Below are 144,179 nucleotides of genomic sequence, written 5' to 3'. Positions count from 1 at the left end.
AATCAGGAGTGAGTGGCAAGAAACTGGGTATACTAGGACTGGGGTTCAGTCAGCCTTTCAGAGAGAGATATTGGGAAGTTCAGGTAGTTGATCAAGAACTCAGCCTGGAAGAACAGGAATATAACCTCTTGAAGGATTCAGTCACTATCAGGAAGCTGAGGTTGAGCTGCAGCTGTGAAGAATGGATGAACCAACCTGCAGGTGGGGTTAAGGTAGGATTGTGGCTCAGTGAGCCTCTCCTCATTTATAGGACTATCATTTGGCTGCACCTGCGGACAGAGGGGAGGCTCTTAATGTTCTCCTTATAGAAGGCCTCACTGAAGGAAGGGTCCAAGTATTATCACATGAAATTTAGGTTCTAAGTCGATATAGGTCAAATTTTCAGGAAGCAGTACATATTTACATTTTGTTTTTTTCTAAATGTAAGACACATTTACTTATAAGATTTCGTTTCTCTTCTTCCCCTATTATTTAAACACCTTAATCTTCATGAAAATCCTTAGATTTCTATCCAGTTCTTCTTTTTCACTGAAATCTAATGATAAAGATATTATCCTATTGATGGAACAAATTGGATTAGATATGCTTTTCTGCATATTCCTTATTTGTCATATACCTTCCTATGCCTTTTAAAATAATACATGTTTTATGGGATCTTTCACCTGTGACTCATTTTTGGAGCTGATCCGAGAAGGAGTTATTCTCCAGACGTGGCACCATTGACCCTCATTTCAAACTACATTTTTAATTTATTTTAAAAGAGATATTTCATTCACAGAATCCCCACTGAGCTTTTTATTGTGAAAAATTAGGACCCGTAAATCATCCCCCTCAGAACACTATAAATTTCATACAATTGAAACATTCCATGGACTGAGCTTGGCACTTTGACGAAATCACTCCTTTGCTTCTCTTAATTTATGAGCTTTCTCCATTCTCCTCCCTCCTGCTCCATCATCACCTTGCTCTCCCAGCAAGAGAGGGGGTGGTATAGTGCCTTTAAATTGCTCACTGGGGTTTATTGAGTATAATTTGTGAGTGAATTTATATGAACCTACAATATTGCAATTTATCCAAAATTATGAACACTAAAACTTTTCATTTTCTTCTGGCAGGCAGAAGGGACATGGGTAGATCATGCAGGAGGTAGCTGAACATGGTGCGCTGGGGAAGAATCGAGTACCTGGAAACCAGATGACGTAGGGTGGAGGGGTGGCTCTCCCAGTTGTTCCGAGACTCAGTTTCCTCAGAGCATGCATTATGTTTAAGGTTGTGTTTTAGCTCTCACACATTCTGATTCTATGGATTGAGATGGTTTAAGCCTTGTTGCTTCTTTTCAAAGGGTAATTATAAAAACCAATATGATGTATCTTAAAAGTTTGATTTTCGATATGGCCCGTTAGCTCCCATTTTTTAGGGGAAAGAAGGGATGAGAGTAAGGAGAAAGCACAACTGTGTAAGAGAGCAAAGCGCTCCCGATTCTTGTCTGTGAGGATTGCACTGGATTATAAGATCCTTGAAACCAGGGGCTGTGTTGTATTTAACTTTGAGGCCCTGGCTCCCAGTAAAGAGAAACTGATACCTGAGTTTCTGATAAAAGTGTTGAATTAATATGGAAAATCCAAAGGTGGATTACTCCCACAAATCCAAGTGCCTGGAATAGTGCCAGACACATGGAAGGTACTCAATACATAATTGTTGGAGAGCCAACAAATGGGCTGCTGGCCATCATTGGGATCTTGGCATTTCCCTGTTTCCACTCCTGGTCCATGTGGCATCCTTATTTTTTACATTAATGTTTTTCTTCACTAGGATTCCAGATGTATTTGTTTTTTGACGGAGTCTGACTCTGTCACCCTGGAGCACAGTGGCATGATCTCAGCTCACTACAACCTTTGCCTCCTGGGTTCAGACAATTTTCCTGCCTCAGCCTCCTGGGTAGCTGGGATTACAGGCACCCGCCACCATGCCTGGCTAATTTATTTTTTGTATTGTTAGTAAAGACAAGGTTTCACTTTATTGGCCAGGCTGGTTTTGAACTCCTGACCTCAGGTGATCTGCCTGCCTCAGCCTCCCAAAGTGCTAGGATTACAGGCGCGAGCCACCATGCCCGGCCTCCGGACAGATCTTTTACGATATTGCGTTTTTTGGCATCATTACTTCTCACACTGTTGGAAAGGGTTTTGCTGCTGAAGAAATAGGCTAGAATTTGAAGATAGAGGTTGTATGGCAAAGTGACTGAGCTTCAGCTTTGGAAGGAGACTTGGGTTTGAATGTGGCCTCTATAACATGATCTCTGTGATCTTGGGTGGAATATTTTCTCCCTGCTAAGCTCTACTGTCTTTCTTGTAGAATAGGGGATAATAACTCTACTTATCTCTTAGGGTAGAAGTGAGGACTCAAAGCAGCCATCCATTTCAAGAGCTTAGCCCAGTGCTGGCGATATAGTAAGTATTCAATAAATGTTACCAAAGACTTGAGTTTAATTATTACCAGGAGTATTGGTGTATACATCAGTAATTACCACAATTTTCACTTTTGTATTAAAATTCAGATTCTGGCCACTGCACTACAGCCTGCATAACAGAGTGTGACCTTCTCTCTCTCTCTCTCAAAAAAAAAATTCAGATTCTGTGATTTAGGGACACTGTGAGTATTGTCCTATATACAGTTTATTTAGTGTAAACTTTTTCTTTAGCTTTTCAGTATATATTTTGAGATCCTTGTATTAAAAGAGTATCACTGACATTTATTAACAGAACCTTACCAGTTTAGATAGAGACCATTGCTTGGATTTCTAATTACTTCTAAGTGTAGTTTTCCAATTTCAGGCCTTTAGAGAAAAATGAGAATATAGTGCTGTTTTGTAAGCATCTACTTTTATTTATTTTTTTTCACAAGATGCAAAATTTCCTTCCCAACCGTTGTTAGTTATGACTTTGACTTTGTGCAATTATGCTACGGCACACTACTGTTTTAAGAAGAATGTAATTAGCGTCAGAATGCAAAACAGTCTGAAATACTTGAAAATCAAGGTGAAGCTAGTTCCTTTTCTTTGAACTGCTTGCAGGATACCCTGACAAGGTGTGAACTGGAGTTTGTGTCTTGGGACTATTTACCCCTTAAATATGAAAAATGTAAATAAGCAGTGGAGTTTGGGGTGACAGAGGATCTAAAGTGATGGCCACCCAGTCCTTGCGAGTAAAATACAGCTCACTTAATGACATTTCAGTCCTAAATCACACACTGCAGGCGAGTTTGTGGGCTGAGCGGGTTGCACAAAAACATTCCTTCGGGACCATTTAAAAAGGCTGAATAAGCAAGAAATCCTTTGTGACAATGCTCAGAATACCAAGGGAGCGGTTCAGGTACACATATTATTGCCCAAGGCTCCAAGCCCAATAACCTTTTGCTCATTGAGATAGATTCCCTGGACAGAAAACAAATCCTTTCCAAGTTAGAGAACTTTATCAGATTTATCTCTCATTGTCAGATCAGCATGCAGGAAACAAATGAAATCTGCAGTGTGATTCATATTAGAAAGAGAGCAATTTACAGTGCTCACTGGCTTCTCGTAAACCTTATTAATGTTTGGCATAGGGTGCCAAGGAGTCATAAAGAATCTTCGTGCTGAACATTTATATCTCCTTAGTTTCTGATTATATGTCCTTGACACAGCTTAAATAATGGCAGACGGAGCATCTCGTGAGCAGGAAATGAGAAAGTAACACATGTTTTTGTCTCATAATCAAATATTCTTCCCTATCTTTTTAAAGTCTTCCCTTGGGAGGCCAAGAACTGTTTTTAGGTTTCATTTCTCCTTAAGCTGTTGCTGCTCTTGCCTGTAATTTCCACTATGTTTAGATTTGTCACAGCCCTAAAATGGAATTAAGTTGCTTATTTACGCTCATGTCTTCTGTTATTTTGAATCTGGGGCATTTCTTCATTCAGTCATGGCTGTATACTTGCTCCACTCCACATTCCCTTTTGAATACTAGCCCATTGTGCCTTTGTAATGTGAACTCATTAAGGATGGTGCTAGCTTATTTATGAGGTTCTCAACATAGTTGAACTAGTAATTCTAATAGACGATATTTGTTGAATGCCACCTATGTGGCACACAAAATATAAATATATGTGCCAGGAAACTTACCTTAAATTTGTATTTTATTTAATCATCATAACAACCTCATGAGGTAAGTATTATTGTGACACTCATTTTAGAGATCAGTTACCCTGGGACACAGTGCTACTAAACAGAAGAGCTGGAAATTGCACCCTAGTAATCCACTCTCCATTGAACTGCACTCCTTCTCTAGAACGTTAATTTATAGTTCATTGAATGTGATGCTCTAGAAAACATGAGCAAAACAGAGAGAAGAGAGGATGAGAAAGGGAAAAATAAGGTTAAATGTAGAAAGATGGACAGCATGACATTCTACCAGCAATTGAGCTGAGGAACCGTTAGTTGCGCAATTGGCTCTTGTTGAATTGAATTAGCTTCTCAGGTACCTTGCTGATGGCTAGTGACGTGGGTGGGCCATTTGATCCTTCTGATAATTGAAAAGGACACTCTTCTACTGTATGAATTAACTGTTTTATATTTTTTTGTTTTGAAATAATTTTAGACTCTCAAAAGAGTTATAAGTACAAAGAACTCCCATATCCCTCTACCTATAATCTCCTAATTGTTAATGTTTTACCACATTTGTTTTTATCATTTTCTCTCTATGTAGACACTTACTATTTCATGAACCATTTGACAATAAGTTGCATGCTCAAATCCTTTGGTGTGTATTTTCTAGGAATAAGTACATTCTCATATAGCCACATTATAATTATTGCAATCAGAATATTAACACTGATTGAATTGTAACATCTAAAGTACAAACATGTATTTTACCAGTTGTCCCAGTGAAAATGTTTTGGGAAGCCATGTTCAGGGACCAATCTAGATTACATGTTGCCTTTGGTTGTCTCTTTAGTCTCTTTTAGTCTGGAACAGTTTCTCTGTATCTTTTTTCATTTTGACATTGTTAGAAAGGGTATAGGTCAGCTGTCTTTCAGACTGTCTGTCAATTTGAGTTTGCCTGATGTTTTCTCATGATTGCATTGAAGTTACACCCTTTGGGCAGGAATGGCACTGAAGAGATGTTATGTTTTCAGTGCATCATACCAGCAGGCACCTCGTGCTAATTTGTCCAACTATTGGTAATGTTAACAGATTGCTCTAATGTAAGGCTACATTTTTTCAATGTACTAAAGTTAAAATTTGCTTTAGATTCTAATTTCCTCAGAATTGGGTTCAAATCAAGTCTATCACTTCAGAAGCTTTGGGTATTCTGAAAAAGCTAGCTTCCTAATCTGTAAATATCAGGATCGGTCAAGGAAAGTAGTGATTCAACTGAGGTATTACTTTAGGGAAAATTAAGGTAAATCTCATTTCTATCATCATAACCTCCAAGTTGTGATACTGTTTGTACCTAAGAAAATATCTGATAGTTAGTGAATATTTAATGAGATGAATGAACATCAAAATATTGCTTATCAAAACAAGATACAATTTTTATTATAGTCTCAGATTATGAGTGAGCAGAGCTATTTCAAGAACAATTGTTCTTGGGGTAGAAATGGAGGTTATAGTCAAATTCGGTCTGTGCTGTTGTTGGACAAGGAGATGGATAGCCTCATAGCTAGTGAGGGCGCTGAATTACTGCAGCAGAATTGGGCAAAATGGAAAGTGCCAGCATCTAAAACCGCACTCTTATGCTAGAGTAGAAGCAGCTCAGTTTTGCAGAACATTATCTTCTATGTATAAGGCAATAAATGGTCGTGCTATTTCAAAACAGTTGGTGATCACATTAAATGAGGGAGGAAGTGAGTGTCCTGGCAACAGGCAGTTTGGTCTACCAGCAGCCCACCATTGTGCCCGAGCGCCTAGATGTGTCATGGGGAGCCGGTGAGAGTGAATAGGTGTTGGTGGTACAGATAAAAAAGAAAATTAGAAGAGGAAAGACAGGTGAGGACCCAGTCATAAAGGTCTTGGGACATTAAGCAGACATAGGAACTTAGTACTTCAACTCCAGGGGGAAAAAATCCCCAGAAAATGACAGAATTAGAGTACAAGACCGGGTCTGCACTGGCACCAAGCATGACCTGAAGGAGGTGCCATGGATGGGGCTAGAAAACTAGTTAAACATTTAGCCTCGAGTCTTGTTGGGTCTGAGAGACTGAAGAAGAGAATCAGAAGATTTCATCTGGGGGAGAAGCAGAACACAGTCTGTGGACTGGGCTTGGTGGCATGACCACATTATGATGCTCAAGATATGAGACTCATAATCAGCAGCTGTGTGATCAGCAATAGCGGTTGTACCCACCTTATCTGAGCCACCTTATGAGGCATTATTATTGGCTTTTTGAGGGGGCATTTAATGAAATTTTCTCTTTTGAGGTTATTCTTCAACCATACATCGCTTGTGCACTGCTGAGAAACACACAGCATGATTTGGCATGGGCTCTATAGCCTTCCCAGAAATATCTTAAGACTGAGAAATATGGTCTCCTTTCCGTACCTCCGAGTTTGGTTAACATGGACGAAGAGAATCAGAATGCTCAGTGAAATATGTATTCATAAAGAAATGTACCAGAGTAAAATTATATTAGAAAATAATTGCTTCTAAACATCATCACCCATTCTTACCCTCTGTTATTGTGTTCTCTTTCAACTCTATTTTAATTCCTTTCTTCTTCCCTGCCGTTTTCTATTCATTTAATTTAAGCAATGTTTCTAGAGACCATAGCAATAGCAATGGGGTATTGTATAAACATACATTGGAGCAGAATGGAAATGCTTCCTATGGTAACAGAAACCATAGAAACGTGTGTGTGTGTTTGTGTGTGTGTGTGCATGTGCACACATGTGCATACAAAGCTGTTTTGGGGTCAAAGCTTTGTAGAGTTCATGCAATTGGGAAAATGAAGTGTTTCACTGTGATCACATTGCTATTTGGGTCTATTGTTGTCATCATGATTTAACATTTATTGCATGCCTATAGTCCCCTGGACAGACCCTGGAACTAGATGTCAACTCTACTTAGTGGATTTATGTTGGAAATTAGATAGCAAAGCCACAAAATGGAAAAACATGAGAATAACTTCCAAAACAGAAATATTGAATAATGCATTCCCAGAAAAATTAGGTAAGGAGAAAATAAGTTTGACCCAGGCAGTTAGGAATGAATGATATGTGAGGAGACTTAAATGTCTAGATTAGGGATGGTTTGCAGCCATTTCCAAGAACTCTGGGAGGTACAGCTTGTGCTGCATGATCTAACACTTTAAGCCTCTTCTGCCACAGCTCAGACCCCATGGGGTAGAAAGTTGATGAGAAGACTCCCTGTCTTGGATAATAATAACAAGCTGTCTTCTCTGTAGGCAAGTTTTCAGGTGGAAGTCTCACTCTACCACTCTCATACCCAATGCAACAAATAATCAAGTCCTCAAGCTGCAAGGAAAACTTTTGAGGGGATTTGTTTAAGGATGTAAAGGTTATTCAGAAATGAAGAGATAGTTTCTTAGAGTAAGTATTTTCCCTCCTTTACCATCTGAAATCATCTTTTCTTTTCTACCTTAGACACCCCCTACACTTTTTAATATTACAAGTCTCTTAATAACAAAAGTAAACGGCACGTTATTTATGGAAACTGCACATTAGCTTTGCTAATTACATAGTTACTCACTTTCCCAGGACCAGATCACCTCTTATTTGTTTCCGACTGCTGTGGCCACCATGTGTTTTAAGGGTAAGACAGAAATAATAAACTGCAGGTTTCCAGGGTAATCACGTGTTATTTCTGCAGTTCACACAGGGAATGTACCATCTGGGTTTGAAGGGCACATCATTCCAAGACAGAATGGAGTGAGTATGGCTTTCCCTATAGAGCCACCGATTCTATGGGGAAATTTCAAATGGAGTTTTGGGGTCAGAGAGACATGAGTTCAGATACCTGGCAAACCAACTTCCCACTTATATGAAATCTTTTTTGCCTTCTCTGCAAGTAACTTCTCTGTCTCTTTGTTCTCTGTATATAAATTTGGGATAATGATGCCTAATTTCTAGTATGGCTCTGAATCTTAAATGAGACGATACAATATGGCCCTTGCCATAGGGTAAGTTATTACTGAATGATGGATCTTAGTTTCTTTCTACTCTATTTCTGTCTCATCTAAACTCCTAAGAACTAAGCATAAAAGATGGCATACAAACCATTCAGCTCAAAATCCAGAATAAGAAGCCCAAACCGGAGTATATTCCGCAGGAGATTTTCTGTCTTAAGGGAGCTACTATTTGCTCAGCTTTAACACTCCTTCCCATCTCTTTCTGGTTAGTGAACTGGTGCCACTACCTGCCCATTAGAGAACCTGAGCTATTTGTTCAGTGATGCTTGTCTCTGGATTCTAGCACTGAGCCTGAATAAACTCCCAACTCAGTCAGCAACCCTGTGCTAACATCTATTAGGAATGGTTCAGTCCCTCTAGATTTGGGAAATAATTCCTGTGATTACATCAACTGCTCGGATCTTTGGATCCATAAATTCTTTTCTGACTCTTCTTTTTCTAAGGGTTTTCTATTTGAATGCTGTTTCATCTCAAGCAGCCAGTTGGTTCCATTCTGACATGGTGGAGATATGAAGCTTCCTTCAACTGACACAACTTGGCTAGATGCCAGCCAGGAGTACCTCCAGGATATTTTGACTGTATGATAAGTTACAGATAGCCTGGCCTTGCCATCTGCAATGATCAATAGTAGTATTAACAGTCTCTGGGTGCACAATTGGTTGCCTGAAAATGTGAAACTTATTAATTATCCTGCATATCTGCTTGGCTGCCAGCTACTCTGTCTAGACTCTGTTTCTTGGCATTCATCTGTTATTTCTACCCCAAATTCCCTACAGATCCTTTAGTTGCCTACTTTCCTCTATTTCATTGTCTTTCTTTTGGTTGTTGGCTTTTACTGTGATTTTTTTTTTTCATGAAACCAGATTTTTAGTATTCTTTTTTCATTTTTGGGAAAAGAAACCAAATCTCCTTGAATCAGTTTATCCCAATGTCTTCTAGTTTCTTATGTTGGCTATAGCCAAGATAACCTTTTACTAAAGTAGGTTGTGTGTTTCTAGACTATCAAATCCATTCAACAGGACTTTAATGCGTCTGAGTGGTCAGGTCCTAGAGGACATTGGAGACACAGAGGTGAACTGCCTCCTTGGTCTTCAGGTGCTCACATTGCATCTGGGAACCTAGGCATTAAGCAAACAATCATGATACAACGTGCTAAGTGCTATCCACTAAAGTATAATCGAAGTGGTTTGGGGGGCGTTATGTTCCTTCATATTGACCTGCAGCTGTGGTATGTTGACTGCTTCTGGAGCAACTGTATGTCTCTGCATATCCAGGCAGTCTGATTTATTAACAGGGCCCTCTTTTAACCTTGCAGTCTCCATGTGGATGATAAATTGTTTGGTCTTCCTGTTTATAAATCAAAAACCAACATGGGAGGCTAGTTTAATTTGGGGACAAATATGTTTCTATTTATTAAGAATTCTTGAGTTGCCTGCCTCTACATTAGTGGTTGAGGCCGTGGGGTGAATTCCTGATCTGACTCACCTTTCTCACCAACAGTGATACTTGTACTTTTCCAAATTACACCAAATGTAAAGTAACAAATGCAAAGTGTTTTTTAGTGAATAGTTCCAACAATAGTATGAGTCTTTAAAAGGATTTTCCCTTCCCTGTTTGAGTATTAAAATAACTCTGAAGAGTTTACAAATACTAATATCTGGAAAAAGGATCCAAACTTAGATTTTATTATTCTAAATCCTTTGTACTATTCTGTCTTAGAGTGGTGGATGGAAGGAGAATTGCTGCAATTATTCCTAATACTTTAGCTTCAAGATAAAAGTGAAAGCAAAAGTTGATGATGAAGAAATGTAGGTCTAGTATGATTGTAAAGGATATGAGTTCAAGTTAGCATATACGTGAGAGACTGAGTTGATCCTGTAGCCTAACTGGAGTTTATTGACTCCTTCATCCATCTACTGAATGAATAAATTCTACATTTACTGAGCATTGATTGTGTGTCAGCCAATCTACTAGGCACGTGGGATACAGTGATGATCAATATAGACATTATCTCTGCCCCCATGGAATTTACAGAGTGGAGCCTCAAAAAGTGGTTTCAATTTTTTCCATCTGCTTTGTGTCTGCTCTTTAAATCCTTGCTACCCAAAGTAGGCTTTCAATATCAACAGCACCGATGTCCCTTGGGAGCTTGTTAGAAGTGAAGAACTTAGGTCCACCTCACACCTATTGAATCTGAATATGCGTTTTCAAAAGATCCTCAATGCTCTGAGCAGATTCTGATTCGTATGTCTAGGGTCTTTACTTCTTACAAATTCCCAGGCAATATCAATGCTGTTGGTCTGTGGATCACACTTTGAGGGACTGGCCCAATGTTCTACAAACTGTAGGTTGCAACCCAATAGTAGGTCTTAATATAGTGAGTTGTAACTAGCACATTGAAAAATAGTTTTAAATAGGATAGAGTAGACAATTCAGAGTGCATTTCATGTCATGATTAAAGTATTATTGCATGAAAGTTGAATCAGGTTTTTATACTCCCCCCCCCAACAGAAGCACACACACGGATGTATATGGACTGAGTCCTGATGAAAATGTATTTCTTAATATGGGTTGCAGCTGATAACAGTTTGAAAGTTATTATTCTAGACAAGCTTATCTAGGTCAGAAAGAAGTCCTCAGAATTGACTCCAGTCTAGAATAGAGAGCTCAGATCAAAGGGATTCCGTTAATATTAGGACTATCCAGAATCCCAGTGAGGAAGTCCAGAAAAAAGTAGAACAATGGGGCTAGAAAGATCCTCTGCGAGGGGTGACAGCTGTGTACTGATTGGTGATGAGGTACCTATAATTAGTCGCTTGTACCTGTTGGCATTAGGTTTTTGCATGACCCAACACTTTGGACTGTGAGTTCCTTGAAGGTGGGCCCTGTAAGTTACTCCTAGAGGCCAAAACAGTGCCTTTTCCATAGCGGCTATTTCCACAGTGTACTGTGACTTTTTATGTCTTTCATACTACTCAATATACCATATGTTGCAAATGAAGTCTTTTCTGTCTTTCCACTGGGAACCATGCCTTATTCATCATTGCTTTTTTTCTAGGGTCTAATCTAATTGTTAGAAGATGGAAGATATTATTTAGTAAGTTTATTTTCACTCAACAAATATTTTATTTGTTATTCAGCAAAGAAGATTTTCTGTCAGCTATGTTACATCAGTTTTAGAAGGCCCACATGTGAGCAGGCTTGATAAGGAGCAACTCTGTGAAAAACAAGCTTTTGTGGTCTAGATGGTATAACATTTACAGAGCTATAAGAGACACAAGCCACCCTGGGTGCTGAGTTTTATGCTGTATTGCTTAACTTTCCATTTCCTTTGCTTAAATTTTAGTTTCTCTCTTAAAATTATGTTTCTACCGTTAGCATTCTCACCACCAATCATTTATTGCTGCACGTGTCTTTCCTCCATATACTGTGTTCCTTAATTTACTGAGGGGCTGTATTAACATAGCCGAAATAACCACCTTCTAGCCACCCTTCAGGAGGGCATTAGCTTTATTTGAACACAATGAGGGTGCCTTCAAGGCAGAGGGATTCCTCCCCTACCATCCCACTTCCAAACCTTCCTTTCCACAATTGCTAGTGCTAGGCAGCTGTGCTCTTATCCGCCTTCCCTATAGTTCTCGACTTTGTACATTATGACCACCTGGTATTTTAATATTTCCCATGTCCAGGTTGCAGTCCAAACCCATGATGTCAGAATCTATGGAGATGGGACAAAGGCATTTGTAGTTTTTAGGCTTCTCAGATGATTCCAATGTGCAGTGAAGATTGAACGCTGTTGCTTAGGAGAAAATGCAGCGACTTGATATTTGAAGTTTAGGTAATTTCTTTAGCTCTTGAATATGTTCATTTCTTTTCTAGTCCTTATTATCCCTGCCCAAGTGTGAAAATATTTACATTGCTATTTAATCAGAAGTAAAGCAATTAAAATGTACATGTTATGCTAGAAGAAGAAGCAGCACTAGACCATTGCTTGACTTATCACCTGTGTGGTCATTAAGCTATTGTTCCCACTTCAAAAGCACCTTTCTGTATTCTACTTTGTGACTCTGGGTTTTTTTTCACCATCTGGCTCTTAGGTGGCACTAGAAGAGGGCCATAAGCCTGTCAGAGGGAGGAGAGTATTGCTCTTTCCTGTCCCATTAGTGTCACCTCAACAGTGACTTTTCACCCTGGAGTGACAAGGAAGTTTCTAGATTATTTGGGTATTCCCAAAATCAGTCTTGTTGCACCCTCTGAAAGATACCAGCAACAATGAAGTGTGAGTCCCAGCTCGGGCCCCCACTCCAAGATTCTGGGTTGTCATAATTCCTTGTGCTTATTACTGGTTTTACCTTAGTGTCTTTTTTTTTTTTTTTTTTAATTTTCCAACACTTGTCCAACCCGTTTCCTATACTAAATTGCTATATGGAAACATCTATTCTTCTCTTTTATGAATGAACCTAACTCAAAATGCCTTCTCATTTAACAACCAGGGCTCTGCAACCAGGTGGACTTTCTAGGAAAGCAAATAACAAGAAGCTTCATGCTGACTTGTCTCCATGTAGGGCAATGGGAGTGTGCTGGAAGTCTTCCAAGTGAACAAGAGTGAGACGAGGCTAGAATGAAGAGGTGGACAGACACAGGGGATGAAAGTGCACTGGGTACAAACTTTATTACCTTCATTATTTTGCTAGATCTGTCTTAGCTGAGAGACTCCGAGAGTATTAATTGGAGATAAATGGGAAGCAAGAAAGAGTCCACAGTAATCCATAGTGACATTTATTAATATTACAAACCTTCTGGTCTCCATCTCTTCTCCTTCCCATAAGCCTACAGTTTATATTTTTTCTGCATGTGTGGTTTTGTCCTTAATAATAGGGTAATGCAAATTGTTAATTCCCTACTCCTACTGCCAAGAGTGGCACATTGAAGACCATCCTATCTGTTCTTATGTAACTTGTCATAAATCCATGTGGATATATATCTCATTAAGACAGCTAGTTAGGCTTTGCTTTTTCAGAATTGTCTATTTTGGTCGGCAGTATTTTAACTGTAAAGTAAGGATGGTTTCACTTGGTCCAAGTGTCCCTACTGTACCTAATATATGTAATTTTACAAACAGTTTTATACAAGCAATAAGTTGACCAATAAACTGTAATGAGTAGACTGTGAATGTTCATGAGGGAGATTTAAATTCACACATCATTTTCCTAGACTCCTTCACTGTCTTGACACTTGACTATTATTAGCTCTCTTTTTGGAGTTATTTTGTGTAAAAAATTTAAAAAGTTCTTAGTCACCTCCTAAGAATGTTTGTATATACAACAATGTAAAGAAAAACTAGGCCTTGCTAAGTTTTTCTGGTTTGATGTGGTACCTAGGATCAACTTGTAGTCTAAGAGTTTGACTGCAGTCCACAATTCAAATTGGTGGATCAAACAATAACAAAGGTAGATTTTGGGGGTTACTTTTATACATTTACTTTTATACACTTGCTAAAGAAGTGACGTAACTATTAGCCAGTGTGTATAGGAGAAATTCAGCACTGCCTGGAGGCTCTGCGGTGTATTCTACATCTCTTGGTCTCCAATGAGATCTTCATTTCTTGTTTGTAATACTTATTAACTCTAGAAAATATTTAGTTCTAGAATCTGGATACTGAGCAGTACTGCAGTTCTCTTTCTTAGCTCAAATATCTGCTTTTCCTTTTGAATCTATTTCTTCGTAGGATCTATTTGTCTGTGGGATCAACATTCTCTCTGTGTGTGTTGGAAAGGATATCTTATACCATCCTTGACAGGGAGAATCACTTTCTGTTTGTATGTGAACAATCAGAGTGATCATCCTTCTCTCACGTTGAACGGGTAGGTCAAACGGTATTGGTAATATTGCCTAGTTTACTCTTATGTTGATTATATTAGTTCATTTGCATTTTTTTTTTTTTTGAGACGGAGTTTCACTCATGTTACCCAGGCTGGAGTGCAATGGCGCAATCTCAGCTCACCGCAACCTCCGCCTCCTGGGTTCAGGCAATTCTCCTGCCCCAGCCTCCTGAGTCGCTGGGATTACAGGCATGCACCACCATGCCCAGCTAATTTTTTGTATTTTTAGTAGAGACGGGGTTTCACCATGTTGACCAGGATGGTCTCGATCTCTTGACCTTGTGATCCACCCGCCTCGGCCTCCCAAAGTGCTGGGATTACAGGCTTGAGCCACCGCGCCCGGCCACTATTTGCATTTTTTTGTGTGATCTAGATCTTCAGTTGAGTCTTTCATTCTGACCATAGTTATTCAGTAAGACCACAGATCCGTCCGCGAACTGAAGACAGGGAATGGCTAACTGTAACCCTGCCATCTGATTAGGAAAACAAAGAAACAAACAAAGGCAATAAAGCCCTTCAAACAAGTACGTAACTAGAAATCACATATCACTGAGGGGCGGAGGTTGTGAATGGAGTCAGGTGATGTGGATTCTAGTCAAAGCTTATGGACTGTGTGACCATAGCACGTTGCTTAACCTCTCTGAACTATGGTTTCCTATTCCATAAGGCAAAACCTAAGTTAAAATATGCATTTCACTCGCCTTTCAGACAAGGATCTTTTGCAGAGTCTGGAAGTTCCTCCAACTCTTCTGTTCAAGTTGATTTTCTGGAAAAGTGCTTTATTCTCGGAGGATTTGATTGAGTTATCTTTCTATTCTGCTGCTGTCAGTAGATTTGCCATAAATGTTTCCTGAGAGTCTCTCTCTTGAAGAAATTTAGGTCCCAGTTAAGTTCATTCCAATTAAAAATAGAACCCTGAGATGCTGCAGCTGTAGCACCTCTTAAACCTCTTCAAATAACATTGAACGATTAAGTGCCTGCTACTGTGGAGATGTTGCCCACAAAACCAGCAGCAGGCCCTCTCGGAAAATGATAACACTCTAAGTGGCTGTCAGTCCTTAGTCATTTCTAGTCATTCAGGGGATGTTGCCTTATCTTCCTCAAGTTCTAAAAGTTCCTGGGGAGAGAAAAATCACATAAATTCTTTATTTAAAAAAATCCCTCCTTCCCACAACAAAATTCTCCAAAGCAATACTAAACAAACAGGCAAGCTCAAGTCTAACGAAGGCCATCATTTGAGTGGAAGAGAGTGCTATATCGTCCCAATGTTTCTGTCTGGCAGTTTTAAGTTGAAAAGCTGATGAAGTGATATTGTCTGGAAAATGAGCATTGATTTCTAGGGAGATGGAAAAATTTACTTCTTTTCTTCCTATTTCTTGAATACATGACTAGCTTTCAAATATGGAACTTGAGAATTAAATTCAGCTTGAATGGATTGTTTTCTGACTTTCTTATTTTCTTCTGATTTATCAAGGAGAATTTAAAAATAAACTTTCCTTATTCCATTTATAATAGAAATGAGAACTTACCAAGTGAAAAATTATAGAAGTCCCTAAAGCTCAGAGGAAGATCTCTTTATTACATTTCAACAGCTATTTGGAGACATTTATTTTCCCCCTTTGTAAAGCTAAATTGCATATATCACTATTTATTAATAAGCAGAATGACAACTATTTAGGCTGCCAAATCTCTTTTATAAACATTTCTTTAGCTAGGTAGGATTTTTATATACTTTCCCAAAGGGCCAAGTTGACAGACATGGACTTTTGCTTTATTTCCATAGAGCTCTAGATCCAAATCCCTGGGTTCAAGTATATGCCATTCACTTCCCATATTTAGTCCTGTGAACTCCTTGGAGACTGGCCCAAGAGAGGCTTTTCTGATGAGACTTTTAGCACAGCAATGAGTCACTAGATAAACATGTGAATGGGTCCATTTGGAAAGTGAAAACTCCCGAAACAGAGGCTTGTCCTTTACAAAAAGAGCAGGTTGAATTTTCCTTAAAAGTTCATGGTTGCCTATGTGGTGTGATTTGAGAAATTCTGAACCTTCTGTCCCCAATACTTTTCCTGTTGAGCTCTACAATTCATAGTGTATCACTCCCGTGGATGAAACCTGGCCTCTCCAGGCCATTTTCTTTAAGCAATGGTCATAGTTCTGGGAAAGGTCCTGATGCCTTAGTGTGCTTGACACCATAAGATCCTTTCTTGTTTGGAAAAAAAAAAAAAAAAGACTAGGACAAGAAAACTGGGTGGCTGTTGAACAAAGAGTGTTGAAATAATGAAAGAAGAAAACTGATGCATGAAAAGGAAGATGAAGAACCAATGGGCCAGTGGGAGTCAGGATTTAAAATTAGGAGTAAGGACTCAAATATGCCTGTTTACTGGGTTAGCTTTTGGAATAATCCTATGAACATATGGCTGAGTGTAAATTGAAATTATCTTTCTGGAAAAACAAGTTAGAAATATTTATCAAAGGGATAAAGAACTTACATATATTTAGAACCAATAATTTCAATTGTAGGACTCTATCCTAAGAAAAATAATTAGCAATGAACACATTTCAACCCAAAGATGTTCGCTGGGACGTTACTTAAAATAGTAAAAATATTAGAACAAGTTACATGAATAGTATGGAAATAAATTTATGCTATAAAAGTGACCAAATAAGGCTGGGCTTGGTGGCTCATGTCTATAATTCCAGCACTTTGGGAGGCCGAGGCGGGTAGATCACCTGAGGTAAGGAGTTCGAGACCAGCCTGATCAACATTGTGAAATCTCATCTCTACTAAAAATACAAAAATTAGCCAGGTGTGGTGCATGCCTGTAATCCCAGCTACTCTGGAGGGTGAGGCAGGAGAATCACTTGAACCTGGGGGGTGCAGGTTGTAGTGAGCCGAGATAGTGCCACTGCACTTGCTCTGGGTGACAGAATGAGATTCTGTCTCAAAAAGAAAAAAGTTACCAAAATATAGTATATTAAATATGCTAATAATATAATCTCAAATATATAAAATAGATAAAAGAAAGGAATTTGAATAGTGGTTATCCATGGATGGTTTCTATTTTTATTTATTCCTTTTGTATTTTCTAAATTTTTCAGAATGGTCATTTATTACTTTTAGGTACAAAAAAGTTATTTAAAAATTCATCCAAGAGCAAATGTTTGTGTCAATTTTATAAAACTAAAATATGGATGTCCTCTAAGGAGGTTGACTTTAGCTGTATAGCTGTTTCCCAGAGGATAATTAAAGATCTGTCAGACTTTCTCTCGTGTATGGGTCCTGTATGTTTAAGGGCTATAATTCTACATAAAATGTCTCCATAGGATACAATCTGGCACCTGATGTTTGATTCTGGATAGTATTGTAGTTTGCTATGGCCAAATTTGAGACTGAAACAAGTTAGATGGAGGTTAGCATCAAGAGAAGTTTTCTAAGCTTTTTCCTTGGAACTGGACAATGGCAGGTACGTGCAGAATGCAAAGGAAGCCTGTGAAATAAGTCTCTCTCAGCCCAAAGTTATATATTAAATAGTTTCATCTATTCACTTGACATGGATTTGAATCATCAAACTTCTCCCTTAAGTTTCGTTTGCTTCCCATGTTTCAGATATATCTGAAGAGCAGGTCTGGCCTCTCTGCCTCGGTACCATTTTTGTGATCTTTTCTTCACCTGGAATACATCTTACACCTCTCCTATCTCAGGTTTTTTTAGGCCTACATGAGGTAATAACTCTTTGAAACCTCTATCATTGCCCCCAATGGGTGTGATCTCCCCGTCCTTTGAACTTCCATGGCACACTTATAGTGTTTTTGTATTAACTCTATTAAATTGTCAATTTCTTACGCACAGGGCTGCTGTGCCTTACTCAACTTTGTATCCTCCATGTCTTGCCCAGCTTAACAGAACTGAATTTGTTTATTTAATGAACCAGGTGCTAGTTTGGCTGGTCTAAAATCTGACTTCCTCACTTCGTGCCATTTAGATATGATGCCCATTTATCAGGTCTCGAAAATCACTACAAGTAAGAATAACAATGAATTTCAAAACTTATCTATGAAATATCTTTCTAGAAAAAAACTATTTAGAAAGTGAAAACATAGAGTACAGAGTTACAAACTTGAGTTACCAGAGTTCTCTACCATGGTTTATTGAACTTTAATAGTATGGAAGAACAACCTTGGCTTTTGTGTTAGAAAAAAACTGGGTTTGAACCTAACCTTGACAATTATTGGCAGTGAAATTTTGGGTAAATGTTCTATCTTCCTCATGCTTTAGGTTCCTCACTTTCAATATGTGGAATTAGTTAATTAATGGCTGTCTCCTAGTGCTGTTGTGAGGGTTATATAAAATGATGTATGAAAGCACTTAGCAAAGTATCTGGCCCACAGATTTAGTTTTTTGTGCTCGTGAGGACAGAAAATCCATCATGTTCAGGACAATTTATATTATCGTGGAAAGTCAGGGCTATGTCCTCTAGACTTTGCAGGGAAGTTAATTTCTGGGTCTATTACTCTGAAATCACCAATCTACTATCATAACCCCCCCCACACACACACTCACACACACACACACACACACACACACACACACACACACATGCTCATTTGAAAATTTTGCAGGAATACTGATGTTAGGCTCTGGTATGATTTAGCTGTGTCCCCACCCAAATCTCATCTTGAATTGTAGCTCCCATAATTTCCATGTGTCATGAGAGGGACCTGATGGGAGATAATTAAATCATAGGGGTGGGTTTCCCATCCTATTCTTGTAATAGTGAATAAGTCTCACGAGATCTGATGGTTTTATAAAGGGATATTCCCCTGCCCACTCTCTCTTGTCTGCCATGTAAGATGTGACTTTGCTCCCCATTCATGTTCCATCATGATTGTGAGGCCTCCCCAGCCATGTGGAAGTGGGAGTCCATTAAACCTCTTTCCTTTGTAAATTACCCAGTCTTGAGCATGTCTGTTTTAGCAGCATGAGAACATTCCAATACAGGCTCAGGAAATAATTGCTCCAAGTGAGAGCCTACACAGCAGCCTTAGAAGAAAAAGTTTTTCTCTGAGCTTCTCTTGCCCTACTGTCTCTCAGTCCCATTTTTCCCCAAGGGTAGGCATAGAAACGAGAATCCTTCCCCAATGAAGGTCATAGAAAGCAGCACCCCCTTTCCCAAAAGCCAGACATAAATTCTGAAAATATGCTATGTAAGAACTGGCCATAAAGAAATTATCTGACCTACATTGCTTGATTCTAGGTCATAAGACTGCCACTCTAGAGAGAGCTCTGCCCCACAGCAGAAGGAAGGAATGAATGCTCAGAGAAGCCAAGAAGAATCTAGACTTGCAGGCCCTGCTGGGCTTCCCCACTCATTCCGTTAGCTTTAGATCATACCCTTTTTGTCCAATCATATTTCTACATGATGGTTCATACTTTGTTGAATCTAAGCATAAAAATGGGCAATTTCCCCTGTATCTTTCAGTTTTAATTCTGAAGGCTGTCATGTACACAGAGTAGATAAATTTGTATGCCATTTCTTTTGTTAATCAGTCTGCCTCAAATCAGTGATTTTCAGCAAACCTCTAGGGGCCAGAGCCCTGGTCTTCACATTGAGGTGAAATTATATTTGGCTATACATATATAAGCTGTGAACCTGTTACATAATTAAAACATAACTTACTAGTAAAGCAGAAAAGTTTAGTGGGCTCCAGAACTGAAGCCCATTGGATTAAAAATCCTGCTGCTATACTTAACCTCTCTCTGAGTTTTCTTATCTTTAATGTGCTATGATAATATCTGCCTTGTAGCCTTGCCTAAAGGATAAAATGAGCTAATGTCTACCAAGCACTGAAAACAGTGCCTAGTACATAGTAAGCCATTAACAAAAGCTAGCAATCCCCAATAAGTCGATTTAAAAACTGGAGCTCTTAAAGGACTATGTTGAGCCAAAGTATGCCAATAACTAAATGGAGCTCCTGTGGTAGAGTTGGAGCCATCTTTTGGGGCAGGAAGGGAGTGTATGGAGACTTGTGCCTTATAGTGGTTTTGATTTGTTAACAGCACTGGTCAAGGAACACAGTGCGCTGAAGAAGTTGCCAGACGCCACATGAGATAAGGAGCGTCCTATGAGTAACGACAGATTTGAACACTTCCAGCACATAGACGGAGGAAGTGATGGCTCTGCCTAAGAAATCTTGTCCTTCAACCTTAACTTGACTGGACTTTTTTTTTTCCCAGACGCTGCTAATCATGTAAATAAACACAAGAACTTCCTGATAGTGGAATATCTCTTTGTTTTCGGATATAATTCCTACCTCTATTTGCAACATTGGTATTTAATAAAACAGGAATAATGAGGCATGCTTGAATGGATGATCAAATAACAAGCCTTTCTGATATTAAAAAAATAAAAGAAGTATATAATTTGCTCTGGTTACCTGATCTATATTTCATGGCTAAGCCATTTTAACATTTCAGGGACTTTCTTCTTGTGTAATACCTAGCCCTTTACTTTCATATATTGAAATTCCTCTACTGATTGATTAGGTTTGTTGTTGTTGTTATTCTTCCTCTCTTATTTTTCATTTATTGTCTGCTGTCCTTTGTGAGTTTTTTAAAAGCTTAATGTTTTGATTGAATGTCTGGGTTTTTTAAATAATAGTTTTTAATTTATAATTTAAGAGACGATTTGCTTAGTTTTAAAATTTTTTTCTGCTTCCTGCACTGTTTTCTCTGAGTCTCTTTCTAGGTTGTTGTTGTTGTTTTTTTTTTAATTTTGGTTCCTGCATTTTATGTTACGAGATTTCCTCAAATGTCTGGTAAACCTAGACTGTCCATTCATAATTATAAGTGATGCACTAAAAGGGTGTTGGTAATAGGCTTAACAGCATATTAATAAAGAGTATGCCAATTTCTTATGGGAAGAGATCCCAAAATGTCTGTCTTAGTTCTTTTCTCTTGAGTCCATTGGTTTCTCTGGAGAGGAATTTTATTCTGTCTGGCAGGTCTTAGCTTGGATGCCAGTATTCTCAGAGCTGAATGTGGGCATGGAATGGGTGGTCTCACTGTTCAGCTTCAGACTTTCACTTAATTGCCCTCTTTTTTAGTACAGGTGTCATAGACGGCAATAACAGCACCAATTCTGCATAATTCCTTGTATTCATACTCTTTGCTGTGTGACTGCAGTTTCTCTCCCTAAATAGGGGGGGTCTTTTTATGGGGTCCTGAGTCTATTCTACTTTAGGCAATAAAATATGACAGGATTGACACTGTACTGCTTCCAAGGTTAGGCTTCAAAAAGTGTGCATTTTTGCCTGTTCTCTCAGGCCTGTCACTGGCATGAGAACATTTTGAACTTGCCTGCCAGATGATGAGAGGCTTGTAAATCAGACTGTAGTCCCCATAGTCACCCTAGCCAAAGCCAGCCTAGATCAACCAACCAATGTCCCAGCATATGAGCACGTGTAGACAAGATCCACCTCCTAGCCAATCTTCAGCTAACACCATATTCCTAAGTAATATTGTTTTATGGTTGAATACTACTGTAGTTATGTGGTTGTTTGCTATAAATCATTATTGGCATAACAGATAATTATAGGGTTTCGCCACCATCCTCAGGGCTGCAAATATCTTTAGAAATTAACTTCCTGTCGGCCAGGTACAGTGGCTCATGCCTGTAATCTGGGCATTTTGGGTGGCCAAGGTAGGCAGATCATGAGGTCAGGAGTTTGAGACCAGTCTGACCAACATGGTGAAATCCGTCACTATTAAAAACACAAAAACTAGCTGGGCATGGTGGTGCGCACCTGTGAATCACTTGAACCTGGAAGGCAGAGGTTGCAGTGAGCCGAGATCGTGCCACTGCACTCTAGTCTGTGCAACAAAGTGAGACTCTGTCTCAAAGAAAAAAAAAAAGAGAAATTAACTTCCTGTCTTTTGCCCAGAATGGGGAGAAGTCACCAAGCTACAGAGCTGGGGAGGGATCAGGACATCAAACTGCACCTTATATTAATCTTTAACTAATCTGGGTCCCATACTCAGAGATCCCTGATGTGATAATTCCTGAGATTTTCCAGGGCCCCATGGCTCAAGTGGGCCCATTTTGTTTTGAATCTCTCTCTGCAGGCACCAGTTTTGACCTGGTCTATGCCCAGACACTTTCCATTTTTAGAGGTTTTATTGCTCATTCTTCTTTACATTGTTACTCTTCTTGGTTCACTTTGCCTGTGGGGTGTGGGCTCCTTTCTTCCCTCAAATATAACGACATTTAAGGAGGGAGTGGGGGTAAATGTGTGCTTTAAAAGTCCATGTTTAGCCAGAAATATCTCCAGTTTTTAATTTTTCTCCTTGACTTTAAAACTTTTCTTTTTTCTCACTTGTGAATGTTCATCTGGTAGGTGTGATTTACTTCAGGGTGTTAAATGGCATGATTATAAAATCTCTCTGAATAATTTAATATAATAATAATTGGCTCCTATCCAATGCTTTTTCTCTTTTTCACTGAATCTCATATATTAATTTATTTCATAGATATTTATCAAGAGTCAACTATGAGCCACGTATAGTACCAGCACTAGTGAAGCACTGGGGAAAACAACAGACATGGTCCCTTTCTTTAAGGAATCTGTTATATAGTGGTCTATCAACAGTCATCTTGAAGTACCTCTTTCTACCTTGTCTTAATAAATACCCTAAGGTCACCCATCACCTACCTGCATTGTTCACTGGAGTTTATAGTGTGGTAAGCCAGTGTAAGAGTGGAATCACAGAGTTGTCAGTTTAAATATTGGACGGTAATTTACCCCTCTTTAAGCCTTGAGATCTTCAATGTAGGGTGAAGTATTAAAAAAATTAGACTACCTAGTCAACATTTAAAAATCAAGATCTCACTCTTGTTTCTCCCTAACACACATGCATGTTCATTCTGATTTCTAGCCTCTTTCAAAAAAATCAAGATACTGCAACATTGGGGCATTTTCCTACATGATATTAAGCAGAACTCAGTATGAGCTGGCCTCCTTAGATGGGCGTAGTCTGTGTCATTTGTCCAGGACTCCACTACTTCCCATTGTAGTAGGAAAGTTTTATACATTTGCATTATTTGTCTGGCCTCTGTGGGCACTTAAGTTTTCCACCTGCTGTAGATATTAGGAAATTGCAGGGCTATTTAAAAAAAATTCTAAAGAAATATTAATCTGTTACCCTGTAATTTTCAAAGACATGAGACATTATATATTATCAATCAGATGTTTTAAAATATGAATGTATTTACTTATATATATATAGTTAGTCATAGATTTTAAATGTATTTCAATATTTAGTTGTTTTACCAGTACTTGTTAATGACTGGGTTGCAGATTCTGAACTAGCTTTGGCCTTCTTAGGTGTTTCATTTTGTGAAAGCCATTATTGATTTGATTTCTGTCCCTTTGTGTTGACTCACTGGGTTTATTTGCTCTTCTGGTCTACAGCCTCCTCTGAATTGCTTCTGCTCTGTTTTCACTTTGATCCAGTTTCCACACAGTTTTGAACCCATGCCTCCATTTACTAAACCTCATGCTCTGCCTTCAGAAGCAGTCTTCATATTTTCTCTCCCTGGCATTTGGGCTACGGACATTCCTTAAAGTTCCCAGCCTGACTCATTCTTCTAGTCCCATGTGACTCCGATTAACTTGAGTGGTTCAACAGAACTGCATCTCTGCAGTTTCCTGCCTGGTGCAGCCTTGCTTAACCCACCCCTCCTAAGAGCAAAAAAGAGAGTTCAAATATCTTGTTAACCCTAGGGTCCTGTAATGGTTATCAAGTTGAGCAGAATACTGTTGAGATATTAAGATTGATTTGAACACTCGAAGTGGACTTTCTGTCTATGACAACCCAAGAATAAGGATTTTCCTCTCCTCCTTATGGGGGAAAAAATAAATCTTTGTTCCTCTGATAATCCTATTGCCCTTATATTTTTCCTAATTTCTTCAAGAGATATGCATTCAACAAAAAATCAAATATAATTCAAGGTTGTTATAGTAGGAGAACAATGTTAGAAGAAGGAGGTTGATGACTGGTCTCCTTCTCTGCAGTGTTCAGTGCACTTCTGAGCATGTACCACGAAAGGAGAGAGGGAGATGCAGATGAACTAAAGGTTGTCCTCAGGAGGGCCTTTAGGATGGATTGTGGGAACCCAAAGGGAACCCATGTGAGGAGTGGTTGAGAAGTCTTGGAGGAGTATGCTTGGAGAAGGGAAGATTTTGGGGTCAGGGGTGGTAGTTTGAGAGACGGCAAGGAACATAGCTGTCATCAGAACTATCAAATTGTCACGTAGAAGAAAGAGTAGATGACTCCAAAGGATTAAAGTTGGCTCACTGGGTAGAAACTTTAGAAAGATATATTTGGGTTCTGGTTTTCTTTTTCTTTCTCTTTTTTATTTAAAGAAGAGCCATCCAAATCTTAAGCTTTCTGTTCAGGAAGAATATTCTGGACCTCTGTGCAACTAAGCATAAAGTGGATGACCACTTGGTGGGGACATTGTAGAAGGGATTGACTCCTTGACAGAGGGATTGGACCAGATGATCTTTAATATTTCCCTCTATCTAGAGATTCTACAGTGTTTAAAAATTGTCATGACAGGAGATTCTTCAACATTTAAAAAATTAAAATCACAGTATTGTACATGTTTTAGAAAGCCTACGGGAATGGATTTAATTCTGCCTATTATAGTGATAATAATGAAATATTCATATGTGGATATGATCTGCTTATGGATTACTCATATAGACAAATTAGACATCTTTATTCATCAACAAGTGCCACTACACATCATTCAAATACATGTGGCTGCTTTTTACATAAATTAATCATTAGGGTCAATTATGATAAGAACATAACAAATGTCAGCTTATAACAGATGTCATCTAAATCATGGCCCCAGTTTATAGGTGAAAATAATATGTATTTATTTTCTTTCTTTCTTCTCTCTTTCCAAATTAGTAGATAAAAGATATAAATATTCTTTTTATATTATCACTTAGAGTTAAGAATATGCTAAATCCGGGAAATTCTATTAGGAGGACCTGTAATAGAATAATTTAGCCTCATTTCTTTCACATAAGATAAAGTTCACCTTGATTAATATTTCTCTCCAGAGTCTTCTCAGTCTGAGTTCTTCCCTTTTACTCCCATGTCCCTGGACCACTTAGTGTGTTTTGACTAGAGCATGGTTATTTGTAATATGTCTATTTTTCCCAGTGGATGGCAAAAAGGATTCTTCCTTCTGCATATTTGTAATCCCCACAATACCTACTGCCCTTTCCTGCGTGGGGTAATTCTCAATAGATGTTTTTGGTTTGAAATAATTTCAAATCACAAATAAACTTCTTCACTTATGCACTACATGGTTAGTCCAGCAGTTAATATGATAGTACTCATTAAATATCCCATACGATATTGTGATGAACTTGCTTTGGAAGTTATTGATCACTACCGTTATGTGAGAAGAAGACAAACCTGATTACTCTGAACACATAGGAGCATGGCAGAAAAGAAAATGCACCTGAAAGGATTTTTGTTTTCTGCTTTTTTTTTTTTTTTTTTTTGCATAGCTTTCAAGTGGAGACAACTTTTTCTTGTTGTCTAGAGCCTTTGCTTCTAGAGCTTACGAGTAATTATAAAAGGGAAGAGGATACCTGGGTCTAGTCCTAACTCTACTGCCAACTAGCAATGTGGCCAAGCACCAAACATTTCTGGCCTTAGCGTTCTCATCTATAAAATGAAGAAGCCGGCCGGGTGCAGTGGCTCACACCTGTAATCCCAGCACTTTGGAAGGCTGAGGCAGGTGGATTATGAGGTCAGGAGATCAAGACCATCCTGACCAACATGGTAAAACCCTGTCTCTAGCTAAAAATACAAAAATTAACCAGGCGTGGTGGTGTGCACCTGTAGTCCCAGCTACTCAGGAGGCTGAGGCAGGAGAATCGCTTGAACCCGGCAGGTGGAGGTTGCAGTGAGGCAAGATCAGGCCACTGCACTCCAGTCTGGGTGACAGAGTGAGACTCCATCTCAAAAAGAAAAAGAAGAAGAAGCCGCCGCTGCCAAAGTTAACAGGTTTTCCAGTCCCTACCAGCTCTAACATCTCAAACAGTAAGTTGAGAGATTTTTCTATCTCTGACATCATCCTCTTTCTTTCCACCTCTCACAATGTGGGCAACTTGAGATAAGTTACTTCACCCCTGTGTGGATCGGCTTTTTCATGTTTTCAATGAGAGATACTTGTCTTTTAGTGTTGTGATTAGGATGAAATGAGTTAAAGCATGTGAAGTGTTAGAACAGTGTCTGATATGGAATACTTACTTATGTTAACTTTTTTGTTTTGCTACTTTGCTGAGAGTATGTTAGTTTATTTCCAGTTCTTAAAATTAGAAACCAACTCCTGATATGGTGCCTGACTCGGTAACTTCACCCAGTAGGGGTTTTCGATATATTTTTTATCATTCCTCTTTATTTTTTAATTTTTAGTTTTTGATACGGTGCCTCCCACTGTTGCCCAGGCTAGAGTGTAGTGGTGCAATCATAGCTCACCGCAGCCTTGATGTCCCAGCCTCAGGCAATCATGTTGCTTCAGCCTCCTAAGTAGCTGGGATGGTAGGCATGTGCCACTGTACTGGATTTCTTTTTTAAAAATTTTTAGTAGAGACAAGGTATTACTATGTTGCCCAGGCTACATTCCTCTTTAAAGTAGCATTATATAAAGTGGTATCTCCATTTGTTCTCAGAATATCTCTGATCATTCACACATTCTGGTCTATAATTTTCTATCTGTATCCCCTACCCTGTGTTGTTCAGTAGGTTTGTTTTTACACAACTAATCTTTGACTTCTGGTTCACTGTCCTGTGTTAGGGGACCATGTAGAGACTTTGGCGTTTGCCGTTTCCATGATTATAGAACTCATCAGTACAATAAATGGAGACATCTGGGGCATAGAGATGGTGCATAGAGATGGTGCCTTTGGGATATCTCAGACTAGTTACCTAATGGAGGACTCAGCATGAGAATGTCTCATTTTCCATAGCCCTCATTTTGAGTTGGAGCATGATGAGTGTTACACTGGCATAGTTGGGAGGTTCATCAGTTCAGTTCAGTAAGTTATAAGTAAAATTAAATATATTGAGCATTTGATCTGTGATAAGCTCTGTTCTAGTTTCGTGTATATGAGGAAATATATCCAACTGGAGGTTGGAATATTGGAATAGAGAAAGATATGAGGAGAACAACAGTGGCGTCTTTGGTCTCAAGGAATCTGCACTCTTGTTTGATGTGGTGCTGTAGATATCAGGGAGAAGCATGCCTTGGAAGATAGTAATTGATACCTACATAGAAATTCACTGAAAACAAAATCCTTTTATATATGTAATATCCTTTAATGCTTCATCACTGTTATTTGATTTAATCCAAAGTTCAACTATGTTTTGCAGAGGTTAAATAACATGCCAGCAGGCTGCCTGGCCCGAATGTGAAGTCAGAGGGATCTTTTGACTGTAGGGTGTGTGCTCCAATGTGCTTAGAGAGGAAGAATGTGATAATGGATAAAACGCAGAGGTTCCTTGTATGTTTCACTGGTTTTATTGTTAGTCTGTAGTACACTTCTGATTCTCCAAAGTAGTACACAGTTTTCCAACTTTGAATTTTTGGCAGAGTTGTGATTTAAAGCTGCAAGCATATGATTATGGGATGGTGGTTCTCAATATTTACCACAACCTCCCAGCAAACCACACAGCAGCCAACTCTCAAGATTTCTTCCAGTAGGACAGAGGGATTTTTTCTCTTCACATGCCTTCCAACTCCATCGGAAAACATTAGCAGTGACAAATGACTCTGGATGAACACTTGAATCTGAGGTAAACATGAGCCTTTGCTCCTCCACACAAGAAAGGCACCATCAGGGTATTCTCTATGAATACATTCAGAAGATATTATCTGAACAATTTTGGTTATTATCAGTTAGCCATCAGGAGAATTTCTATAATTATGAAGAAAGCAGGAGGAGGAAGTGTTATTGCTTGGAGCCAAGCCTATTTATGTTGATATTTATAGACATTTACATTTATTTTCTTTGGCAGGCATGGACAAACATGTTTCTGAAAAATACTTTGCGGAAAAACAAAGCAGAATATACTTAAAAAAAAATCTACCACAGAAAGGATAATAATAGCTTTCATGTCTGAATACAACAGACAGGCATAAAATATAAGAATTATTTTATCTTGGACAAGAGAATTGCTGTTACAGCAAATTTTGACCCTGTCACAGTCTGGATAACTCTTAGGTTTAAAACTTCCACCCCCACAGACCTCAGTCCACAGAGGAGATAACTGATCTGGGGCTTAGCAGTATTGGCAGGGTGGTGCATTATGGGATTTAGCTATAGAGTGTTTGTTCCCCAAAGAGAGAATTGCAGGAATTTTAAGAACTTGCATCAATTCCCCTGTGTAGAACAGTATGTCTAAGTATATTTCAAGTAAATCCTCAACTCAACACACAATGCTGGAGTTATACCACGCCTTTAAAAAGAAATCAGAGCAGAGAAACGAGGCCAGACTGCCCTTCCTGGAGACAAATACCCCGTTCATCTCTTCAACTGCTGTCAGTCCTTAAGTATGTTCACCCCCTGTCCCACCCACCCCACTACCACGTCAGTTTCAGGGTCTTGATTTTTTCTTTCAGGCCTCAAAAAGCATGTAACAAATTAGATTATTTCTTTAGATCTTGTTTTTCTAGCAAATTAATTCAGATCACAATGCTTTTTGTGATCAATTTTAAAACATTATCATTTCCTTTTTTTATGAAAGTCCTTAAAATGGTCTTTGAAGGGTTGATTTGCTCTGATGAGTATAATATAAAATTTCAGGGCTTTGAATAAATACAATATACCTTGCTGGCATAATGACTAAGTTACTTAGATGTGGGTGCATACTAATTAGAGCAACTTAATGGCATAATGACTAGGGTCATTTATTCATCGTTGATTGTTCTTCAAATATGATTTGGGAGAGAGTGCCAATATCCATTCTACCTGCTTCAGAAGAGAGAGTGAGATTCCACAGGTTTATGGGGAAAAATAGGACAACACAGGTTATTTTGCAAATTTGCAGTTAGCAGTTTTTATTTGATACCCACAATTTTTAATGGTTTTAACCCCAAACACATGTTAGAATTAAATCTCACTGCCTGTAAATATAGCATTGTCATCTATGCGTGTATGAGGTGGCAACAACTTTGAAGACAAACATAAGGCATGGGGACACTGGTTGAAGAACCTGTCACTCTGTGGACTTACTTCTGAATTGTTCAGTTGCTTTTGCTGTTAGTCACCTGTATCTAGTAGGTGTATTTTGAACTATCCCAAGAAGGCGAAAATGACCCAACTTTATTCAAGCTGTGCTTTGGTGTTTCTCCTGCTGACCTTTGTCTGTTACTTGACTTTGGTTAAGTAAAGAGCCATGACGTGGATATCCTCTCATTTCATATTCTGGCCTAGTCCTATAGCTATCTCAATGTATAACTTTCATACAATCTTACTGTCTAGTGAGTACTAGTGAGAATTATACATCGTAGGTTTGAAATAAGATCTACTTTTATTTTTGAAGAGTGACGACCAATATGCCATTCCGTCTATTTGACTGAAGCTGATTGCAATAGTTGATTATGTTCTCTCCAAAACAGTAATGACACCAGGACTGTTTTTAATGACTTCCAATATAGGAAGAAAAACTTAGAACTCAGAACTGAGGGTGGGTGTGGTAGAAGAATTATAGAATAAAATCCATATGTTTTAGAGTTGGTTGTGCTGTAGTAGGTTAGAAGAGCTCAGGTATGTTTTGGGTTAGTATAGTCCCTCAAACAATTTCTTTCAAATGTTTCCTTTCAACCAAATCTGAAACACATTTTGCCAAAACCTTTTTTCCCTTTATTTTTAAAGGCATGTGTATTTAAAGGGACATTTAATCCATATGCTTTGGCTCATTTACACTTAACTCATCAAGATATTGTTTTTAAGAGTTATTTGAGCTCCACAAAACCCATTTTATAAGTCTTTTCTTCCGCAGTACTAGGAAGTTGTGTTTTGCTGGAAACAGAAATTGAACCCACAAAATAATTAAGTTCGGATGAAAATTGAGAATTTATAAGGTTTTTGAGAGCCACTAAACTTAACTTAGAAAAGCATGTTATTCTCTCGCAGTTTTTTAGTTACTTCTAGATAAAAATATGCTTTAGTCAAGATGCTAAATTAGAACATCTTTTAAATCTTTATTTCACAGTTAAATGTCTAGATGCTTATTTCCCAAAATACCATCTTTAGTGTAATGGATTAAGAGCAAGGTTGAAAAATAAGGAGCGTGTACAAAAAAATGAGAGCTAAATTTCTTTTGAGGTTTATGCAGAACTATGAACTTGAACCTTCAGTGTGCCTTTTCTTTCCCCACTGGTCTTTTCATGGAATGCTGCCTGCTCTGCCCATAAAAGTTCCTTCTGTTGTGTTTCATGGAGGTAGGTCACTATTGCTGCACAGGATTTCACTGTGTTTACATCCTCAGCACTTTCAGAGCCCTCAGATATTTCCTACTGGGAAAAAGGATGGCTCTAGGGTACTTATTAGACATATAGCGGGATTGCCCTCTGTCTTGTATTTCTCAGGAAGATTGGGATCGGAGGATATTCCTGGAGAACTCAAGAATATGTTTTAGATAGGGCATATATAGATAATGTCCCTGAAGAGTTGGGAGAGAGATAAAGCCCATCAGATCAGCATTGACCTAAAGTTATATTCTCATCATTTCAGAGAGAAGTTGAACACCTCTGAAATAACTTTTGTCTATTGAACCTCAATATTCAGTGAAAAGAATTACCCTTTCTCAATAAAATAATTTCTACAACATTTTCCACAGGCCCCAGAATTCCTTGAGCAAAGCTTCTGTAGTGAGTTGCGTTGTTGATACTCCCATTTTCTTCTTATATTTGGGTAGATATCTGAGTAAAAATCAATTTCAATTAGAGAAGGTAAGACTAAAAATTAATAAGATTTTTATGGTTCATAGGAAAATATAAAAATGTGTATTAGACAAAAATTAGTAAACAAGTAACAAAATGGCAGTAGTAAGGCCTTACGTAAAAATAACATTAAATGTAAATGAACTAAATTATTCACTTAAAAGACAGAATGAGTGAACAGATTAAAAAATAAGACCCAATTATATGTTGCCTACAAGAAACTCACTTTACCTGAAAAGACAAACATAGACTGAAAGTGAAGGGATGGGAAAATATATTTCATGCGATGGAAAGAAACAAACAAAAACAGGAGTGGCTATACTTATATCAGATAAAATAGGTTTAAATCAAAAACTGAAAAGAGAGACAAAGATGATTATATAATGATAAAGGGGTCAATTTAGCAAGAGAACATATAATAGTAAATATATATGCGCCCAACACTGAAGCACCAATATATACAAGCAAATATTAATAGATCTAAAGAGAAAGATAGATTGCAGTACAATGAAAGTAGGGTACTTCAACACCCCACGTTCCAGAACAAACATTACTGTTTAACTATACTGTAGATCGAATGGACCTAACATACATTTAGAGAACATTTCTCTAATTGCTACAGAATACACATCTTTCTGATTGCCACATGAAACATTCTTCAGGACAGACCGTATGTTAGGCCACAAAACAAGTCTCAACAAATTTAAAAAAGGTCTAAATCATATCAAGTATCTTTTCTGACCACAGTGAAATAAAACAAGAAATCGATTGCTAGAGGAACTTCAGAAACTGTACAAATAAGCAACAATCTTTTGAACAACCAATCCATCAATGAAGAAATTAGGAAGAAAAATAAAAAATTTCGAGAATCAAATAAAGACAGAAACACCACATACCTGAGCCTATAAGGTACAGAAAAAGCAGTACTGAAAGAATTTTATACCAGTAAATGCCACATCAAAATAATACAAAAACTTTAAAAAACTAACCTAATAATTTACTTCCAGGTTACTAGAAAAGCAAGAACAAATCAAACCCAAAATAGTAGCAGGAAAGAAATAACAAAGATTTGGGCAGAAATTAATGAAATTGAGACTAAAAGAAAAATATGAAATATTAACAAAATTAAAAGCTGGTTTTGAAAAAATAAACAAATCGACAAACCTTTAGCTAGATCAATTAAGGAAAAAAAAGACCCAAATAAATAAATAAATAAGACCCAAATAAATAAAATCAGAAATGAGAAAGGAACATTACAATGGTTAGCATAGAAATACAAAAGATCATTAGAGACCCTTACAAACAACTATATGCCAAAAAATTAGAAAATTTAGAAGAAATGGATAACTTCTGAATATATACAACTTACCAAGATTGAACCATGAAAAAATAGAAAACCTAAACAAGCAAATCATGAATAATGAGACTAAGCTGTAATCTAAAGTTGGTCATCAAAGAAAAACCCAGGACCTGAAGGATTCACTGCTGAATTCTACCAAACATTTAAAGAAGTACTGATACCAATCATACCAAAATTATTTTAAAATTAGAGAGGAAGGAATACTTCCAAACTCACTGTATACAGCCAGCATTAGGCTGATACCAAAACCAGACAAAGACACACACAGACACAAAGTAAAACTACAAGCCAGTATCTCTGATAAACACAGAAGCAAAAATCCCCAACAAAATACTAGCAAACAGAATTCAACAACATGTTAAAAAGATGATTCTCAATAATCAAGTGGGATTCACCCCATAGATGCAAAGATAGTTTAACATACACAAATCAATAAATACAATACATTATGTCAACAGAATCGAGGACAAAAACCATGTGATAATTTTTATAAACGCTGAAAAAGCATTTAATAAAATTCAACATCCCTTTATGAAAAAACCTTCAACAATTTGGGTATAGAAGGACCATACCTCAACACAATCAAGGCCATATATTACAAGCTCATAGATAATATCATACTGAAAGAGGAAAAATTGAAAGCCTTTCTACAAAGATCTGGAATAAGACAAGGATGCCCACTTTCACCATGTGTATTCAACAGAGTAGTGGGAATCCTAACCAAAGCAATTAGGCAAGAGAAAGAAATAAAGGGCATCCAAATTGGAAAGGAGGAAGTCAAATTATTATTATTATTATTTTGCAGAAGACTTGATCTTATATTTAGAAAAACCTGAAGACTCTGCCCCCCCACAAAAAACCTCTTATAACTGAAAAACAATTTTAGTAAAATTATAAGATCCAAGTAACATACAAAAATCAGTACTGTTTCCGTATGCTAACAGAGATATACTGAAAAAGTAGTCAAGAAAGCAATTCTATTTACAATAACTACAAAAATATCAAAATATAAATTCAGTCAAAGAGGTGAAAAATCTCTGCCAGGAAACTATAAAACATTGATGAAAGAAGTTGAAGAGGACATAAAAATGGAAAATATCCATGCCATGGATGGTAAAAACTCATATTGTTAAAATGTCTACAATACCCTAAGTAATCTACTATTCAAAATATCAGTGACATTCTTCACAGAAATAGAAAAACCACCCTAGAATTTATATGGAATTACAAAGGACCTGGCATAGCTAAGGCAATTCTGAGCAAAAAGAACAAAGCTGGAAACATAATACAAGCTGATTTCAAATTATGTGACCAAACTATAATAACCAAAACGGCATAGTACTGGCATAAAAACAAATACATATTCCAATGAAAGAGAATAGAGAACCCAGAAATAAGTGCATGCATTTACAGTCAACTCGTATTTGACAAAGGCACCAAGATCATACTCTCAGGGAAAAAAGTCTCTTTAATGAATGATGCTGAGAAAACAGGATATCCATATGTAGCAAAATGATACTAGACCCCTACCTTTCACCGTGTACAAAAGCTAACTCAAATTGGATTAAAGACTTAAATGTAAAATCTGAAACTATAAAACTAGTAAAAAACCTTGAGGACATACAGGACATTGGACTGAGCAAAGATTTATTTTTTTTGGATAAGGCCTCAAAAGCACAGGCAACAAATACAAAAACAGACACATGGTATTACATAAAGCTAAAAAGCTCTGAACCACAAAGGAAATAATTAACAAAGTGAAGAAGACAACCTACAGAATCAGAGAAAATATTTTCAAACTATCCATCTGAAAAGGAGTTAATAACCAGATTACCTAAGAAACTCAAACAACTTATTAACAAAAGGGCAAGTAAGCAAGCAAGCAAGGAAAAAATCTGATTTAAAAATCAGCAAAAGACATTAATAGACATTTCTCAAAAGTAGACATACAAATGGACACAGGTATATAAAACAATGCTCAACATCATTAATCGTCAGGGAAATGCAAATCAAAACCACAATCAGATATTATCTCACCACAGTTAGAATGGCTTTATCAAAAAAGACAAAAAATAACCAATGCTGTCAAGAATGCAGGGAAAAGAGCACCCTGTTTCACTGTTGGTGAGAATGTCAAGTAGTACAGTCATTATGGAAAACAGTGTGAAGGTTTCTAAAAAAACCAGAAATGGTATTACCATATGATTCATTAATTCCATTGCTGGGTATATGTCCAAAAGAGAGGAAATAAGTATGTCAAAGAGATATCTGCACTCTCATGTTTATTGCAGCACTATTCACAATAGCCAAGATATGGAATCAACCTAAGTGTCTATCAACAGATGACTGGTCAAAGAAAATATAGTATATATACACAGTGAAATATTATTCAGCCATAAAAAGTTAATGAAACCCTGTCATTTGCAGCAACTTGGATGTAACTGGAGGTCATTATAAGTGAAATAAGCCAGGCACAGAAAAACAAATATTGGATGTTTTGAATCATAGGTAGGGGTGAAAAAGCTAGATCTCATGGAGATACAGAGTAGAATAGTAGTTACCAGATGCTGCCAAGGGAAGGTGGAAGAGGATGAAGATAAGTTGGTTAATGAGTACAAAAATATAGTTAAATAGAAGAAATATGTTCTATTATTTGAAAGTATAGTAGAAAAATTATGATTAACAGTAATTTTTTATATATTTCAAAATAGTTGGAAGAAAAGAATTGTTATATTCCCATCACAAAGAAAAGATAAATGTTTGAGTTGATGAATATTTCAATTACTCTGACTTGATCACTATACGTTGTATATGTATATCAAAATATCACATTCCCAAAAATATGTACAAGTCTGATATATCAATAAAAATATAATAAAAGTATGTTATAAATAGCTCCATATCTGGTAACATAAATAAAAATCTTTAAGGTCTTAACAGTCTGAACACCAGAGAGTAAATTTTATTTCTTAAAAGACTGTTTCACTACAGTCAGTCAAATTCATCATGCAATATTAATAGAGCATAATGAGTTTGATAAGGCAGTTTTATGTACACATTGTCTTCCCTTTGAGAATGAATATGCATTCTTTTCTGTGAACATTGCATCTAGAGAATATTAATCACTTGAAGCACACACTGGCTATACCTGAGGTAAGGTATTCTGGGTGTTGATAAATGAGTCATTGTCAGAGATTTACATGAAATTCTTAAAAAGTTTGCTATTATTTTTAAGGCAAATATTTAATTTGGGAACAGATGTCCATCTTTCTGAACATTTTGAGGATTCTAAAATGTACACAAAGGAATCTGTTTAATATTTCTGAGAAATAAAGAGAAATCCAATGATATAAGGGTCTTTTCTGAAAGACAGCATTAAAAAACTTAGTTATAATCTTGAATAATAACTGTTTCACAATGAAAGTATTTTATTGACCCAAATTAATGGCCTGTTTATTGTTTTTAAATTGTAATGCTAGTGAAGTTGTAGGGAAAATGACATACTTAGACATGTATTTTTATAAATATATAAACCTTCTCAATCTCTGGCTTTAGTAGTCTTACATTTTATTTATTGAAATTTAAAACCTTTAGTATATCAGTTCTCATAAATGTTAACCTAGGAAAACAATAAAGCATACCAGTGGCAAGATTAATTTATGGACCTACACATGATGTGTCCTTTTGTTTTCCTCGTGCAATCCCCAGATTAAGTAATAATTAAAATTTTAAGAAATAATACAAAGTTATCCAAATAAATATAGAAGTAGCTGAAATATTTCTTGTGTATTTTAAATTTTATTTATTAAATTTAAATACTAAAACGAATACACATATCCAGGCTATAAAATAGATACTAGAGGTATGGCTACAATCTCCTTTGATCATTACCATCAATCTTGATTCTTTTTAGCAACAGCATTTAATTTGATGTGTATCTTTTCAGAAGATTTTATTTTTATTTATGTGAGAATTTTTTTTTGAGACTGAGTCTCATTCTAATGCCCAGGCTGGAGTATAGTGGCATAATCTTAGCTCAATGCAATCTCTGCCTCCTGGATTCAAGCAACTCTCCTGCCTCACCCTCCCAAGTAACTGGGATTACAGGTGCCTGCCATCAGACCTGGCTAATTTTTGTATTTTTAGTAGAGACAATGTTTCACCATGTTGGCTAGGCTGGTCTCGAACTCCAGACCTCAAACGATCCACCCGCCTTGATCTCCCAAAGTGCTGGGATTATAGATATAAGCCACTGTGCCTGGCCTATCTAACAAATATTTATGGCCACATACTATCTGTATTAGATTTTTTGATGTATGTGTTTTAAAATGTAAATAATATTTTACTGTATGTGCTTATTTTGTAACTCCTATTTGGATACCTCGCTAAACTTTCTAATGAACTCTAACAATGCATAAATTGATTTTCTTAGTTTTTTGAGTAATCATAATACCATTTGCAGATAGTGATAATTTTATCTCTTTTTATTCTGATTCTTATGTCTCATTTTTTATTGTCTTGGATAGACAAGGATGGTGCATTAGTGCTGGATAGACAATGATAGTATTTTGTATTATTCTTTACTTTAATAAATTACTTCTAATATTTTATCCATTAAGTATGGTACTGATTACATATTTCCACTAGTAACATTTATTAAATTAAAAGGTTTTTCTTCTATTTCTACTTTTATAAGATTAAAAAAAGAGGTATTAAATTTTATTCAACACCTTTACATTACTTAGTTTTTGTCTTTTGTCTTTTAATATAGAGTATTGATAAGTTTTCTAGTGTTGAACCATCCTTGTATTCCTGGGATAAACCCAGTTTGGTCCTAATGTGTAATTTAAAAATTATATCCCCATATCTGATTTGCTAATATTTAATTCAAGGTATATATATCTTCATTTATAAAGGTATTTGTCCATAATTTATTTTCTTGTGCTTTCTCTTGTTTTGGTATTAGTGCTATATTTGCTTGGTAAAATGGATCAGATGATTTCTTATCTTTTTCTTTGCTTTGAAAAGTTCATATAACACAAGAATTATGTGTTTTTTAAGAACGTGATAAAATTCACAAGCAAAATCTTGAGTTGGGTGCCATTTCAAGTATAGTCTTTTCTGTTAGCATCATGTATTCAATGGTTATTGATATGCATGCTTTTAAAATTTTTCTTTGAACTGAACTGATTTTGATGATTTTTCTGGAAAATTGACCATTTTCGCTAAGTGCTCAGCTAGGTATGCTAAATTTCTCACCTTAACATGGAAGATTTGTTATTGCTTTCTCACTTGCCAGGGGTAGAGAAATTGTTCTACTTGCCAAGTTGATTTTAGCTTTCCACCAACAAAACAATCTACAGAGTATTTGCACTATATGCTGCTTTAGTTTTTGTGGTGTCTTCCAATGAAGTTAGTTATTTTACAATCAAATAACTATAGAAAATTTTGCTTTTTAAAAAATTAAGTGACAATGTATTTTCATAGTGCCACTTTCAATTCTAGAATTCAGGAATAATAGAATGAAAAAATGCTTCTAATTTTCTTAAATTCCATGTTTCCTCACCAGTAAAATAGAAAATAATAACTAGCTATCTGATGAGGGTAGTTATGTTAAAGTACATAATAGCTCTACTGACCTTCATACAACATTTGTGTGTGTTAAGTTATAGGGATAAGTTTTTGTTAATATATGCCCTTTGCTTTAGAGAAAATGTACTTAGTTCAAGCTGTGTATTTGAATAAGAGAGTTTTCCTCTATGTGTAAGTGATTATAATTGAATCTGGGGCTTTGGACTATTCCTAGTCATTCTAATTAATTAGCAGGATAAAGCGTAAATTGACTATTTTGTCTAATTTTAGTTATCAAATGAGTAGACCTGTCAGCTTAACTAGAAACTAAATGAACAAATAATTGATTGCACCTAGCTAGTTATAGCTTTAATCAATGTAATCAGTCAAGTAAGTTAAATAGTCAAAAGTATTTGTGTTTTTACATACATGTTAAATCAGTGAGAATGATTTTGTTGTCTTACTATAATTGTAGGACAGTAGCAAGTTTCAATATATCATTCAAGCATAAATATATAGGCTGTACTGCTGTTGGAAAAATTAAAACTGGCAGAAAGACAAATTTATCTACTCCAAGTCCACCAAGCCTGGCAGGCCAGTGAAGGTGATGTGAGAAGAATGGTCAGAAGGTGAGGTCAAGAATCTGAACTATATATTCTGTTAAGTTTGGGACGCAGTAACCAACTTAAATCAGTTATTTTGGAAAAGGAGATTATACATGGTATATATTCAGTATAACAACCTGTCTTTAGCAACACTTGCTCAGTGTTGGCCTTTATCTTTGACTTTCTTTGTAAGATATTAAAAAATGTCTTTTATTCTAAGCATAAATGAAATCAAGTCTAGTTAATTAAGTAATAATTTTCTTTCTCATAGTGTTGCATTAAGACTTCACTCTTTCAAGACTTTGTCTCAATTGTCCTTGTCATTTTCTTGTCAATTTTAAAGTATTTCCTTCTCTACCAGAGAAAGTGCTTCCAATTTCTCCTCACAAGAACATTTGTCTTACTGTCTTAAAATTGCAAATCGAAGACACAGATTAAGTGGCTAGAGGTTTGTGTCCTTCCTGGCATTATTCTCCTTAACAAAGTCAAACTGAGTCACACAGCAATAAATGTACATTTTTACTGATGGAGGGTCCAGACATTTTTGTGATTAGGAGATTTTCTATATTTTACCTAACTTTTCATCTCTAGAGAAGAAGATGGGTGATACATAGTAAGAAGAGATAATATACTGGAGAGAGGAGAGGAGGACTGATTAAGAAAGTTATATTGGCTCATGCCAGTAATCCCAGCACTTTGGGAGGCAGAGGCGGGTGGATCACGACCTAAGAGGTCGAGAGCAGCCTGACTAACATGGTGAAAACTTGTCTCTACTAAAAGTACAAAAATTAGCTGGGCATCGTGGCAGGCGCCTGTAATCCCAGCTACTTGGGAGGCTGAGGCAGGAGAATCGCTTAAATCCGGGAGGCAGAGGTTGCAGTGAGCCAGAGGTTGCAGTGAGCCTAGAACATGCCACTGCACTCCAACCCTGGCGACAGTGTGAGACTCTGTCTCAAANAAAAAAAAAAAAAAAAAGAAAAGAAAAAAGAAAGGAAATTATACTTGCATTGCTTTATAGAGCAAGGAGCAGAACTTTCAGCCCAGAAATTTCAGCCTAACTATTCCACATCCTTGAGAGATGCTCCTACCAGAGGTGGGCACAAATATCAGATATATTATGATTGCTTTCATGGCATTTAGGTTTGATTTGTATTTGTATTATAATTTCTGAACATCACTATCATCTATTTTATTTTTAATCAGATGAGTAGAGTTATCTAAATGACCAAATTTGAATTTTATGCAATAAGTGATAGTAATTTTTGATTTGTAGGTAGAAATTGCATTAAGAAATAACAGAAAGAACATGAATTTATAGTCAGAAAACCCAGGTTTGAATTCAAGCTGTGCTATATTTTAGCTGTATAAATTTGATGAAGGCATTCACAATTTCTGAATTTCAGTAGACACATCAACATGAATGATAATATTCATCTCATCAGATAAAATAAAATGTTTCTGCAAAGCACTAGGAAGGTGCCTGACACCTAAAAGACGTTTAATGTCTGTTAGTTCCTCTTTTGCTCAATAGCTATATTAACAGTGCTGAGAACAAGGAGACTCCTGTTATGTCCCAAGCTCCATTTCTCAGAAACGATCTGACCTTGGTAGTTCCTACAAATGTTCTGACTCTCAATTCTCTAAACTGTAGAATGAGAAGAAGTATTTGTTCAAATAAAAGGTCTTAGAGAAATTTTGTGACTAATAAATGAGAAAATAATATGCAATAAACTTTGAAGATTATAGAGTGCTAAATATATACAAGCCATTTCCTTTAAAAGAAAATGTTAGTTCAGGCACTAATGTTGTAGACATTGTATTTTATCTCAAAATCACAATAAATAGGCATTCAGGAAAGAAGAGTTCTTAATACTTTAACACATATTTCCTTGTCATGTTTCACCACATTTATCCTTGGTTTTTTTTCGAAGTCCATGTGCAAATAGGACTCCAAAAAATGATTTTTTTCTGACTATTAACATTTGTTTTTTTACAACTATAATTGTGGGTCACTGAAAGGCCCTTAGCTTCCTAAAAAACAACTAAGAGCAGTTTGACTCTTCTAGAAATGAAGGGTATGAAGAATATTGAGAGTTTTATTTTGAATGAAGATAAATGGGAAAATTTTAGGTTGAAAGAAAAATGAGATTATTTATTAAGATCAAATGAAAATTAATAAATATTATTAGAAGTTATTTTTTAAAAGCTAATACCTAAATGAAAGGTCCCTTGACAGAGGAAATTTGCTTGAGCTGCAGATTTTCTTTTTCTTTTATTTTTTTTATAATTGCATCAAATTTGGAAAAGAATTAAGAATTGTCTCTGTTATTGTCATTTAGACTTTTTCTGAACAATAGAACTAATTTACCAATACAGAAGAAACATGCTAAATCACTGACCATAGCCCTTGAAAGGAAGGGTTTGGTTTTTAAAACAATTAAATTATATCTATAAGCTTGAGAAATTTCAGGCTGTTTTTTATAATTCTTTATTTTTGTGAAAATGGAGAAACTCATGACATTGCTTTATGTAATCAAGTGTTGCTTGGCTGCATACATAAGCTTTGTGCTGATAAGTGGGGAGTCTGTTATAATGCTTAGAAATACTTGGAGTTAGTGTCTGGGCTCTAGGATGGGGCCACTTGACTCACTGTGATCTGAATTGGAACACACTGTTTTATTCCACAGCCATCTAGACAGAAAGTGAGGACAACAATTTACTAGTTAAAGCAACAAAGCAATTGAGGTAGACAGAAAGTAATTAGTTTTTAATGATCTTTTGGAAGTCACATGAATAGATTGATTTCTGTTTTGATCTTGTTTGAATTAATAGCTGCTTTTGAGTCTTCAATCCCACTTGAGCATGCATTGTTTCTCCATTTCACGGTCTGGTGCTCCTGAAGTTTAGGTTTTGCTTGGCCGATTGTTCCGTTTTGTAAAGCTCAGACCAGTGTTTTTGTGTTCTTCAGCTTTAAACATTGTTGTGGTGTTTTCCTTTTATTTCTGTAGCTGTTTCCTCTTGGGAATTTGATGGGGTTATTATCACTTCCACAGGGCTAACATCCAAATTGGAGGCTCTTATTTGGAAGCTAAAATTGGAAAAAAATGGAGTGAATTCATTTCTCACTAAGACCGTAACCCCGGGCTCCGTGTTGCTTGGGAAGAGCATTTTCTGCTCTTGTCCTGGTTGCTGCCCAGACTTTCTTCCCTTTTTTTTGGATTATGTGAGTTACTTAGACCCAGCTAATGAGGGTGCAGGAAGCAGTTTGTATGGCCGGTGCCACTGTTGTGACAAAAAAGCTTTTCTCCCAAATAAATAGTAATTTGCTTCTCCCCAGAGCTTTGCAGATGACGAATGACAATATCCTTCATTTTTGCCCAAATATTGCCCCTTTTTTCTTATCAGACAGATGTCTACATCCCTCCACTCTGTTTTTTTCTTGCCCATATGATTCTCAGGCACTTTTCCTTGTCAGGAAGGTAGTAAAGGCTAATTTCTTTTTAATTTTCTCTTACTTGTTTTTGATAAATCAAGCTATGCATGTATGTTTTTATAAAATTATTTTTTGAGAAGATGCGGAAGATGAAAAAGCAAAATTCCTACAAAGACTTTCAACATTTTTAAACAGACCTCCTAATTTTTCTATACAATTATGTTCTTTAATACATGACTTTCTAATACTGTTGTGCTTTAAGATAGCTTTTCACTTACAATGATCACATTTCCATGCCAATAAATATAGATCTCCATCCTAATTTTTAAAGACTTCCAGTAAAAGCTTTGTATCTCTATGGTCCTAGACGTTAGAGTGACTATAGGAAGAAAATATATGTGATCTGAAAATAGAGAAGATCAAATAAATACCATTTACTAAGTCCTTCTAGAAAGGAGAAATGAGAAGAAATGGTTTGAAAAGATAATAAGAAATTGCAACCTGGTGTGAATCAACAGATTTTAGAACACTAACCGAACATGCTTACATTAAGTGTGAATTGGCATTTCGGAACTTTAATAGATTGGTGCTGGGATGTGACATCTCTTCACCACCCCTCACTCCCTAGGACAGAGAAGGGAAGTAGAAAAAGAAAGAGTGCAGGGAAATGGTAGAAAATAAGACGCAAGAGCCAAATTGGAAAAGAAGGACAGAGAAAGCTGGACTAGCAGGTTGGGAGAAGCCTTAAGAGGGAGAAAAAGGGAGGGGGCTTCAGGATATTTACAGCCAACATTCCATTTAGCACCAGGCACCCAGTGGAGAAAAGACTATTTATCCTTGTCATAGTCCTGGCTGCACGGCTTCTCCTCCTGCCAGGCATGTTGTTCCCAGAGGGCCTACCCAGTAATGTAAGGGGAAGGTGGGAGATGGGGAGAGAAGGTCAGTAACAACTTTCATGGTCAGCACCCTCGTCATTTCAGCAGCCACTTCGGGGTTCTTTAACAGCCTTGTCGCTTTATCTTCTGTGTCTGTTTACGTCTCTCTGGATTTCCATTTTATGTTTTGCATAATTGGCTATCTCTAGCTCTCCATTTCTCCCATTTAGCTGAGCTAAAATTAAATTTTAGAAGTTTGTTTAAGCTCCTTTTCTTTGTTTTATAATATCATTTTCCCTCAACCTTTTACTTTCAACAGGTTAAAAATCTTAGGATATTTAAAAAATAAATCTCCAGAACACCCAAAGGTTCATATCAGCCCATCATCTTTGTGCTTTTAGTATTTCATTGGCAGGTATCTCACATGATCATTTTATCTCATACATTTTATTTCATGAAGAGATATGAATATGGTCCTTTTGCTGAATCCTGGAGAACTTAGCCTTCAGGAAAAAGACAAAATGATTGCCTTCTTCCATGCCAGTGACTCAGTTTGGATATACATGACGGAAAGTGTGCATCTGCCAGTGACCTTTGGGATAATTTGGACTTTTGGCATTTTCCAAAATAGGAAGCAGTAGAACAGTTGTGTCTTATTTTATGAATTCAATCTCATTCATAATCCAATATTTTGAAAAATTCCCACCTTTACCAGCAGAAGTTGCCTAGCTCTAATACAGACACTAAGCATCCTATTATGAGACATGTTTTGTGTAACACCCTGGCCTATTTGCTCCAGAGGGAAAAGAAGCAGCAGGATAAGGTGATGGATTCAAATTCCAACTCTCTTCTTTTTCTATTGAACTGAACTTCTAACTGTAGTTTGATTTCTTGATATATTTAATGAGGTTTTAATGGCATCTACCTCACAGGATTGTTGTGACGACCAAATGACTTTTTAATCTGAGATGTAGTTTCACACTTGTTGCCAGGCTGGAGTGCAATGGCGCAATCTCGGCTCACTGCAACCTCCGCCTCCTGGGTTCAAGCAATTCTCCTGCCTCAGCCTCCTGAGTATCTGGGAGTACAGATGCCTGCCACAATGCCAGGCTAATTTTTTGTATTTTTAGTAGAGATGGGGTTTCACCATGTTGGCCAGGCCGGTCTCAAACTCCTGACCTCAGGTGATCCACCTGCCTTGGCCTCCCAAAATGCTGGAATTACAGGTGTGAGCCACTGCGCTCAGCCTAAATGACATTTTATATGTGCTTATGTTCTCCATAAGTAGTAACTACTGATATTATTAAATTAAATTATTTAAATTGTTTCTACTAATAATTATTAGTCATAAAGTCAAGATGCTCATATTCTGCTTAGGGGTAAAATAATTAGACATTAATTTCCTAGAGGATATTTAAGTGCTAAACTCTGTGGTGATGGCCATATTTTCAACTCTATGGTGATGTAGGCTCTCAGATTAAGGAAAGATTTAAGGAGTTCAGCAAGTGGGGATAAAATGACCTTCCAAGAAGTGGGGATTGAATTGGGCCTAGAAGAGTGGGTAGAATTTAAAATACACAAAGGGGAATTTAAGGTTCAAGAGAGGAGGTCAGGGAGAAAAAGTATGAGTAAACATATAACAAAAGACAATTGAGTTTCAGAGCTATTTTTGTGGATTTTATTCATTCTCCTTTCTCCCTTTTATTGGCATCCTTTTATGAAATCTCATTTCATTGATTAGCTGTTACCTGTGCCAAAATAATAAACATCTCATAATGTCATATCACTTTAAATTTTAAGAATCTTGGCTTACTATTCAGCTTACTATTCAGCAGTTGCTTTGAAAGTGCACCATTCTGGAATTAATTCTTGGGAGCTATGTTTGCAGAAGTGCTTATATTTAGAAAAATTGAGAGTTTATATTCCTAGAGACAACATCAAATTGCTAAAGAAAAGCTGAATTCCACGAACCAGGAAACACAATCTAGTGTTTGTGATGGATGTTCGTCCACGTATTAAAACATTTGTACTGGGTGGTCAACTGCAGTAAGTGCTACTGAAACGCTTTGTCCCTGTGGTGCCTTACCTTGTGTCCTCACTGTCCCTCATAGTCACAGACTGTGAAGAAAGCTGGGGAGGTGGGGATTTAAAGAGAAGAGAAAATCACTGGAGAGTCAGGGGGCTGCTTAAAATTCTACCAGTGAAGCAGGTTAAAAACATAACCCAGCATTTCTCTCTTTGCAACTTAATGCAAGATGAGGAAGGCATTTTTTTTTTAGATCCTGAGATTGTATGATGCTCTATATAAAATTTAGAAAGAGGTAAAATGAAATCATATTTAGCCATTTGTTCATTTAAATCTTTTTACCACTCCTGATATTGCCCTATTTACCTCTTCTGGTCCATGGCTGGAGCCTGGCCATGAAGGCCACAGGTCTTTGCCCAGGATTCCATCTTACCTGGCAAAGGACAAATGGCTTCTTTCAATGCCGAGCATATCAACCAATGTAGATATGACCGTGAATATCACAAATGCATTTTAGGCTTTAAAACTTTAATTAAATGTAGGGGCAGTTTATGTGATTTATTTAATGACATGTGTTCTTTCTCAAAGCACCTTATTTTCTATGAAAACACCTGTAATGAAGGTTCCTCTGGTCACTATGTCTGGGCATCACTTGGAAGGATTTTAAGCAAGTCAATATAGTGCAGCGTGTTTGAAACTAAACAGATGTAGGTTGAAGCTCTGTCTCCAACACATATTAGCTGAACGATTTGGGATAAGTTATTTAACCTCTCTAAGCTTATTTTCCCCTCTTTAAAAGACTAATAATAGTGTTACTCCAAAATTTTTTGAGAAGTAAAAACTAAAAGAGAGTTGTTTAGTAGAGTGATTAATATATAGTGAATAACCACTAAATGAAATTGACAATAATAATGAATATTTTTTAAAAATGTAGTGGTTATCAATATCTTAACATTATTAATATGTGACATAGTAAATGTAACAATTAACATTAAAACACTTAATGTTAGCTATTACTATAATTATCATAATTCTTGATTCCTTTAACTTTTTTAAGAATGTTTCCTCATCTGCAACTTGAGGATAATATTAATATTACCTACAGACAGATGCTATGAACTACATCCAGGTGTGTCTGAGAATTAAATGAGCTGCTGGGTGTGGCTGTGATTTACAAACCACAGTGTAATTATTGTGTCAAAGTTGAAAGCAAGTAGATAGTATCTGGTTGGACTTTTGACCTCAATGTAATGACTAGAATCTGCAAGACAGCATTTTGGTGAGTGCTAATCTTTTGAGTTAGGGCCCGTGTTTCTGGAAAGCCAGAAGGATGGTTTTTAATGAAGCAGAATGTTTTGCCCAGAAAGACTGGCTGAGCAGTTGCAAATTCTGTTTCCTTTGCCTGTTAAAGCCGTTTTAGCTTTCATGTTGTTGTAGCTACTGTGGAGTTCCAACTAGTGTCTTACTGTACAGAATTAATCATCATTTTCTAAGAGAATCATTTTGATAGGAACATTCTTTCTTTTTATTTTGTAATTCTATTGGGGACATCTCATGGGACATCCACCTTGGGATACCCACTTTGTGAGAAACCATCAGTCATGTCATTTAATATTGTCCTTACAATCAACCTCTGAAGTATGTATTATCATCTCTATTTAGAGACAAGGAAAGTGGAACTCAGTAACTTGCCTAATATTAAATGAGAGAGCTGAGATTAACCTTCTTATCAAACTTAAGTTAGGTATATGCTCTTACCACTGCGTTGGTTCACTGGTTTTCATATTCCTTTAGTGAAAGCACAGAAAAAGGGTAGGCAAGAAGAGTTGTCAACCCAGAGCAGTGCTACCCTGCTAAGGAGTGTTTGAAAAGGGTGTTGATTGCCACAGTGACTGAGTTAAGAAGGACTGCTGCATTTGTTAGGCAGGAATCAGGAGTACCAAATATTCTGCAGTGCTCAGGACTATACAACTTGAAGAATTGTCCCACCTGAGATGGCAGCAGTGATTCCTGAATGTCTCTCTTGACCTCTTCTGAAATGATAAAAGGGACAGTGTCTGTGTTAGTGTGATTATATGTGTAGTTTTCACTTGGATGCTTCTTATGATATAGGAAAAACCCAACCCTTACTTCCCAAGTGCTATGGTTTGAATTCTTTTTCCCTCTAAATCTCATGTTGAAATTTAATCCCTAATGTTGCAATGTTGAGAGGTGAGGCCTTTAAGAGGTGACTGGGTCAGAGCCCTCTTGAATAGATTAATCCATTCATTGATTAGTGGACTAATAGATTAATGAATTATCATGGGTGAAGAACTGGTGGCTTTCTAGGAAGAGTAAGAGAGACCTGAGCTAGCACATTAGTACCCTTGGCCCCCTCACTATGTGATATACCCTGTGTAGCCTTGGAACCCTTTAGAGAGTCCTCACTAGCAAGAAATCTTTTACCAGATGTGTCCCCTCAACTTTGGATATTACAGCCTCCAGAACTGAAAGAAAGAAATGTCAGTTTCTTACATATTATCCAGTTTCAGAGATTCTGTTATAAACAATAGAAAATGAACCAAGGCAGAAAGTAAGATGAAATTGTTTCATCTTTAGGTGTTTGCATAAACCTTATCACAGTATCTCAAGCACTGTATCCATGAACATGGGCACCATTTTATTCATTACTGGCTTTCTGGTGCCCAGCATTGAGTCTAGCTAGTAGCAGGTGCTCAAGTAACACTTGCGGGCATAGTAGTTTCTCTATCATCTATGAAGCTTGGGAGACAGGCCTGAAGACATGTATTGTCTATGCTTACTGCTCTTCCTCCCTGCCATTCAAATAAGCAGAATCAGTTACCCAACATGGTTTAAAAACATTAGTGTTTCAGTGGTCATGAAAAGTACATTGCATGTTGCTCTCCCTGAATTCTTGCTCCTTTTCTGACTAACATGTGATCTGATGGGTTAGGGTCCCATTTGGTCACCAGCACCCTTCTAGGAAGGAATGTTCTGTTCCTTGAACCTGGGTGAGTGATGGGTGCCTTACAAAGATTATTTTTCACTTTAGCTTCCTTATGTTGTAGATCCATTTTTTCCTCTTGCATACTTTGAGTTATACAGCTATTACTAGAGCTGGGATGTGTTTTCTAAATGATTGGCCAGAGCAAAAGCATCATATCACATTTTTTAAAGCAGGGACTTTAATTTGTTAGAATAATTCGTTCTCATTTTCTACCTGTTAACCTTTGAAATAGAATTTACTTTTCCTTCTGGCATTGGTGTATACCTCAGAGTTATTTTTCTCTCTTTATATCAATCAGATATGCTTTCATGTATTGTAAATGTATGTAAAGCACTTCAGGGGGGCACTAGCCCTTTTCAATTACTAGTTAAAACACTATGATGCCCTTTGACAAAGAACTATGTAATTTTCCCAGTTTTATTTATGAGCCTTCAGTTACAATGTTACTTGCTTAAGATCCCTTAGCAATTAAGTAGAGGAATTAAGATAAGAACTAAACATGCTTGATTCCTAATTATTTGGCTTCAATGTTTTTAAAAAATTTCCCTCCTTCTTCTCTCTGTCCCTTATTTCTTCCTTCCTCTCTTTCTCCCAAGGGACTCCATTACTGACTTTCTTCTACATCTTGCTTGAAATTGTTAATTTCCTTACTATACTTATTACCTTACACTTAGAAATCAGGGTAGACCCAAGAAAAGATTGTTAACTTAGGTCAGACCTGAGCACTGTGGGACCTGCCCACCTTCTCTCTCACCTTGCCAAATGCCTTCCATTTTCTTTTTTTTTTTTTAATTTATTTATTATACTTTAAGTTCTGAGGTACATGTGCAAATCCTCCAGGTTTGTTACATAGGTAGGTATACACGTGCCATGGTGGTGGTTTGCTGCATCCATGGCCCCGTCATCTGCATTAGGTATTTCTCCTAATGCTATCCCTCCCCAATCCCCCCACCCCCTGCTATTCCTCCCCTAGTCCCCCACCCCACAGGCCCTGGTGTGTGATGTTCCCCTCCCTGTGTCCATGTGTTCTCATTGTTCAACACCCACTTATGAGTAAGAACATGATGTGTTTGGCCTTCCACTTTCATAGTACACCCATCATCAATTTCTTGACAAAAGTAGAGACTATTCCTACTGTCTACTACCCTTTTATTCACCCTTCTCCTGATCTTTTTCTTTCCTCCCTCCCTCCTTCCCTCCTTTCCTTCCCTTCCCCTCTTCCTTCCATACTTCCTTCTCTCTTTCCTTCCATTTCTCTCTTTCTTTCTCTTTTCTTTCTTTCTTTCTTTTTCTTTTTTTCATCTGTTACAGGCAGTATGTATTCTGATTTTGTTTTGTTTAGTTCTCCTTTTTTGGAGATGGGGTAAGTACGGTAGTGGGTATGTGTCCTCACACAGAAGAGTTTAAAGCTGCAATTTGAAGGAAACTTTGACACTTTCTGAAATGCAGATTAAATTGTGGTATGTTAGTTCATTTTGGATTCATGCGATGTCACCAAATGGCTAAAAAAACAAAACAAAACAAGTCAAACCTAATCAGCACAGTTATTACTTTTTAAAGCCTTTTAAGAAAAATGTGTGTGGTGAAGAACAGGATAGTGGACACAAAAATAACTTCAGTCTCTAAGTGGGCAGAGAATTGATTTAACTCAATAATGTGTTTGAAAAGACAAGAAAGTGGTTTGGGAAGTCACTGCCATCTGCCCTGAGTGGAATCCATGGACTATTAGCATTACAAGAAGAAATTGCAGATTATCATTACTAAATGAAGAGATTACTGGGAGACACTTGCCTCAGGTCAAAGAAGACAATGGGGATTAAGAGATTACAACTAATAGAGAGATGATATTAACTGTTTTCCCAAGTTTGAATAGAAGGAAATAAGAACATTTACTTCTTAAGCCAGAGTAGAGAGCACTGCTGGAGCTGAGGTTGCTTTTAAATATTCCTTCTAAATTTGGCTTCAAACTCTTTAGGTTAGTGGTATTAGGAAGAAAGATTGAAGCCATGTTGATTTGGATATTGTTTCAAAACTCAGTCTTGATTCACTGTGCTGGCTGTCCTTCCACAGTCATTGCTGTTGCAATTCAAGTCCTGGGTAGGAATCCAACCTGAGGCGGTTATGGAAGAGACTGTAAATTCCGACATTGGTTTTCAGAGACCCAGAGTCTAAACCCATTTCTGACCTGAAGAATGTGATGGAATTTCTTAGACCCTCAGATACTTCATCTGCAAAATTGAGAGAATAATGCTAGGTTATTTTCACAATTCCAGATAACTGCTAAAAATGTAAGTACCTCTCAAAGATCCACAACATTAGAAGCATTGAAAATCTATTCAGTTGTTCAATAATATCGTATCTTGAAAATATCATTCCAGGATGAAAGTTCATGAATGTTTTCCCTTCAAGAAGGCTATAAAATTTATGACATAATTTATACAGACATTATTTATACAGTTTTGAAACATTTTATTTCATTTTAAAAGGGCTAATAACTTTTTTATTTAAGAATAATAAAATGAATTTACATTTAAAACATAAAACGCTTAAACATTTCCCTAAAGTGTGTTTTGGTCTAAACATTGGTGAAAACCACAGGCAAAATCTGACATTGAAGTAAACTAAAAGCAAGTTGTCTGATTTAGTTTTAACCTGAGACATTTCATTTAGTTACAAGATTTTTATAAAAATAAAGCCAAGTTTCAGTGTGTACTTTCACTTGCTGTAAGACTAACATATCTTGTAAAGTAAATTATAGTGTAAAATATGAGTATATGACTAAGAAGACACTGTCACTTTAAGCCTTTCTTTAAAAAATTCTAAGAAACATTTTTAGTGGTTGTGCTTTCCTTATTTAGCTGGGTTAATCTCTTAGTTGCCAAGGGCAGATTGATTTGTTTATAAACTTGTTAAAGCAAATCTGCACATAACCACATCACAGATAATAAAGTGGGAAAAGACCACTCAGATTGTCATTCTGTATCCACTCACCACCTCAACCTTATTAATGTCTAATTTAACTTTTTCAGCAATGTATGCTGCATTGCATGTTTTGCACATTGTATTTTTAAGTGATGTGTTGATGATTGTTAACCATGTGTGTGGGTGTGTCTGAAAAGATCCAACGTGCAGTCAGAATTCCTTTTCCAATGACATACCCAGGCTGGGCTACTGTCAGTGAGTCATTCTCGCTGCATTGACACTAAAGCCCCCATGTGTGGTTTTATGTGTTTGAGACCAGATGCCAGGCATGTTTATTCCACACTGGAACCACTAGCATGGGGAAGACTGTATGCCACTCATTGGTTACTGGCAATTAAAAACTTTTTCTTGATGCCCGCCACTTTTTAAAAGCCTCCTAATTTTGTAATAAATACCTTCTTTCCACTGCTACTTATCAAATAAGCTTTCAGTCTTTATAGTGTATTGTTATCTAATAGAATCATAAATGTTGTGAGATTTAAATTTTCTTTAAATGTGATATTTAGTTTTCTCAGCAACTTTTATGATAGTATTGTCCTGATAGTGTTAGACGTCAATGATAAAGATGTGTGTGTGTGTGTGTGTGTGCGCGCGCGCGTGTGTATGTGTGTGCGTGTGTGTCTTTGCGGAAGCTTAAAGAAGATGAAGTGACTTTCTGACAGGTGATATAGCATGAACCCTTGTAAGGAAAAGTTTTATCAATTGTAGCATGTAGAAGTTTACACATCACAACTTAAGAAGGCAGAAATGTGGTTTTCTTTTCTAGAATCTGTCTCAGTTATACTCTTGAGGTCTTATTCTGCTTAGAGGCGATAACGTTATTTCTTCTAGACCAGTATCCTCAATTTAATCTGGTTGATTTTCCTTAGCCAAAATTGAATATTTTAGTTAGTGTTAATTTCAAAGCCCAGCCACTTCTCTGTAAACAGCACCTGGAAGAATTTCTTTCCATTTTCCTCAGTGGCATCTGGGAACACTGGGAAGGTCGTTTCCAGTCAGGCAGCAAGACAGGGGCATGACTTTGATCTTTTCATTGTCTTCCTGGTTTCTGCAGGACTTGGCCTAGCGGTGCCTGGGCTTGCCTGGTCCAAGCATGGACTGAACTTTTGAGTATCCTACTAATTTCCATAACTGATGCTTGTGTGCTCTTGATTTTGAGATTCCTGATCAATGTTAATGGACGGTTTTAGACCTAGGTGCTAAGCACGTTTGCATAGCCCATGAGAGTCCTTGGGGCCTTTCATTTTCCACAACTCACTGGAGTGTGTGAACCTTGTGGGCTTGGTCTCTAAACTTGTTGTATTAGGCTATTTGAGTTGCTATAAAGAAATACCTGGGGCCGGGTAATTTATAAAGAAAAGATATTTAATTGGCCTACAATTCTGCAGCTCCAGCATCTTCTGATAGGGCCTGAGGAAGCTTACAATCACAGGAGAAGTTGAAGGTGGAGTAGGCATCTTATATGGCAAGGACAGGAGTAAGACTAGTAGGGAGGTACCACACACTTTCAGACAACTCGATCTTATGAGAACTGACTCCCTATTACAAGGACAGCAGCAAGCCATTCATGAAGGATCAGCCCCCACGACCAAAACACTTCCCACCAGGCCCCACCTCCAACATTTGGCATTACATTTTAACATGAGATTTGGAGGGGACAAATGTCCAAACTATATCATTCTGCCACTGGCCCCTCAAATCTCATGTTGTTACATTGCAAAATACAATTATCCTCTGCCAATAGTTCCCCCCCCCAAATATTAACTCATTACAGCATTAAGTCCAAAGTTCTAAGTCTCATCTGAAACTCATCTTCCACCTATGAGACTGTAAAATCAAAACAAGTTATTTGCTCCCAAGATACAATGGTAGTAGTCATGGGGTAAACATTCTTATTTCAAAAGGGGCAAAGTAGCTAAAAGAAAGGGGCAATAGGCTTCCTGCAAGCCTGAAACCCAACAGGGAAGTTATTAAATCTTAAAGTGCCAAAATAATCCCATTTGACTCCATGTCCCTCATCTAGGTGACACTGGTACAAGCGGTGGGCTTGTTTCTGTTGCTGCTCTCACAGGTTAGAGATGAGTGTGTGTGGATTTTACACAGTGAGGTTGCAAGCTGCTGGTGACTCCACCATTCTCTGGTATGGGGGGTGGAGGCCCCCTTCCCATAGCTCCACTAGGCAGTGTCATCACAGAGACTCTGTGTGGGTACTCCACCCCACATTTCCCCTGTAACTGCCCTCGTAGAGTTTCTCTGTGGGGGCTCCATCCCTGTAGCAGGCTTCTGCCTAAGCACCCAGGCTTTCCCATCCATCTTCTGGAGGATAGGTGGGAGCTGTCAAGCCTCCTTCACTCCTGAAGTCTGTGCACCTGCAGGCTTAACACAAGAACAGACTAACTCCTCAGTACCGGTTTTATGTATTAGTACATTCTTGTGTTACTATAAAGAAATACCTGAGGCTGGGTCTTTTATAAAGGAAAGAGGTTTAAATGACTCATGATTCTGCAGGCTGTACAAGCATGGCTCCAGCCTCTGCTTCTGCCGAGGGCCTTCATGGTGGAAGGTGAAGGGGTAGCAAGTGTCTCACATGGCCAGAGTGGTAGCAGGAGAGAGAGGGAGGAGGTGTCACGCATTTTTAAATAACGGATTCTAGCAATCTCCTATCACTCATACACAGGCACCTTTCTCAGCTGATACAGTTGGGATGTTTGTCCCTCCAAATCTCAGGTTAAAATTTTGTCTCCGGTGTTGGAGGTGGAGCCTGGTAGGAGGAGACTGAATCCTGGGGGCAGATCTCTCATGAACGGCACGGTGCTAGCCTCGAGATAGGAAGTTCCTGCTAGATTTTTAAAATTCTAAATGTGTTTTACTTACTTTAGTATTTGGTATAAATCTGGTTGCAAAGGTCACATCAAGCTTGGGGCAATGTCGAGCCACAATTATACGAAAGAAAGCAATTTCTCTGGCTCTATCTCCCACCTGCTTTTGTGGAGCTTCTCCTCCCTACAATGGCCTCCCTCTCTCACCAGTTACTATGGGAAGTTCTAGATGGTGTCTTTCGTGTGCTCTTGAAACAGTATTCTCAGCTACCATGTGGCATCTTTCTGTCTCTTCTCTTGTTGCCCATCCGACTCTGACTCCCTTTGGTCATGTCTTCTTTAAAGCTTCTGGACTCCATGAAAGCTTATTTAGGTGGCCCCTTGCAGTTACTGCTGCTACTGTGCTGATGTGAGTGACATTTCCCACTGATGCCCAAGGGTGGGGTGTGCTAATTTTTCTTCTAAATGTCTGATTTCTCCTTCTCTTGGGACAGCTATGATACACTTCTCAATCTCTCTTGCAATGTGATGTGACCATGAAACTAATTTCTAGATAATGCTAGATATTTGCAAGTAATATGTCCCACTTTGTGGACAGCTGGTTTGCCCGCTCCAAACTTGCTTTCCCCTTAATGCAAGTGCTGGCTAGATGCAAATGGTGATGGCACTCTGGGCAGAGGTCTGCGAATATTCTAGGCTTCAGTGTCATATGGTCTCTGTCATGACTATAGTATTCAGTTCAGCTGTTACTGTACAAAAGTGGCCATAGACAATGAGTAAACAAATACCTATGGTTGTGTTCCCATAAAACTATTTACAAAAAGGAGCTGTTAGCTATATTTTGCTGGTACCTGCCCTAGGGGATAGCAGAGCCACAAGACAGAAAGAACTTGACCACTGATCACTACATAGAGGAAAGCTGCCTGTCAACCAGGAACACCCATCTTTCACTGTTATAATAGGGACAAGTAAACTTCTATCATATTTCATTCATGATTGTGTTTCCTATGGCTGCCAGAACAAAGTATTACAAAGTAGGTGGCTTAAAACAGTGGAATTTTATTTTCTTGCATCCTAGAGGCCAGAAATCCAAAATCAAGGGCTGTGCTCCCTCTGAAACCTGTAAGGGAGAATCCTTCCCGGCCTCTTCCTAGGTTTGGGTTGCATCCATCAGTCCTGGTGTTCCTGGCTGGCGGCTGCATCACTCCCATCTGCCTCTGTCCTCACTTAGCATTCTCCCTGTGTGTTTGACTCTGTGTCTCTTCCATTCTCTCTCTCTTTTGTTTTTCAAATAATAACATTGTACATACTTTTGTTTTAATGATGTCAACAGTAATGAGAAGGAAAATACAAAATGTAAGTGATAAAAAGCTATGAAATAATAGAGTTTTATAGCAGGAGTAGAAAGTTATCACAGGAAGTGAACTTAACTTGGAGCTCAGCTGCTCGATCTCTGGTGTGATGAGCGCTCAAAGGTGTGATGACTTGTAAGGTCATGCACTTGTCCAAGGCGCATCTCAGGATTTGTCCGCCAGGATCCAGAGCTTCATAAGCAGCAAGACTTCTCTTGTCCAGTCTCTCACCTTGGGTGTTTTAACATACTCTTCCTCATTTCTGGACATATTCATGGCTCTTCTCTTATAAAGACACCAGTCATGTTGGAACAAGGGATCACCTTATTCCAGTATGACCTCATTGTCATACGTATCATAATTACATCCACAAAGACCCTATTTCCCTATAAGGTTACACTCACATATACTAAAAATTAAGACTTTAACTCTGTCTTTTTGGAGGACATATTTCACCTCATAAAAAGTGATACTATGCTCAGAGGGAGAATTATTTATTACTGAAGCCCACTGGATTATGACCATGCTGTACTTCACTGATATTGGAAAAATTTATTTTTCACACTTTTTTCCTCACCCAATGTGTTTCAGAGCTTTTGTTTTTGTTGCCGTTGTTTTTGCAAACAACCTGTTTATGTGAAAGAGGAGTCATCATCTTTCCAGACCTCATGCCCAAGTCCATGGAGACTTGAAGGACAGCAGAGATGATTCTGGAGAGGAAGAATGACAGCGAGCTCGACAATAGGAAGACTTCACGCTGGAGCATTGTTCTACCTGCTGCTCTGCTGCTCCTGGTGCCTCTGTAGCTGTGTTTCTAACTCTCCTTCCTTCAGCATAAGCTCTTGCCAGGGACCTTTCTCGTCAAATGTACTCTTGACCAGCATCACTTCCTTTTCTCCTGACCCTTCTGCTACCACCCTTACAGACAAGACAAGACAATACATGCTTAATTCCAGACTGAAAACAACAGACACTCTGGCCTTATATGCTTTTACTGAGAGCTATGAAACGTGTTAAAGACTAACGATGATTAGAACTTCATCTCCATCTCTAAACAATAATCATTTAGGTTAAGCAAACAGAAATGATTGTTTGACAGGAGCCTGCCAAAAAAGTCTGATTTAGACAATTTTCTTCGAGCAAGAAGAAAAAAATAAAAGTATAGAAAGTTTAGAAATAGAAGTATAGAAAGTTTAAAAATCAAAGTATGAATTGGGGTTAGTCAAAAGTGAAAACTTAATCTGTGGTACCCATTGACAGCTGGTATGTCTGTTATTATGGTTCTTTTTAAAAAATTGTTATTACAAAAAATTTTTTTTTATTAAACTTAAGTTCTGAGATACATGTGCAGAACATTCAGGTTTGTTACCTAGGTATACATGTGCCATGGTGGTTTTTTGCCACCTTTCCCCATTGCTTGCTTTTGTCAGGTTTGCCAAAGATCAAATGGTTGTAGATATGTAGTGTTATTTCTGAGGCCTCTGTTCTGTTCCATTGGTCTATATATCTGTTTTGGTACCACTGCTCAATTTACTGAAATTGCTACCTCGATTACAGAACTTGTTATTGAACTATCCAGTACCATGCTGTTTTGGTTACTGTAGCCTTGTAATATAGTTTGAAGTCAGGTAGCATTATGCCTTCAGGTTTGTTCTTTTTGCTTAGGATTGTCTTGGCTATACAGGCTTTTTTTTTTGGTTCCATATGAAATTTAAAGAAGTTTTTCTAAATCTCTGAAGAAAGTCAATGGTAGCTTGATGGGAATAGCATTGAATCTATGAATTACTTTGGGCAGTATGGCCATTTTCACGATATTGATTCTTCCTATCCATGTGCATGGAATGTTTTTCCATTTGTGTCCTCTCTTATTCCCTTGAGCAGTGGTTTGTAGTTCTCCTTGAAGAGGTTCTTTACATCCCTTGTAAATTGTATTCCTAGGTATTTTATTATCTTTGTAGTGATTGTGAATGAAAGTTCACTCATGATTTGGCTCTTTGTTTGTCTATTATTGGTGTATAGGAATGCTTGTAATTTTAGCACATTAATTTTGTATCCTGAGACTTTGCTGAAGTTGGTTATCATTCTAAGGAGATTTTGGGCTGAGATGATGGGGTTTTCTAAATATACAATCATATTATCTGGAAATAGAGACAGTTTGACCTCCTCTCTTCCTATCTGAATACGCTTTATTTCTTTCTCTTGCCCGATTGCCCTAGCCAGAAGTTTCACCACTATGTTGAATAGGTGTGGTGAGAGAAGGCATTCTTGTCTTGTGCCCATTTTCAAAGAGAATGCTTCCAGCTTTTGCCTATTGAGTATGATATTGGCTGTGGATTTGTCATAAATAGCTCTTATGATTTTGAGATACGTTCCATCAATACCTAGTTTATTGGGTGTTTTTAGCATGAAGGGGCGTTGAAATTTATCAAAGGCCTTTTCTGCATCTATTGATGTGGTTTTGTTATTGGTTCTGTTTATGTGATGGATTTCATTTATTGATTTGTGTATGTTGAACCAGCCTTGCATCCCAGGGATGAAGCCAACTTGATCGTGGTGGATAAGCTTTTTAATGTGCTACTGGATTTGGTTTGCCGGTATTTTATTGAGGATTTTTGCATTGATGTTCATCAGGGATATTGGCCTGAAATTTTCTTTTTTGTGTGTGTCTCCACCAGGTTTTGGTATCAGGATGATGCTGGCCTCATAAAATGAGTTAGGAAGGAGTCTCTCTTTTTCTATCATTTGAAATAGTTTCAGAAGGAATGGTACCAGCTTCTCTTTGTACCTCTGGGAGAATTTGGCTGTGAATCCATCTTGTCTTTTTTTTTTTTTTTTTTTTTTTNTTTTTTTTTTTTTTATTGTTAGGCTATTAATTACTGGCTCAATTTCAGAACTTGTTATTGGTCTATTCAGGGATTTAACTTCTTCCTGTTTTAGTCTTGGGAGAGTGTATGGTGTCCAGGAATTTATCCATTTTCTTCTAGATTTTCTAGTTCATTTGAGTAGAAGTGTGTATAGTATTCTCTTTTGGTGATTTGTAATTCTGTGGGATCAGTGGTGATACCTGTTTATCATTTTTTAATTGTGCCTATTTTATTCTTCTCTTTTTTTCTTCATTAGTCTGGCTAGTGGTCTATCTCTAATGTTAATTTTTTCAAAATCCAGCTACTGGATTCATTGATTTTTTTGAAATATTTTTTGTGTCTCTATCTCTTTCAGTTCAGCTCTAATCACAGATATTTCTTGTCTTCTGCTAGCTTTTGAATTTGTTTGCTCTTGCTTCTCTAGTTTTTTTAATTGTGGTGTTAGGGTGTCGATTTTAGATATTTCTGCCTTCTTCTGTGGGCATTTAGTGCTATAAATTTCCCTCTAAACACTGCTTTAGCTGTGTTGCAGAGTTTCTGGTACATGTGTCTTTGTTCTCATTGGTTTCAAAAAGCTTATTTATTTTTGCCTTAATTTCATTATTTACCCAGTAGTCATTTAGGAGCAGGTTGTTCAGTTTGCATGTAGTTGTGTGATTTTGAGTGAGTTTCTTAATCCTGAGTTCTAATTTGATTGCACTGTGGTCTGAGAGACTGTTTGTTATGATTTCCATTGTTCTGCATTTGCTGAGGAGTGTTTTACTTCTAATTATGTTGTCAATTTTAGAGTAAGTTTGATGTGGTGCTGAGAAAAATGTATATTCTGTTGATTTGGGGTGGAGAGTTTTGTAGATGTTTATTAGGTCTGCTTGGTCCAGAGTTGAGTTCAAGTCTTGAATATCCTTGTTAATTTTCTGTCTCATTAATCTGTCTAATACTGATAGTGGGGCATTAAAGTCTTCCACTATTTTGTATGGAATATAAGTCTCTTTGTATGTCTCTAAGAACTTGCTTTATGAATCTGGGTGCTCCTCTATTGGGTGCATATATATTTAGGATTGTTAGCTCTTCTTGTTGCATTGATCCCTTTACCACTATGTAATGTGCCCTTCTTTGCCTCTTTTCATCTTTGTTGGTTTATAGTCTGCTGTATCAGAGACTAGGATTGCAACCCCTGCTTTTTTTGCTTTCCTTTTGCTAGATAAATCTTCCTTCATCCCTTTGTTTTGAACCTATGTATGTCTTTGCATGTGAGATAGGTCTCCTGAATACAGTACTCTGATGGGTCTTGACTCTTTATCCAATTTGCCAGTCTGTGTCTTTTAACTGGGGCATTTAGCCTGTTTACACTTAAGGTTAATATTATTATGTGTGAATTTGATCCTGTCATTATGATACTAGCTGGTTATTTTGCCCATTAGTTGATGCAGTATCTTCATAGTGTTGATCGTCTTTACATTTTGGTATTTTTTGCAGTGGCTGGTACCGGTTGTTCCTTTCCATGTTTTGTGCTTCTTTTGGGAGCTCTTGTAAGGCAGGCCTGGTGGTGACAAAATCTCCCATCATTTGCTTGTCTTTGAAAGATTTTATTTCTCCTTCACTTATGAAACTTAGTTTGGCTGGTTATGAAATTCTGGATTGAAAATTTTTTTCTTTAAGAAATGTGAATATTTGCCCCCACTCTTTTCTGGCTTGTAGGGTTTCTGCAGAGAGATATGCTACTAGTATGGTGGGCTTCCCTTTGTGGGTAACCTGATCTTTCTTTCTGGCTGCCTTTAATATTTTTTTCTTCATTCCAAACTTGGTGAATCTGATGATTATGTCTTGGGTTGCTTTTCTTGGGGGTATCATTGTGGTTTTCTTTGTATTTCCTGAATTTGAATGTTAGCCTGTCTTTCTAGGTTGGAGAAGTTCTCCTTGTTAACAACTTCAATTGTGTTTTCCAACTTGGTTCCATTTTCCCTGTCATTTTCAGATACATCAATCAAATGTAGGTTTGGTCTTTTCACATAGTCCCACATTTCTTGGACACTTTGTTCATTTTTTTTTTCTCTAATCTTTTCTTCACATTTTATTTCATTAAGTTGATCTTCAGTCTTTGATATCCTTTCTTCTGCTTGATTGACTTGACTATTGATACTTGTGTGTGCTTCACACAGTTCTCATGCTCTGTTTTTCAGCTCCATCAGGTCATTTGTGTTCTTCTCTAAACTGGTTATTCTAGTTAGCAGTTCCTATAACATTTTGTCAAGTTTCTTAGCCTCCTTGCATTGGGTTAGAACATGCTCCTTTAGCTCTGAGGAGTTTCTTATTACCCACCTCTGAAGCTTACTTCTGTCAGTTTGTCAAACTCATTTTCCACCCAGTTTTGTTCTCTTGCTGGTGAGGAGTTGTGATCCTTTGGAGAAGAGGCATTCTGGGTTTTGGAATTTGCAGCCTTTTTGCACTGGATTTTCCTCATCTTCGTGGATTTATCTACCTTTGGTCTTTGATGTTGGAGACCTACAGCTGGGGTTTTTGCATGGCCATCCTTTTTGTTGATGTTGATACTTTTCCTTTCTGTTTGTTAGTTTTCCTTCTAACAGGTCCCTCTTCGACAGCTCTCAGCTAGAGTTTGCTGGAGGTCCACTCCAGACCCTGTTTGCCTGGGTATCACCAGCAGAAGCTGTAGAACAGCAGAGGTGGCTGCCTGCTCCTTCCTCTAGAAGCCTTGTCTCAGAGGGGCAACTGCCAGATGCCAACTAGAGGTCTCCTATATGAGATGTCGCCCAGACATGTGGCATAGGGGTCAGGGACCCACTTGAGGAAGCAGTCTGTCCTTTAGCAGAGGTTGAGCTCTGTTCTTGGAGATCCACTGCTCTCTTCAGAGCCGGCAGGCAGGAACATTTAAGTCTGCGGAAACTGCGCTCCTAGCCACCCCTATCCCTGGTGCTCTGTCCCAGGGAGATAGGAGTTTTATCTATAAGTTCCTGACTGGGGCTGCTGCCTTTATTTCAGAGATGCCCTCCCCAGAGAGGAGGAATCTAGAGAAGCAGTGCGGCTACAGTGGCTTTGTGGTGCTGCAGTGGGTTCTGCACCCAGTTCAAACTTCTTGGAGGCTTTGTTTATACTGTGAGGGAAAGCTGCCTACCCAAGCCTCAGTAATGGTGGATACCCCTCCCCCCACTAAGCTTGAGCATCTCAGGTTGACTTCAGACTGCTATGTTGGCAGTGAGAATTTCAAGTTGGTGCATCGTAGCTTGTTGGGCTCCATGGGGGTGGGATCCGCTGAGCAAGATCTCTCTGCTCCTTGGTTTCATCCCCCTTTCCAGGGGAGTGAACTCACTGTGTCACTGATATGAAAAAAAAATTCTGCAGCTAGCTCTGTGTCTGCCCAAATGGCTGCCCAATTGTGTGCTTGAAACCCAGGGCCCTGGTGGTGTAGACACCTGAGGGAATCTCCTGATCTGTGGATTATGAAGACCATGGGAAAAGCATAGTATCTGGGCTGGATAGCACTGTCCCTTACGGCACAGTCCCTCAAAGCGTCCCTTGGCTAGTGGAGGGAGTTCCCGGACCCCTTGCACTTCTTGGGTGAGGTGATGACCCACCCTGCCTCTGCTCCCCCTCCATGGGCTGCACCCACTGTCTAACCAGTCCCAATGAGATGAACCAGGTACCTCAGCTGGAAATGCAGAAATCACCCGCCTTCTGCATTGGTCTTGCTGGGAGCTGCAGACAGGAGCTGTTTCTATTTAGCCATCTTGCCAGCCATCTATTATGGTTCTTAAAACATTAATTTGCTATCCTGTGCTCAGCTTACCTAAAAAATAAAGTACGGGCATCAGTGAATTTTGAGAAGGCAATGCTCTTTTGCGTGTGTATATGTGTGTGTCTGTATTTATGCCTATGGTTAATCATTAGTTTCTTGAATGTATGTAAGTGATACAGCACAGATGTGTGTTTCTTAGTCTTCATACACTCAACAGGCCAGCCTTCTTCTTCCACTTTGGATATATGCTTCTGGATACATTTCCTGATTTCTAATCAGTCAGCCTCTGATATTCACTGTGACTTTGGTTTCCAGCCCTATCTGGAAGAACTCCAGCCTGGGAGAATCTAAACATATTATTCAGAGGCCTGTGATGTTGGATAGAGGAGGTTTTGGATGATTTTACAATTTTTGTTTTTGTTTGGATCTGGGTCAGTGTCTCCCATTTATAGCTGGAATGTGAACTGCATGGCTTCAGATGTGTTTTGGAAGATTGAATGTGGGCTCATGAAACAGCTACAGTGGAACCTCAGGAGGCTAGGACCTGGTTATGATGTTAAGAAACACATCTCTTTATCAGTGAATATTGATGCTGAACAATGAGGCTGTTGAACTCCTTTTCTTATACTGGCAACCTCAGCCCTCCTAGACAAGCTGTGTAGTCAGAACCAGTGTCAGGGAGAGTTCTTCATGGTTTCTCCAACAGCCTTTGATACTGAGAAAAAAGGGACTACCCAGGGGATTTCAAGTCAAAATCCAGGAACCAAACTTATTTCTGTAAATGATATGAATGACATTTCGTTGGTGAATGGAAGGAAAATGCTCTCAATATATAGAGCTATAGGAACAAATGCTAGAAGTGAGGTTAAGTTTTTGCTAGCCATATCATACTGATCATACTGGCCATTATGTTAAAATTGCCACCTTCCCTCTCCTTGAATGAAAAGGGTCTTATTTATTTATTTTTTTCTCAGAGTCTTGCTCTGTTGCCTAAGCTGGAGGGCAGTAGTGTGATCTTGGCCCACTGCAACCTCTGCCTTCTGGGTTAAAGATATTCTCCTGCCTCAGCCTCCTGCGAATCTGGGATTACAGGCACATGCCACCTTGTCTGGTTAATTTTTGTATTTTTCATAGAGACAGAGTTTCACCCTGTTGGCCAGGCTGGTCTCAAATTCCTGACCTCATGATATGACAGCCTGGGCTTCCCAAAGTGCTGGGATTACAGGTGTGAGCTACTGTGCCCAGCCATGAATAGAGGTCTTATAAAAGTACAAATCCATCTGTGCTTTATTTTATGGATGAGTCTATTTGTGATTGGATCCACTTGTCTCATACCGTTATGCCTACTTCTTTAATTTTTGATCCCCTAAGGAAACTTTACATCTTTTTTAAAGAAAATGTAGGATCTAAAACAGAATTGCAAAGTTATTCCAAAATCAAACCAAACCAAAGAACAAACTAGTCATTAACATTTAAAAATCAGGAGATGTACCTAAGAATCTGCGTTTCTTTGGTCTCCTGGAAAGCAGATACATGTGGTGGCACTGAGTCCGCATTTCTGCATACTGGAACTGGGTAGATGAAGCTACCTTTTAATGGGACATGTGCTCCCGGTCTTATTAAGGCAGGCCAGCTTTATTTATTTGAGCTGCCCTGTCCTTGTAGGCATTTGATTTTTTAATGTTTGGTCAACAGGAAAGAAAACTTCTGCAATCTTTTTTTTTTCCTTCCTTGAGAATCTAAGTGACTTTTTGGAATTAGAAATAAGCTGTAGTAAATGAATGGAAATGGTCAGTGAACATTTGTAATGAAATGGGCTTCCCTAGAGCCATGACCTTAGTGCATTTGGGCAACAATAGCGATTAGTGTTACCATGTCTAAAAGACTAACTCATCAGTCTGAATTTAGTTTTCCTAGATACATGCCCAGGGGAAACATTTCCTCATGAAGATGACTCCTCTTGGTTTTGACTGCCTGTATCAGTTTGTTAAGCTAGAATTATGGCTTTTTCAAAGAAGCCTGTCTCTCATGCTGTGATAAAACATGTGGTCACCTGGCTGGTGAAGAGTTTTTGGGTCCCAAAATATTTTTTTTAATTGCATTTTAGGTTTTGGCATACATGTGAAGAACATGCAAGATTGTTGCATAGGTACCCACATGGCAGTGTGATTTGCTGCCTTCCTCCCCATCACCTACATCTGGTATTTCTCCCCGTGCTATCTCTCCCCAGCTCCCCACCCCAAAATATTTTACACAGGACACAAAAAATGGAATGCTTTTTGCCTTAAACCTTGTTCTCTTTTCAACATCTTCTGCCTAGAGGAGATGGTAGCTCCTAGAACTGTGCGAATCTTTCAGGTTCTAACTGGTAATGGAGAAATTACTTTTTGTTATTTTAAAAATATAAACAGGAAAAATAAAAACTAGGATATTTCAAGAAATACAACTTCTTTTCTGTTTTTTTTACTAAATAGAACATTTTTTTTGGTATGTGTTCAGGTTCCTCTTTAATACTTTACCTTCCAATAGTCTCTATGGTCTTTCAATTTACTTTAGATAGCCATTTTCCAGCCCTCCCATCTCGTTAGATTTTTCTTTTTGTTCCTTTCCATGCTGCTGTGTTTTCCTTTTATTTTAGAACCTGTGTCTAATTTTCCAGCTCTCTACTTTTATTCTTATTTTCCTTTTGTCAGTCTGGTGTCTTTTATTTCCCATTGTCTCATTTTCTCCCTCTCTGTGCCCTTCTTTATGTGCTATTATACAGGGTTTGCTTATTTCTCCCTTCTGTTCAGTTTTATTCTCTTACCATGCGTTCATGCCTCTTGCTTCAAAAACAAAAAACCCAAAACTGATTGATTCTTACTTGTTTTAATTGTAACTCACTCCCTAGTTTATTTATACTAACTTCACACTATGAGTTTTTTTATAATTGAAATTGCCAAAATTTCATTTTCACTTAGCTTTCTCCCAACTTTCCATAGAAAATTCGGTTTCTTTTTTTTCTTTTTTCTTTGTCCTTTCTTTTTTTTTTTTTTTTTTTTTTTGATATAAATTTGTATTTTTTTTTTTTGTTTGTTTTTTTTTTTTTTTTTTTTTTAAAGAAATGGACGTTTTTCTCCACGTGTCAGTTGCTGTGGTAACCCGAGATGGAAGTCACTGTGATCAGTTCTGATCACATTTTGTTCTTTCGCTGGCTGTATTACCTGACGGAAGCCATAGCCTCTCTCTCTCTCTGGGTCTCACTTTTTGTCTGGTAAAGTTAACAGAGAGAACAAGGTGTGGTTCTCAGATCAGCCCCACCTGTGAGCTTGCTAGACTTGTACCTCAGGCCTCACCCCACACTTCCTGACTTGGAACCTGCATTTTTACAAGACCTCCAGCTGATCTGTGCCCTCACGGAAGTTTGAGAAGCACAATCTCATTGCTCTTTGAGGATTTTTCCATGTTTAACTTTGCTGAAAATAAGGGAAAACCTATTTTACTAAGTGAAAATAAATGAAATATTTTAATAAGTGAAAATAAGGGAAAAAAATAGAACTGCTTTGGTTACAAGGCACAGTAGAATAACCTGGGAAGCATCAATAAAATGTGAATGCCTTAGAGGTTTCTCCTCAGATCAGCTGATTCAGAAACTCTGGAAATGGTATTTTTTGCTGTTCCAGGTGATTTTGATGGGCAGGTTGAGATCCACTTAAATATGCTATTTGAACTTTGACCTCCTTTACTGATGCCATCAGTGCTGGCCTCTTTTCGAAGTGGACTATTTGGTTTTATCGACTTAAACCCACCAGAATTTATTCTGGCGAGGCCAAGGAGGTAGATAGCTATCAAAGGAGGCTGTATGTATCTTTATAGCATTATGGGAGCAAAATGCAGGATTCACTTATTTTTTTTTCTCAAGACTGACTCAGACTTTTGCTGACAATGGGAGTGTTTGTGGTAACAGAAGGAAGTAACCCTGGACAAGTGAGTCTTGGGGGTGGTAGGTGCGGGGGATATGTCAGTGGGATGGTTTTATTTCATCATAACTTGGTACTAGTGTTGACTGGATACTCACAATTAGCCACATGCTATGATTAGGTTACTGAACATTAGGTTCTAATTTAGTTTTAATTATTTCAGGTTGTTGAACTGTAGCTGATTTAAGAAAACTTGAAACCAAGAGATTTTTTTTTTAACTGCTCTTACAGTATTTTTACTGTGAGAACTGTGGAGGGAATAGTCATAAAACAATTTGTCACAAGAGTGGAGGGTGTGACAATACTATCAGGTGGTGATTCTTTAATGTTCTAGTTTTAAAATCAGATTTTGAGAAACTGTGTCTTTAAAGATTTTTTTTTAATTGAGAGAGAGTTTCACTTTTGTTGCCCAGTCTGCAGTGCGATGATGTGATCTCGGCTCACTGCAACTTCTGCCTCCCAGGTTCAAGCAATTCTCCTCCTTCAGCCTCCAGAGTAGCTAGGATTACAAGCAGCCCGCCACCATGCCTGGCTGATTTGTGTATTTTTAGTAGAGAAAGGGTTTCACCATTTTGGCTAGGCTGGTCTCGAACTCCTGACTTCAGGTGATCCGCCCACCTCAGCCTCCCAAACTGCTGCGATTACAGGCATGAGCCACCATGCTCGGCCTTTAAAGATTAAATATACTTTTTAAAAAAGGTTAAATGTTTTTCACCAGTGTTCAATGAGAAACACAGATAATTACATGTTTTGGAGTGATTGAATTACTTGATCAAAATTTTGAAAAAAGATATTTTCCCTAAGTGGTTTTTGCTTAGTACAGCACCTTCTTTCCCCTTCAGCTTTCATGTCCTGAATTATTTCTGCATCATTAAGTTTAGGTGAAGAGCCAAAATTCTGTCATTGTGGGGGAATTGCTGCGGTGTCACATCAGCGAAGGGAGATATTAGAATAAGATGTCATTTTGGTCTGTTCTTGAGTGTTACTCCAAGAAGTTATGTGAGTGGAGAAACGCTAATCTTGTAAGCCATCTGTCTTTCCCATCAGGTGGCAGAACCCCCATGCAGAATCTCTAGTCAAGGTTGAACCATGGTTGCATTTCATTACATCTGAAAAGAGTCCCTGGTACTTATGTGATTTTTACTTCACAGATTGCTCAGAATCACAGAAAGACTCAATAAATATTTCCTCATAAATTTATTCTGTCTTATTGAAACACTTTCCCTACTGTTAGTGTGACTTTGTGTCCGGTCCATCCAATCTTTGCTGTACTCGCAACTGTAACCTCTGCAGGGAATCTTTGCAAACAAGAGTCTTTATTCTTTCGTGGTTCTAGGTAGTGTGCTTAGAAGGTATAGTGGAGCTGTAACGCTCACTTTTTCTAAACTTATGCTGTAAAAGTCTCTGATACATGCAAGATCAGGGAAAATGTAGAACAAAGGAGACATGTGGAAGAGGTGAGGATACTGAGAAGATAATAAATCTGTGCAGAAGGGAAGGGAGTTTATAAAATGTGGGAAGAGTCAGGGGAGGCTGGCAGGAGGTGAATTGGGGAGTAATAAGGATACAAATAATATGTAGGTAGAGAATATATGTCACGAGGCCTCGTAATGCCCTCACTACCATTATGGTTAGCTAGCTGCCCACAGGCGTTTTCGGTTCACCTGCTGTGTGTCAAACATTGTTCTGGGTGCTGAAGTATGACAATAAAATGAGCCTGGCAGAATTCTGTTTTCAAGGAGCTAACATTCTATCCTAGAAAAAAAGTTCTCTTGCCCTTGCTAAGTTTGAAATGCCTGTTTATGGCAAAAGAGTAGAAATGGTAGATGCTTTGTATAAAAATATATGATTTGTCTTGGCAAATCATCCTTGAAGAGACATTAGTGCAGTGAAAGAAAGTATTGAGTAACATTCTCCCCGTTTCCACCTTTCTTTCAGGTCATAGATATAAATTACAATTCTGGCCCTCATTCACCCTCACATAGCTTTCTGGCATCCTTTCCCATTCTCTGAACATGAGAGGAATGAGAAGGTTATTTGGAAGGTCACTGGTCTGAGGAGTTGTCCTGCTACAGTTACCAGAGAATCTTGAATTTCAACTGGAAAGACTGCAAGGCAGCTGGGGCAAGCACGCTATGAGAAGTCAATTGGTGAGCAGACCCCGGAGATGAGAAGCATATGGGAAGTCAACCCCATGATTTGCTTCCTTAAAAACTATGGGCTGTGGATAGATTTTAAGTCCTACTCTAAATACAAGACTGGTGTCAGTGGCTGTTTGCAGGAAAACCAAAGGAACTTAGCATCCCTCAGTGTGTTACAGAGACTGGCCTCAAGCAGTGAAGTGAGGAATTCTTTTTGTCTTTTTTCTCATACACCCATCCTGGAAACCAGCAGAATTTCTGATGGTGCATCTGGTTCCTGGTGTGCTGCAGAAATGATTAGTGTGTCCTGTCACTGTGGCCTCTTTCTCTGCCCCTGAAGAATGTCTGGGGAACACAAGTCCTGCCTGGGATTGTGTGGGTGGGGGAGCGATTCCTTCTCAACAGATAGTGTGAGAAGTGCTGATCCAAGGTCCTGTCTATGCAAGTATGCTCCTAGGAGCTTGCTGGACACACACAATCTCAGGTTCCACCTTAGAACCTGATGTTTTTATTTGGAGCACTGGCCTTGGCAACACGTGTTCCTTCCTCCCTTTTCTGAAGCCTCTCACTCCCCTCCGCCGCCCACTCCTCACAGGCTACCCCTCAGGAATGCCATTGGTGGAGTGCTGGTGAAGGTGTAGCCAAAAGCATTCCCATCTCTATTTTACTAACTCCGAACCCAGAAGACTCCAAACCCAGAAAAGTCAAAGTCACAGAAAACAATGGAACAGTCTTATTTCAGGCACATCCACAGTCTTTGCTGGTTAAATGTCAGGAAGCCCACAAAAAGCTGCCAGACATTTCAGGGTGTGAATTTTGAGTCTATACTTCTTGACATATGTTTGGATACCATGCCCTTCAATTTACCAAAATATGAAAATTTCTTTATGGCATTCTACCCAAATAATGAAGAAAATGTTGATGTTTCTCTCAGTCTCAGGACCTAAAAGCAACACTGTTCCTAACCACACTTGCTTATAAGACACTTAACACTTTACACAAAGAATAAACTGAGGTGTTTATTCCCTGGGAGCTAATATAAATGCCTTCTGTTTTGTAAAATAGGAACAGTATTTGGTTCCTTCGATCATCACAGATCTCTTGAGTAGAAGTCAAAATTCTTCAACTAAGGTTATATCTAGTTAAAGGGATTTTTCTCTTCGGTCTATATCCCCACCCTGAATGTCCTTGCCTGTTAGTTCTTTGCAGGTGAAAGTAAAAAACCTTTGCAACTTCATGCTGTAATTGTGCCTTTGAATTTTCAGAGGAAAAGACAGAGAGCAAGGGCATTTTGAGAAGTAGGAGAGCGAGACACAGAGAGAAAAATGATAGGAACGGAGCACCCTGGTGAGTCCCAGCCACATTCATTCTTGGTGATAACAACTAAAGCTCAGAAAATGATTTCTTTCAGAATATTGTATCAAAAGGAGCCTATTGTATGTGCAAAGTTGATGCAGCTTTCCCAAGTTGGCTTCAAACTATCCAACTATGATATTAACATATTACCTTCAGCCAGTAGGATACACATATTGGAATGTTTTATGTCATTGACTACTTTTCCTGTGTCTGTCCACCCTACTGTTTCAAACCTTTAGCATTGGGACAGTGACTGAATCCAGGTATTCTTGTCAAGAGTAATTGGAGGAGCTTAGCTGTAGATCAAGGTGTAGAAGAATTAAACCTTGCTATAGCTTAGATTAAAGTGTCCAGAATCCTCTCTAACCTGGCACACTTGGCCGTTTTTTGACATAGGTTTAGTAAGTTTTGTGTGCATGTGTAGATATTTTTTCATTCCTAGGGGTTTGGCTTCATCAAGATGTGAGTTGGGGAGCCAAAATACCAGAGAGGCTGACTGTTTTTGTAGTAAGAGTTAGTTTATTTTGTGGCTGGGGTTAAAAAAGAAAAAGCTAAAAACTGCCCTCAAATATCTGATTTAGCTGATTGCTAGATTATCTAAATCAACTTGAAAACCTTGGATAAGCGTTATTCAAATACTAAAGGCAACAAGTCTGCTCAATTGGGTTTGCTTTAATACCTAGCTTCCCGGCTGACTTATTTCCCAGTTCCTTTCATCCTTTTACAAACCTGAGGAATGAACATAACAGAAAAGGAATTTTACTTAGTTACCATTAGAAAGTGTGAATATCATCAACTCATATATTTTTATTCAAGTTTACTCTGCAGATATCCTTGTTGGTATATTTTATTCTGAGATTGTTAGAACTAAAGTTAGCCTTAATTACTTAAAGCAATGACTTTTATAAAAGTTTCTCTTGAAATGATGTTTTGGTACAAAATGCCCTGAAAATGATTTGACTATAGATAACACTGAGAATTTTACTCACTGTTGTTCATCAGAAAGACAGCCTGGGTCTCCTTTCCCTCTCTCCACCCCTTATCCCCCTTCTCAGAGATTAACTGAGGAAACATTTTTAAAAGTTTTCAGTTTTGGTTAGGAAATAACATCATTAAGCAAGTTTTGGTGAGTGATGTGTAATCACTGAAAGGCCAATTTGTTCAGGAAGCAGGAATTAACACCTTTGCTCTAGTGAAAAAGAACTTGGTACAAAATTTTAAGGAAGTCAAAATGATGAAGTTTGGATTAAGCTCTTAGCAGAAAAGGCGAAGGCTAGAGTGAAAGCGATCCTGTGTTGGCAGGCCCTGTAAATAACTGTTGGCCCCTGGTTAAGTTTCTTTTTCTTTCGACATAGAGAAGTGAAAATATAATGCAATTCAGTATAGTCAGCACACTTCACCCTAAAGGCCAATCAATTTATTAAAGAAAAAAAGTCCATTCAATCCAGCCATTATGTATGACTCTGTAGTTCTTGGGAATAAACTACAAGTCAGCTCTGGAAACAGAAAACTAATCCAACTGACCACTTGAGGGAGGTGGTAGATTATCTTGTTTAGAAAAAGGAACTCAGTTCTTTCTTAATAATGTGCAATTTTAAGAACTTTGAATACCTTTTGTGACCTATGGGTAAAATGAGATCAGAGGAACTCAGACAACGGCCTTTCCTCCACTTGGATCCATAATCTAATGTTCCTATAAAATGAAGGGAATAAAATAGATTTATAAAACCCTTGTGCTGGTCTGGTTGATGGATCACTTTAAAAAGAGAGAAAGAGGCAAAATATGGGTAGTTTATTTTCACAAATCAGTTTTAGTTTTTTCTATGAACTTAATGAACAAGAAGCCCATTAAAATGATTGTTACAATTCTTCTTTTTGTTTACTCTATTAAGTTGACAACACTTGACAGCTTGATATATGAATCGTGTTCACTTGCCCAACATAAACATCAATTATAACATGAGAATGTGATGGTCCTTCTACCCTTCATTCACCCATCCAGTTTAAATGCAGAATTTGGAAAGAATCCAAAATTAAAGTTAATTTTACCTAGACTTCAACAGATGTTTCTTCTTGTTTAAGGGTGGCTGAAGAAAAGTTAGCTGAGATGAAGGGTAAAATGGGTCACATAGGAACAAAGTCATTGTATTTCATCAGAGTCAAGAAAATTATTAATTATTGCAATGGGAAATCAAATCATTAAAGTACAAATACCATCAACTCTCTGATTTCCTCCTTCCCAGGTATCATAAAATGTGCTTGAACTTGGGTTAATTCCTCTTGGACTGAATTGTAGCACCATAAACCAAACTTTTCAAAAAGATTGGATGCAAAATTATTATGGAAAAAGCAATTTTTATCAACATAGAGCAGGATTTAATGCAGGTATATAGTATATAGAGTCATAAAGGATTATAAAATTGGTAATGCAAAACAGCAGTACTCTGCTCCACCATTTGTTTTTCCCAACTCTCGATGTGCAGATGGTACAAATTTCAATTTGTTTAGCTATTTCTTCTGGCATCTAATTCCAAATAGCTAAATAACATGTTTATACTAATTTCTTATATATGTGCAACTGAGCTTTAGATCTTTTCTACTGCTTCCTTATTGTAGAAAAGGATCAAGCCCTATCAACTCTCCCTACACCACTTAATATATAATTCCCATTTCCTCAGCCTCTGAATGCTGGTAAAGTATTATTTTTGGTTTAACCTATATTCTGTGTTTGCTTCAATATGACTGTATAAATACTGTGCATAGCTGAGCTAAGAAGGGTGCTGTGACCTTTTTTTTCCAACTCTTTGCTTTCCTAAATGAAAAATTGCATTATTTTTTCACTAGCTGATTTTTATGTTTCTACTACTGATTCATCCCTCAAATCCAAAGTATACAACTTCTCTCAATACAAATATAATAAGTGATCCATCAGTTTCATCTTTTCAGTGTATCCATCCCCTTTCCCTCAAGCCCTCTGGCTGCCTCCTCCCACACTGATTGTTCCCTGTCCCTACTGCAAGCTCTGGTCCTGGGTCTTCCCCTTACTATCAGACTGGGGATTCTCTTTAACCTTTTTCTCTCTTTGCCTCTGTTTCCTGAATCATATATTTTCCAGTTTATTCTCCCCCTTTTCTGGAGCTCATTCTCCAGGTACTTACTAAGAAAAGATGAGTAAGAGGAAAGTATCTTGTTTCTATCTTCACGTTTTATTAGAGTGAGGTTAAATATGGTATTTTGGATTAAGACTATTTTTTTCCTCAGGATTGTAAGGATGTTGTTTCATTATTTTCTATCTTCCACTTTGCTATAATAAAGTTCACTCCTTTTTAAAGTCCTAATCCTATACATGCGATCTACTTTTCTCTTTGGAAGCCTTTAGGATCTTTTCTTTATTTCTGAAAATTTGAAATTTCTCCCCAAATATGTTTTTTACTGAAGATTTAATGGAACTTTTCAGTTTGGAACACTGCACTCTTTATAATATTTGTATGTGTTATTTCTGTGTATTAGTTATTTGACAATTTCTTCATTTTCTCAATTCTCTCTTTATAGAAATTCCCATATGTTTACATAGTTGACCTTCTGAACTGTTTCTCTAATTTAAAAAATTCATTTTATTCAAATTATTTCCCAAATCGTTCTCTTTTAATTTAATCTTCTGATTTTCTTAACTTTATCTTCCACCTCTTCTGTGAATTTTGAAAAACTTTTCACTGTTATATTTTGAAATTTCAAGAGCTCTTTTATATTTTCAGAATATTCCATGTTAAAAAAATATATAACATTATTTTTTATTTCATCAGATGGAATAGTGCTTTCATTTAGCATTCTAAACTTATTTATTATAATTTCTTTAAAGTCTTTGTGGTAGACACTGGATGCAACACTCAGGTCAAAGGGCGACCTGTTGCCAAAGATCCCCTTCCCTTTTTGAGGTAGCCCACATCCAAAGACTGTTCCATGTGGGCTCTGAGTGCTTGGCCATCTTGGCCCAATGTGGGAGAGTTCTGAAGGGCTGTTCTAGCCCAGAGAGAGAGAGGCTGAGGCTGTCATTCAACTGGCCTTGCAGCTTGACTTCTTTGCCAGCCCACTCCTGCTTTTGTCCCCTCCAAAGTGACTCCCTAATAAACATCTTGCATGCTCAAGCCCATCTCAGAGTCTGCCTCTCAGGGAAACATAGCTGTGACTATATTCTTCTTCATATAATATAACAGTCTCTTCTAAGTTACCTTTATTCTATGTGTGCATTTTAGACTCTAACTTCTATGCTAGATGGTTTCTGTTTTGCCTTATGTGAAAGACAAGTTGATTGAAATCCTAAGTATGTATAAAGCATGCTTCCTTAGGGTCACCATGTAGAAAAACGGAGAAAACCAACTTATTTGGTGTCTATAGGCCTTTTTACTTGACCCCAGACCATTTCATCTTTTCTCCTGCTTGGGGGAGGAAACAAACCTGGCTAGCAGCCTTCTGGGATCTAGTCATGGAAGGAGTTGGGAGTTACATTATTAGTGTAAACATTTTAATTTAATAGTCTAGGTTTTTGGCCTGGAATTTCAGCCCCAATTTCAATTTTCTGTCAATATTGCTCACCTGCTGAGTTCTCTGCTTCCATTCTCTTTATCTATGTGGGTTCAAATCTCTAAAAATTTCTGTATTGTTATTTAAGTGGAGTTAGAAAGAGCATGGTTATATACACATGCTCTGCTTGAATTTATTTGAACCCATCAGAGTACTCTTACTGTACCAAATCAGCAGTATGTGACAATGTTGATCCTGTCCTCTTTTTAGAAACATGCTTCACTTGGTTTCCAGGATATCATATTGGACAAAGTTTTTTTCTACTTTTCTCACTGTTGATTCCCATTGTTTAATCTCTCATTTCTCCAAAGATAAACTTACCATGAAAAAATAGAAATATGGTAGTTCTACCAAATAATATTAACTAAAGTACAAGAGCAGACAGGATGAGGAAACTGAAAGACTACAAGTCAAATTTCACATGTAGCAAAGAATAACTATAAGACAACTGACAAATAAAAGTGAAGTATATACTTTTTGAAGATATTTATTTAGCACTCAAGCAAGTAAAATGATTTTTTTTCTGTTTCCTGAAACATTGTTATAAGATTTTAACACTTAAAAATATAAACACATTTTAACTTATTGATCTCTAATAAGAATGAAAAATTAAAAACACACAAATTAAATTTATGCTTTTATTGAATTTTTTTCAATTCTAGACTATATCCATAGAGTATATTGAATTCTGTCAAACCAGTTTCTCAACAAGAAAGGAGAAAAACATATTTGTAAACTGTAATAAATCAATATGCTGGAGTCAAACTTCCTTTGTTCAAATAGAATATGCTACATGATAAAGGGCTGAAAAGGTAGTTTGGAATGCAAGAAATTAGGAAAAAAATATAATAGACAAAACTTTAATCATTGTATCTTTTGATCATTGACTCATGAGGTTCTATTTTAAGAAATATTTTATTTGGTCATCTTAGATGATCTACAAAAATTACCTATTGTAAAAGTGTATTAAAAATTTTTAAAAATATATCTTAGTATATTTTTTGCCATTCAAATCAGAATTTGTACCAGAGAGCTAAATATTCTGTACAGGTGATAAATACCTTGTCCTTAAAACTCAAGCCATAGTAATTGTTGCCATTAGCCAGGTGAACCTAGTATCACCTTCATTCATTATATAGTCATTCATGTTCTCAGAAAGGACACAAGGAAAATTTAGCAAAGATGTATAGTTTATCATGTTTATAACCAGGAGGCCAGGAAAATTTATGCAGGGAAAATTTGGCAAGGAGAATTTAGTGTTAGAGTTATAAACACAGTATTTCCTAACATGTTCTTAAGTGGATTACCGTAAAGAATGTAGTGAGTTTAGGTCATAGCTATGGCATGTAGAAGAAAGAATGATTCATATGCTTTTAAAACAATATTCAAATCAATGAGTTACTTACTATCTGTTTTTCTTCAACAACTGCTTATGCATGTGGTGATATGAGCCTAAGACAGGTGCTGATGCCTCAGTCACTTGGCCACACAGTTCTGTGGTTTGTGAGTCATGGGAATTGCTTGTCTTACTCTGACTACTATAGTTCTGTCCTATTGTCTTTTCATGTAATAGAAACATGGCTCTGATGACAAAGCTCAACTAATTACACAACTTGCTTTAATAGTTTAAAGCGCAAAGGGCATTCCCTAAGCAGTAAAATCTTTTGTTTGGAAATTTTAAAACAAATTATATTTCACTTTATGTTTTATTATTTACGTAAAAAGTATTTACAAGAACACAATTTTCTCAAGATTTAAACTGCTCATTGTTCCATAAATAGGACACACATTTAGAAAGAGGATTTTTTAAAAAGCAATATTTTAGTGATTACTTCTGGCTAAATACATAAAACTCTTTTAGTGCTTGATGTTACCGGAATCTTGCTCTAGATTATTTTTTGAATCTTTTCTGTAAGGTTAATAATAGAAATGTTTTCACTTCCAATTGTTGCTTTGAATTAAGAATTTGTGTCTGGGTGAAATTTTCCTCTGTCTCAACACATGACCAGACTGATAGAAACGTATCACCTATATCATCTTATTTTTGTTAAAACATTAATAATCCCACACCCTAATAGTTAGAAATACATGTGATAAGTGTTAGTCCCACTTCTGTCCCTTTTTATAAATTCTCCTGACAACAGCCTTGCTTAAGATTATCACCTAACTTTTGTTTGATTTTTTCCAGTGATAGAGAAGTTTCTGTTCAATTTAGGCCTCTTGGGTCATGTTACCAACTGTTTTTACCCTAATACAGACTCCTACCTATCAAAGGGTTTTGTAGGTTGGACCAAGGAGCGAGAAGGCTTTACCTTAAAAGGTCAGGAATGTAAATTGCCCAAGGTGAACTCTGATTTAAAAGAAAAGGGCACCATTGTTACAGTGGGATTGTGATTATGATTGTTAATGGAAAACACTGTCAGCCATGTTGGCTCTGGGGGTGAAGAGGAGGGTGTTTTCCAAGATTGGGATTGATGTTAGTATTCTGTGAGTATAAAATCTTCTAATATCTGGGCTGTTTTCAAGAGAGCTGAGACAACTGAGGCAGCTTACTGAGCCAAAGTTCTTATTATCCTTATTTCCCTGCCTTGATTAATTCTATTATTTTAATGGATTTTTTAAATTAACACTTAGAGTTAAGGAATACAGTCTGCCAAATACATGGCAAGTCATTCTGTCAAAAACAGATATTTCAAGAGAGAATTCTTTGGTCTAAAGAGAGAAATTCAAAAGAAATTGTAGACAGTTCTATTAAAGAATTTACAAACTGATAAAGATTAAACAGGCTACAACAAACTCACAGATGGAGCATATAAAACATGAAAACTTTTATAACTTTATAGACTGTAAGTATAACATATTGATATAAGCTCTAGAATGCACAGATTTATCAAAGCAGAATGGGATTGAGAACATTTCTACAAAAGAGAGGAAAAGAGTATGTCTGTTCAGGATCGAAGGAAAAGTTTTGGGGAAGGAAGAGGCGTTCTTTGGAGATACAGATAGGGGGATCCTGTGATAAAATCAGCATATCCTCACAAAGCAGAAGGACTGAAGGGAGTTTGTCTATTAATAGAGCCTTGCTGACTTGGGTAGCATTTCTTTTTTTTCCCCACTTCTTGGTGGTCTTTTCTTCAAGAGGATTTGGATTTACCACTTAGGAAGACCTGGTACAGGATTGCTTTACAGTGCATCTGGGCTAGTGGGGTTTGATTGTTGAAGGCCTTAGTGGCCTCTTGTTGAGGATCCCTTTTTGTCATCTTCCCTTATGGGTTCTGTGCTTGAGATCAGTATGGTAGCCTGACCCCTGACTCCCCTAACCCCACCATGCAGTGTGACCCTTTTCCTGGTGTTTAAGCTTCTTCGCTGGGACACCTTGTACAATACCGCACTACATTTCCTCCTGACTTGAGCTTGCAGACTTCATTCTCGTGCAGGTAGGCAGATGGCTTTAAAAATTTTCTCTTAGAGGAATTATTTTGAGAACTTTTAGGACTCTGGTGATTTTCTGAGCTGAGAATGACTTTGCCCAGGAAATAATGAATTGAATCATTGTCTGTCTTTTGAACCTTAGATCACCTTTTTAATTTTGCAATCTCTGCAGTCACTATGTATCAGCCTGGCTGCACCCACTGAGAATGGCTTTGTATATTTTGTAATTCAAAGGCCAATTTCAGGCCCATTTCAACTGGGGCTGTTGGAACTTCACCTGCCCCCTACAGGGAGGTGAGGTTTGTGACACTGGAAAACTGGAATAACAAGTGAATTAACACACCCCTCCCTCCAACACTACCCACCCACCGCAGGCTTCGTGAACTTATTGATGACATTTCCTAATATAGCAGGGGTAAGATGACTTATTTTGAAAATAGAATTAAAACTTTCCCTTTTTAGGAGCAAGCATCGCTTTGGCAACACCATCAACCCCAAGCACATTAGTTCTTGTGGTCAAAACATTAACAGGGTGCTTTGTTAACAAAATGTTCAGGTCATGATAAGGCCAACAAAGGAACTGTAAGACTTTTTATGAGCTGAGTCTTTCCAAATAGCACTCCAACTTAAAAGTACTGCAAGTAAAAGTTTCTTCTGCAAATAAGGCCCAGATGATCTGAGGTGAGAGTTTTCGGGAGCAGGCAGAGGGGTCAGGGTATTGCATTGACCAAAATAAGCCACCTCATGAACAGGGGGAAACAATTGGTAGGTCCCCAAAGTGTGCAGCTCTCTGAACAGTCAGAGTACAGGATTTCAGATAGCCTCACTAATTAGCCTTCTTGGGCAGTTTAGAAGAGTGAAGGGCCTTTTAAAGAGGTCCCAGGGAGTGCTAAGTACTAGGGTAGTTTATTGCTGTGCTCATAAATAATGGTATTGGACAGGGAATTGAAATGAGATCCTGTGATCTGCAGAGCACCTGCTCTGGGAACTCATCTTTAGGAAACCTTCCCTGACTCTAAACTCTGATTACTTTCCTACACTATCAGCTCACCATTTTAAATAAGAATTCTAGATTAATTGTTAGCACTTATAGAGTGCTTCATCTTTTGAGTGCACGAAGGACACTAAGCGAGGCAGGAAGGTGGGAGGGAGGGAAGCTGATGCTAACAACCTGAGAGAGAGGCACCTCAACCCTTAGTGCGAGTCTCAGCTCTAGCTGTATGTTGTTAGACTAATCATGAAGCCACTATGCGATTCTGTTTTGCCATTTGTAAAATGAGAGAATTGGATCAGGTGTCATTTTGTTCTTGAAAATCACTAATAATAATAAATTACCTTTATTAGTGCCCTAATATATCTTATTTGGCTTTATAATAATCCTTGAGGTAGGCATACCACAAAACATGATCTCTGCTTTAAAGAGTTTAAAGAGGAGTAATATGAGACTCAGAACTGTCAAGTGATTAACTTATGAAGCACAGGTAATGCGCAGTGCAAACTATGCTAAGAATCCAGGCTTTTCAATTTCTAGTTTTTTCTATACCTCTAAAAATTGTAATTTAAATACTAGAGGTGTTCTTTGAACTAAGTACTTGAAGGCAAGGGGGGCATACTATATATATTCTCTAATTCTCCACTGTTTAATAAATATTCCTCACTGGCTAGCTAAATGGAAGCTTTAGGACATTAGGTGGCAATGTTCTTACTTTGAAGTTCAGAGTATAATCATGATAGCATTTATAGTTTTTGAATTCCTATGCTATTCCAGAAACATTACATATAATACTTCCATTATTGTTATTATTTATTTTAAAGGTGAGGAATCTGAAGCTCAGAATGGCAAATCATGCAGCCAATATGGTAAAGATGGGATGCAGACTGAGGCTGTCTATTTCCCTTGATGGCAGTCTCTTGTTTGACACTTTCTCTCACCCTGCATCTTTCTCTTGGTTCCTTCAGACCCTCTTGGTTTCCCTCAACTGAAGGAAAGTAGCTGAGAAATATTGTGGACTCAGCCAGAGTTGGAAGAGGACTCTCTGGGTTCCAAGAGGAGGGTGAACCTGAACCTGGCTCTCTGGTGGTATCAATATGGAGGAAAAGTATTTAAGAAGAGAGGCTGCATAGTAACTAGGGTTAAATGCAACCAGATACAGCCTGACAAAGAATTTACTTGCCCAAAAAGATGAAACATGAAACAAGGACAGCAGCTTGTATGGGATCAAGCAGAAAGGAGTGACAGACCTGGTTTTGTGTTTGCACATAGTTAAACAACATTAAGTATATGTAATATCAACATTGTAGGTCTTTGAGATGACATCTTTCTTCATGATCCACTCAAGTTTGAGGAACATTGTTCTAATTCAAAGAGTAATTGTAGATGTTGAAGGTCAAGAGAAAGGAGAAAGCATGGTAGGTGAATAGGGGAAGTATTTGCAGGCAATCCCCTGGAAATAAGTCATATTTTTTCCTTTATTCAAATATTTATTTGGTAATGAAGGTTTATTTCTAAGTGAAGGGTAGAGTCAGTAGGGCTAGTTTTGGAAAGCTGTTATGGTAAGCAAAGTTTATCTTTACTCCTACAGTCTTCTCTAGGAAGCCATCACAAATCTCCTTTTGGTGCTCTTCATGCTCTTTTTTTCAGTGGACTCTTAAATTTCTGGAATGGTGAGCAATGACCTGGTAAGGAGCAAGGCTTTCTTTGCATGTCCTGACCCCAGGCTATTCTCAATATCCACCTAATATACATATTGCATATCTGTTGAGCCTGTGTATTTTAAGGAGAAGTCACTTGTTTTATCTTACTGATATGATTTTCTAATTTAAAAATATTCTTCCATTCATCAATACTTAATTTTTCTATCTAATGTTCTTCTATTCTCTTGCCTACTGCTTCCCAGGGTAAAGGCTTGCTGATAAAATAAATCAGACCATGATTTAAGATAATGGCTTTAGGGTTTAGTTAGCCCTTTGTATTAGTCTGTTCCTATGCTGCTATGAAGAAATATCTGAGACTGGGTAATTTATAAAGAAAAGAGGTTTAATTGACTCACAGTTCTGCATGGCTGGGGAGGCCACAGGAAACTTACAATCATGGTGGAAGGCACCTCTTCACAGGGCTGCAGGAGAGAGAATGAGTGTGAACAGGGTAAATGCCAGATGCTTATAAAATCATCAGATCTCATGAGAGCTCACTTACTATCATGGGAACAGAATGGGAAACTGCCCCCATGATCTAATCACTTCCTTCTGGGTCCCTCCAATGACATGTGGGGATTATTGCAACTCTAATACAAGATGAGATTTGGGTGGGGATATAGCCAAAGCATATCACCCTCCATAATGACTTGTGCATTTTAAAATATCCTTCTGAAGAAAATGCTTTAATTTCAAAGCTTTACTTTAATTGTGAGATTTGGAGCTCTATAATTTTCTTGTAGGAGCACAAAGGTCTTTCATAGCTTACCAAATAATGTAATATAGGCAGCTTACTGGTTTACAGTACAGAGGGCAGAGCATCCCTACTTATTTTGGTTAGACCGATAAAGTCAGATGTATCTTGGTCTCAAAGTAAAATAAAAAATAAAAAATAAAAAAAATTAAACACATAAAAATGGATTCAACATCACAGTACTAAAGAAAATGCAATTGAAAACCACAATAAGACACCATTCCATACTCAGTAGAATGGCTGAAATAAAAAATGGCAATTTTCAAAGTTAGTAAGAATGTGGAACAACTAGAATCAGATCAGTGCTATTGTGAAATGAGCTTAAATTTCTGTTCCTTTTAAATTCTGTTCAAAATGATTTGATTTGTGTGAGAAAATTGTTTCTGGAAAATGTTATTCATCTTTGCAATTATCCAACAATTATATATTTACAGTTCACAATGGCTGAGATAAAGTTGTTTGTGCCTTCAAAGAGCATATAGACAAGTTTGCAAACTGAAGCTTTGTTAAGTCAGCCACTATATAGCAACTGTTGTTTATCACATTTTCTTGATTCCCAGATACATGTATTATCTTGCAACCAATTTCAAAATAAATCTGACAACTGATTGATTTTCTTACCAAAGACTTTTTATTAAATCAATGGTACATTTTACAGTTGAGGAAATGCATTAAATACATCTAGCTATTATATTCAAATCAGCCAGCTGTTCTGTCTGGAGGAAGTACACTTGAAACATGAAAGGAAAACGATGAAAGCAATGACTATTTCCTGATTGAAAAAAAAATTATAGGAGCTTATAAACTCTCATTTTATTTATTTATTTTGTGATGGGGAGAAGGGTTGGTTCTTCCTGATTTCTGCCACAGAGCAACTGAAAGCAGAGCCTTTGAGTGCTAAAAAGTTGAAAAAGGGATTTGATGAAGGGGTTAAGAGTTGGACTGCAGGGTCAGACACATCCCTGTGCTAATTTTTTATTTACCAAGTAGTTAAATGCAAGATAATTGTTTACCCTCTATAGGCCTCAGTTTCCTTCTGTGTAATGATACCAGACTTAATGGGCAATGGTAAGGTTTAACGAGTTTCATTTAAAAGGTGTTCAAGACAGTGCTTCACAATTTAGTGTTCACTAAATTGCAGCTCATATTGTTAACTAAAATCTTTCTCCTGAGAAGAATCAGAATTGTAGCCCCCAATTCTAAAGAAGGCTGAGATACTAGCTCTTTCTAATCTTTGCCAATTTTATAGGCAAAAATCTCTTGTAGTTTAAAAAATTGAATACATGAACATTCAAATCTTCATTTATGTTTCCCAATAAAATTTTATAGAAAATGGGAAAATTGTTACTTAATCACTTCCCTTAGGGTTAAGGAAAAGGGAGCTCCTCAGGTTCTGAGGTTTCAATTCCTGTCATAGCCAATAAACATAAAAATAGATTTTACTTTGCCTATAGTTCATGTCATTAGTTCTTTGGGTTTTTTTTTGTTGTTGCGTGGGCCTGCAGTACTTAGGTTACTTTTGGCTTAGGAATAAGGTAGCACACTGGACATTTTGACAAGATAAGTGTAAATATAGTAATTTAACTGTAGTAATCCTAAGTTTTTGTTTATATCTCAAAACAGTCATTGTTTTTTAACAGTTATTTATTTCAGAGGAAAAAGTCTTTATTGTAAGCCCTTTTATTCTTTGATTCTTTTGTATTTTAAAATATATCATAGTGGTACAGATATTTTTTGGTTACATATAATATTTTTATACATATATACAATGTGCAATGATCAAATCTGGGTAATTGGGATATACATCACCTCAAAATTTTATCTTTTCTTTATGTTGGGAACATTATAATTTCTTCTTTTTTTAGCATTTTGAAATATACAATAGATTATTATTAACTATAATTCTCCTACTATACTACCAAATACTAGCATTTCTTTTTTCTAAATGCATTTTTGTACCCATTAAGCTAGCTTCACTTCATCTACCCCCTTTCCCCTTTTCTTTCTGATATAGTGTGGCTCTGTGTTCCTACACAGATCACATGTTAAATTGTAATCCCCATGTGTCAGGGGAGGGATTGGTGGGGGGACGGTGACTGGATTATGGGGGTGGTTCCCCCACGCTGTTCTCATGATAGTGAGTTCTCACAAGAACTGAGGGTTTTAAAGAGTGGCACTTCCTTGTTCTTGCACGTACTCCCTCTTGATGCCTTGTGAAGAAGGTACCTGCTTCCCCTTCCCCTTCCACCATGATTGTAAGTTTCCTGAGCCTCCTACCCATGCTTCCTGTTAAGCCTGCAGAACTGCAAGTCAATTAAGCCTCTTTCCTTTATAATTACCCAGTCTCAGATAGTATTCTTTATAGCAGTGTGATAATGGACTAATGCACCTTCCCAGCCTGTTTACGATGATTTCACTCTCCACCTCTATCAGGTCCACTTTTTAAATTCCCACATATGAGTGAGAGCATGCTATATTTGACTTTCTGTGCCTGGTCTATTTCACCTAACATTATAACTTCCGGTTCCCTCCATGTCACTACAAATGACAGGATTTCATTCTTTTTTTATGACTAAAGAATATCCCATTGTGTCTATATACCACATTTTCTTAATGCATTCATCTATTAACAGACACTGAAGAAGATTCTGTATTTTTGCTAATGTAAATAGTACTGCAATAAATACAGGAGTGCGAATATCTCTTCAACATACTGATTTCCTTTTTTTTTAATGTATACCTAGCAGTGCTGGATCATAGGGTAGTTCTATTTTTAATTACTTGAGGAACCTCCATACTGTTTTCCATAATGGCTGTACTACATTACATTCCCACCAACCACTGTATGACCATTAACCTTTCTCTGCATCCTCATCAGCATTTGTTATCATTATTATTATTTGCCTTTTTGATAGTAGCCACTTTAAGTTGTGATGATATTTCCTTACGGTTTTGATTTGCATTTTTTTTATAACTAGACATGTTGAGCATTTTTTCATATACTTGTTGGCCATTTAAATGTCTTCTTTTGAGAAATGTCTATTCAGATCTTTTGCCTATTTTAAAATCAAATTACTTTTTTTTTGTTATGGAATTGAGTTCCTCGTATATTCTGGTTATTAATTCCTTGACAGACAGCTATTTTACAAATATTTCCTCCTATTCTGTAAACTATCTCTTCATTTTGTTAGTTATTTCCTTTGCTGTTCAGGAGCTTTTTAGCTTGATATAATCCCACTTGTCTTGTCGTCTTCTTCTTCTTTTTATTTTAATAGTTTCAGGTCTTACATTTAAGTCTTTAATCCAATTTTTGCTGATTTTTGTATATTGTATATCTTCTGCATGTAAATATCCAATTTTCCCAGAACCATTTATTAAAGAGACTATATTTTCCCCAGTGTATGGTCTTGTCACCTTTGTCAAAAATGAGTTGTCTGTAAGTGCATGATGTATCTTTGGGTTATCTATTCTGTTCCATTGGTTTATGTGTCTGTTTTTATGCCAGCACAATGCTGATTTGGTTATTACAGATTTGTAATATAATTTGAAAACAGGTAGTGTGATTATTCCAGCATTTTTATTTTTCTCAGAATTGCTTTTTTATTTGGATTCTTTTGCGATTCTCTATGAATTTTAGAATTTTTTTTCTATTTCTGTGATAAATTTCATTGGTAATTTGATAGAGATTGTATTGAATCTGTAGATCATTTTGGGAAGTATAGGCATTATAGCAATAGTAATTCTCCCAATCCATAAATACAGAATATCTTTCCATTTTTTGGTGTCCTCCAGTTTCTTTCATCAGTGTTTTACAGCTTTTCTTGAAAAGACCTTTCACTTACCTGGTTAAATTTATTCCTAGGCATTGTATTTTTATGGCTATTATAAATGAGATTGCTTTCTTAATTGTTTTTTTCAGATTGATCATGGTTAGCAAATAGAAACTATTGATTTTCTATGTTGATTTTGTATCTTGCAATTTTACTAAAATGGGTTACAAATTCTAAGAGTCTTTTTGGTGGAGATTTCAGGCTTTTATAAATATAAGAACATGTCTTATGCAGACAAGAATGATTTGACTTCTTTCTTTTTCAGCTGAATGCCTTCTTTTTCTTTCTCTTTCCTAACTGCTCTTGGCTAGGACTTCTAGTACTACATTGAATAAAAGTGTTAAAAGTGGGCATCCTTTGCTTTTTTGAGATCTTACTTAAAAGGATCTCAGTTATTTCCTTTCAGTATGAGATTAGCTGTGGGATTATCAAATATGGCTTTCATTGTGTTGAGGTATCCTTCTTTTATATTCAATTTGTTGAAGGTTTTTATCATAAAAGGATGTTGATTTTATCAAATAATCATTCAGTATCTATCAACATAATGATCATTTTTTTTGCCCTTGTTTCTATTGATATGATATATCATGTTTATTGATTTGATTATGTTGAATCATGCTTGCATCCCTGGGAGAAATCCAACTTGATCATGGTAAATTATCCCATTAATGTATTTGCTAATATTTTCTTGAGAATTTTTGGATCTCTATTTATAAGGAATATTGGCCTGTAGATTTATTTTTGTGTGTGTTTTGTCTTATTTTTCTAGTCTCTCCTCTTCAGGTTTTTTTGGAAATAGGTTAGCAGAATTGGTATTAGTTCTTTCTTAAATGTCTAGTAAAATTCAGTAGTGATTCCATCATGTTCTGGGCTTTCTTTGATGGGAGACTTTTTGTTACTGCTTCAGTCTTATTACTCAATATTGGTCTGGTCAGGGTTTTCCATTTTTTACTGGTTTGATCCTGGTAGGTTATATGTGCCTTGGAATTTTTACATTTATTTTAGGTTTTCCAATTTATTGACATCTCGTTGTTTATAGTAGTCTCAAATGATCCTTTGTATTTCTGTTGTAACTGTTGTAATGTTTCCTTTTTCATCTCTGATTTTATGTATTTGGGTCTTCTCTCTTTTTTCTTAGTCTAACTAAAGGTTTGTCAATTTTCCTTATTTTAAAAAGCAACTATTTATTTTGGTGATCTTTTATATTTTTATAGTGTCAATTTTCTGGTCTGATCTCTAACATTTCTTTCCTTCTACTAACCATGTTTTGCTTTATTTTTGCTTTTCTAGTTCTTTTAAGTGCATTGTTAGTTTATTTAAGAGGAATGTTTCTATATTTTTGATATATACATCCATCGCTATAATATTTCTTTTTAGTGTCCCTTTTGCTGTATTTCATAAGTTATGGTACGTTGTGTCTCCATTTGAATTTTATTCAAAAACTTTACATTTTCCTTTTAATTTCTTCACTGACCTGTTGGTTGTTCAGGAACATGTTGTTTAATTTCCATGTGTTTGTATTGCTTCCAAAGTTCCTCTAGCTTTCTAATTTTATTCTGTTGTGGTCAGAAAAGATACCTTATATGATTTAGACTTTTAAAAATTTGTTGAGACTTGCTTTTTGGCCTAACATATGGTCCATCCTGGAGAATGTTCCATTTGCTGAAGGGAAGTTGGATGAAATTACAGAATGTAATGTCTCTTAGGTCTATTTGTTCTAGACTATAGCTTAACTCTGATGTTTGTTTGTGAATTTTCTGCCTGGGTGTTCTGTCTGTTGCTTAAGATGGGGTGTGGACTGCATGTTCTCACTCATAAGCAGGAGTTGAGCAATGAGAACACATGGACACGGGGAAGGGAAAATCACATACTGGGGCCTGTTATGTGGTGGGGGGACTAGAGGATTTACAGCATTAGGAGAAACACTTAATGTAGATGATGGGTAGAAGGGTGCAGCAAACCACCATGGAACATGTATACCTATGTAACAAACCTGCATATTCTGCACATGTATCCCAGAACTTAAAGCATAGAAAATAAAAGCCCATAAAACAAACAAACAAACAAACAAACAAACAAAAAGATGGGGTGTTAAAGTCCCCTACTATTATTATATTACAGCCTATCTCTCCTTTTAGATTTCTTAATATGTGCTTTATATATTTGAGTTCTCCAGTACTGGATGCATACTTATTTACTATTATTATATAATCTTGTTGAATGAACCTCTTTGTCATTATATAATGACCTTTTAAAACATCTTTTTACAGTGTTTGACTTAAAATCTATTTTATCTTATATAACTACTCCTATTTTTTTTTTCTTTTTAGTTTCTAGTTGCATGGGATATCTTTTACTATCCCTTCACTTTCAGTCTATGTGTATCTTTGTGGGTGAAGTGAGTTTCTTGTAGACAGCATATAGTAAGGTCTTGTTTTTTAATCTAGTCAACCTGTTTATGTCTTTTAATTGGAGAAGTTAATCCATTTACATTCAATACTGTTACTGATATGTAAGGACTTTATTACTTCTATTTTGTTACTTCTTTTAAGTTGTTTTGTAACTCCTCTCTTCCTTTCTTCCTGTCTTACTGTCTTTCTCTATGGTTAAGCAATTTTCTCTGGTAGTATGTTTTAATTTGTTGCTTTTAATTTTAGTGTATCTTTTATAGGTGTTTGCATTGTGGCTTACATGAGGCTTACAGAAAATATCCTACAGTTATAACTATTATTTTAAACTGATACAAATTTAACTTTGATTGTACAACAAAAGAGAAATAAGTAAACAAAAAACACCCATGCACATGAACTTCTTCACATTTTGAATTTTTATGTTTTAATTTACATTTTATACTGCCTGTCTTTTAACAAATTGTTTTAGTATTATTTTTAATAGTTTTGTTTTTTAGTCTTCTTATTAATGATGTGGTTTAAGTTTAAACACCATGATTATAATATTAGTATACAATCTCATTAATATTATTTTCTTTCTATTTGAAGAACTGTAGCATTTCTTATAGGACAAATCTGGTAGTGGTAAATTCTCTCAGCTTTTGTTTATCTGGGAAATTTTGATCTCTCCTTCATTTCTGGAGGGTTGCCTTGCTGGATATAGTATTCTTCATTGGCAGGTTTTATTTATTTTTTCCTTTATATACCCTCACCATATCATCCCACTCCCTCCTGGCCCTAAGTTTCTGCTGAGAAGTCTGCTATTAGGCCTATTCAATCTTTATTATATGTTATTTGCTTTTTTTCTCTTACTGCTTTCGGGATCCTTTCTTTGTCTTTGGCCTTTGAAAGTTTGATTATTGTATTTCTTGGAGTATTTTTATTTGGGTTGAATCGTCTTAAAGACTTTTGACCTTTTTGTACTTAGGTATTTGTATCTTTCTTTAGGTTTGGTAAGTTTTTCTTTGGATAAACGTTCTACCCCTTTGTGTTTTTCAGTTCCTTCTTTAACTACAGCAACCTATATATTTGCTCTTTTGATATCGTCTCATAGTTCCCATAAGATTCTTCATTGCTTTTACATTCTTTTCCTCTCTTTGTATCTTCAAATACCCTCTCTTTGTATCTTCAAGGTCACTGATTCTTTATTTTGTTTAAACAACTGTGCTTTTTATGATCTCTATTGCATTTTTTATTTCATTCCTTGCATTTTGTTCAGCTCAAGGATTTCTTTTGTTTTTTAAATATATGTTGATATCTCTGTTAAATTTCTTAGGTAAATTTCTGAATTAATTCCCAGCATTTTTCTAAACTTTGTGGGGCTTCATTTAAATAGCTATTTTGAATTCTTTGTCTAAAAGATCACATATCTCCATCACTTTAAAATCAGTCTCTGGTTTCTTATTTTGTCTGTTTGGTGAAGTCATCTTTCCCTGTATGCTCTTTACCTTTATGGAAGTGCAAAGATAACTCCCCATTGAAGGATTTGGTATTTATTTTGGTGTTTTCAGTCTGGGTTTGTTTGTGCCTGTCCTTCTTCAGAGAGACTTTTAGGGATTCTAAGCCAACTCACTTGTGTTCCCTGAGCCTTTGACCACAGCAGCCATCTTGGCAATAGAGAACACTCCAAGCCCAGGCTTACCATGAGTCTCACAAAGCTCCAAGATTGATGGAGCTTTCTGGCCCAGGTGTACCTGGAAAAGACCCAAGAATGATATTTGGGGTTTGTGGGAATTCTGGCTATGGACCTGTCTCCAGAAGACTGTTCTGATGGTCTAGATGGGTTTATCTTTCAGCAGGTCTCTGCACAGTCATGATGGGTCCCTGACAGTAGTGAAGAGAGCTGGAATTGAGATAGGGCTCCTTTGAGATCTGCTTTGGGGAGGAGGCTGGTGGGCCTATCTCATTGGCTCAGGCAGACTTATTCATCCAGCATGTTCCTGCAGAACTGGGGGTAGTTTCTTGACTGCAACAGAGGGGCTTGAGCTGAGATGGGATCCTCTTCATATCTGCTATTTGGGAGAGGCTGGTAGGCCTGCAACATTGGCTCAGATGAGTGTGTGTCTCCTGGAAGGTCCCCAGGCAGGTGGGATAGTTTCCTGGATATAGCAGGAAGTTCTAAAACTGAGACTAAGCCCTCTGGGGCTCTGCAGTGGGACGGAGGCTTGAAGGCCTGGCTTAGAGGAGTGCATGTTGCCCAGCAAGTTTCTGCACAGATAGCATAGCTCTTCAACTGCAGCAGGAGGTCCTGGAGCTGAGACTGGGCCTCCTCAGAATCTCCTGTGGGATGGTGGCTGGAGAGTCGTTCTCATTGTCCCAGACAAGTACATATCTCCCTACAGGTCCCAGCTCAGATGGGGCCAGAGCTGAGGCTGGGCTGCCTCAGAATCTTCTGTTAGATGGAGATTGGTGGGAGTGTCAAGGAAGCTCAGATTACTAGGCTGAGATATGGGTGAGTCTTCCTACGTGAGATATGTGCGAGTCTCTTTTGGGTCCTTGTGTAAATAGCTCTGAGCTGGCACCTCAGTGGAGGAAGGCAGAGTGGGGCAGAATAGGGCAGATCAGCCACCTGGTGTTTGTCTGTATTATCAAAATGACGCTCTTAGGGCCGCAGCTCTGAAGGGGTTTCATAAACACCTACCTGAATCCTGATGCTCCTGCTGACACACTTTTAACTATGGATGGATTTAGAATTTTTGTTGATATGGTGGTATATGAGAAGACCATCTTCTACTTAGCCAACCTTGTAACATCACTCTAAGGACTACTGTATTTATTTTAATCTCTTGCATTCATGTACATTTTTTAATGTTGTCACTAATGAGGTGTAGAGAATAAATTATGTTTTTACAGATTGCATAACACTTTTTCATTTAAATAATGATTGTTAGAGGATCCCATTATTTGGACAAGCTTTTGTAATAGCTGTCTTTCTATTTAGTTTCACCTATGTTTCTATAGTGTTTGTCTGTTTGAAAATACATAATTCGGGATTATGTATTTTCAAGCGCTTCTTTGAGAGTAGATCAATCAGTTTCTTCTTTGGACCAGGCTCTTGGGTTAGGTACTTGATGGATATACCTCTAAAGCTTACAAAGTCTTTTGCCCTTCAGATTTTATTGTCCAATTTTACTGAAGAGAAAAAAAATAAATGATTCTTGGAGAGATTGAGACTAGCCCAAGATAATAAGTGACAGTGAGAATTAAAACCCTGATCCACCTTGTCATCAAATCATTTTTTCTCAATGTACCATGCTAACTCCATATTCCCATACTTTAGCATAGCTGAGGCAGTATATTGTAGCATTTTAAAGACAAATCCTGCCTGAGTTCCAATCTCCGTTCTGATGCACACCAGCTGTGTTACCTTGGTTGAGTCATTTAACCATTTCTTTGCTTCAGTTTCATCATCTTAGCATTTTGGGGCATCAATTGGGTTGATATTCATAAACCACAGTGCTCAGCAAAGTGTATGCACTCAGTAAAGGATAGCTGTTTCTATTGTTTGCTTTGGTGCCTGATGTTAGGTGCTTTCTTTCCAGGCAGTGGAAACATTAGAATCCAAACCTTCCCTATCCCTTGAGAGCAAGTGTTCACTCTTCTCTTTGCGCTCCTTTCCATTCCACTGATGGTACATTCTATTGACCATTTGTATGACAATTATTTCTTTATGAAGTTGTTTCTCCTTGTGCACTCAACAAGACCTTATTAATTTTGAGCACTAATGTTCACTGACTCACAGATACATTAATACAATATTGTGCTTGTTTTATAACTTAGAATGCACTACCAAACTTTGGAATCTGCTCTAAATGACTTTAAAATATCAGCTATTTCTTATATCTCTTGGCATGTTTAGTGCAAAATATTGGTGGGGGAATGAAGTAGGTGACTTTTCACCATTGCTTTCAGCTTTGTGAATAAACATTAATAAACTTACTTGCTTTGCTTTCAAAGGAGTAGAAATATACTTTATACCAAGTCTTCAAAACTTTATTTATTAGAAAGAATTTAAGTATAGTCACAGAGCAGTGGTCTTAATTTACCTGTCACTTGTAATACTTAAAAACTAGGCTGGGCATGGCAGCTCATGCCTTTAATCTCAGCTGAGGAGGGAGGATCGCTTGAGCATAAGAGTTTGAGATCAGCCTGAGTAACACAGCAAGACCCTGTCTCTACAAAAAATTTTTAAAAATTAGCTGGGTGTGGTGGTGTGCCCCTGTGGTCCCAGATACCCAGGAGGTTGCGGTAGGAGGATTGCTTGAATCCAGGAGTTTGAGGCTGCAGTGAGCTATGATTGTACCACTGTACTCTAGCCTGGGTGGAGACCCTAGAGTGAGACCCTGTCACAAAAAAATTATTAGTAAAGAGTAATTACTTTATGATTCAGATAATTCAAATTACACAACGCTTCAACAGCAGGCTTTTAGAAAATGTGTTTCCTTCTTTAAAAGGTTGTTTTTATTTTCAATAGAAGCAAAAGATTCTTAGTGAATATTTAATAAAAATATATTTAAATCATGATGACAAGATAAATGAGTCTTGAAACAATATAAATATAATCTCTGCTTGTCTTATGTTCATATATAATTTGCTGTTCTATCTTCATTCAAATGTTGTCAGTGATAATCTCATATATTAAGTATTTGGCAATTTTTTAATCATCGTGTTTACTATCACAGACTTTAGAAAAAAAATGTAAATAGAAATAAAGAAAAGGAAAAGTGTAAAAACCATTCACAGATGTAAACATTCTGACATTTTTCTGCCTGGGCTTTAAATATATATATTTCTAAAACCATTGTTGTTTATTCAGTGTACATCCCTGAATTCCTTTATCCTTCCTTACCAAATCTCAAGCATGTTCAGATATCTTACCCCTCCCTGTAGTCATGTGCTTTGGACAGAGATGCTGACCTCCTCATAGCCCTGGGGGTGACTCGTGTTTGGTCTAAGCCAATCATGGTTGTTTCCCTTGTTTGGGTTGGCTTAGGCAGGTGATGCAATTCTGACCAAGGAGACATGGAGGAAAGTCAGCTTGGTGGCTCAGAGAAAGGATTCACTGTTTTAAGTGATACACACAGGAAGAGATAGTTTCTTTCTTTCTTTGGACATTTCATGTCTGTATGTGGTCTGCAAGTACAGTTCTCATCTTGCGGCTATGAGGGATGCTAGACTAGCTTGAGAGAAAATTATCTGCACTAAGAATGGCAGATCAGGAAGCTACAAGTAACTTGCATCCTTGATGACATCATTAGGTTGCTGAATTAACCAACTTTAGAACTGTTTATCTCTGCTGATATGATTCAGTGAGATAAAATGCCTTGTTATTTAAGCCAGTGGTTTTCAAACTTCATGCTAGTACTCTGGAAAGTCAAAGACTATCCAAGTGGTAAATAGGTATAAATAGCTTTAAAGAAATCAATTTCCAGATCTTCTTCTTCTACATGTACTCTGTACTAAAACTGATTGACCTTTGGAACACACATGAAACAAGGAGGCTGTGGCAGTTCTCATTTCCCACCCCTCTCATAATCGCTTCTTTTACACTTTACACAGGAAGGATCTACCACTCACTTAAGTTTCACTAAGGTTTATCACCTAAGGTGTAAAATAACATCAAGAGAGCTCCCTTAATTGAGGCATCAAAATCAATCCCTCATTTACCTGATAAACAATAGTATTTCCAATAAATTTTTCTTTATTCATAATTTTTAATAATTTACAACTTTATGGCAATTTGACTGATTCTGTAATAACATTTGACATAACTAGAAGATATTTTGATTACTTAGAGCTTTATGATACTAGAAAATTAAATTTTAATTTAAAATTGAAAAATATTTTTGTTGTAGAGAAGCATGATAGAATATCTGTAAAGGATTTTCAAGCATAAAAGTAAATACTTCATTAGAATAGCTGTGAGGAAAGTATAATGGAAGTACAAGTTCAAGGAAGAAAAGGAATACTTATTAAATAAGATCTTTAACATTTCATTTAAAAATTCATGACAATGGGCATAAAATTATAAAGGCATGAAATTTCCATTATTAAATTCAAAATTGGAAATTAAAATTTTTTAAAAAAATCAATGTTTATGATTTACTGGTAGTATATACCTCACAAATATTTAAACATGATAAAAAAATCTTAGATGTCAGCTTAAAAAAATGAGAAGATACACAGTTTCTCAAAAAAATGAGACAACACACTGACCCCAAACTTTGAAGTTCACTGTATAAACTATGCTGAATTGAGTTTTTTGATGCCTGAAGTATTCATCTATCATCTATTTATTCTAATCTATTTATCAACTTTACATGTATTTAATTTAACACGCATTAAAGTTGAATGATCCTGGCCACCCCCTCTGCAGTTGCTTGTGTTTCTGCCTCCCCGGCTTTATCTGGCCAGTCATTGCTCTTTACCCCTTACCACTTAACCGCTTTCCAGTTTCCAATATCCGTTGGCTTCTCTAGCTGGTTGTAATTTCCTTTCCCTTTTGCTTTATCTTTTTAGATTTATGCCTTAGAAAAAAAGCTTTTCTGTAATTTCAATGGGATTTCAGGTTGAAACAAATATAAGTGAATTGTTCAGTCTGCCACGTTTTATCCAGAGGCTGATAATCTCTTTCCTAACATACTTTTAACTTAATCATATAATAGGAACATTTTCCCATAGTGTTAAATATCCTTGATCATTACACATTTTAAAAGCTACATACTATTTCACTTTATGGGAGATTAGTAGTGCAATTTTTCATGGCCAGTTCAATCCAGAAAGATGTCTGTATATTTGTCAGATTCCTTATCTTTTATTTTCACTACATAAAATTACACTTTATACATTATGTATCTGCATTGTACAAAGCAACTTGTTCTTCTTTGTTTCCTTCCACATAAGTCATCTTTGTTATATCACTGACAAGATTATCTAAGAGGTAGGAATGCAATAAGGACACAAATATGTAGGTTTTCTTATTTTGGCTTTGTTCCTTGGAGTGTCATATCCTATCACTTTTGTGCAGCTAAAGCTATCACAATCTTGATCCCCAGCTGCCCTCAGCTCTCCCAAGGTGAAAGCTGATTAAAATCCAAGAGGCAGTGAAGGACCAAAGGAAAACATGAACACGAAAGACATATACCATCTAACAAAAGGACCTCTCATAACAAGTAGGCCCTTTCTTATCCAGGTGAGAAGAAATAATAAAAGCTCCTTATCAGTCAACTTGATCTGGAGTGAAAAGAATGAATGTAGTCTTTGAAACAGCTTAATAAAGTAGAATGAAGTCGGTGGGAACATTTTAGACATAGCTTACATTCTACTCTTAACCTTTCAGGACACAGCCACTGCCCTCTGTCAATTACTGTCATCTCTTAACTGACAAGCCTGATGGGTTATAAGTCCAAGAATCTTCCAGATGCATGACAAATAATATGTCTCTAACATTGGTATGGTACTTCTGGTGGCAGGAACTTAGGGTCAGAAATGGAGGAAACCATCACAGTGAGAAACAAGCCAAAGAGCTACTTTTTATCAAACAAATTTGTCATTGTGTTTATTATTGTATAGAGTTTATTCTTGTATAAGAGTGTTTTCCTTTTTAAAGATAATCTTAACTGGGTCTTCAGGAAAGCTAAGAGAGTTTCATTTCTTCTTTCTCACTATTTCCATACCTTGTTTTCAGATAAATCTTCTGATGGATTCCCACCTGAACCTGATCCTAATTCCAGAAACACAAAGCCTGGATTCTTTGTGTTCACTACATTTATTCTATCTTCCCATGAGCGAAGGCTGTAAATCCCACAGTGAAGCATGCATAAACACCAACTAGACGGGATTAGACCACACTATTTAGTTAATCTCAGTTTACAAAACCTCTTCTTTCTTTGTCTGAAAGGCTGCCACAGAAATTCAGCAAATGCAGTTTGCAAATCAAACGTGAGAACGTTCTGCACTATGGCTAGTGAGAGGACAAAAAATAACTGCTTGCTTTCATGAGCCCTTTCTCTTTGAAAAACCCTGTGGATATTTTCAGGGTGAAGGATTCTACTGTAAATGCTTCAAATCATCATGATGAGGGAGAAGAACATAGCAGTGTTTCCTTCCAAAATGTAAGCAGCACAACCTCCAAGAACATTGATGTGTAGTTAAAACGACCAAGAACGGAGCCTCTCCCTGATCTCCGTCCTCCAATTTATTTCTCTCTCTCATGTGTGAAAGGTTTGTTTTCAATCCAGTGACAATAATACTGGTAGTACTATAACTAAAGTACTTTGAGCTGTAGGAGGAGGAACAAAAATGTTTTTCTATAATATGTTCACATAACTGAACATCAATTGCATAATTAGTGTGCAGCTGGAAAGAAAAATGGCTTAAACAGAGAAAAGTTTTGATAACAGCTGTGGACACAAAGCCAACAAAAGACTTGAGGGACAAACACTTCTAATATGCTCGCAGAATCACCTGATGTCATGAGCACCTGCCTTATACAAAAACCACTGTGGCAGAAGCATCTATGTGTACAGTTGGGGTGACGAACATTCCATTTTAATTCTGAATTGAGATAAAAGGTGCTCCAGTATATTTTTTCTTGCAATCTCAGGCTCAGGCTCTGCAGACAACTCTTAGAGTCTCCCAAAAGATCATGTTTGCTTTGGTTGAAGATTAGATACTCACCCCAATGTTCACATACTTTGTTCTCATAAGTTGCAAAGACTTGAACTTTCAGAGTCCAAATGTGTTTGACTCATCCAGGGCTCTTGAAGTCTCAGTATTCAAGTGCTAGTATTATAAATTACAGAATTTGTGGTCACAGATTAAAACTTTATTTCAGTGAAATAAAGTGACTGTCACATGTATCTATTATGGTCACTGTAAAACTGTTGTAAACCAAAAGAGAAACTAAAACTAGCAAAGGGTGGTGATGGTGGCAGGGGTAGTGACAGTGGGACATTGCATGGCTAGTATAAGTAGGAAAGATATTCACATTGGGTGCAAGGCTGTCATTACCATCACATTCTCTGGACTTAGCATTTGCCTACTTTTGGCTAGAAAATGGCAGTGTTATTTTAAAATGCAAAGTCAGAAGTTAAAAATAACTCAATATCTTAATCTCTGGAGTTTATAGCTAGCTATGAATTCACTGCTAAACAACGTGTGATAAATTACCGGTCTTTAGTGTTAAATCTCTATCCTCGCCCAACATGACTTTATAAATAAAGGCGGACTCATCTGATTTCTCTGACTAGGAGCAGTTCTTTCTACGAAGGCAATGATTTTTAGATAAGAGTACAAACATGTATTTTTGAAGCATTTAGAATAGGGAGCATTTAGACAAAGGTTATGCAGATATCTGCTAACATGGCTTTAAGTGCAAATTTGAGTGACAATCTAAAATGTACTCCCTGCCAATGTCATATTCCATATGAAATCTTGGCATCTTTAACAAATGATATGTTTATTGATTCAGTCTCCTTGGTTACTACTTGGTCCATGGAGAAGTGCTGTGCTGTATCTGGCATAGCCATGATAGGGTTTACAGAAACAGTTTTGCATATTGGCCATTGATTTTAAATAATAAAGGATAAAGGTTATATTTGAAATTTGTTTCTATTCATAGAAAGAAAATCCAAATAGAAAAAAATTGGCACAGATTTAATTCTGCATCACCCTTTGGACAAGTTGCTTTCCTTAGATATCACAAAGGTGTGAAAGTTGGTGGTTATAAGGAACACAATCTTTCTACTGTAATCCTGCGTGCTGCCTGTTTTAGCCCACATACCCCACATGGGACCATTCCTTTCCAAGAACTAGACAGTATTCCACAGATGTCCCTCCGGTGGATTGATCCTGATCCTATCAATTACGCAATGGACCCAGCAAATTATAGCATACGCCTGCTGTCCTGTTTTTGTGCAAATGATATTTCACAGAGCCCTCTTTCCTTCTCCACTCATCCCCTTCTTCAGGCATTGGACATTGATGGTTTACATCTTGGTTCTGCTCTTATTCCTTTTCTTCTCTCTGCTATTCTCCTATAATTTTTCCTTACATTCTCTCTTTACTTTTATTTTCCTCTAAATTGTTTGTCTACTCCTCCATTCTCTTCATTTTCTCTAATACTTATTTTTCTCATGACTCAATTACTTCTTTGCCTCTGATCGTTAAAACCCAATTCAGAGTACTTTCATATTCTGCATTGAATTGCATGGGCTGTATCTGTGGAAACTGCTAGCCTGTTCAATGGCACGTTATTTTACTGCATTAAATTATGATTATTATGACTGTTTCATGTTCCCTTCCACCATTCATTTAATACCCTATATGAACAGTCTTACTTAGTTTCATGTTTGTGTGCTCCAGAGTCCACCACAGAGAAGATGCCCTATATATGTTTGTTAAATACTGAATTAATTAACATTGCTTGCATTTTACCAGCCACGGAAATAAACTAACTTAAACTCCTGTGTAGCCCTGGTATATAATGCAGTGTCTGGTATATAGTAGGTGCTCAGTAAAGGTCTGTTTAATAATAATGAATGTCTGATGGATAAAATAAAGATGAGTATTATATATAAAGCCTGGTTTAACATATTGTTGCCAAAATAAACATATTTTCTGTGTTTCTTGGGTTGATATACCCATATTTTTAAGCAAACTGGTTTACTTGCAAAGATTATTAAGAGCTCAGTGGGGCAATCAGAATTTCATCCAATTTCTAAGGCTTGCATATGCCTTACAAATATTTTAAGCTAACATCTCTTCTGACTACCTATCTGCGTTTATTTCTACTTCTTTTCCCCCTATAGCTAAGACCACAAAAAGCTTTGGCTTGCAGCAAATATACATTTCCATGGAAACCAAACCAAAAGCAATAGAAAAGGGAGGCATTGAATATAAAATGTCTTTTGGTTGCCAAATTTCAGCCCATTTCCTGATTTCCTTTAGTTTTGTGTTGATTACTTTAATTCAATGTTAACACATAGACCAATGATTTTCAAATTAAAAAAAAAACTTTAAAAATTAAAGTTTATGTGTTGGCTGAGTTAAAACAGATAGTTATAAACATGCACAAACTTCAAGAATTTGGAAAAATAACATTCATGCATGAGGTTTTTGTTTCAATGTGATTTTTATGGGCGCTTCATCTTTGCTGGGTTAAATAAAGATGGTGTTTGTTATAAATTTAAACTGTTCCCTGACAGCTGATGACCTTATTCATTTATAGAATTCGGATGATTTTTCCCCCTTTTATATGAAGTGTAGGGAAAGTGTGGTTGGATATAGTTAATGGGAAGTCACAAATGGTTACATCAGCAGTTGCATAAAGGATATTGCTTGTTCTTCAATGGAGTATGAATTTCTGAGAAATAAAGCAGTAGGTTTGACAACTGGCTGTGGATTAGCAAGTAATCATGGCAGAGAGCTTGTGGGTGAGCATGAAACTAGCACCACTTTCTATACCAGGGACCTGTGTGGTTGCACAGGGCCCTGAACTCAGAAGGCCCATGTTTTGTTTAATGCTCTGCTATTGCTGTTTTGACAGTCTCAGTAATTTTTCAACAATTTCATCTTTTCACATTTTCATTTTGCGTTGAGCCCTGCAAAGGACTTATCTTTTATAACATCTTCCAAGTTGGAAGAGACCACTTAGATTTTTTTTCTAACTATTTAAAAAGTAGAAGACAGATTCAAAAGGTGGAGCAGAAATATCAGTAAAGTTGTACTCTTCCATCTGAGATCTTCCAAATGTACCAGGAGTCTGTTTTATGACTGCAGCCTACCCTGGTCACCATCAGATTGAGTAAAATAAATTTGGGGACAGTAAAAAGCAATTTATATTGTGATAAGTAAAGATGACCTCGAAACCAACTTGTACTAGTGTATCTCAAAAGCCTTGAAATATGTATTTGTGTTAATACAGCAATTCTACCCCAAGATAAAGTATGAAAAGCTATATATACAAGCATGTTTATTACAATGTTATTTGTGATAGTTAAAAATAGGAAATCTCAATGTGATTAGTTAAATAAATTATACTCTACTTAATGGCTTATCAGGCAGCCATTAAAATGACCTTGTAGCTGTGTACTATTACATATTTAAAATAATATTAGAATATACTATGGATAGTATGATTCATTAAAAAAATCTATGCATAAATAAAAATTTGCAAAGCTGTCCAACACATTGTAGTTATCTCTAGGTGATGGGATAATTGTTTGGTTTATGTGTATGTGTGTGTGTATTAATGTGTTCTGTTTTCTAGTATGAGTTTGCAGGGCAATGGTACTAGTTAAGAACAACCAACTAACCAAGCAGAAAACAACCAACCATTTGCAAGATTTTTTTCCATGCTCACGAAAACTATATTACAGCTTTTTATCATTTAAAATAACTGTAGGCATTAAAAAGATAATTGTAAGTTTAAAAGATTCAATGGGATGTTATTTTCTTCCCATTACAGATATTATAAACATCTTCATTTTCTTCTAGACAGTCAACTATAATTTACTGTTCTTTGGCTTTCCTCTGAAACTTCCAGAAACTGTGGCAGGTGCAGTATGCTTCATCTCAGCTGTTTTTGTATACAGGCATGAGAGAAGTGGCAAAGCCCCCATCTGTGAACCACATTGCTTGCCAGTTTGATAAAAAGATTCAGGACCAGATTCTCTGCCATTAGGCTATGACTCTTTCACACCATGGAGGGAAGGAAGGTATTGTATATATTATAACGCCTGCCTACTTCGTTCTTTCATTCTTGCAACCACTCTAGACTATCCTGATGAATCCGCTTAGCTCTGATTCTTGCTTCAGAGGGCAGCAGCAAGGTTGAAAGCTTATAAAATCAGCCTGTCTGTACTTCTATGTATGTGTTCCCTTCTATTAGGTCTTGATTCCATAGGTAAATTACAGCTTAGTATGACAGACTGGCAAGAACCCAAACTTGTCTTGTGGTGGTGAGATTTCATTTCCCTGAGTGTTGATGGAGGTGAATTACAGTTCTTTGTGTCTATCTGAGACTTCTGCCAACATTGTGGAGTACTGTGTATCAACTAATGCACAAAATAGTATATTAGAGCTTTGCCTACAGCAATAGCAACACTTGTTGAGCTAGGGATTGGTTAGCACGTTGGGCAGAGCCAGTTGCCTAAACCTGTTGGCCTTTTGATAAATCTTTATGATTTTTGGATTTGTTAATGTTCGTTGTAAGTTATTTCTATCCAGGATCTTTTCCCTTTTCATGCAGCCTATACAGCCTCTTGAAAATATTTGGAGGCATCAGAGAAAGTTTGGCAAATATTTGTTTGTAATGTAAAAATGTAGACATTATTACAATTGGCAGTATATTTTCAGGCTAATATATTCAGATCCCAGTTTAAATTTGGACAGATGCACAGGTTTGAAAGAAATGCATTTATAGAGAGAGGAGATAGAACAGGAAAATTCAATCACTTTTTATGTTTTTGATCTCTAAAAATGCAAAAAGAAAAATAATTAAAAAGCACTTTAAAAGAGCATGTTGTTTTAAATATGATTGCACATTAAAGAAATTAAGAAAAATTTACCTTAATTTAACATAACTTTGATTTTAATTGTAGTCAATTAAACTGTGTTTTTATTTGGAAAACATCTATGTTCTTTCCTTAAGTGTAACAAAATTTTAATTGAAGACTCTCAGCTTTTTTTTTCCCTTGTGTATTCTTATCTCTCTTTCTGGCAAGAGGAGTTGAAGGAAAAATTGTGCCAGAAGATGGCAGTTATATAGAACATCCAGGAGATAGGGATGGGAGAAGCAAAAAGGAGATGGTGGAAACCTCAGACAAACACACAGGCAACAAGCTCAAATATGCCTGCTCATGTGAGAGGGTACACACATATACACACACACACACACACACACACACACGCACATGCACGCTCACATGCACATACACACACACGCACACATGCACACACACACCACGTGCACATGCACACACATGCACATGCACACACATGCACATGCACACAAACATGCACACACACACACACACACACGAATATACCTTTGCTATATTCCTCTATGACGATATGAAGATACTGTTCCCAAAGCTATTGTTGCCAGTTTGTAGGAGTGTCCTCTCATAAATACTGTCTTGGTCATAATGGCCACTGCTATTTCTAGGGTTTGTTTCTGTCTAGAACTCTGCTTTTTAAAATCTGCAGTCTGCTTTGAAAACGCTGTTCTTTTTACTGTTCCTTGTCAGCTTGGCTGAAGCCATTTCTTTGTACTTACATTTAGTCCAGATTTCTTGACATAATAACCTAGAATGCTTTTGAGTTGTTGCTTTCATAGACTTAATTTAGGTTGATGCATCCCAAACTTTAATGTCTATGGGGATCTTGTCTTTGGTGGATCTCATTTTAACAAGATCTTAGGGATCTTAGTCATCTAGTTAATGCCATTATCTATAGCTTTTAGCCTTGGAATATAAGAAGCATCACATGACAGCTGGCTGTGCCTAGTCATCTAATACAAAAACATTTCACATATTTGCTCACAACATTGGTAGAGAAGCTAATTTTAATCTGTCATGGGTTATTTACTGAGGGCCACCAGTTCAGAACTCATAATTACTTATAAGACCCTTTAAGCCTTCCTTGGATCTGGGCTCTGTGATAAAGCATTGACTTCCTTCAAAGCATGCTTATCTTCTGGTTACTTTGTCAGAGAATATTTGATCACTACTCATTTCTTTACGGGAAATTCACCTTAATTTAACATAACTGAATTAGACTGTTTTGCTTTGGAAGACACCTACACTCTTTTCTTGAATGCAACAAGGTAGAAACTTTCCCCTTGAATAAACAAAGCATAAATTAAAGCAGTATCTTTTAGCCAAGTGTCCTTGTTTCTATTTCTTTTTGGAAGGAGAAGTTGAAGTTCTCATGCCACATAATTGAAAGTTAACTCTTATATTCATGATGTTTAATATCTGTAGTAGACATGATGTCATTATTTGTCCAGTATAGTTCCTTTTTCCTTTGGAAATTTATTCTCTCTACTTCCAATTGAATGATTCTAGTAGGGCCTTCTTTTGTGGTTCTTTGCCCAATATTCATAGGGCTGAAGACAAGACCAATCATATTGGCACATCCCCCAGTCTAAGATCATTTAGTACAGGGAAGATTAAGTAACCCACTCTGAGACAGAGGTCTCCCAGGAATTGTTCTGTTTGGCGGTGGATATGAAAGGTATTGTGCCTGGGCCATGGAGCCGGTAGAAGACAAATTAGGCAACAAGATGCTATTAATTTTAATGGGAGAGAATAAGACTACTTGAAGACTAACAGAGAAGAGATGGGTAGGTGCAGAGAAGAGCAGGCAGAGAAGCATTGAGATACCAGTCTCACACCATGAGGATCTGAGTTGTCTTAATTCTCTTTTGTTCTTATTTCAAATCTTTTGAGTTTCCAAACTCTCAGTAGCCACAAAGTCCCTTTTTGTAAAGCCAGTTTGAGTTGGTCATTTACTGATTATAATTGAAAGAGGCCTATTAAATATCCAAGACACATTTCTTTAGAACAGTAAAATAGAGGGGTGTCTTCACTGAGGCTGCTGTATCTCATGGCCACACTGTAGTTAGTGTGTACACTCAATTTGCAAACAAGAACCAGAATTAATGAAGAACAATTGAAACACATGTGTTTTTGCCAGCAAATACATTACGCATGTGATATCAAAAGGCTACAAACATAAAATGCAATAATTATAGTTATTGTCACAAGTTTGACTGAACATGAACATTCTCAAGACAAAATGCATAAAGTGAACTCAAGCTTAAAACTAAAGACATTGATTAAAGAAATAAAAAAATAAATCTTCCTGGCACAAAAAGTAAATGCCATTTAAAACTGAACATTAGAAAAAGAAAAGCAGCTTAGACTAATTTTAATAGAAAAAAAGGATTGTTTGTAATGATATACCGGCAAAGAGGAAAATATATTAAATATTCATTGAACAGCAATAAAACACGCATCATAACATTTATCTGGGGATCTCAATCCTAGGAGGAGGGTAGAGGGAGGAAGCAGCCCATACTTGGGGGTAGATTTCTCAATCACGTGAAGTGGAAGTCTTTTCAGACTACACATGCTCTTCTCACTTTCTTTATGGAGCTTCTTTTATACTTTTCTAAGGGAGTATTTTTTCCTATCTCAAATCATATTTTTGGGTGACAATCTTAGCAAGAGAATAGCAGTAATTGATATTAACTGCCGCTGGTGTTTAATATCTGTAGTGGACATGATGTCATTGTTTGCCCAGTATTGTTCCTCTTTCCTTTGGGAATTTATTCTCTTCACTTCCAATTGAGTGAATATATATTTCTCAGATGTCTGGAGATTTTTTAATAGGCTGGTAAAAATGGATTTAGACTCAGTGAAAGAGATGGCTTTTATTTAATAAAAAATGGAGTTATTTATATGAAAACTAAAGCATATATAATGTAAATAAAGATAAGAGGGCTCTATTATTTTTAGTTCATGAGAACCTAGATGACAAAAGAATAGATGGCTGCTCATGAAAGGACCAAGAGGCAATGGAAAGAAAGCGAACAAACAATACCTTGAGGATTATGTAATCTCTGGGGCATATTACATCTGTTATCTCATTAAATTCTCAAAATATTATGAATTAAAGTCATATATATTTAACAGATATAACAGATTCATAGAAACAACTTTCTCAAAATCCCATAGTTTTTATGTAATGGAGTCTGGTTTGTTTGGTTCCAAAGGCAATGAAAATTCCAGTCCTTCATGGATGAACAACAAATGGCTATTGAGTGCCCATATATGTCTAAAGGCCTGGTAGGGGAAGACTAATATATATAATTTACAACATATTTCAAGTATTTTGAACAGAAATGGGCACAATGTGCTTGTAATAAAATAGAATTTACAACATAGTTTAAGCATTTTCAGTAGAGATGGAGAAAATATGCTTGCAATATATGGAATAGTGTTTTATACACTAATGTTTATGGCCTTTTGAATGGGTTATATATAGGAAATTATTGAGGGGAAGTCCTGGAGCACTAGAGAAAAAGATTTTAAAGATGATAATTTTCTGCATAAAGTATCGCAGCAAATTTTAATCTCATGGAACACACTTAAAGATAAAAGCTAATACTGATTTCAGAGTCAGGAGGTCACTGAATGACTTTGGCAAAGTCATTATGATTAGTGTCATCATTAATAAAACAAGGAGGCTTTACTAGGTCTTTTCAAATTTCTATTTAGAAACTACAGAGTTGTGAGTCTAAACTATTGATAAACTTCTCAGGCCATATCATATTTCTCTGTAAGGCTGCAAAGTCTGAAATAGATCAATTATTTAAAATACTTTGGTGTATTATAATTAAGCACATTAGACTTTCAATTAGGAAAACATTAAAAATAATAGAGTTTCTACTTCTCTATGTCAATCTCAGACATCTCTCTCCCATTATTAAATACTGGACTGGTTCATCGTTGTTTTCTTAGGCTCTATGCTCTTCTCAGTCTATACTTTCTCTCTAAGATACAGCACCTTCTGATGTGTGTGGTAAACAGAAGTCTAAGATGGCCTCCAAGATTCCCATCCTGTGATGTACACATGCTGTATATTTCTCTCTTTAGTGCAGATGGAACTTGAGAGTATCAAAGATGGAAGGATTTTGCAGATGTAACTTAGGTCACTTATAAGATGATCTTTTGTTAATCAAAAGGGAGATCATCCTAGTTGAGCCTGACCAGATCCAGTGAACCCTTTAAAATCGAGCCTTGAAATGCAAAATGAGAGAGATTCAAAGTGAGAGAGACAGGAAGCTCTGTTGTTGACCTTGTAGAAGTGAATCGCTATTTTCTGAAGAGGGCTGCAGAGCAGGGAATGGCAGGCAGCCTCCAGGCATTGAGGGTCTCAGTCCTATGACCGCAAAGAACTAATTTCTGTCAACAATCAGTGAGTTTCAAAGAGAACCGGAGTTGAAGATTAGATTGAAGTCCTGGCCAACACTTTGATTGCAGCTATGTAAAACCCCGAGCAAAGGACTCAGTTTATCCCTGCCTGGACTCCTGACCCATGGAAATTGATACTTCATACAATAGATGGGTGTTGTTTTAAGTGGTTGAATTTGTGGTAATTTGTGATGCAACAATAGAAAATGAATACAACATGACTTCAATTATTACAGATGACTGATAAATTTATATCTCCAGCAAGACTTTCTCTTGTATACCCAGCTATCTATTTGATATTTTCTCTTGGCTGTCTTAAAGCTACCTCAATTTCAATGTGTTCAAAATCAAACTTATGTTTACTACTTTCAAGCAAAATTCACTGAATATAATCTATCATCCATCAAGCTGGGAAGTAAAAACCCTAGAGTTGTTATACCTTGCTCAGTTTCATCCCTTTTATCAAATCTATCACAAAGTCCAATTCATTTTTTGTATGTGTAACCAGTACTTAAGTCTGGCCTAGTCATCTACTCTATCCCTCACAAGTGTGCCCTTTCCTGTGGTTTTGAGGCTAAAAAGTTAAAGATAACATTTACTTTTTTTTTTTGTAGCTAAGATTTCTTATTAGCCTTGGATTCTGTTAGGCAGATGCATCCATGTGAATTTTGCAAGGTGAACACAAGTAATGAGAGGTAGCTTCACATAGGAGGAGCTCAGACCATGCACCAAACACAGTTGTGGAGATGATGACTCTTTGGGGGCAGCTATGGCAGGAGTTGTACTTTCTGGTCCTTAGCATCATGAGGGCCTTGGAGGTTTCCAGTGAACCGTGCTTCAGTCTTATAGTGTGATAGACTTTCCTCTTTGTTGTGTTGCTTCTGGTTGTGGGGCATTCCATCTTGGTGCTTTTGTCCTGCTAGAAATTCTATAAGGTACTTAATATCCTGAGATAATCTCCTTTTTTGCTTATAGTAGATTAGGTTGATGGATATACTTTTTAAAGCCAGCTAATCCATCATTTTGTTTCCATCTCTACTACCACTATGCTGTTATAAGCTGTCATATCTATTACATGGACTCTATCAATAGTCTCTTCGCTGGTTAAACTCTATATCCACTGTGCCCCATGTAACGCTCATAATCCACTCTCTACTCTTCAGCCAGAATGATCTTTTTAATATGCAGACCTCTGTCACTTAAAATATTCAATAGCTCTCCATTGTTCTTTGTATTTTTAATATTACATATATTTTTAATTTTTGTGGGTACATAGTAGGTTTATATATTTATAGGGCACATGAGATATTTGATGCAGGAATATAATATGTAATAATCACATCAGGTTAAGTGGAGTACCCACCACTTCAAGCATTTACCCTTTGTGTTTCACATAGTTGAATTATACATTTAGTTATTAAACATTTATAAAAAATTATTAATTACAGTCTCCCTGTTGTGCTGTTAAATACTAGATCTCATCCATTCTTTCTATTTTTTGTACCGCTAACCATCTCCTTTTTACTCTTACCCTCTACTACCCTTCCTAGCCTCTGGTAACTATACTTTTACTTTCTATCTGCAAGAGTTTAATTGCTTTAATTTTTAGGTCTCACAAACAAGTGATAACATGTGATATTTATCTTTCTGTGCCTGACTTATTTCACTTAACATAATGACCTCCAGTTCCATCCATGCTGTTGCAAATGACAGGATCTCATTTTTTTGTGGCTGAATAATATTCTATAGTATATATGTAGCACATTTTCTTTATTCATTTGTCTGCTGATGAACACTCAGGTTGTTTCCAAATCTTAACTATTGTGAATATCACTGCAATATGCATGGAAATGTAAATATCTCTTTGATATACTGATTTCCTTTCTTTTGGGTATATACCTAGCAGTGGGATTGCTGGATCATATGGTAGCTGTATTTTTAGTATATGGAGGAATCTACAAACTGTTCTCCATAGTGGTTGCACTAATTTACATTCCCTCCAACAGTGCAGTAGGGTTGCCTTTTTCCTACATCCTCGTCAGCACTTGTTATTGCCTGTCTTTTGGATAAAAGTCATTTTAACTGGTCTGACATGATATATCATTGCAGTTTTGATTTGGAAGCAAAACTGGAATATTTTCTGATGATCAATGACATTGAGACTTTTCTTATTCTTATATCTATTTGCCATTTGTTTGTCTTCTCTTGAAAAAATCAGACTATTAGAGTTTTTGATCAGACTATTAGATTTTTTTTCTATAGAATTGTTTGGGTTCCTTATATATTCAGGTTATTAATTCCTTGTCAGAAGGATAGTTTTAAAATATTTTATTCCATTCTGTGGGTTGTCTCTTCACCTTGTTTCTTTTGCTGTGCACAGATTGTTTATTTTACTGTGCACACACTTTTTAACCTGAGGTGATCTCATTTGTCCTTTTTGGTTTTGATTGCCTGTGCTTGTGGGGTATCAAGAAATCTTTGCTCTGTCCAATGTCCTGGAGCATTTTCCCATTTTAAAAATTAGTTTAATAATTTGAGTCCTTAGATTTAAGTCCTTAATCCATTTTGATTTTATTTCTGTATATAGTCTAAAGATAGGGATGTAGTTTCACTTTTTTCTAAAGATAGGGGTCTAGTTTCACTTTTTTCTAAAGATAGAGGCCTAGTTTCATTCTTCTGCATATGAAACTTCTGCATATCCATCCAGTTTTTCCAGCACCATTTTTTGAAAAGACTGTCCTTTTCCCAGTATATGCTATTGGTATCTTTGTTGAAAATTAGTTCATTGTAGATGTGTGAACTTGTTACCGGGTTCTCTATTCTGTTCCATTGGTCTGTGTTTCTGTCTTTATCCCAGTGCTGAGCTGTTTAGTTGATATAGCTCTGCAGTATAATTTGAAGTCAGGTATTGTGATTCCTCCAGTTTTGTTGTTTTTGCTTAGGAATGTTTTGGCTATTCTGGATCTCTTGTGATTCCATGTAAATTTTAGGATTTTTTTTTTTGCTATTTTGCGAATAATGTCATTGGCATTTTGATAGGGATTGCGTTGAATCTGTAGCTTGCTTTGGGTTGTATGGGCATTTTAACAATATTGATTCTTCTAATTGATGAACATAGAATGTCTTTCCATTTTTTGTGTGTGTGTTTGCTTCAGTTTCTTATATGAATACTCACTTATTTGGTTAATTCCTAGGTATTTAATTTTATTTGTTGCTATTGTAAATAGAATTATTTTCTTGATTTCTTTTTCAGATTCTTTGCTGTTGACATATAGAAAGGCTACTGATGCTTGTATGTTGTTTTTGAATTCTTCAACTTAACTGAATTTTAAAAATCAATTCAAATAGTTTTTTTTGTGGAGTCTTTAGTTTCTTTTTTCCCAAATACAAGATCTTATCATCTGCAAACAATGATACTTTGACTTTTCCTTTCTGATTTGGATGCCCTTTATATCTCGCTCTTGTCTGACGGCTCTAGCTAGGAATTCCAGTACCATGTTAAGAAACACTAGTGACGGTGGGTATCTTTGTCCTAATCCAGATTTTAGAGAAAAGGCTTTTATTCTTTTCTCGTTCAGGATGATACCAGTTTTGAGTCTGTTGTGTATGGCTTTTATTGTGTTGAGTTATGTTCCTTCCCAGTTTTTTGAGGGTCTTTATCAATAAAGAAATGTTAAATTTTATCAAATACTTTTCAGCATCAGTTGAAATGTTCATGATTTTTGCCCTTCATTCTATTGATACGATGAATCATATTAATTGATTTGTACATGTTCAACTATCTTTGCAACTCTGGGATAAATCCCACTTGATCATGATGGAATGATCTTTCTAATGTGTTGATTTCAGTTTGCTAGTATTTTGTTGAGGATTTTTGCATTAATGTTTATCAGGGATATTGACTTGTAGTTTTCTTTCTTTTCTTTTTTGTTTTTCTGGTTTTGGTATCAAGGTAATACTGGCCTCATAGAATAAGTTTGGAAGTATTCTTTCTTTCTCTACTTTTCAGAATAGTTTGTGTAGAATTGGCATTAGTTATTTAGCTGTCCAGTAAAATTCAGCAATGAAGCCATCAGGTCTTGGACTTTTTTCTCCTGGAAAACTTTATTACAGTCTCAATCTTGTTGCTTGTTATTAATCTGTTCATGTTTTGGATTTCTTTATGGTTAATATTGGTAGGCTGTATATGTCTAGGAATGTATTCATTTCTTCTAGTTTTTCCAATTTATTGGCACATAGTTGCTCATTATAGCTTTAATAATCCTTTGAATTTCTGTGGTATTAGTTGTATTGTCTCCTTATTGACTCCTTGGAAAAGGAGTCTTTTCTCTTTTTTTCTTAGCCTGGCTAATGGTTTGTTGATTTTCTTTATCTTTTCAAAAAACTGACTTCTTGTTTCTTTGATCTTTCATATTGCTTTTCTTTGTTTCCATTTTATTTTTGCTCTGATCTTTATTATTTCTTTTCTACTAATTTTGAATTTTATTTGCTCTTGCTTTTCTGGTTCTTTAAGGAGCATCTTCGGTTGTTTATTTGAAGGCTTTCTACTTTTCTGATATATGTGCTTATAGGTATGAGCTTTCTCTTAGTACTGCTTTTGCTGTATCCTAGGTTTAGGTATGTTTAGTTTCCATTCTCAATTATTTCAAGAAATTTCTCAATTTTCTTCTTAATTTCTTAGTTAACCAATAGTTTCCATAATTCCTCTTGTTATTATTTTCCGGTTTTATTCCATTGTGATCAGAGAGATGCTTGATATAATTTCATTTTTAAAAATTTTTAAAGACTTGTTTTGTTGCTCTACACATAGTCTATCTTTGAGAATGATCTATGTGCTGAGGAGAAGAATGTGTATTCTGTAGCCACTGGACAAAATGTTCTGGAAATATCTCTTAGGTCAAATTGACCTAGAATGCAGATTAAGTCCAATGTTTCTTTGTTGATTTTCTGTCTGGATGATGTAGTCCAATGCTGAAAGTGGGGTGTTGAAGTCTTCAACTATGATTGTATTGGAGTATCTCTTTATCTCTAATTATATTTGTTTTATATATTTGGGTGCTCCAGTGTTGGGTCCAAGGTATTTACAGTTGTTTTAAGCTCTTGTTGAATTGACCCCTTTATCAAATACCAGATATAGGTGATGGGGGGAAGGAGGGCAGCAAACCATCTTGCCATGTATGTACCTATGCAACAGTCCTGCTTGATCTGCACATGTACCCCAGAACTTAAAGTACAATTAAAAAATATTAATAACATTGAATTGACCCTTTTATCATTATACAATGACCTTCTTTGTCTCTCTTTATAGCTTTTGTCTTGAAATCTATTTTGTCTGATGTAAGTATAGTGATTCATCATCTTTTTTGTTTTCTATTTTTATAGATCTTTTTCTATCCCTTTATTGTCAGTCTGTGTGTCTCTTTATAGGTGATGTGTGTTTCTTGTAGGCAAGAGATAGCTGGTTCTTTTTTTCCCCCATTCAGACACTCTTTGTCTTTTGATTAGAGAGCTTAGTTCATTTCTATTCAATGTATTATTGATAATTAAAGACTTACTCCTGCCATTTTGTTATTTGTTTTCTGGTTGTTTTGTGGTCTTCTCTTTCTTCTTTCCTTCCTTCCTGTCTCCTTTTTAGTAAAGGTGATTTTCTCTGATGGTGTGTTCTAATTTCTTGGTTTTAATTTGTTTGGTATGCATTGTATGTTTGTTTGATTTGAGGTGATCATGATGCTTGGATATAATGTTTTATAACCCACTGTTTTAAATTAATAGTGAATGCACAAACAAACCAACTGACAAGAAAAATAATACAAACTATGCAATTCGTCTCCCTACTTTTTAACTTTGTGTTGCTTCTGTTTGTTTCTGGTACTATGACTTGAAAAGTTGTAGTTTTTATTTTTGATTGGTACATCCTTTAGTCTTTCTACTCAAGATATGAGTAGTTTACACACCACAATTACAGTGTCATAATATTCTGTATTTATCTGTGTACTTACTATAATATTATAGTGAGTTTTTTATCTTTAGGTAATTTATATTAGCCCATTAGTATCTTTATTTATTTATTTATTTATTTATTTTTCAGATTGAAGAACTCCCTTTAGCAACTCTTGAAGTACAGGTATGGTGTTGATAAAATCTCCTAGGTTTTGTTTGTCTGGAAAAGTCTCTATTTCTCCTTCATGTTTGAAGGCTATTTTCACTGGGTGTACTACTCTAGGGCAAACATCTTTAGGTTGTTTGTTTGTAGTTTTTCTACTTTTTTGATATAGGCACTTATAGCTGTAAACTTTCCTCTTCATATTGCTTTTTCTGTATCTTAGGTTCTGATATGTTTTGTTTCCATTGTCATTTGTTTCAGGAAAGTTTTCAATTTCCTTCTTAATTTCTTCATTGACCCATGTTTCCAGAATTCCTCTTGTTATTGATTTCTAGTTTTATCCCATTATGTTCAGAGATTTTTCCTTCAGCCCTTGAAATATATCATGTCTCTCTCTCCTGGCCTGTAAGATTTCCACTGAAAGAATGCTGCCAGACATATTGGTGCTCCATTATAAGTTACTTGTTTCTTTCCTCTTGTCATCTTTAAGATCCTTTTTCATTCTCGGCCTTGTGAGTTTAATTGTTAGATGTTTTGAAGTAGTCTTTTTTAGGTTAATTATGCTAGTTGTTTTATAACCTTTTTATACTTGAATATTGATATCTATCTCTAGGTTTATGAAGTTCTCTGTTTTTATCCCTCTGAATAAACTTACACACCTATCCCTCTCTCCTCTTTCTTTTTACAGTCAGTGACTCTTAGATTTCTCCTTTGAGACTATTTTTTAGATTCTGTAGGGATTTTTTTTTGTTCTCATTTCTTTTGTCTCCTCAGACAGTATATTTCAAATAGCCTATCAAGCTTACTAATTCTCACTTCTGCTTAATCAATTTTGCTGTTAAGAGACTCTGATGCATTGTACAGTATGTCAGTTGTGTTTTTCAACTCCCAAATTTCTGCTTGATTCTTTTTAATTATTTTAATCTCTGTTGAATTTACCTGATAGAATTCTCAGTTCTGTCTCTGTGCTATCTTGAATTTTGTTGAGTTTCCTCAAAACAGCTATTTTACATTCTCTGTTGGAAAGACCACATATCAGTGTCTCTCCAGGATTGGCTTTGATGCCTTATTTAGTTTGGTTGGTGAGGTCATGTTTTCCTAGATGATCTTGATGCTTATGGATGTTCGTTGGTGTCTGGGCATTGAAAAGTTAGGTATTTATTGTAGTCTTCACAGTTTGGGCTTGTTTGTACCCATTTTTCCTGGGAAGGCTTTCCAGTTACTTGAAGGGACTTGGGTGTTGTAATCCAAGTTTTTGATCACTGTAGCAGTACCTGTATTGGGGACACCAAAATCTAGGAATGCAATGGCTCTTGCAGACTCGTAGATACCACTGGGATGGTCTTGGATAAGATCCAGAAGAATTCTCTGGATTGCCAGGTAGAAACTGTTGTTCTCTTCTTTTCCTTTCTCCCAAACAAACGGAGTCTATTCCTTTGTGCTGAGCTGCCTGGAGCTGGGAGAGGGGTGATACAAGCACCCTTGTAGCTACCACCACCAGGACTGTGCTGGGTGTGACCTGAAACCAGCACAGCACTGAGTGAGTTTTTTCTATGGCTTGCAGTAATCACTGCCTGGCTGCCTCCTGTATTCACCCAAGTCCCTAGGGTTCTGCAGTCAGCTTTGTGTCCTTCCCTTCAGGGTGGCAATTTTCCCTCAACTGCAGGTGAGTCTAGAGATGCCATTTGGGAGACAGGGCCTGGAGTCAGAAGCCTTAGGAATCTACCTGGTGCTCTACTCTACTGCACGTGAGCTGGCACTGAAGCTACAAGACAATGTCTTTTCCACTATTCCCTTTCCTTTCCACAAGCATAGGAGTCTTTTCCCCTGGCCACCACTGCCCAAGGCTTGCAGTGAGAACTACCTGGCTATGTGATGTTCAGTCAGTGCCCAAGGGCTCTTCAGTCAGGTTGAGGTGAATACTGCCAGGGCTGTGGACTCCCTTGCGGCTCAGGGCATGTTTAGATATGCCATCTAAAAACCAAGGCCTAGAACTGGGGACCCCAAGAACCCAGCTGGTACTCTGCCTCACTGTGGCTAAGTTGGTACCTAATCAGCAAGACAAAGTCCCCTTACCCTTCCCTTTTTATTTCTCAAGCAGAAGGAGTCTCTCCTCATAGACATCGCAGTGGGGTATGTGCTGGGGCACACCTAAAGCCAGCATGTCTCGGAGTCTCACCCAGGGTTCATGGTGTGTACTACCTGGCCACCTCTGCTGATTATTCAGGTTCTACGAACTCTTTGGTCAGCAGGTGATGAATCCTGTCAGGACTGGGTCCTTCCCTTCAAGGCAGTGGGTTCACTTCTGGCCCAGGATATATCTAGAAATATCATCCGTGAGCTAGGGCCTGGAAAGGGGGCCTCAGGACTCTGCCTGCTGCCTTTTCCCTACTGTGGCCGAGCTCATATCCAAGTTGCAAGACAAAGTGCTTTTTACTTTTTCCTCTTCTCTTCTCAAGTGGAAGGAAGGATTCTCTCCTGGAACTGCCAGCTGCACTCCCTGGGGTTGGAGGAGAGGGGGCCTAACAAGTCCTTTGGCTATCCTAGCTGTTTTCTCACTAGGTCATGTGCCCCAAGCCCAGAACTTGCCCAGGAATTGCAGTCCTTGTGGCCTACACTGCTTTTCAAGTTTGTTTAGAACCTAAGAGCACTTTAGCCTGTGGTGCTAAGGCTTGCTGGAACTCAAGTTCTGACTGCTGGGATGGGTGATTCCCCTCTGGCTAGGGCTGGTCTAATGCTCCCTCTGTAGGGACCAGCTGAGTTCTGCCCAGTGCTGCTTTTCACTGTGATAGGACAGCACTGAGTTCCAATGCAAAGTCCCATGATCGCTATGCTTTCCCTCCCCCAGGTGCATAGATTCTCCGTGCCACATGGGCCAGGGGATGGAGGAGGGGTGTTGTCGGCAATTCAAGACTATCATTCCTACCCTATTCAGTGTCCTTTTCAGTAATATGAAGTTAAAACCAGATCCTGTGATGGCTCACCTGATTTTTGGTTCTTATGAAGGTGTTTTTTTGTGTAGATAGTTGTTAAATTTGGTGTTCCTGCCAGAAGGAAGATCAGTGGAGGCTTTCTGGCCATTTGCTTCACCTCCCTCCTCCATTGTCCTTTAGATAAGATCAAAATCTTCCCTAGCCTACAAAGACTGATCCCTACTTAACTTTTTAGTTAATCTTGTACTTCTTTTCCCCTTAGCTGAAAATCAAGAGACGTTTAGTCTCTTACAGGTACCATGCACCTTGCCACTTTACAAACCTGTAGAGCCTCCCAGCATCAGCCTGCACAGATTTAAGGTCTTACACACCAGCTCTCTTTCAAGGAAGGCTCTTTCTGTCCAACTTTCCTATTTATGCCTCCCTGTGATTTCTAAAATCAGCATTTCCTTAAGGAAGCCCTTATTAACCTCTTCATCTTGGCCAATTACCTCATGTTTTTGTTGCATTATCTATCCCTTAGGGATTCTAGTTTGCAGAAATGTGGTTTTATATCTGTATAATCATTTGATTAACAGCTGTCTTTCTCACTATCTCGTCAACACCCTATGAACAAGTACTTTTTGTTTTTACTGACACCATAATAACGAATGAAACATTTATAACGTTCTAAGTGATTTATAAACATTAACTTGTTTTTTCTTTACGTAAATATTATGATGGATTTTATTCTATAAGTCAAGATAATCTAGGTTACCTTATGGTAACAGATAGCCCCCCAAATCCAGTGATTTAAGATGACCTCAACCAAAGTTTTTTTCGGGCTTATGCTTCATGTAACATACAGGCTAGCAGGTGGAAGGCATTATTGTAGTTATTCAGAGACTTAGGTTAGATATTTAATCTTGACACATGCTTCCGAATTGTTGTGGAAGGGAAGATGGATGATGGAGAATCATGTCCCTGATCCTAAATGCTCCTACCTAGAAGCGACACTTTTGGGAAAAGCAAGTTGCCTAGCTACATCTAACTACAAGGGGGCAGAGGTGTACAGTCATGGCAGACACCTGTCAAAAAGAGAATCATAAATATTTGGTGATCAGTCAAAAAGGTGGTGTACTATGTTTATTATTTTCATTTTAAAACTGAGTAAATGACATAAACAGCAGCAACTTACTTAAAAACAGAAGAGCCAGAGCTTGAATTTGGAAGGTTTGCCCGTAAACCTCTGACCTCAGATCTCTATGTTATTTTTCTTTGTCCACACTGGTACTGAGACATCCCCATTCTAGGAACACATGGTTAACCATGTCTCTATTATTGATTTTGCTCCCAAAGGAGAGGAGTCAAGTCAGTTACTGCTATATCCAGAGTTTCACGCCTTGAAGATCATAAAAATGAAGACATTTCTTTAGGAAGTTCACAGTCAGAAGCTGATGTGCGAGCAGTCTCTTTTGCTCTTTGGTCTTTTGAAAAAGTCCATTTCTACCCATCATTACATAATTGAACATTTTACATAAACGATAATTTGATCAAGTCTATGTAGTTAAATTTTTGTTCTAACATTTTCCTTTCAAATCTGGATGTATTGCTTCTTTTTTTTTTTTTTTAATCAATATTCAAATGGAATAATTTGACACTGCTATAAACACAGCTGAATAAAGATTCACCTGAAGGAAACTCTTATATAGCAATTTGTTTTCTTTCCAACTTTTAGGTTCAGGGGGTACATGTGCAAGTTTGCTACATGCATAAATCGCATGTCATGGGGGTTTAGTGTGCCTATTATTTAGTTACTCAGGTAATGAGTACAGTATCTGATAGATAGTTTTTGGGTCCTCATTCTCCTCCCATCCTGTACCCTAAACTAGGCTCTGGTGTCTATTGTTCCCTTCATTGTGTCCATGTGTACCCAGTGTTTAGCTCCCAATTATTGGTGAGAACATGCAGTATTTGTTTTTCTGTTCATGCATTAATTTACTTAGGATAATGGCCTTCAGCTTTATTCATGTTGCTGAAAAAGACGTGATTTCAGTCCTTTTCATGGTTGCATAGTATTCCACAGTGCATATGTACCATATTTTCTTTATTCAGCCCAGTGATTATGGTACCTAGGTTAATTCCATGTCTTTGTTATTGTAAATAGGGCTGCAGTGAACAAATGTATGTATGTGCCTTTATGATAGAATGATATATATTTCTTTGGCTCTATTCCCAGCAATGGGATTGCTGGGTTGAATGGTAGTTCTGTTTTAAGTTCTTTGAGAAATCTCCAGATTGCTTTCCACAGTGGCTGAACTTTGCATTCCCATCAGTACTGTATCAGCATTCCCTTTTCTCTGTAACCTCATCAGCATCTGTTATTTTTTGACTTTTTAATACTAGTGATTCTGACTGGTGTAAGATGGTATCTTACTGAGATTTTGATTTGTATGTACCTAATGATTAATAACATTGAGCATTTTTCCATATGTTTGTTGGATTTGTATATGTCTTCTTTTGAAAAGTATCTGTTCATGTCTTTTACCCATATTTTCATGAGATTATTTGTTAATTTGTGTAAGTTCCTTATAGATTCTGGATATTAAACCTTTGTTGGATGCATAGTTTGCAAATATTTTCTCCCATTCTGTAAGATGTCTCTCTTCTCTATTGTTAGTTTCTTTTGCTGCATAAACTAAACAGTTTAATTTAGTTAGGTCATACTAATCAGTTTTGTTTTTGTCACAATTGCTTTTGTAGCCTTCATGAAATCTGTGCCAGGACCTATGTCCACAATGGTATTTCCTCAGTATTCCTCTAGGATTTTTTTTTTTTTATAGTTCTAGGCCTTTCATTTAAGTCTTTAATTCATTTTGATGTGATTTTTGTATAAGGTGAAAGGAAAGAGTCCAGAGTCAATCTTCTGCATATGCCTAGCCAGTTAATCCAGCACCATTTATTGAATAGGGAGTCCTTTCTCTATTGCTTCTTTTTGTCAGCTTTCGAAAGATCAGATGGTTGTAAATGTGTTGCTTTATTTCTGGGTTCTCTAACCTGTTTCATTAGTCTGTGTGTCTGTTTTTATAACAGTACCATGCTGTTTTGGTTACTGTAGCCCCATAGTATAGTTTGAAGTTAGGTAACGTGTTGCCTCCAATTTTGTTCTTTTTGCTTAGGCAATCTTAAGCCATTCGGACTCATTTTGGTTCCACATTAATTTTAAAATAGTTTTGTTTTCTGATTTTGTGAAGAATATCATTGATAGTTTGATAGGAATAGCCTTGAATCTGTAGATTGCTTTGGGAAGTATGGTCATGTTAACAATATTGATTTTTCCTATCCATGAACATAGAATGCTTTTCCATTTCCATTTGTTTCTGTCATCTCTGATTTCTTGAGCAGTTTGTAATTTTCAAGGTAAAGATGTATCACCTCCTTGGTTAGCTGCATTGCTAGGCATTTTATTCCTTTTTTTGGCTATTGTGAATGGGATTGCATTCTTGATTTGGCTCTCAACTTGGACTTGACTGGTATATAGAAATGCTATGAATTTTTGTTTTTCATTTGCTTTATGGGTTTTTCTCCATCCCTTTACTTTGAGCTTATGGATAACATTGCATGTGAGATGGACGTCTTAAAGACAGCATATAGTGTTACTTCTCTATCCATCTTGTCACTCTATGCCTTTTAAGTGGGCACATTTAGCCTGATTACATTCAAGGTTAATAGTGATATGGGTGGATTTGATCCTGTCATCTTGTTGTTACCTGGTTCTTACATAGATTTGATTGTGTAATTGCTTTATAGTGTCAATGATCTATGTGCCTAAATGTGTTTTTGTGGTCACTAGTAACGGTCTTTTGTTTCTGTGTATAGCTTTAAAAACCTTGTAAGTTAGGTCTGGTGGAAACTAATTCTTTTAATATTTGCTTGTCTGAAAAGAATTTTATGTGTCCTTCACATATGAAGCTTAATTTAGTTGGATATGAACTTTTTGGTTGGAATTTCTTTCCTTTAAGAATGATGAATATAGGCCCCTGTTCTCTTCTGACTTGTAAGGTTTCTGCTGAAAGATATGCTGTTAGCCTGTTGGGGGTTCCCTTTGTAGGTGACCTATCTTTTTTTCTAGCTGCCTTTAATATTTTTTCTTTCATGTTGACATTGCAAAATCTAATGACTATGTGTCTTGGAGATGCTTGTCTTATATAGTATTTTCAAGAGTTATCTGAATTTCCTGAATTTGAATGTTGTCCTCTCTAGCAAGGTTGTATAAATTTTTATGGACAGTATCCTCAAGTATGTTTTCCAAGTTGCTTGCTCTCTCTTTGTATCAGGGACTCTAAAGAGTTGTAGGTTTCATATTTGTACATAATCCCATATTTCTCGAAGGTTTTGTTAATTCTTTTCCTTTATTTTTGTCTGACTGAGTTGATTTAAAGAATCGATCTTTAAGCTTTGAAATTCTTTCCTCAGCTTTGTCTATTTTGCTGTTAAAACTTTGGATTGTATTATGAAATTCTTGTAGTAAGTTTGTCAGTGGTTATACCATTTTTGTTCTTAAAATGGCTATTTCATCTTTCTGCTTTTGTATAGTTTTACTGGATTCTTTAGATTTTTTTTTTGAATTGGGTTTCAACTTTCTGCTCAATCTTGATGATTTTTGTTGCCATCCAGGTTCTGAATTCTATGTCTGTCATTTCAGCCATTTCAGACTGGTTAAGAACTGTTGTTGGAGAGTTAGTATAGTCATTTGAAGGTAAGAAGATACTCTGGCTTCTTGACTTGCCAGGCTTCTGGCATTCATTTCTCATTTTTGTAGGCTGATGAGAATTCCTTTAATCTTTGAAGATGCCTTCCTTTGAATGAGGAATTTTGGCCTTGGAGAATGGCCTTGGAGGTTTGACTGTGGTATTAAGTTGGTTTCAGTCATCCAGAAACAAAGTTGGTGGCTTTGTTTCTGGATGATTTCAGGGGGCTAAGGGTCAGCTCAATACTGTTGGGCTGCATTCTCTAATGCTGAGGGGCTGAGACCAGGCCCATGGCTTTTTTCTCTCAAGTTTAAGCACCTGTTGATCGTGGGAGCAAAGGTGTTCCTGGTCCTCTGGCAACAACACTCTGATGAGGGGTACCAGCAAAAGTGCTTCATCAGGGTGGTGGCAGCAGGGCCCATGCTCAAGTTCTAGCAGTGGCAGAGTAGCACTGCAGCAGGGTCCAAACACATGTGTGTATACTGGTAGCACCAGAATGGCAGCATGGAAGGCACCACATGTTTACACTTGTGCTGGCAGTGAAAGAGTGGCAGGTTACATGCACTGTTGGTGATAGGGTGGCAAGGTGGGCACACAGGCAGTGGTAGTGGGACAACAGGTACTTGCATGCACTAGAAAAGCAGTGGAGGGAGGCTGCAGGCAAGTGCGTGCTGGTGGGGGCCCATCTGCAGAAGCTCTTAGATGGTTAGGTGGAATCCATAGATAAGGAGATACGGAGGTGGTTGCTGGGAAGGACCTGGTTGAGTATATGGGTCTGCACTGCAAGTGGGTGTGGCTACTCAGGGACCCTGAGAGAGGCTGACAGACAGAGGGGTGCCCACATCTGACTGGCCTCATCTCACAGGCAAGATAGTCCTGTTCGGTTCAGGCCTAATAGTCAACAAAAGCCAAATGCCACCCCAAAGGAGCATGGAGAGATTTGAGAGATGGGCATTTCTGGCCATGTTCCATTGTAGCCTCTCCTGCACCAAACACTGGGCCGGACACAAGCTGTAGCCCTGTCCTTAACATTTCTCCAAGGAGCTCTCCCTATGATCTCAAATGTCCAGGGGCTTCATGGCTTCTCCTGCAGCTAGGATTCTGGAGGTCAATGGTAAGAGTGGGCCACTTCGTGCTTATTTAATTCACCCCTTTTCCAGTAGCTGCTCAGGGCCAGGAGTGAGTTCCAGTGCTCAGCAACCCCATGAAGGGTTCCCAGCTTCCTCTCCCTTTGGTCCAGGGTCTGTTCCTTCCTTTGTTTATTCTCAATGCTTTCTTTCTGAAGATCTGCTAGGACTGTGCCAATCTTCTTGGTGGTCTAGTCTCCGTGGGAGATGCTCTTCCTGGCTGTGTCTAGTCTACCATCTTGGCTCTTCTCTGTAGTCAAATGCTATCCTCAAACATAAACTTTGAACAAAACTGATCTTATTAAAGGTTTTTCTGATAGTTCTTGCCATTGATTTGAAAGAGTCAATTATGTTTACTATTTTTTAATCAGAACTATGTTTTCCTGTGTAATGTCACTCTTGACCATTAAATGAATTTGAGAATGTGATGAGTAGTTAACCTTGAAGCTCCAAATTTACTTGGGCTTTTGTGAAAATAAAACTCAAAACTAGTGTTTACATAAGAGAGTAAGAAATAAGTTATTTACTTATTTGCTTTTAATTATAGGACAAGAGGAAAAAGAATGGAAAACTTGAGTGTGTTCTTATTAATCTTGCACTGGCTAATATTTTAAATAAACTTGTAATTTTGACTGATAACTTATTTACAATTTATTTTGCCAAATAGCAGGCAATACTTTTTTCAAAATAAAAAATTTCAGGCAAGAAACCATATAAACTTTGCTAATCCCAACTTCAATTACTTAAGAATATGGTTTGTTCTTATTCAATAAATATTTTGTAAATATTATTATTTAGCCAAAATAGTCATATTCATATTATCTGCTCTCAATCTTTTCTATGCGAACATTAAAGAAAATTTCTTGCTTTTCAAGTAGAGATGAATTATAATTTCTATGTGGAAATGATTATCATATGGTGTTTGTTATCTATTATAGAAATGCAAATATAGTAATTGAATAATGCCCTTCAGGACAAAACTCTGAAACTAGAGATAGAGAAAGAATAAAGTATGATAAAACATTCATATTGAAGGAATTGTTTGTGGGCATATGTGTATTTGCTGTCAGCATACCTTTTATAAGTCCTGTATTCCTCATTTTAAAATATATATTTGTAATTGACTAGATTGTAAGACAGTTGATATGGTTTGGCTGTGTCCCCACCCAAACCTCATCTAGAATTCCCACGTGTTATGGGAGGGACCCAGTAAGAAGTAATAGAATCATGGGGGCAGGGTCTTTCCCGTGCTGTTCTCATGGCAGTGAATACGTCTCACCAAATCTGATGGTTCCATAAGAGGGAGCTTCTCCGCACAAACTCTTTTTTGCCTGCCGCCATCTATGTAAGATATGACTTGTTTCTCCTTGCCTTCTGCCGTGATTCTGAGGCCTCCCAGCCATGTGGAAATGTAAGCCCATTAAACCTCTTTCTTTTGCAAATGGCCCAGTTTGGGTATGTCTTTATTAGCAGCATGAAAGTGGACTAATACAATAGACATTTATTTTTGAGTATTTATTCTTACGTAAATGCTGTAATAACTAGCAAAACCCCACAAAGGACTGAAGTAGGTCTGGAACAGAGGCTTATACAGAATTCAGTGTTTGTTTCAGGGAAAAAGCGTACAAATGTGCCATTTACCCTGGAGATCCTTGGGAAGAAGACTTCACAGAGAGTAGTTTTCCCTTTTCTGAGTGGTGCTGTCAATACTGTAGTATTCCAGGATTCTGGGTGACAGAGGCCAGTTTAAGTCTCAGCTAACCATAGGAAACTCCCACTGAAATCAGCCAGAGAAATATATAAGCATCTTATACAAACAGGATAATCTTTCCTTTCTGCCACAGAACCTGAATTTGGATATACTTACATGTCTCTACAAGATATTTGCCTATTTAACCATCTCAGAAAATTGCCTAAAAATCTGATAGTGTTTTATAGGTCCTTAATCCCACTTTCCCTAAATTAATGAAATTCCCTTCTAGCCTCTGAAATTAACACTCTAGATGTTTACAATGTACTTCTGTTTAGTTACTTTTTACTGCTATCCCTTCCTGGATTTAAGTTTAGCAAAGGTCTTCCCACTTCTATTTACTGACCAGCATCTCTCTCTCATTTACTTCCGTCCCTCTGTCTCTTTCTATCAGACCTCCTTTCATATGACATTAGACTCTGCAAAGTCCCCTTGGAAATGAGACCACTTCCTGTTAAGTGATCCTGGGGAATGTGGAATGTAAAGACAACTGAAAATAAGGTAGTGTGTCCTATTGTAAAGGTACATAAAAGCCATAAAACGTGAGAGCAGGGCAGGGGGCATGGGTGGGAGAGGAGGGTGGTGAGTTTTGCCATGTGCTGTTTCTCTCCAGATCTGTTTTTTAAAAGTCACTTCTGGCCCTTTGGCCAATCTGCATTTAATTACCTGTTCCTGCCCTGTTCCCCAGACAGCCAGCAGTGTGGTCAGTCTATTCCCCATCCCTCTGTGAGGCCCAGCTCTGGGGTGAAGCTGATGTATTACAAATGCCTTGTGGACCAAAACAATGTATCTGTCTGCTGGGATTTTCACTAAGTGGTTAGGATGCCAACCACAGTCCTGATCGTTTTAAATGGCTTGCAATCTGAGGCTAGGGAGATGCTCATTAGTGGCCACAGGAGTCCAATGTCAGGGACAGATTGAAGCAAGTCGCTCTGCTTTCTGCCAGCACAAGCATTAATAGATGAGGCTGTGTCAATAAAAGTTCCTGAGACGAAGCCATAGAATAAGGTACTTGTGGACGATTATAAACATTTTGCCCTGTGGTGACTCTCCTCTATCAAACCTACTCCAAGCCTGATAAGCACTGCTTCTTTAGGGGTCATTAATTTCCCTGGAAATTTAAACAGCTGTCACTTGTGATCCTCCTCAGGTGCTCATGTGGGAGAGATTAGCTTGTGTTTATAAGCCGGTCTGTTCATTAAGCGCCTGCCGGTGTGGAACCCCCTCCACAGGCTGAGTCAGGCCTGCAGATCTCCCACAGATAATTGGGGGCTGCTGCGAATTACACAGTAGTACTATTGGCCCCAAGGATGGTGTGGCCTTATTAACATCAGCTGGGTACAACACACCATTTTAATGATTTCCAGTAAACCAAGCAAGCCCTCCGAGCTCCACGAGCATTGGGCACTGACAGTTAAAGAGACTGCACAGGTTTGGGTTTGCTGTAATTACTGTCGACTTCTTTCTCATTAACACTTGAAAATCTTGGTTTCGCTCTAAGATGCGATGATGCTTCCACGGTCTGTTTCGATGTTCAGATTACTTCTGGTGCTTTTAATGGCTATTATAGTAAAACAAAAAGATAACTTCATGAAGCTAAGTGGCCCCAAAAGGAGGAAGAATATTTTGGCAGTGCTTTCTAAATTAGAAAATGTTTTAGAGAGGATTTTCCATTTATATAATCTTTTAATGAAATTTGGTGTATTTCTGTGTTCTCTGATGTTACTAAGTTCTTGCAAAATAATAAAAATGTTATATTTTAACATTTTAAAAGAAGTTTTAAACTTATTGAAAATGTTTTGTCTATATCTTTAAATAGATTGGACAATTTGTTTTCTAGTCCAATAAACACATAGGTGACACATTTATATTATTTTCAGTGAGAAAGTGCTAGATGCTAGAGAGGAAACATTTCCAAAGTTTCTTCAGAATGCTGTCCCCATTGTGGGGTTTCATTCTGAACAGTAGTGACTCATACTCACTGTTGGAACATCTAACTTCAACTCCCACAGACAGTTTAAACGTATTTATGCGGAAAAAACTCTTCTTGGGGGGATGGTATGGGCAGTCATTGTAATCACATTGAAAAGGTTGGCAGATTTTACACATTTAAAAGAAATGTATCCTGTCTTTAAGTTCAACGACTCTTTTAAGAACTTGGCCACAAGATGCACAGCAAGTCTTTGAAGTACAAAAGATTTTCCTGATCGTTTTCTATCTCATTCCAAATATTCTAAAATTTCTATTTTTAAAGCCTTATTTCTATAAAAAACTTATTATAGTGATGACATCCTGTAGCTTGAAGGGCACCTCTGGCCTTAACTTCTTTCCTACCCTAGTTGGCCTATGAAGGAGGCAGGAAGCAGTCTTTTGTACAGTGCTATTTCTGTAAGTTGAACCTCCAATCCTTTCATTATATTGTAGTCAAGGCAGTGGCTCCAGTAGAAGTGATATTATGTAGTCTTAAAAGCATTGTTTTATGAAGTAATTTTTATACCATTGAGAATCTAACTTCTCTTTTTATCTTTCTTTTCATGGCTGGTGGGGGAGAAAAGCTGTCTTCTTATATTTCACCCCAACAAAATCTGACATATAAGCTGAGACATGACAGAACATCACTATGTTCATCTAACTTACACCAAACCTCTGTCGTGCTGGAACACCATTAGCTTTAGTAGGGATGGCATGAGGTTCAAGGGGCCAAAGGAGAGACGTGGAGCCAGCAAATGAGGCATGGGGTTTTATTAACACAAAACTTACTTACAGGGATGCCCCAGTGGCCACAGGCTGCACAGGAGCAACTTAACCACTTGCAAAAAGCAGGCAGCTTATATAGCATTTTCATTTAGGACCCTCTTCCTAAATGGCAACCCTCATTTACCCCAAAATAAAGGGTCTTGATCCCCTGTATGCCTGCATTCCACAGGACAGGCTGAGGGTTCAGGTGTTTCTCACTGAAAAGGAATGAATCTCTGGGTTGGCCCCTCCTGCCCTTAGCTTGGAACTCTGAACACACATTCAGGTGCACCTCCATACAGGATCATTCTCAGAACATGGTTAAGTTCTTGCTATCAATTACATCTACCGTGCAACCTCCCATACTTTGTAAAGCGATGCTTATTTTGGCAATTCTTCAGCAATGTTTTCCATGCATCTTCCAAATCTATTTGTTGATATAGAAATGTTTTGTAGTTTGTCAGTATATTAATTTCTGTTAACTACGTCAGATATTTTTACTAGGAGAAGGCATTTCCCTGGTGGTATGTGACTTTCACGCTTAACTAAGAAACCACAGAAATGACTTTCAAGTAAATAAAATAAATATAGTAAAATGTTATAAATGTTTCTGATTTGAGCATGACTTTAAACATTCATAAAAACTATATTGTATATGTCTATGTTAAAACTGTCTTAACTTTAAACATTGATAAAAATGACATATACTGTATATGCCTATGTTAAAACTGTCTTAAGTTCTTCTACTCATGAGTTAATATCTTAAGCGATAGTATGTCCTCATTGTGAGAGTCATTGATAAAAATTGTGGCTGCTTATTGTTAAAAATAATTAAGATAAACCCGTATTTCAAATAATGTTCTTTGAACTAAGATCTTTTTATACATGACTATGTGATCTTTCTTTCACATATTATGTGGCTGATAAAAAAATTATAATAGGAGCTAGCAAATTAGCTGCCTTTTATCTGGTGTTTTGCTTGTGCTCGAGTTGGCATTTTTTTATAATTCATTGGGTTATTTGCAAGATTTAAAAAAAATCTACTTGACATTTTGTGAGAGTAAATTCATTTGAAACCAGAGAATCTCTTGGTTCTTTTAATAGGATCCCCCAAAACAAAATGTCAGAATACAGTTGACCCTTGAACAATATGCTGCATGGATCCACTTATACCTGAATGGATGGACCAACTTATACCTGAATTTCTAAATATATTGGAAAAGTGTTTGGAGATTTGTGATAATTTGAAAAAAAAAATCTTGCAGACAAACCGTGTAGCCTTTTTAATAACGAAAAAAATTAACGAAAAGTTAGATATGCCATAAATGTGTAAAAGATATGTTGATACTAGTCTATGTGTTAATTGACTATTGTTATTTGGCTAAGGCTTCTGGTCAAGAGTAAGCTATTAGTAATTAGGTTTGGGGGAATCAAAAGTTATATGCAGATTTTCAACTGCACAGAGGGTTGGTGCCTCTAACCCTATGTCATTCAAGGGTCAATGATACATTGGAAACAAACACATGAGAAAGTGTATTGCTGTAGCCCCTGTTATATTTTGAAAGTAGCTCCTCTCTTACCTTGGGTTGCTTTGCCCATTATTTGTGGCAGAGGTGATACAGACTTAATGAGGGGAATGTCTACCTATGTCACAAAGCTTAGTTACTTTCATATTGCTTAGATTCACAAATAAGGCTTTAGTGTTTTTCCCCCACATCCTAACAAATTGTCTTTCATTAATGCCCTTTGGGGGGCTACTCCCTGCAAGAAGATAAAAAGTATCTTTGTTTCCCAGTTCTTTATCTAGTTCTGGCTCTGGCTACCAGAGAGTGTTTTTAACAGGATTGGCAATGATACGACTTCAGGGGTTAATGATTTTCTGGTTTTTTTTTGTGGATCAGCTTTGATATTAGTAGAAAAAAGTATATATAATCATATGGTAAATCTTCTGGTGGGACTCATACTGCTATATCCAAATGGAAAAATGTTGGAGGTTTTCAAATAAAAATGAAATATGTATTACTGAAAGACATTGTGTGTGTGTGTCTGTGTGTAGTTGTGTGTGCAGTTGAATACTGCATATTTCATGTATATATTTGTGATGGAGAAGCTTGAGGTTTTAAAGACTTCTAAGATGACCTGGACTGGCCTACAAAAATAATAGATTTCCAGGGAGTAAGTAATATCTGAGCTCTTACATTTTCGTTACTGAAATGAACACTGAATAGAAGAAAACCCCCAAACTCTATGAAAGATTTCTTATAAAGAAAATATGGCTTTTATAGAATAGTAGAAAACTTTGTGGTTCTTTTTCTGGCATCTTTAGAAGAAAAAGCTCTGTGACTCAGGTATATATGCTAAATTATCTTAATCTTTAAAAAATGAAATTGAATTAGTTACTAGACAGTTTAATGTATTTGAAGAACAAAAATGACTACTTGGGCAGGGGTCCTTGTTCACACTGATGAAAATGAGTAAGGCAGGAAAGTGCTCAGGAGGGATGAACCTATATCCTGAGGATTAGAAAGAAACACATGGGTCTGTTTTTGAAAATGTTTCTCACTCAGATGCTTTTCCGAGACATGTTTTGTGGGTTCTCACCTTGGTGCGATGCTCTGTGTTAGTGGACATTAGAAATTATCAGAGAAAAAAGACAGTGTATAAACTTTGAGACAAAGCTAACAAATAAGCAAAATGTGCTGAAGCCATCATTTATGGATGCTTATGTGAAGCATCCCTTTCTTGGAAAGTTTCTAATGCTTCCTGTAAGTAGTCATAACTCAGAATGTCAAGTCATGTGGTGCTGGCAAAAATCCACATTAAATGTTTTACTTTTTTCTTTCCATTTGTTTTTTGTTTGAATTCTCTTTTGATGACACTTATTGCTTCGTAAAGTTTGTGCTTTCTTCTTTCCTTCATAATTGCTTTGTTCTCCATGCTTTTTGTTTCTCTGAGTAGAGAAGACAGTGTGGGAAGGCAGTTAATGGAGCATAGGTTTTGAACATGGATAGGTCAGTATCGAACCTGGCCATGTTTTAATTTGTACCAAATCACATTGAGAAGATCACATCTGTGCCTCAGTTTCCTCACTGTAAAAGGCAATTCTATTACTGTGGATATAGGTTTGGCTGAATGTGGCCCATATCCCAAATAATAGGGACATAAACTACTACAAGTTTATTTGTCATTCATATAAAATCTGGGCTGGTATTGTGACTCTGCTCTGGGAAATTACCAGTGCTCTACAATGTGTCAGAGACCCAGGCTCTTTCTATCTTGTTTCAGCATCCTTAGAGTGTTGCCTCATTTACATTATCCAAATGGCTCACTCCCACTTCTGCATTCCAATGGTAGGAAAAGGGAACGCGACCTGGAGGCTGTGCCTGTTACTTCTACTCTCATCCATTGGCTGAACTTAATATCTGGCCACACACAGCTGCAAGGAGAGGCTAAGAACTGCAGTCGTTATTTTAGTGGCTCCGCGCCTGGCTGAAAATCGGAGATTTTATTATTCTAGAAGATGTGAATAGTTATTACTGCTTAACTTGCATTATCCACACAACGCCCACGATTCTTTTACAGGCCTGCGAAAAGGCTTGAATTGTACTTTTTCTGAAAATCAGAAGAAAAGAAATATGACAATAATGGATATGTAATAATGAATCCAGCCTGGATTTCATTTGCTTTTATTCTAATGCAGTCATAAAATAAAATTTCTAGACTTTCTTGTACAGGGAGAAGACCACAAAGGGAAAATGCCTAGGGCCCACAAAGTCATGCTGTGTCCCAAACCCTAGAGATGTTAATAAAACCTTCCATACAATATTGTAAAGGTAGAAATAATGTGAGTCAAAATAGATATAATTACTCTTCTTTCATTGTCATTTTGCCTTTATTATTATTACCATTATATTAGTTTACCCTTAAAGATACTATTTTTTTCTGAATTTAACATCATCATCTTACTTTCCTGGGAACCTCTTCTTCCATACATAGTCAAACCTACATCTCTGTTGAGGAGACAGTTTGTATAACTTGAGGGCAATAAACAAGCACCTTTGTCTTTAACTCTCTCATCTACTGATTTGCCTCATTAGAGACACTCTTTTGGGTAAAGGCATTAACTCTGGGGGGCCCTAGTTGAAAGTTCATGCAACTTGAAAAAATTTCAAAGCAGAGTGTGAAATGTCTGATCTTTATCTACCTGGAAAGATAAATACAAAATGTATAAAAAATTCCTCACTGCAAGGTGGAATTTTATTTACTATTTTCGTATTTATTTAAAGTTTAAAATAAATAAAATTTCTAATCAGAAGCTCCCAATAAATGTAATTTAAAAATTTAAATATATTGTTCAATTAGCAGTTAAAATGCATTAGAATTTATTTTCTTGAATAAGATGTTTGTGTCTTGACTGAGAACAGGCCCCAGAGGTAAGGGGTCATGGGATAAATGCAGGTGATTTAGGAAAATAATCAGGAAGATACCTGATTTGTGAGGATAATCTGTACACTGTTGCTTTTCATTTTTGCACAAACTGTTAACAGGCAATTTATCTGCATACTGGGATATGTTTATATTAATAATACATTTCTCTAAAATATCAACATTTAAAACTTTAATTAATTTAAAAATTAATATATATATATGTATATATTTCAGTTGTATTAGTAGCACTTACAATGGCAACATCTCTTTATTCGTACTTTCTCCCAAGATTGTGATTAAAGCTCTAATAATTTTAAATGACCCAAAGCCTTGCATTCAAGCCAGTGTGCAGTCTGCATACATTGATGGATAAACGCAATGCATCTTTCTGAGGCAAACATTTTACTCTATGTAATATGTGCATTAAGATAATCCCTTCCAAATAGGCAAAGATGGTTGTCTTCTTTGGCCTCTTTGCAATCTTCTGCATGAATTTATTTGAAAATATGTTTGAAATTTAAAAGAAAAAACAATCCTATTAAAAAGTGGGCAAAGGACATGAAAAGATATTTCTCAAAAGAAGACATACATACAACCAACAAAAATGAAAATCCTCAACGTCACTGATCATTAGAACAATGCAAATCAAAATCACAATGATACCATCTCATATGAGTCAGAATGGCTGTTACTAAAAAATTAAAAAACCAAAGATGCTGGCAAGGTTGTTGGAGAAAAAGGAATGTGTTTAGGTTGTTTGTAGGAGTATAAATTAGTTCAACCATTGTGGAACAGCTTATCAAATCCTCAAAGACCTAGAGGCAGAAATGTTATTCAACTCAGCAATCCCATTAGTGGGTATATGCACAAAGGAATATAAATCATTCTGTTACAAAGGTCCATGTATGTTCACTATAGCACCATTTACAATGGCAAAGTCATGGAGTCAACCTACATGCACATCAATGATAGACTGGATAAAGAAAATGTGATACATATACATTATGGAATACTATGCAGTCATAAAAAAGAATCATGTCCTTTGGAGGGACATGGATGCATATGGAAACCATTTTTCTTAGCAAACTGAAGCAGGAACAGAAAACCAAATACCACATTTACTCTCTTGTAAGTGGGTGCTGAATGATGAGAATACGTGGACCCATGGAGGGGAGCAACACACATGGGGGCCTGCTGGAAGGTGGGGATTGGGAGGGAGAGAGCATCATGAAGAATAGCTAATGGAAACTGGCTTAATACCTAGGGGATGGGACTGTCTGTGCAGCAAACTGCCATGGCACACATTTACGTATGCAACAAACATACACATCCTGCACATGTACCCCTGAACTTAAAAGTTGAAAATTAAAAAAACACAAAATATGTTTGACAGTTAAGTCCCTCTTCTCTCTGCCTTGGCTCTGTAGACAGAACTTGTGAATTTTGCCATGTAAATATGTCTGTACCCAGAGAATGTGTATTTACACATGTCGCCAAGCCTTATTCAATAGTTTATTGCTTTTGATTCCTTAAGTAGACACTTGTGACCTGGGTTAGGATTCTTCTAAATGAATTTAACTGTTATACTCAGGAAGTAAACTTTCTCTTATGTGGAAAGTCAGTTTCAGAAAATGTTTGCATTAGCCCGTAAGTATTTGATGTGGTATAGGAGATAGCCATAGAATGGAAAGGCAAGATTAAATAAACTACAGGTCCTTCTGCCTTTCATTGTCTTGCTTGGGTTTAATGTTAATGGGCTTGAATGATGGCCTTCCACCCCTCCACCATGAATATGATTTCATACTCTGTAATTTAATAAGCTGTTTTCTTAGATTACTTGATTAATATTCAGATTTGATTTTATCTCTTTGTGTCTACCTTGTATTGATCCTCTGTGAAGAAATCATCTTGTCATAGATTATTATTGACACTATTTCTTCCTAATCATTTCTTAGATTATTAAAAACGGATGTACTAGGAATGAATTTCCATCCAGATAGTTGGGTGTGAAGAGTATAATGTTTAAGTTTTTATATAATTTAGCTTACTACCTATTTGAGTTCTTTTTCTGTTTCCATATGAAGGAACATTTATTTCCATTCATTTGGGATTTCCTCTCCTTCATATTTCCTTAGGGAATGTATCTAAGATTTGAGAGGACGTATGGTGCCACAACACTGATTGGGGAGGGGATTCATGTGATCTCTGTGTCATATTTCTCTGGAGATATCAGATGGGATATCCACTTTCCTAATTGGTCCTAGGTCCATAGTCTGCTGCGGGGATGTCCTTAGCTCCCTGAGCATAGTTCCTTTGGCTGTGAAGGCTCTTCCTGGCTTCTGCATCACTCACAGGAACTGGAAATCTTTCTGCTTTCATCTGACATGCTGACACATTGGTATCTGTCTGAGGCTATCTGTGGCCTCTTAAACCTTTCTAGGTACTTGGCCTCCTTGAGACACAGAGAGAGCGAGAGAGAGCGAGAGAGAGAGAGAGGGAGAGAGACTGATTATTGATTTGTATATCAATAAACACCTCTCAGAATAATCATCAGTAGTTTGTGCTTCCTAGAGCCATTTCCTGGAAACCAGGCACTATTTGTTTTAGTGCCCTATAAAAATAGGTTAGATTCTTGTATCTCCTTTGAGCTCTCCTCTGGGAAACAGGGGCAAGACTCTCTCTCTCTAGGATCTGGGAGGGTTTGCTCTCCTTAAAATTTCCTTCTGCTTTTCTCCATCTCCCCTGCTGAAAAACTTTGATCTACTCTGGGAAGCAGTCAGATTATCTTAAATTCAAAAAGTGTTTTGGCCAGGCACAGTGGCTCATATCTTTAATCTTAACACTTTTGGAGGCTGAGGTGGGAGGATTGCTTAAGCCCAGCAGTTTGAGAGCAGCATGGGCAACATGGCGAAACCCTGTGTCTACAAAAAATTAGCCAGGCATGGTGGGACATGCCTGTTATCCCAGCTACTTGGGAGGCTGAGGTGGTAGGATCACCTGAGCCTGGGAGGTTGAGGCTGCAGTGAGCCAAGGTCATGGCACTGCACTTCTGTTGGGCGACAGAGTGAGACCAGGTCTTATAGATAGATAGATAGATAGATAGATAGATAGATAGATAGATAGATAGATGATACATAGTCCCTTAAAGAAAAACCAGGAAAGCGTTCCCTAAACAAACTCTAAATCAAAGAACACAGGGAAGATTGTCTTCTCAAATAAAGGAAATAATTAGAGGGCCAGAAGAAAAAAAGTAACGTAGGTAAATATCACAAAAATATGATTCTGATACATTTTAGTCTCCATTTTCTACATGAGTTTCTGCTATCTGAGCCTTTAGAATATATTTTCTAAAATTTTCTTAGAATTGAACACAGCTGACTCATTCATCCAAGTGATGGTTTCAAAGCATCTTACTTCTCTCCTCTTTCTTCCTCATACTACTTCCTTCATTAAAAAAAGTATCCCCATCAGTGTATGGGAGAAATAAAGCAACATACAGCAAAACTAAAACTCAGATCATTAGTAGTATTTTTAAAATAAGTTTAATATAGAGGAAGATAGATTGGTAGCAGGGTTTGCTATATTCTGTGATTTTTTAAAAGTAAATTGTGTGTGATTTTTCTGAGAGTTGTTTGTAGCAACACAGGTCAGTAAGTCTCTTCCCTCACCTGCCCACCTTTCATTTTTACTCTTCCTGGAAGAGCAAAGATTTCCTACAGTAAGAATGCTCAGAATCTTTGTCCAGTATCAAAAGTTATTATGATTGAAATGCTCAGACCTAAAGGGCAACTATAATAAGCTTTGCTTCCAAGGGAAATCAGCCTTTGAAAGGGTAATTTAAGCCAAAGCAAAGGTCAGACTGGCAGAGATACACATATCCACTTAGGGACAGATGGATTCTAGACAGATAGATTTTAGAATATAATCCACAACTCTAATGTGTTCATGGCTGATATTTTTCAGTTTTGACACCCTGTCTGACTGAGTTTTGTTACCAAATTTTTTCAACATTCTACTCCATGCAGGAACTATCAGTCAATAACAGGTGACATGCAAGGTGAAGTTTATTTGATATCCTTGACTAGTGGTTAAAAATGTGAGTTCTGGTATCAGATTTCCTGGGTTTAAGCCCAACTCTACCATTTAGAGACTGGTCAGAACAATTTGACCAAGACATTTAGCTTTCTATGACTCCTCACAAAGTTATTTTAAAAATTAAATAAAATACTTAATGTAATGAGGTTAGAATCCTATGTATATTCAACACATATTGTTATTATTCATATAAAGGGTTTTCCATTTAAAATATTTAAAGGTTGACATATGATTCCAAATCTGAGAAAATCCCCATTTGTCTACAGTTTTTTTTTTTTTTTAAATTTAAGAAAGGCTTTATGATTTCATTGGGAGAATATGTGAGCAATTATTCTAGAAACCCTTGAATGTGGAGACAAATTGGGTGGACCCATGAATGATTAGAGCTGGAAGAACAATTTTTGTGTTTAGTATACCACTTTATTGGATGTCCATATGATTGTGCTGTGTGGACAAAGAACTGTGTTTGCTTTTTATGCATATACAGAATCCATGGTGATGGGAGAAACTTGTCTAATTTGAAGCTGTTTACCTTATACTGAAAGATTGCATAGAATCTATGAACAGTATCAAAAGTTATGATTGACATGCTCAGACTTAAAGGGCAACTGTTATAAGCTTTGCTTCCAAGGGAAATCAGCCTTTAAAAGGGTAATTTAAAGTCAAAACAAAGGTCAGACTGGCAGAGATACACATATCCACTTAGGGACAGATGGATTGAATCTGCACTTGCATTGGTAGCCAATTAGGTAAGTGAAAACTTCTGCTGTGAGTATTTCAGCTTTAAAAACTTGATATAACAGAAGTTTGATAATAGTAAAATTAGAAATGGAATAACAGTGCTGTATTATAACTGGAAACTGGTATGGATCTTTGTTCCTCTCTAGTTTTTTAGTTTCCACTTATTGAGGGGATGGCTAGTGAAGTTTGAATACATTGTATTAGTGAAAAATCAGTTATAGACTGGGTGCAGTGGCTCATGCCTATAATTCTAGCTCTTTGGGAGACCAAGGTGGGAGGATCACTTGAGACCAGGAGTTCAAGACCAGTCTAGGCAACATAGTGAGATCCCATCTCTATTATAAAAAAGAAACGAAATTAAATTTAAAAATCAGTGATTTAAAAATTATGGGCTGGGCACTGTGGCTCATGCGTATAATCCTAACACTTTGGGACGCCAAGCCCAGATTTGGGCAGATTGCTTGACCCAGGAGTTTGAGACCAGCTTGGGCAACATGGTGAAATCCCATCTCTTAAAAAAAAAAATTAGCCAGGTGTAGTAATGTACACCTGTAGTCCCAACTTGAGCCCAGGAGGTCGAGGCTACAGTGGATGATTGGCTGAGACCCTGCTCCTAAAAAAATTATGGTAAAGAGCAGCCTCATGGTTGAGCACACACCCAGGTGAAAAAATACTTCACTAATTACTGATGCATTTGTGAAAAATAATTGGGAAATAACATGGTGTTGTAGATCACCTTAAAAGTGGTTCTAAATCCTTTCAGTTCTCACTAGTTAGTTAATTAAGTAAAATATTACTGAGGATCTACCATTTTATGACATTGGATGAAAAAATAAAACATAGTGTGAATAATAGTGAGAAAATCTGTTAATAGTAGCTAATAACAGTAGCTCAGAAACTGGAGCCCAGAGGGAGACAAGAGCTGATCACGTGGAATGGGTTCACCTGCATGAAGTGATAGTTGCATTCGTGGAAGTGGCTGAAAAACCTCCACAGAGAATAAAGTGAAGGAAAAGAGGAAATATTAAAGGATGAAATATCAACATTTAGGGAAAGATAAGAGAAAAGCTAGCACTAATGGGCCAAATCAATATCAGAGAAGCAGCAGAGAGCAGGGCTAGGGGAGAGAACTTTGAGGTTGATGCAGTAAGGCTTCTGGTTCAAAGTGACAGATTGAGCATACATATATCTATTTTCCTTCCGTAAATCCTATGAAAATAAAATTTAAAAGTACCAAAGGCAATAAATTTATAGCAGTTCTCAAATCAGGCAGAGACACATGCAAACTATTAATCTTGATGAGTTTCTGGAAGATAGAAAATATGTTACATATTAAGAAATGGAGAAGCAGGAGCGCAGCCTAGAATTTGCACTCATAGAGGGCTGTGGTGAAGGTAGAAGCCATGCTGCCTGAGGCTGATGCCTCTGAAGTTCTCCCAGCCTGGAGATAAGACTTCCAGCTTTTCAAGAAAGCAGTGGCCAGAGATCTAGGTCTATGGTTGTTCTCCAAATAGCTGTACCTCTTCTGGCACTGCTTGCCAAAGAAATTGGTTTGGGATTCCCTGAGTAAAACCCAGGGCTGTTTGGGGTTAGCTTGCTCCTTGATTTCTGCTCACATGGTTTTAAAAAAAACTTGTGGGTTTAGAGATTACAGTCCATCTCTCCTATTGAAGAAGGCTTTTGGGGAACAGGAGTGCATGCTGGCAGAGAGAGCCCATACTAGCAAAGTGTGTCAACTAAGCTAGCCCTCAGTTCATGATTTTAAATTGGCAAATATCATAGCAGAGGAGAAATAATCTACACACACACACACACACACACACACACACACACAGACACACACACACACAGTGCCAGTATGAATAAATGAGTTGACTCCAAAATAAACAGATAGTTTAGGACACAGAACATAATTATAATATCTATTTTATCTCTCTATATAATTCTACATGTAATAGTCATTATAAAAAAGAAGCAACATAGAACTATAAAGACTCACTAGAAATTTAGGAATATGATGTCTGAAAATAAGAAAAATGAAAAATTTGTTCTGAGATAAAACCTGATGAAATCTCTTAGAAGTTGGGGTAAAATAAAACTAGGAACATATAGAAGTAAAGTTTAAAGTCTTAGAAGATCCATCTGGGAAAGCTAGGATCTTTCAAAAGGAGTTTAAGAAAGAACAAAATATCCTAAAGAAATTACTGGAGAAATAATGAAAGAAAACTTCTTTTTTAGCCACATGCATCTTCAGCTTGGGAAAAAACACAGGATGAAGAGCATACAATTGAAGTAGAAAGACCACACCTACACAGAGGCTCCTTATTGCCTCCAATAAGTGGGAATCCAATTCCTTATACGATATATTGTATGCTTGAAAACTGGGATCTGAGAAAAATATTATTTAGAACCTATAAGTAAATGCCCAGCCAAACTATCATGCAAGAGTTTAGGTAAAATAAGGGCATTTTCGGATATATAAGACATAGAAAATGTTACTACTGATAGATCATCCTCTGAAACACTTGCTTATGGAATTTATCCAACAAAAAGAACAAAGAAACTCAAGAAAGAGGGAAAAAAATGAGATTAACGAAACAGAGTACTTACTCTATTGTGTATCATGATTATGTAGCAGAATATCTCTGTTTTGTAGGAAATATACACTAAATAATCAGAAATGATGAAACAAGAAGTCAGCAACTTTCTCTCAAATGGTTCAGGAAAAAATGCTTTGTATTGTATCTCCACCTTTTCTATAACTGCATGATTATTATGAAATAAAGATAATTAAAAAAATAAAATGGAGGGAAGAAATTGTAAAAGGTAACAAGAAAAGAAAAACAAAGTCACCTTTCCAGTGAGTTCCACGCCCTTCTATCTAAAATCCCTCCCCCATTCTCCATTCCTTAGCACTCCCTAGCTCACCTTCCTAACATCAATCAGCAATTGACTTATTATATATTTAACAGTTTGTGTTTCTTGTCTTTTGCCTCTGCCTCAACAACTGATATAAACCTTTTAAGAGGAGCTCTGTTCACCGCTATATCTCCTGAACATGGAACACTGCCAAAACATACTGAGTACTTGATAAATATTTGTTGAATGAACTGAAAACCTTATTATTATAAACAGTAGCAGTAAGTAAAATGTCATTCTTCACAAAATATTATTCCTAAAACAGCCACTACTTACTATTGCTTATTATTTGAGATTACGTTTCACTGCAATTTTGACATGGAAAGAAATCTATTTAAACACTAGTTGTAAGATTATTGTCCCCTGGGATGCTCTTGAAATTAAGACGTATTCTATAATTTATCTAAGGGAAGGATATTTTAAATGCTGGTTTTCAATTTTAAAATTATAGAGAAGGTGATCTGACAAATCATTATTTTTAATGGACCAAGTATAAATCAATTTTAACATAAGCACCAAAAAATTTTTAAAAAGAAAAAGTAATGCCAAAATATCAGTTATGCAGGTGATCTAGAATGCAAATGAACAGGAGTATAAGGGCTCGAGGAAGAATTTTGTCTAGGAGAAAAATAATTTCCTATCACAAAACATATGATTAAGAAGCTAAGTAACCTTAATGACAAGGTGAAAGCATAGCATTAGGGCAACAAATAAAAAGATTATACTGCTCCCAACCCCTATTCGTTAGTTATATGCTCTTTCCAACAGCAAGTTAATGACAAGGAAACCACCCCTCCTCTGTGTCCAGTCACACTACTTGATTCTGCAGGGAACTACATTTAAATAACTATAATATTGTAAAAACTGCGTTTTGGATATTTTCTTGTTTTTTGTTTGTGTTAACTTACAGACAAAGCAGAGTTACTTTTAGTTATAAGAAGATAAGTTATATAAAATTGTGCATAATAAAATGTGAAATAACGCATACAATGGATGAGTCAAGAAGTAGAGGTTACATTTTGTTTGAAGACAGAGATGAGTAAAGAAAAACACTTAATAAATAAAAATATGCCTGTTGGAACCTGTGGGTGTGAAAATGTGGGGGTAGGGAGGTGAAAAAGCAAATGAAGTCAGCAAAGTTCTTCATTCTTCACAATAGAGATAGTAGTGAGAGCTAGTTTTAGCTGATAAATAAATGAATGAAAGTAAACATGATGGATATAACCACCAAAAGAAACAGAAATGTTTACAACTGGTTATCAAAAATGGGGAGTATGATTGAGAGCAAAGGATAGTTAACTTTTAATCTTATATTTGCTCAGTTTAGAAATGTTAAATTATGTACAATATACACAGAAAAATGTCAGGTATAATGAGCATTGACTATGAATATTGGTTTCCCTGACAAGTAGAAGGGAAGGATAGTGAGCAAAGGACTTTGTCACACTCTTTGTTGAACAGTTTTCAATTATTATTACTATTTTTGCAATGAGTTATTTTGTTTTTAAATAAAATGATATATATATACGCTATTATAGAATAAGAAGATGAACAGGCAACCGAGTTCAATGCTGGAGTGAAGCTAGGCTAAATCACATAAGAACCAAGATTTCATTGGATTTGGTAATTTGGAGGATGCCTAATGAGTGCAATTTTTGTAGAGTATAGGGACAGAATAGAGTGGCAGGAGAACTCTCTCCTCAATGAGAAGTGAAAAGGAGTGGGGGCAGCAGGTATGAATATAAGCTAATTTTAAGAAGTTTTAATAAGCAAGGAGAGTGTGTGGAAGCTAAATAGCTGATATTTAAAGATCATGATTACTTAACGATCACTTAGCTTGTAAAAGAGAGTGTACCATATCTTATAAATGAAAGGATCATGATATACAAAGAGCACTGAATGGTCATCTAAAGGTTTTCCAAGAAAAGATAACATCTGTATATTTGTTATTCTTTCTCTTTTGGATGAGGCAAGCATCTAAAACATTTTCTTGGAGGCTTATTTTACAATTTTAAGGCTCTTCCTATCTCCCTCCCCTCAGCCCACCTTTTCAGAAATGCCTTTTGTAGACACTCCCTATAGAGGCTTCTGAAGCTTTTAAGACACAATTATGTTTCTAAATGGTAAATATTTGAGGCATCTTTGACTATATCCTACTATCCATACATATTTATAAAAATGCAGTGATGTATCAGTGGGCTATTTTTTCATTTCACAAAGTTATGTCATATTAAACAAACTCTGGTCCTTAGCCTTTATGACAAATATGCTAAATTGATAAACCATCTATCTTTATCATCCAGAAATTACTGAATGACACTTGATTGTCTTTAGTAACTAGGATATTTCCTTTGGTGAATTCAAGACACCTCACTCATTTCAATTCAGTTATTGTTTTGGGCCAGATCCCAATTTGTTTTTGTTCTATTTTTTAATTTTTCAATTTTTAAAAACTGACATATGATTATATGTAATTATGGTGCAAAACATGATATTTTGATATATATATGTGTGTGTGTGTGTATATATATATATACACACACACACACAATGTAGAATGACTAAAGCTAATTAACATACCCATTACCTCATATACTTATCATTTTTGTGTGATAAAAGCATTTAGAATCTACACTTTTAACATTTTTGAAGTATACAATATATTGTTACCAACTGTGATCACCATGGTGTACAGCATATCTTCTAAACTTATGCCCGCTAACTGAGATTTTGTATCCTTTGACCAACATCTCTCTAATCCACCCTCTCTCCACAGCCCCTGGTAACCTCCATTCTACTCCGCTTCTATGAGTTCATCTTTCAGATTCCCCATATAAATGAGATCATGCAGTCAGTTACCCATTTGTGAAGCCAGATAGGGTCCAGGGAAATAATGAGAACTCATTTTATTTTGCCCTCCATCCTCTGTTGTTCTAATTTTTTCTTTATCCTCTGTACTGTCCCTCAACTTATTCACATCGGGCATCCTAATGTGCTTAGTATCTTGCTCAGTGCTGCTGCAATCCAGCTTCTAGCAAAACCTGATCTTGAGAAAGATTTGGAGAAATTCATCCAAACTAAATAAAGCTAGTACAACCTCTGGCCTCATTAGGCTTTCAATAAACATTGCATGCATGCATGAGATGGAGATGCCTAATAATGCTTCTTCTGGCTGTTGGTTGCTGGGTGGCAAACTACCACAACACAGAGTAGAAAAAGAACGATTTTAATGTGCTCACAGATTCTGAGCATCAAGAATTCAGTAAGGTACAGAAGGGATAGCTCTTCTCGTCTCCATATTTTTGGGGCTTCAGCTGAGATGACTCAAATAGCTAGATGACTCTAATGGCAACGTTGGGACAGTTGGGACTTGGAGGGTCCTCCTGAAGATGATGTCTTACCTCACATGTCTGGTATGTGACTTGGGATGACAGAGGATCAGGTTAACCTGGGATTGACAACAAGAGTGCCTACATATGGCCTCTCCAGCATGGTGGCCTCAGAATGGCTGCACTTCTTACATAGCAACTCACACTCTAAGTGTGAGTGTTCCCTGAGTACAAGGTGCATGTTGCAGGGTCTTTGTTATCTAGTCTTGGGACTTACATATCATCACATCCAACATATTCTGTTGGTCAAAGCAGTAAAAGTGTTTATTATAACTTAAGAAGGGACAGAGACCATTTCTCAGTGAGAGGAGTATCAGCAAATTTGTGGCTGTGAAATTTGATGCTTAATCAGTTGCCTAAGACAGTTTGCCTCTTTACAGAAGAGAGGAAGTGAAAAAAGCAAATATTGAATAGTGGAATTTCAGGCATCTGCAAGCAGGTAGAAAAAATAATTTTAGGAAAGGGACCATTATAGTGATGCAAAAATGACTTAAGACAGTTTCAAGAAGACTCTCTTTAGGATTTTAGTATGGTTTTACCTATTGAACTTTTTCAGACTAATGAAAGTATTGTAATACCAACTTCTAAGGAGGAGACAGGGAAGAAACTAACTTTCATTGAATTCCTCCAATGTTCCAAGAACCCAAGGAGTGCTTTTGCAGTTTATGTCTGTGTTAATCAATGCTGCCAATAATTCTGAATGAGAATGTATGGGGTAAGCTTAGATATATGATTAAATATCTTTAGGAAAATAATACAGTTACAATGTCTTTGGGCTTAATAAAAAAAGAAGTTATAATCTAAAATATATATATATACACACACACATATATATATATGTGTGTGTGTATATATATACATACATATATATATATATATACGTGTACATTATTTAGGACCAGGAGCAGTGGCTCATGCCTATAATTCCAGCACTTTGGGAGGCCAGGTTGGGAGGATTGCTTGAACTTGAACCGAGGAGTTTGAGACCAGCTCGGGCAACATAGTGAGACTACATCTCTAAAAAAAAAAATTAACCAGGCATGGTGGCATTCCTTGTAGTTCTAGCTACTCAGGAGGCTGAAGTGGGAGGATTGCCTGAGACCAGGAGACTGAGGCTGCAGTGAGCCATGATCACATCACTGCACTCTAGCATAGATGACAGAGTGGGACTCTGCCAAAAAAAAAAAAAAGTACATTCTTTGTGTGATTCTTACAACAAAAGCTCAAATATCACCACTATGCAATGTCTGTCTATGAAAGAAAGCTGCATTTGTAGCCCTTAAATTTATACAAAAATAAAGAATAAAATGTATATAAATGCTATATTTATACATAATCTTGGTTATATGTAGTATACTTCCTGACTTATTTGTCATACTATGTGGTACATTTTTTCTGTGTAGTATTTATAATATGATAGTTGGGTTTTTCAGAAGATTTGTACCATCAGATATCTTATAAAAATGAAATTTTTTTCAGTGGAGAGAAATAAAAAGGTTACAGAGTTTCTGAATTCCAATATTAAAGTTGCATTTTCTGCAATTTATAAGATAAAACCTTTTCTATTTATATATGCATTTATTATGGCAATACAGAAAATGCTAAGAAAAGTTACAATGTGATGACAAAATCAAATATTACTAAGAACATCTTGAAAAATACGCAAGACAAGACCAAATATGAATTTCTAGTTCATCACTAACAAAGCCTATCTTAATGATGAGCAAAACATTACATTGGAATAAAATACTAAAAAAAAAACCCAGAAATTAAAAATATACTGCAGAACTGTTCAGATTGCCCATGGTTAATAAAAGAATGGGATTATTACTGAACAGCAGCAAATTGCTCAACAAAACACATGTATAATCTCATTAGTAAAGAACTTTTAAATTTTTTTGCCCTGAAGGTTTTGCAAAGCTATCCTGATTCACGACCACTGGTAGCTCCAGAAAAGGCTTTGTGGAAAACTCATGGCATATACACTCATGAATCGCTTAACAATGAGGGTATGTTCTGACAAATGCGGTGTTAGGTGATTTTGTCAGTGTGCGCACACCATAGGGTGTACTTATACAAACTTAGATGGTATAGACCACTATCCTCCTACGCTAGATGGTATAGCCTATACATCTAGCCTAGGAGCATAGTATGGGTCCCAGGCTACAAACCTGTACAGCCTAAAACAGTGGTGAATACTGCAGGCAATTGTAACACAATAGTATTTGTGTATCTAAACATATTTAAACTTAAATATATAAAAATATTTTTTCTTCAAGAGCAAATTAACTTGGATTTACTTTATAAACTGTTTAAACTCACTTGTAGTTACACTTAGCTTAAAACACAAGTACATTAGATAGCTATAAAAAATGTTCTTTTTTATGTCTTTATTATATAAGAACTTTTTTTAACATTTTGTTTTTTTTTTTTTACTTCTTAAACTGTTTTGTGAAAAACTAAGACACAAACACACACATTAGCCTAGGTCTCCATAGTGTCAGGATCATCAATATCACCGCTTTTACTTGTCTTGTCCCACAGGAAGTTCTTCAGGGGCAATAACACTCATGGCACTGTCATCTCCTATGACCAACAATGCCTTCTTCTGGAACATCTTCCAAAGGATTTCCCTGAGGCTGTTTTACAGTTAATCATTTTTTTTTTAACTTTAAATAAGCAGGAGTACAATCTAAAATAATGATAAAAAGTATAGTATAGTAAATGCATAAACCAGTGACATAGTCATTTATTATCATTATCAAGGATTGTGTATTATACTTAATTGTGTTTTCTAGAATTTTATAAGACTAGCAGTGCAGTGGTTTGTTTACATTGGCATCACCACAAACGTGTGAGTAACATGTTGTGTGGTTGTGTCACTAGGTGATGTCACTAGTCACTAGGTGATAGGAATTTTTCAGCTCCATTGTAATCTTAAATGACCATCATCATATATGCAATGTGTTTTTGAGTGAAATGTCATCATGTGGCATATGACTGTAAACTAGTGGTCACATTGTAGGATTTTTCTTCAGATAGACTAGGCTATCCCCTAGTTAGGAGACTACAGGCCTCTGAACTGCCTCAGGGAATGAGGAAGTGCCTTGAATCTCCACTTGGACGATTGAAGTAAGTTTTCTTCCTAGCAGACTTAGAATTTTTCCATTTATATGTGTCTAGCAGCAACTTCATAGACTGGTCATCTATTTCACTTCTACAGACCCAGTGATTAGCTTGTCACCACCACATATTTCTCAGGTCAGACACTCTTATTACATTCTAACACTAGAGTTGATTATGGTTATCTTTTACACTTTGTCTCTGACAAAGCACCATCTTGGCCTCTTTTATATAGGAATCTTATCATAACGATAAGATGTCGGTAATAACTACTGACATGAGGGAAGCCAACTCCACTGTAGTATCCCTCAGCATCATCCTTAGTACAGAGAGAACGGCTACTGCAGGGTTCTTCCAGGTGCTGCTGCCCTTTGCCCGTTGTGCTAAAGGAATGCTTGGTTAAGGAAATGACCTTCGTGACCTCTCAGGTGGGCATGGTTAAGTGCTAGTGGTATAGAAAAATGCTGAGTCAACATTGTATGTTTCTTTCTTTCTTTCTTTTTTTTTTTTTGGAGACACAAAGTCTCACTCTGTCACCCAGGCTGGTGGCAGGAACTCGGCTCACTGCAACCTGTGCCTCCCAGGTTCAAGCAATTCTTTTGCTTCAGCCTCCTCAGCAGCTAGGATTATAGGTGCACACCACCATGCCCAGCTAATTTTTTTATTTTAGCAGAGACGGGTTTCACTGTGTTGGCCAGCCCGATCTTGAACTCCTGACCTCAGGTGATCTGCCCGCCTTGGCCTCCCAAAGTACTGGGATTACAGGCGTGAGCCACCATGCACGGCCAACATTGTACATTTCTAAGGAGAACTAGTAGACAGTTATACAAGAAAGTTATACATGTTATCAGTTTTTAACCCCCTTCCACTCCAGATTTTATAAAGATTAACATGAATTTAGCAATGATTTATTGAACACTTACTGTGTGCCAAGCACTGTGTCATGTGCTAGAGATTATAAATAGAATAAAATGTGGATCCTGCATTGTGAGTCTCATGAGGGGGCTTCTGTTCTATGTCATGAATTCTGCAGATCATAGAATCTATAAATTCGGTTGGCTCCAACATAGTTAACAACGTAAGTTCATCACTTCTTTCTTTTTTCATAATGTGTGAAACTCACCAGGTGAGAGATTTTTTTTTCCTCCCTCATTGCTTTCTTTTATTTCTCCTTTTCTTTGGT

Source organism: Cebus imitator, unplaced genomic scaffold (assembly GCF_001604975.1).
Source record: "Cebus imitator isolate Cc_AM_T3 unplaced genomic scaffold, Cebus_imitator-1.0 Scaffold81, whole genome shotgun sequence".
Taxonomy (NCBI): Eukaryota; Metazoa; Chordata; class Mammalia; order Primates; family Cebidae; genus Cebus; species Cebus imitator.
Note: the sequence above shows the minus strand (reverse complement) of the source record.